General features: G+C 44.2%; 1 protein-coding gene and 1 pseudogene across 1 annotated transcript; both read right to left on the bottom strand.

Moving 5' to 3' along the window:
* Window positions 1-42,364: 42,364 nt before the first annotated feature.
* Window positions 42,365-42,693, bottom strand: LOC121441015 (annotated as a pseudogene).
* A 40,755-nt stretch (window positions 42,694-83,448) lies between these two features.
* Gpat3 (glycerol-3-phosphate acyltransferase 3) lies at window positions 83,449-132,984 on the bottom strand. Its single transcript, XM_041642057.1, has 12 exons — window positions 132,496-132,984; window positions 122,923-122,989; window positions 99,284-99,554; window positions 97,728-97,802; window positions 97,079-97,168; window positions 95,549-95,642; window positions 92,279-92,394; window positions 90,771-90,826; window positions 89,702-89,787; window positions 88,912-89,040; window positions 88,569-88,648; window positions 83,449-84,794 (listed from the first exon to the last, which is right to left on the bottom strand). Exons 1-12 carry the CDS (start codon window positions 132,634-132,636, stop codon window positions 84,683-84,685), a joined length of 1,317 nt encoding a protein of 438 aa, XP_041497991.1. The 5' UTR covers window positions 132,637-132,984; the 3' UTR covers window positions 83,449-84,682.
* Window positions 132,985-144,179: the final 11,195 nt, after the last annotated feature.

Genomic DNA, 144,179 nt, shown 5'->3' with positions numbered 1-144,179 from the left:
GAGCGGGTCACGTTCAATTTCCACTTGGCAGAGGGAGGAAAAATGGAAGCAATTCATTTGCACAAATTTGAATAATTCTTCTCCGTCTCCTTTTCTTTATCTACTTATGGATAATTCCTGCATCTTACCTCACTCACAATCATTTCAGAACTGCCAACTGCCAGATTTCTATGAAGGCTGTAATGGAGCTGACAGATTCTATGAATCCAGGTGTCAAAATAAAGCCACCAGCCCCTTCCCCCGCCCGCTTCTCACGACAGGGAATAGGAGTTGCCTCTTGTGGGCTCTTAAACTTATCATAAATGTATCAAGATTGCTGTGGGCCATGAAACAGCTGTAGACAATTAATCTTTCCACAATTCTTCGGCATAAGAATTGCTTTCTCCCCGCAAAGTAACATCTGCCGTGCCGAGGTGATTATTCACGGCCGATGGGCGCCACCATAGTTTTATGCATAGAGCCATCAGTGGCAATGAAGCAAAATTTATAGTTTTCCCTGGTTCAGTAAAAATAACATTTCAGCTGCATTAAAACATCATCCATCAGCATTGTCCCAGAGCCCCGGGCCCCATCTCATCCACAGAAATTAAAAAATATTCATTTTAATGCTAACTTCTGAGGCTTGCAATACCACGATTGCCTCTGGGGTGGGGCACCGTCGTGGCGGAAGATGGAGGTGGGGGGGGGTTGTTATAAAGCACAGGGGAACCGAACATTAAATGCCCACCACCTTCCAGGGTCGCCCGAATTACTGGACTGTGGCTCTTATTTATTCATAACCTCTGAATGCTTAATCAAAAAATGCTACAAGAGCTAGTTCCAGGACAGGCTCCAAAACCACAGAGAAACCCTGTCTCGAAAAACCAAAAAAAAAAAAAAAAAAAAAAAAAAAAAAAAAAAAAATGCTCCGATCAAATTGAACAACTAAAGAAAGAAAGTTGTTCCACACAAACAATATGATTCCTTGCTTCTGGGGAAAGGCCTTAACGGACACAAGGCAACGGCTGCCTTTTCCAGGCGGTAGGCATTTTGTTTCCTTAAAAAACAGTTATTTAGGAAGGTGAGCATCCAAACTGGCTAGGCTCCCACAAAGCCAGAACATGAAGTAGGATCAAACCCCAGTGCCATTGTCTTTGGCTTCTCATCAGCCCTCTTTGTTCAGAGAGTCCGGTTTTATCCCATGCTTTTTCAGTTCTTGGACTTTCCACCTGACTGTTCTTCGGTCTGGAGAGGGAGGGGGAAAGGAGTTGGGGGGAGGGGGAGTGGAGTGGGAGGAAGGGGAGGGAAATGGGAGGATGGGAGGAGGCAGAAAATTTTTTTTTCCAAGAAAAAATAAATTTTAAAAAAAACACAGTTATTTAAACGTCTGTCTTGTAGGGTGAAACGTTCCCCGGGGGAGGGGCAGTCAGCATTTGCTCTGCAGCCTCGCTCAGCATCACCGCGGAGGACTCGGGGAGTGGGGTGGGGGGGAGTTCCTCTCGAAAGTGAAAGAGTCGCCTGTACTTTAGATCTCTGCTTAGAGGACCCGATGAGTTTGACACTTGGCACGGGAGTCAGAGCTCTCACTGTACTTGAGGAAATAGGTCAGAAGTTCAAGGCCAACCTGGGATCCCTGAGGCCGTGCCTCAAAAAAGTCACAAACGAATAATAGTAATTATAATAATGAGACGTAGAATCAGAGTCATGGATAGTTAACTAAGTAAAATCAAAGAAGAAAATGAAGCCATGAGGTCTGAGGATGTACTCAGGTCTTTGTGCACAGTGTAGGTCCCCAAAATTTAGCGATTTGCAAATAAAATATGTCATAATCCCACCTCCACCTGCACAATTAACTCACTGTCTCTTCTAATACTGACATTTCTTAAATGCCGAGTAATTAGTCTGTCCAGCCAGCACAAACTTTAACAAACTGCTCCAAGTGCCATGCCACCTGCTGCAAATGAATATAAAGACAGGGGTTCTGATTTGGGGCGATTTAGTCCAAGAGAAAATCATAGAGACAAAGACCAGAAATACGATGATGAGTGAGCTGTTAGAATCACGAACAAGGAGCTAAAGTCGCATAAAACACACACACAGCTCTACTCAGAAGGATGGGAGAAAGGCATCAGTTAAATACAGTTTACAAAGATAGGCCCTTAAATACGTGCCATTTGAGGCACTGGCAATGGCGTCATACCTCCCAGAGAATTATGATTTGAGGTCATGAAGGAATTGACTTAGAAAGTCCCCAAGACAGGCTAAGGAGCAGTGAGGTAGAAGGTAGATTTTGGCCAAGAGCTACAGCTAGCGTTCCACTGAGCCGCCTGTAACCACGGTTTAGAAGACTTGAGCCTCTCTAGAAAGGAGCTCTCAGAATCAATGTTTGTCCTTGGCATGTTTTCATCTAAAAGTGAGAGCTAATCATTTTTAACTCATTGGAGAGTCTCCTAATTTCACAGTCAATGAAACACGGGCTCCACTGCAAGCCAGAAGTCAAATTTCACAAAGGTTAAAGGGCAAGTTCAAGCTGCCGTGTCAGTGAATCTGAAACCACAGGATGCTATATGCTGACTTCCACAGCAGAATAACCTCAGCCCAGGGGGAGTCCTGACCTGACAGGTCCCTCCAGGAGAACACAGATCCTCGGGGCACCTGACACCCGAAAAGGCCCTTCTCTCTTTGGTTTTCTGATTTTAAAGAATATATTTTTAAAGTATATGTTTAGAGACTTGATGACCTTTCATGAAAGAATGCCTATATTCCTCTTCAATGCTTAATCAAGTTTAAGGGTAGTCGTTTGAATGAAAATTAGTCATACACTATATATAACAAATAAATATATACAACTCTATAAAGATGGATAGTGAGCATTTACATTCTGTTCAGATAGAGACATCTGCAATCTACGTGAAAGCCCCAGCACCTCTTCCCACAGTGAAAATGGTCTCTTCAGCCCTTGAGGTGTGCAAACAGAAGCTCCGGGAAAGAAGAAGGTTCTGGGCCAACGCAAGCCTTTCAGCTAACAGCACACAGAGAGGACTCCCACATCAGACTACACTCAGCAGAGGCCAAAGAGATCCCCCAAATACCATAGGTTACCACTGTTGCCCTTTGTTGCCCCTGAGAGCTTGAAGCTAAGATCCTGTTGCTGAAGGTACCATACACTGAAGATACAAGACGTGGAGCAACTGAGCAGAAACATACCTGGAAACTTCTCCGAAGACTCTCACAGTATCTGTCTTACTTTGGGTTCCTATTGCTGTGAAGAGACACAATGACCATGGCAACTCTTATAAAGGAACACATGTCATTGAATAGTTTACAGTTTCAGAGATTTAGTCATCATCATGGCGGGACATGGTAGCACACAGGCAGACATGGTGCTGGAGAAGGAGCTAAGAGCTCTACATCTTGATCTGCAGGCACCAGAAGGAAACTGTGTCCCATACAGGGCACCGCTTGAGCATAAATGAGACACAAAGCCCACCTCCACAGTGACACCCTTCCTCCAACAAGGCCACACCTACTGCATCAAGGCCACACCTCCCAATAACACCACTCCCTATGGGCCAAGCATTCAAACAAAAATTCAAAATGGTCTAAGGGTGTCATCATCATTCCTGTTCGAACCTCCACAGTATCTGAAGGTGTAGTACACGTTTCCAAGAGAGAAGAGCAGTTTATTCAGCTGTGATCCCTATAGAACAGCAATGACCAACATGACAGGATATCTCCAGTGATCCAATAGCAGCATTTATATCTTGGTGGTACAACCATCTCATTAGACATAGAACCCACTCAATAGGAGGAAACGTGTGCCTGGTACTATAAACCCAGACAACCCCCTGTGACTATGAGATCGTAGACCCGTAAGGAGAACCTACTAATGACTCTTTGCCAAACCAGTCTAATCTCTAACTGCTTTCTAAATACCATTCTCACACACAGCAATAAGTATAGCTCACATCCTTTATCAAAGAACCTTCTGTTTGCATTATACAGAAACAATTTCAGATATCCATAATAGTCAAAATGCAGAGAATGACTGCATTTTTCATATGGTGCCCAAGCCCAACGACACATCTGCAATACAACCTCTACATCCAAGGCTCAGGAACAATGATGGAGGAAGGTCATTGGTTAAAAAAAAAATAAAGAAACTGCTTGGCTGGCCCTCATAGGTTAGAACACAGGTGGGTGGAAAAAACAGAACAGAATGCTGGGAGGAAGAGGAAGTGAGCTCAGACTCGACAGCTCTCCTCTCGGGAGCAGACGCCTCAGAAAAGACGCCATGCCCCGCTCCCGGGCAGACACACGCGATGAAGCTCCGACCCAGGATGGACGTAGGCTAGAATCTTCCCAGTAAGACCGGTGCTCACAGATTATTAGAGATGGGTTGATCTCTGGATATCAGAATTAGCCAGTAAGGGCTAGAGCTAAAGGGCCAAGCAGTGTTTAAATGAATACAATTTGTGTGTAATTATTTCGGGGCATAAGCTAGAGCTAGCCATGTGGGCAGCAGGGTGCCAGGGACGCAGCCCCGCCGCTCCTATTACTACAGAACAACACTGAAGGGGGTGGGAAGACTGTAAGCCAGATGATTAGGATGTCTGCTGTATGACAGTACCTTCTGTATATGACAGGGGAGACATATCCATGGAATCTAAAAAATATGGCCATCTAAACCAAACCTGCACAAAGACAACACTATGCTAACATGAATTGCTGTGGGATAATGCTCTTGTACCCTATAAAAATTTCTCACTTGTATTGGTTTAATAAAATGCTGATTGACCAGTAGCCTGGCAGGAAGTATAGGCCAGGTGACCAGAGTAGGAGAATTCTGAGAAGAGGAAAGGCTCAATCTGCCATTGTCACCCAGACACTGAGGAAGCAAGATGAGAGTGCCCCACTGAGTAAAGTACCAAGCCACGCTGCTAAACATAGATAAGAATTACAGGTTAATTTAAGTTGTAAGAGCTAGTTAATAGTAGACCTTAGCTAATAGACCAACCAATTTATTAATATAAGCCTCTGTGTGTTTTGTTGGGACTGAATGGCTGTGGAATCAAGCATGACAGAAGCTTCTGTCTACGTGATTGTTGAGAAAGTAAGAATCAGTCTTCTTTAGGGATAAGTCCCCTAATAGATTACCCAATCCCAAATGGTCATCCCTAAACACATGCAAGCAACACTAAGTGGATTCAGCAGGCTGTGTGTGTGTGTGTGTGTGTGTGTGTGTATGTATGTGTGTGTGTAACACTAATTAAAGAAGAACAGTTCATGGATTTGATAGGAAATTTGTGGCATAGGAGAAAGAGTTTAAGGAGGACTGAGTCACATGGAAATGATATGAATACAGAACTCAAGTATGAAATTCTCCAAAAAAATAATTTTTAAAAGCTGACTATATAATAAAAATAATTCCAATATTAAATTTTATTTTTTCTTCCAAAAAATAAAAATTTTCTAAATAAGGGACATATACTAATAAATAGGTTTATGACATCACATAATAAGTAAAGAATATAAAAGACATGGGTCACATAACCTGGAGGGTCTTTTTCTACACACACAAAGCTATAAGACTACTGAAGGGTTGTTTTGTTTTGATTGTTGCTTGGAGACTGGGCCTTACCTTGCATCTGAAATCCTCCTATATCACTCTTCCAAATTCTGAAATTACAAACATGTACCACCACAGCATGTAGGAATACTGTTTTGAAAGATATAATCCAAAATGGATTTGATTGAGGAGTAGAAGGGACTCCATAGAGCAAACACAACTTTTTTCTTCTGTGTTATTGTCACCAGAACAGAGCATCAAGTTCAGCTTGCTACCTCGTAATGTTGCTGAGACTAGAGGTTGGGTGGAGGTAGGACTAGTCAGCTCCACTTTGTACTGGTCATCCCTGCTTTGTACTAGTCAACCACATTTTGTTCTAGTCAACCACACTTTGTACTCGTCAGTGCCACTTTGTTAGAGGGTTCTCCATAAGCAACAGGATTTTTCTGGAGAGACACAGGTGTATTTAACAGGAATGACAACCTAAGAAAGAAATCAGCCAGAAGTTCTGCTCAAATTTGTATTTCAGGACCCATGACAAATTTGAAAAGGCCACTGCAGTAGCCCCACTAGCAAACTTCTAAGATATCAGAGAAAATGACCAGGTAAGAGCAAGCTTCAGTATTTTAAATGAAATTAAAGAATGGATCCAAGAAGAATCTTAGAAAAAATGTGGATATTCCTGAACATTGGAAAAATGAAAATAGGGTTCTCCTCCAATGAGCTGGACCTACCCCCTGTCCAGGAGTATGCAACTGACCAATGGGAGGGGCCACGGGTTTGTTCCATCCCCACTTCTCTAGAGCATTTCCTAAAATGTCAAGCTGAATACATGCGGGCTGAAGGAACTCCAGTGTGCTGGATCCACAGTCGGCTGCACAGTATTAATTAGTAACAGAAGGGGGCCCCAGAAGCTGGTGTGCTCAAGTGCCAGGACAAGAATCTGTTTCTCAACACTGACTTGGGAAAGAAGTCTTTCTCTCCTGCTGCTGTTGGTATACACAGAAGATGTGTCAATGCCCAGGGCTGCCAGCCTCGTAACCTTTCTGTGAATTGAGAGCTGGCTACGGGCTGATAGTAAATGTAGAATCCACAAGAAATGTAGAGTCTAGCCCTCACATTTGATAGACTATACCACACAAGACAACTTCAACCTTAACTGTAACCTAATAAAAGAGCTGTTAAAGCCAGGGGTAACCCAGCTGTCACTTAGTGTTCGATAAACAGGATTCTAGGCACCATTCTAGCAATTTTGTGGTCCATTATCTATTTTTAAAAATTGAAAGTAAAGGTAAACAATTGATAACCAGAAAAAAATTATTTGGTACCAAGAAAATGAAATTTCAAAACTTTTGTGTGTGTATATGATACCTAGGGCCTCACAAATACCAGAGAAGTACTCTACCATTGAGCTACAGCACCAACCCTAAAAACTATTTATAAAAATAAAGCTGAATTTTTAAAAACTGCCTGGTAGATCTGTTAGTAGAGTGCTTGCCTAGTGTGCAGAGTCCTGGGTTCAATCCTCAGTGTCACATAAACCAGGCATAGTGGCCATTTCAGATGGTTCAGAACTTCAAGTTATCCTTGGCTACAAAAAAAATTTAAGGCTAGCCTGAGCTAAATGAGAACCTGTCTCCAAAAAAAAGCCAGACAAAAGTGGAACCATTTTTTAATTCCAGCACTTGATTGGCAGAGGTAGGCAGATCTCTGTGAGACCAACATGGTATACATATGAGTTCCATATACATATGAGTTACACAGTGAGGCTCTGTCTCAAAAACAGAAAGAAAAAAAATACCATCAACAAAACTAGTAACCCTAGATAGCATTGCTTTGGAAATAACCCGTATACACTCACTGCCTGCTGTAGGAAAGGCAATGAAGAAAGGTTCCATATCTCGGGCTGACTAGCCACACTGCTGGGTGCTAAGCTATCTTCCACTTTATCCTTTGGGGTCTCATCCTAGAAAGCTGAGAAAAAAAACTCCATCGTGAATCTGGGACTTATGACAGGGACCTGGTAGCCAGTAACCCTGTGAAGACATTTCTGAAACCTTTTCTGTACAAGAATCGTAACTCATGGCTGTCTTTAAGGCTTCCAACCACAGAGATGCAATTAAAAAGAAAAAACACTAAAAAGTATTCTTCTCAGTAACCAAAATAGAAGAAACCACCTCACACATATCCTTGGATTCATTGTATTAGAGTAAAGGGGCACAGGAAGTAACAGACACAAGTGAGCCTCAAAACGTCTACTTCTGCGACAAAGAGCCCCCATTGACAGTCAGAACTGCAAACGACCAACTAGAATCAAGCCAGCTAAGAGCAAAGCGTAGAAGTGTCCAGTGTCCAAGCAATGAAGGAGTCAAATGACCGGAACTGGAAAAAGATTGCACTTCAATCTCACTAGAGAAACCACTGCCAAGTTCCTCTCACACCCAGAGCACAGCTTCTGGACCTGCCACCCAGTCCCTAGTGGGAACGCCACTCTTATCTGGAAGCTGGAAGGTTTCCAGGTCGCTGTGACTTGTACTGGAGGAGCGACGAACTTCGAAGTTGAGTGAAGCCATTCCGCATTTTGCTGTGGCTAGGTTAGTGCCTCAGTGTCGGTGTGTGGTGGTCAGTGTGAGTGTTGCGGGGTTGCTCCTCCCCTGCCATCTTGACTGAAGTTGTCAGCCTTAGCAGAAAGTACCTTCATCCACTGAGTCCTCTTGTCGGGCCTATATTTCATCCCTCGAGAACTGTATGTTTATTCCATTAACTCATTGTGGATTGAACTGTTTAATTTCTTTTTTTTTGTTTGTTTATTATTTTTTTTAGTTGTTCAAAAAAATTTCCGCCTCCTCCCCATTTCCCATTTCCCTCCCCCTCCTCCCAAACATCGCCCCCTCTCTCCACTCCCCTCCCCCTCTCTCCACTCCTCTCCCCCTCACCCCACTCCATTCCCCCTCCCTCTCAAGACTGAAGAGCAGTCCAGATTCCCTGCCCTGGGGGAAGTCCAAGGTCCTCCCACTTCTATCCAGGTCCAGGAAGGTGAGCATCCAAACAGGCTAGGCTCCCACAAAGCCAGTTCATGTATTAGGATCGAAACCTAGTGCCATTGTCCTTGGCTTCTCATCAACCTTCATTGTCTGCCATGTTCAGAGAGTCCGGTCTCATCCCATGCTTATTCAGTCCCAGTCCAGTTGGCCTTGGTGAGCTCCCAATAGATCAGTTCCACTGTCACAGTGGGTGGGTGCACCCCTCGTGGTCCTGACTTCCTTGCTCATGTTCTCCCTCCTTCTGCTCCTCATTTGGACCTTAAGAGCACTTCTTATAGTTTAATTTTTTTTAATCTCAGAATGATACAGATAATATTCTGCCAGATGTATAGCTAGCAAAGATTTTCTTCCACTCTGGGGGTTTGTCTCTTCACTCCATTAACCATTTCCTTTGCAGGAGCTTTTTAATTTCATTCTGTGCCATTTGTTAATTGTTGGCATTATTTCCTGAGCACCCAGAGTCCCTTGCAGGATGAAACTAGGATTGAATCTAAAGGGTTTTCCCTGCTCTGCCTCTAACTGGATCAGAATTTCAAGTCTTTTATTAATGTCTCCGATCCAGTTGGAGTTTGGTTTTGTATAGGGTCAGAAATAGAGATTAATCTTCATTCTTCTATATAGGGATATCTAATTTTCACAAAACCATTTGCTGAAGAGGCTGCCTTTCTCTGGTGTATATTTTTGGTATCTTCCTCAAAAAATCACAGGTTACAACTTTGTGAGTTTACATCTGCATGCTTTATTCTGTTTGGTCAATGTGTGCCAGTACTACTACTACTGCTGCTGCTGCTGCTGCTGCTGCTGCTGCTGCTGCTGCTGCTGCTGCTATGGCCCAGATATATGATACTCAATCATTATTCATTTTGTTCAGGGTTGTTTGGGCTACCGAGTGCTGTGGGACAATAGTTTTGTACCCTGTTAAGATTTGTCGGTTGCATTGCCTTAATAAAACACTGATTGGCCAGTAGCCAGGCAGGAAGTATAGGCAGGGCAACCGGGCAGGAAGTAGAGGCAGGGCAACCAGAACAGAAGAATTCTGGGAAGAGGAAAGACTCAGTCTGCAATCGTCACTTAAATGCAGAGGAAGCAAGATGAGAATGCCTCAGTGATAAAGGTACCTAGCCATGTGGTTAATACAGCTGGGGAACTGGGTGGGACAGAAACCTCTGAGGTTTGCTCAGACTGAGGATGCTCTGTGCACTCATATACATTTTAAGATTGTTTTTCCTATTTCTGTGAAAAGGGACATAGGAATTTTGATGATGGTTGCATTGACTTTGTAGATTGTTCTTGGTCCAATAGCCATTTTCACTATATTTATTATCTAATTCATGAGCATGAGATGTCTTCCCATCTTCTAGGGTCTTCTGCAGTGTCATTCTTTGGCTCTCTAAAGCTGTTGTCACAGAGGTCCTTCTCATCTTTGGTTAGAGGTCAAGAATATTTTGTTTTGTTTATTGGCAATTGTTTCCCTTATTTCTTTCCCAGCATGTTCATTATTGTTATCTAGGAGGGCCACTAATTTTTGTACATTAATTTTATATCCTGTGATTTACTAAAATGATTTCTTATATCCAAGAGTTTTTTTGGTGGAGTCTTTGGGGTTCTTTTACACATCAAATTGTATCATCTGCAAATAAGGATACTTTGGTTTCTTCCTTTGTGTTTCTTTTGTTTCCTTTGCTTGTCTTATTACTCTATCTAAGACTTTAGACACTACATTGAATGATAGAGGGAGAGAAGACATTTGTCACTGACTTCAGTGGAAAAACTTTGAGGTTTTCTCTCTCTTAATACAGTGTTGGATGTAGGTTTGCTGTGCATAGCTTTCTTTGCTATGCTAAGATATGCTCCCTCCATCCCTGGTCTCTCTAGGCTTTCGTCATGAAGAGGAGTGTTGCTCAGACTTTTTTTGTGTGTTGGGATACGTTCACTCCATCCCTAGTCTATCCAGGCTTTTATCATAAAGGAACGTTGGATTTTGCCGCATCTCTTGAGATGAATATGTGATTTGTGTCTTTGAGTCTGTTTATATGATAAATTACATTTTCTGGTTTATATATTTTAAGCCATCCCTGAACATTTAGAATTAAACCGATTTGAACAATGTGGCTCATCTTTCTTATGTGTTCTTGAGTTTGGTTTTCAAGTTTTAAGAATATTTGCTTCTATGTTAAACAGTGAAGTAGGTGAATTACTTTTTTGGCATGCCTTTATCTGGTTTTCATATCTGGATAATTCTGGCTTCATCAAACAATTTGGTGCAATCCTTGCATTTCTACTTTTTAGGCTACTTTGAGAAGCACTGATTTTAATTCTAAAGATCAGGTAAAATTTACCAGTGAATCCTTCTGGGCCAGGACTGTTTTTCAGCTATGAGGCTTTTTTTTTTCAAATCACTGTTTCAATCTCATTACTTGATCTAGATCTGTTTAAATTGTTTTTATATACTGGTTTGATTTTGGTAATTGAATTTTAATTTTGGTAAATGAATTGCCAGACATCTGGCAATTCATTTGTTTTAGATTTCTGTATTTAGTGGAATACAAATATTTAAAATATACCCTTGTAATTTTCTGAATTTCATTGGTATTTGTTATAGAATCCCTAATTTTATTAAATTAGGACTTTCTTTTCATTAGTTTGAGTAAGGGTTCATTAATCTTGTTAGATATTCAAATAATTAATTATTAGCTTCATTTCTTCCTTGTTGCTTTTTTGTTTCCATTTCATTAGTTTGTGTCTTGTTCTCAGTTGTTTCTTTCCATTTACTGATTTGCAGTTTGGCTTCTTCTTGTTTTCCTAAGGCCACAAGGTGCACTGTTAAGCGGCTTATTTGAGAGCATTCTAATATTTCACTGTAGGCAGTTGTAGCTATAAATTCCTCCTTCATTTTTTCCCATAGACTTAGGTATGTTGTATTTTTATTTTTATTTGATCTGGGGTATTCTTTGCTTTTCTTTTTATTATTTCTTCAGTGATCCATTCATCATACAATAGTACACTGTGTGATCTTCAAGCATTTCTGTATATATACCATTCTTGTTTGTTTCTAGGATTACCCCATTGTGGTCAGGGAAAATACAATAAGTTATTTTGATTTTCCTATATTTAGTAAAGTTTGCTTTGTGTCCTCTCATATGATCTATTTTAAAGAAAGTTACAAAAGCTGTGGCAAAAAAAAAAATGTATACTCTTCAGTGTTTGAGTAGAATGTTCTATAGATGTCTGTTAGGTCCATTTGCTCTTTGATACAATTTAAGTGAGATGTTTCTCAGCTTGCTTTATGTGGGAATCCTGCCTCTTGGTGGAAGTGACATACTGAAGTCTCTTACCATAGTTGTGCTGAAATTGATGGACATGCACTAGTGTATTTTATGAAGTTGGGTGCATCAGTGCTTGGTGTATATATGCTTAAAATTGTTATGATCTTTTGATTCCTTTAACTGTGATAAAGTCAATTTCTTCAAATCATCTGACTAAATGTGGTTTGAAGTCTATTTTGTCAAAAAGTGGAAGAGTGAAACCTGCTTGTTTTCTGGTCCCATTTGCTGGTAAAACCCTTTTCCTTCTTTTACTCTAAAGTTGTGTCTGTCATAGTTGGTGACAAATAGACAGACCTTGCTTACTGACACCAGTTTGACAACAGGTGCTGATCACAGGTGTTGACCACAGGAGCTGACCACAGGAGCTGAACACGAGCATTGATCACAGGTGGGGAAGGAGTCCTTTAGGATTTCAGTTGAAATTTTGGCCCAATCCCTGAGCTATTTTTTCTGATGTTGGCCATGCAGCCTGGGACCTTTATCTACTTTCCCTTTGGGCTCTGTCTCCACCCAGATTTTCATCTCACTGGATACTATCAGTAAATGATAAATCAAACAAAGATACTCACCCCCAGGGGGAAAAAATCAGTGCTGTGACTTGAAAAGTCGTATCTTTGCCTTTGCCCAAGGTGTGGAATTTTTTTCTCAGTATTTGAGATACTAATATCTACCTACTGCCTTGTTATGGGATGTAAATGAGAGAGTATACAAAGAAGTACTTTGTACTGTGCTAGCATCCCCAGGGGTTTCCTAATTCAATCAGCCACCACTATACATCCACCTGCTTGCTGCACTCCTTTCTCTTAAAGCTCAAACCCCCTTACCATTCAGAAGGCATCATTTCTTACTCTTCATTTTTCCTCCACTTCCTTTATGCTACAAACCCTCAAGACTTTTCTCTTTCTCTCCTTTATGCCCTCCTTCCCCTTAGTTAAGCTTCAACTTCAAAGTCACATACTATAACCTCTTTCCTAAATATCTAGGAGAGGGACACCCATCCCTTTACTTATCTAATCCCCAGAGACCCTTCAATCCTGGCTCATATATGAGTTTATGCATCCCTCTCCCTACTTCTGGTACTGGGAACCTAATTCAGGCCTTGTGCAGGCTAAGTATATGCTCTATTAGTGTGGAAGTCCTTCTATTTATTTTATTTGCTTTTATTGGTTAATGACTAAAGAAACTGTCTTGGCCTATGATAGGGCAAAAGAACAGAGCTAGGCTGGAACAACTAAAGTGAATGCTGGGAGAAAGGAGGCAGGGTATGAGAGACACCATGTAGCCCAGCCAGAGACAGATGCTAAAACTTTAGCTGGTAAACCACAGCCACGCAGCCATACACAGATTAATAGAAATGGGTGAAATTCAGCTGTAAGAGTTAGCCAATAAGAAGCTAGAGCTAATGGGCCAAGCAGTGATTTAATTAATACAGTTTCTATGTGATTATTTCCAGTCTAAGCTAGCCGGCAGCCAGGAACGAACAAGTACCCCCTCCTCCAACACCCTATTACTGAAAGAACCTCTGTACTTTTCCTTTTTTGAAAGGGGTTTTCTGAGTGTTCAGCATTTAAATATGCCAGTGTCTAATGTATTATAGACTCTCAACAAACTTTTGAGCCCAAGGCCTTGGCTGTGAACAGTGGCACATACTTTAAATCTCTGGAGCCAAGGAAGACAGGACAGACAGCACTGTGAGTGACAGGACAGTCTGGTCTATATAGTTTGTTCTAGGCAGCTGGGCTGTGCAGTAAGACAATCATCATCATCATCATCATCATCATCATCATCATCATCGTCATCCTGGGCTACATAATAAGACCCTATCTTTAACAAACAAAGCAGGGGCCAGGGGGTAAGAACACTTATTGCCAAGCCAGACAACCTCAGTTTGATTCCAGAAACCTACATGGTAGAAGGGGAGAACCAACTCTCGAAAGCTCTCCTCGGTCCCTTCACATGTGTCTGTGTGTGTGTGTTAAATAAATGTATTTTTAATATCAAATTTAAAAACCATTATTAGAAGTCATAAAGAAAGAGAAATCCTAATTTGGGGAGGGAAGGGACATAAAGTGAGCACATATATTGAACACAAGCCTAGCAAGGATCTCATAAATCATGCTCTGTGCCCAACTTATTTTGCACACAAAGAATAAAACAACTTGCTTCACACCATACAGATTGGTAAGAAGCTGGGAAGCCAACCTTGTCCTGCCATGCAGGGATGTCTCAGGAGGACGGCAATGAACTGGAGTTCCTTAAACAGCAAGGGTGCTGGGGACTTAGTCACTTCTTCTCCATGTAGGTTTCAAGATGAGACATAAGAGCCAGAGGGACAATCGTCTCCTTCATTGTTCCCTGGGCCCATGCCCATTCAGCTTGTATCTGAGTAATAATGTCTCCCACATGCTGTCACTCTCTCGGAGTCCTTGACTCTTCCCAGCGGATTTGTGGGAAATGGAGGATGAGGGGTTGCTTCTCAAGAGAAGATGCAGAGGGGCTAATTTCCTCCTCCCCTCCCCCACACACATTTCAAACTCATCCATCAGATCCCAGGGAAGTACAACACTCAAACAACATGAATAAAAGCCTTTATATTAAATTCCTGTGGGCGAGCTGTGCAGATGAAGCAGTACAATCTGATCCTAGCGAGTTAAATGGTTTGCAAATCACCGTGTGCTGCACCCTTCAGACGCACCCTTCCCGAGAATAAATCACCTGGTATTATCATAACAGTATTTAGGAGATTTGCAAGTACATCAGAGTGAAAAGGGTTTGGTGCAGAACAATCTGCATATATATTTACATCTGTAAGAATTCATTTCTTGGGTCTCCAGCCACTGGGAAACACGCAACTAATTTTTCATTTGCCTTAGGCTATAATAGATGGATAGAAACGGTGGGACAAGAGAAAGAAGACTAGGGAAGAAGGAAGGAAGGACAACGAACCAGAGACAAGGCCAGGAAAGAGACGGCTTTTATAGACACTAGGCCTGTGTTACGCCCTTCAGGAAGTAAGAGGGCAGGCATACAAACAGAGCGCCAGCCTAGCTTACCAGCAGAGGGCAAGCCTATGAGTCCAGGGTGACATTTTTCCCCGTCTTGTTTTTGCTTTCTTTCCCTTCCCTTTAGTTATGTGCACATTAAGGCATCACAATAGACGAGCTGGGAAGACTTCTCCCTAGTTTAGCAACATAGATAAAGTCAATGACTTGCATTTCCAATTCCCGAATTAATTGGGGAACAAATGAGTTGAGTTCATGGTTCTGCTGTATGTCAGCCAAAGGTTGTTTCTCAGTAAAAATAACAGCTATGCCTTTCTCAAACCTTGAAAATTCCAACAGCAAATCCTTCATTCTCCAGAAGCAACCAGGGTGGAAGGCAGCAGTCAGCTTGGTACACTGGGACCATTTAAATCTTCAATGTCACCCCTGTAACTAAAAACCCACCTTTTATACATATAACTATTTGCTGAAACTGAACGTCATTGGTGTGAAGGGTGTTTTTCATTTTAAATGTTGAGGTCTTGCAAATAGAGCAGACTCGAAAATAGATGGTCATTTCTCTTGTCAAGCACATTAAACTCTTATCTCTATTTGATTTTTTTTTCAAGATTGTGAAGCACGAATTATTCAGAATGTGGAGCTCTGAGTGTCTTCTCCAGCCTGTAAAGTCAACAGTTACAGTGCTAAAGTTTAATCAACCCCATAAAATGTAACTCAGAAAGTGACCCAGTGTCATGCCTCAAGTTCAGCTCCTCCATTGAAAGCCCTCTCAGCTGCAGCCAGAGCGGTGTTGTTGGAAGAGACAACTAACAGATACCTGGACAAGGGTGGGGAAAGGAGATGGGGAAGGAAAAGCCAAATGGGAGAGAGGGCCATGAAAATCCCACTTGCAAGCATTTCCCTGAGGAGACACGGTTGCGGAGATGAGGTTGGATAATAAAGGGCCGAGGGTACCATGAAGTTCCCAGTGAAACCAGAGTGTTTCCTTCCTTCTGGCACACACCAAAGATTCCAACGGAGAGTACAGGAGGTAGCGCCTGATCAGGGGTCAGTGGCAAAGGGAGTTTCAGCACTGCACCCATGAACTATTAAAAAACTATTAATAAACAAGACTTCGAATGGTCATCACACACACCAGGAATATAGTCTCATCTGAAACCACACACAATCACCTCACAAATCCATCGATGGTTTTCTCATGGCTGTTGTTCTTGGTTTTGGTGGGGTTGATTTGTTTTGCTGACAAACTCTCACCGTGAAACTCTGGCTGGGCTGGAACTCACAGTGTAGACCAGGCTAGCCTGCCTCTACCTTCTCAGGGCTAAGATTAAAGATACACCTGGCTTATTCAATCATTTTTAGTAACTTGACTGGAGTAAGAGCTTACCACTTGTTAGAACTGGAAAGGCAAGCTTAAAAAGCTAAGTTAACCAAGCCATGATGATCTTATAACTCTAGCAATGACTAGTTCAAGGTCAGCCTGGGGTATATAACAGGTAAAAAGGTAAAGTTAGTTAAAACACTGACATTTCAGTGGAATCATTCACAGAAAAAACACACAAGTGTACATCTTTCTGTATCTAAGAGTCCCTGTGGACAACTGGAGATTCATCTTGCCAGACATTTTCTTAGGTTCCATACATCTACGCGACCAGTGCAGCATCCTTGTATCCTTTGGCCCTATATAAAAACTGAAATAGGCACCAATCTAGTGCTCTCTTAGATTATTTTATAACCCTATTAAATCTTCCATCCCCTTATGCACATATGTAGCTGTGTGTGTGTGTGTGTGTGTGTGTGTGTGTGTGTGTGTGTGTCAGGAATGACCCATTCAGTTCATAGAAAACACACATGAATCTTCTTGAGCCATTGATCTGAGAACTGAGGTCATGTAAAGCTTTCCCTTGGGATCTGCTGGTAGCCCTGGCAATTTCTCAGATGGAGGCAGACATCAGCCCACCATGTCCCCACACATCCTTGCTTTCCAAGTGTCCTCATTGAAAATACCACTCAATAAACACAAAATGAAAGGCGAGTACACTCCACCCTCGTTTGTTTGGGAAAGAAAGGAAGTGGAGAGTACAGCAGCAGTTCACCGAGATACCATTCCTAAACCATCAACCGTTCTCCCAGATACCATTCCTAAACCATCAACCGTTCTCCCAGATACCATTCCTAAACCATCAACCGTTCTCCCAGATACCATTCCTAAACCATCAACCGTTCTCCCAGATACCATTCCTAAACCATCAACTGTTCTCCCAGATACCATTCCTAAACCATCAACCGTTCTCCCAGATACCATTCCTAAACCATCAACCGTTCTCCCAGATACCATTCCTAAACCATCAACCAATCTCCCAGATACCATTCCTAAACCATCAACCGTTCTCCCAGATACCATTCCTAAACCATCACCCGTTCTCCCAGATACCATTCCTAAACCATCAACCGTTCTCCCAGATACCATTCCTAAACCATCAACCAATCTCCCAGATACCATTCCTAAACCATCAACCATTCTCCCAGATACCATTCGTAAACCAACTGTTCTCCCATATACTTTTCCTAAATCATCAACCGTTCCTCCATTCATAAGTCTAACTTCTGTCTCAATCATGGAATTTTCTTGTATCTTCAAGGTATGAATGTTTCTAAGGAGCATCCACCTAATTTTCAGCCATTTTCATGTCTTACAATCAGTTTTATCTTACCTATATAATTCTGGTATCTACCAACTTAGACTCTTGGCTGAAACTGCCATTCTAACATGGTTTTGTGCACTTACATAGACTTGTGTATGCATACGTGTGTCCTACATTATCCATATAAATATGTTCATTTCTTAAATTTATATCCCAGTCTTACTGAATGTTTAGTAAATACACATTCCAGCTAATCTGAAAATTCATTTTCAGTATAACTACTAAAAGATAACTGTCTAGTACTAGAGAGGTGACCTAGTGGTTAAGAGCACTTGCTTATCTTGTTGAAGACCCAGGTACAAGTCCCAGCATCCACATGATGACTCAATGGCCATCTGTAGCATCAGTTCCAGAGGATGCAACAGGCATGCAACCTGGTACAGGCAAAACATTCAGAATCATAAAGCAAAATAAACTAAACTAAACTAAACTAAAAATATACTAATTTATAATTATTTAAGTGACTTGATTCAAATAAGGTAACAGCTTACAAGGCTTTTGTTCATCTCTCTTTTTAGTTTAGCACAAATTGGGGAAAATCTAAGCAGTTCAAAATAGAGATCAGCCAGGTTGAGTCAGTGTAGGATTTTTCCATTACATGTTCCCTGTCTTAGAAGCCTTAATTTCTTTTTTCCTGAGAGAAAAACAGTATTTTCTCAACCTTTAAGAAATCCCATCTACTGTTCTATTTGTATCATGGGTATAATTGTGCTTCCTTCTTAGCAAGTCAGTTCAGAGATCTCCAGTATCTCACAATGTTATCATCCATGCCTTTTGATGTGAAGAGAGAGCGGCTTGCTTCCTCTGCACCGGGAACAGAAGGCTGAGGAAGCAGTCCACATAATATTCTGTATATGAATATTTTAAGGCACCTAAAGGAAACATTCTCCAGCGGACTGTTTTTATGTGTCCAATAGCCATATGCTCGTTCGTATGTGGGTAATGCATGGCATAACAGATACCTACAATGATTCCAAGGGAAGGCAATTATCGACACAAGGGGCTTTTACTGATTAGATTCGGAATGGCTCAAACATGACCAGAACTTCAATTGAGCTTTATTAAGAGTTTGATTTGATTCCTGGGCTGTGTTCCTTTATATACAAGTTTCTGAAAAACATATATGCTCTTGCCTGTTCAAGGGGATGCTGCATTAGTCAAGATACAAAAGCAGTTTACATTTTTTTTTAAAAAAATCTTCCTAAACTTGTTCCTATCTGAGTATTTTTTGCATATTAAGTAATAAACATTAATCAAATTAAATCCTCTAAGATATGTGTGGACAGTAAATGTGCTCTTAGGAGTGGATGAGTTAAAAATGAAGAAAGCCATCTTAGAATGCAAGTGGAGAAAGGGAGCTTGAAAACAGAAGAAGAGGAAAACTTATTCTACCCTAAAGAAAAAAGGAAAAAATAAATCATCAAACAATAAAAATCTTTTCAATTATTATCTGAAAAAGTACCATCTTACTTGGCTCTCACACACACCAATGTAGCCATGGGTGCAGAAGATATGGGGGATCAAGCACAGAGTAAAGCTACTAGTGTCTAAACGCTTGCCTTTCCCTCAGGGTCGAATATTACTAAGATGCCTTCATTCAACATGTATTGTGTGCTGAACCGCTCACTTAAAATAATGTGATGTCATCAAGAATGAATGTATAATCACTGTATGCTGAGCGATCAGTGAAATCTCACTACAGCAGTAATGTTTAAATTTAGGTTCCTACTGGGTGAGTCAAGCAAAAATCAATAGAAAGGCAGAGGCAATGAATGTGGAGGTCTTGCGATGGGACAGAACCTAAGGTTATGGGGTTGGAGGTGCTCTGTAAGGAGTTCTGTGAGAGGCAGGCTCCAGGACAGAGTTCAGTGGCCTGTGTCTGGTCCTCCCTCTTTTGTGTAGTCTCCTCTACTGGAAGTCTCCAGACCATCATCCTAGAATAGCAATACAGCAGAAATGGAGATATATAACTCCTGAGCTGAGGTTATTAAAAACTGCCACTCCTATCTTAGGTGCTCTTGCTTCCTCCGTGTATTGTGTCATTTTCTAGAGAAAGCCAGCTGGCCCCTTATGAGGGCACCAGGAAGTCTAGGAAAAAAAGTTGATGTAACTTCCAACCTTGTGGGTGAACTTGGAAGCAGATGGTTCAGCCCACTCAAGTCCAGTGTGGCTGCAGCCCTAACCAACACCTTGATTGGGATCCCATAAGAAAACTGCTAGCCAAGCTGCTCCAGGATTCTTATGAGATGATAAACATTTGTTACTGTAGTCCACTAATTTATAATAATTTTATTCAATAATAACTAACGGAAGTTCTAAATCATGGATGGATTCACTATCCTGTACAACTAAGTCATCTTGGAAACTCTTTTGTATTGTATGTCATTGACCCTTCATTTAAAATGCTATCATACTAGATTGCCATTATACTGACACACATAGTTAAGCTACGTAAAACATTTTCAGGGCCTGGAACAAAAATACAAATGGACTCTCAAGTATTTATAATTATTTAAAAGTCCTAAATGAAGCTATCTAGATACCTACTAAAATGTACTTGATTCTCTGTCTTAACAGATAAGTGCTAGGATCCTAGAAAACCAGGTTCCCAAATTTAAAACTATCAGACATTTAGGAGATTACCATATCATTGAGGTGGGTCCAGACCTCCAGTTCCTGGAGCACAGTGAAATATTCAGGGAAGGAATTGAGTCTTAGTAAAAAGAACTGGTACATTTGTTGATTTTATTATGATCAACTAGTGGTATGGAATCTGTTTTGTTTTCCATCCGTAAAAAAAAATAATAGCCTAGCCTTTCTAATGTTCTAGTTGTTTATAGTCTGTATATTTTGGGTGAATGCTTCAAAATGAGCACTAATCAAAAAATATGCTAATTTATATTTACACAAAGCTGCACTTGGTCGTTTTCCTTGCTAGTCTGAGGCAGAACTAGCATATCAGTTTAAGTGAGTTACTGAGAAACAGCCAGTCTACCATGCCTTCGGCATTATTCGGAAACAGGAGAGGTATCCTGAGAGGAAATGCATTGGCTCATACTTGTGATCCAGCTTCAGACAAATGCAGTCCCTCACAGGTCTCACTGGGAAATCAAGGTGATTCACAGAAAACACTGACTCCCTGTGAAGTTCAAGGAAAGCTTGAATATTTCTAGGAATTGTAATGTGTAAATCTGGTCTATTCTCCTGAGCATTTAACCACACGTTCTCAAACTATTCACTGTGAACTCCCTCAGTGGGAACCCGGTGACAAGTAAGAAACCATCAAGAATGTAAATACGGCAACAAAAGTTTTCCTTTCTGCTTTAAATCCTCTGATACAGTCCTCCCATACGTCACATTTTGAAAGGTTTTGTGTTCCAGCTTGTGATTATTTAATATTATTTATCTAATCAGTAATTGTCACTGTCATTCTGAATTTCAAATTTATCATATAATAAAATTATATGGACAGCCTCATCAAGGGTCATTATACAATACCTTATATATTTTTGATAATAATTCACTGGTAGTTGTTTTTTGTAATTTGAACCTGTTGTGGAATATTAACTATGTAAAGATGTGTAATATTTGCTTATGCTGTGGAATATTGCTTCAACTGTGTAAAGGTGTGTTACATTTATTTATGCTGCATTTATTCAATGATGTACAGATGTGTTGCATCTGTTTCACCTTGCCTGCCTAAGGCACCTGATTGGTCTAATAAAGAGCTGAATGGCCAATAGCTAGGCAGAAAAAGGATTATGTGGGGCTGGCAAGCAGAGATAATAAATAGAAGGAGGAAAGAGAGAGGGAAAAGGAGAGAACGAGGGACGCTCATGTCTAGAAGCCAGGCAGCTGCCAGACCGACAGACATGAGAAGCAGTGAAAGAAAGACATACAAAAAGGAAGTTTAAAAAGTCCCAAGACAAAATGTAGTTAAAGAGAAATGGGTTAATTTAAGCTATAAGAGCTAGCCAGAAATGAGCCTAAGCGAAGCCAAGCATTCACAACTAACAGTAATTCTCCATGTTATGAATTGGGAGCTGGTTGATGCCCCAAAAAGGAAAAGTCTGGCACATAATTTAAACCTAATAATCTTTAGAAATTCTAAGTAGACACCAAAATTTTAAGATCATCATAAATTTAATTTGTCTTCCCATACATAACACAAATATTTGAAACATTAATTTTTTTATATTCTTATCCACAAAAGATATAGAGATAGATGATTATGTAGATATATAGATAAATGGATGGATGGATAGATAGATAGATAGATAGATAGATAGATAGATAGATAGATGGGTGGGTGGATGGATATGATGAGAAGAAGATCTTGATTAAATAAAAACAGACTTGTACCAGGCAGTGGTAGTGCACAACTTTAATCCCAGCACTCAGGAGGCAGAGGCAGGTGGATCTCTGTGAGTTCAAGGCCAGCCTGATCTACAGAGTGAGTTCCAGGACAGCCAGGGCTACACAGAGAAACCCTGATTAGAAAAAAAAAATCACTTGCTTTGGATTGGACTCACGAAAGACTGCCTTTATGCAAAATCAGCAATGCAGAAGAATAATGATCCTTGCAAAGATTGCAATCTACATGCCAATTATTTAGCTAATCACTGAAGAAAATGTATAGCCACTCTGAAAAAAGATACTGTCCATTGGTTTTCTGTTGCTATAACAAAATACCACGACCAGAGTTTCTTCCCCCTAAATTGGTCTTTCCATTTCTAGAGAGGTAAGAGTCTACTATGTGAATCAACACAGCAGGCACGGTGGCAGGACCAGCAAAGTGTGAGTCCGCATTATCAAATGCAAACATGAAGCAAGGGGGTGGGGGGTACTGAAAGAGGTGAGAAGATGCAAACCCTCAAAGCTCACCCCCAATGACATAGCTAGCTCCAGCTGCCAAGCCACACAAATCTCCCCAAAGAGCACCACCAACAAGAAACCAAGTGTTCTGACATCCCATGGCGGGTATTTCTCAATCAAACTATCACATTTGCCAATGTACTTTTGTGGACTAAATGAAAAATACTGAAAAATTACAATAGACAGCATGGAGAAACCCTCTGAGCTTCCTGATTTAGTAATTATCACCCAACAACTGTAATTTAGCTATGGAAACTATATTCAAGAAAATAAAAATATGAAAACTGAAGAACTGCATTAAACACAGGTTAAAAATTCAAAACTCTATCAAGAACTAATGAAAGCCTTAAAACTGAGAAAGTTATAATAACCAAAACGAGGATCTTAATAGATTGGTTTAAAAAGCATGGTAGATTACATTAAAGACGGAATCAGTGGGCTACGGAGATCAAAAGAAAATTACAGTGAAAACAGAGACATGAAAGGATAAATACTACAGAAAATTAAGAAACTTGGGGAATAACCAAAGTTTTTAGGATGAATAGAATCAGTTAATGGAGAAAAGGGATACAGGAAAACAACAAAGGCAACGTGACACAACTGCCCAAAATAGCAACACATAAAATAACATCAAGCCACAAATTCGGGACAGCCTGTTGTCATGATCACTGTCCTGTTGCTCCTAAGAGACACCATGATCAAGGCAGCACTTCAAAGTAAACATTCAGTTGTGGACTTACATTTGCAGAGACGCAACCCATTCTTATCCCAGCGGAGACTGGTGGGGACATGGTGGCTCGTGCGGGGCTTTGGCAGTAGCTCAGAGCTAATACTCAGGCAGCAACAGGGAGACACCATGGGCCTGCTGTGAGATTTTGAAACCTCCAAGCCCACTCCCACTGACACACCTCCAATAAGCTCACACTTACAACCCTTCTAATCCTTCCCAAACAGTTCTACTCCTCCCCACCTCGCCCCCATGACTAAGCATTCAAATATACGAGCCTAGGGTAGCCGTTCAAGCTTCGTATCTGTAACTGGCTAACATCTTCAGAATGCTGCAGAAGATAAAATGTTTATGGCATTGAAAGTTCAGACAGAACAAAAGCAGAAGCAGAATGAGAAGCGAACGTGGAAATGTCAACAGAAACCTGTGAAAGCAAAGCGAGATCTCAACTTGTCACAGAGCATAGGGAGATTCGTGTTTTATATAAATCTCATCCACATGGGCCTTCGGGTAATGACTGGTTCACAGGCCCCCTCCTCCACTCTCACCACCTCCTCCTCCACCTTCTGATCCACCTCCTTCTCTTTGTCCCTCCCACAACCAAAGCCCTGGAAAGAATATCTAAGAAACATAAGCTCAACTGAAGATGACAATGCCATTTTCATGTGAATTTCCTCAGATTGGTTTCTCTCATAAAGCCATTCTGTGTTCAGAACATTTGATTAAAAAAATATTACTAACACTATCTCTGGTTTAACTTCAGTTTCCATTCTTAATGCTGTGCTTAACACATAGTAGGAGGCCAGGAAACAGTTGTTTGGACTATTATTAGTATCTTCCATAATGTGTGATGTCATTATTCTTGGTACACAGTTGGTATTCATGCAAGCAGACACAACTGCAGTCTTCCAAACTTGCTGGAACATAAAAACACCATTTTAGAAATTACTAGTTCCTGGAATAATATTTTTAAATGATTATCATTGAGAACATGGAGTAGGGAGGCCTCTGATATCGTATGTGAAAAGATGTACTCACTTAAGAATTGAATGCTTTTTATTATGCACACACGCATAGGAAAGAATTCCAGAAATTGAGAAGGCCCCTTCGTCTCTCTAGATTAGCATAATTAATGCAAAGCATACAGATGAGGTGACTGAAAAGGCAAAGAGTTTGGGTGAGTCACTGCATAAGTGACACCGGAACCACATAATGTATTTCACAGGAGAAAAAAATGCCCAAGAAGAAAGCTGCTTCTGGCTCTGCTGTGTTAATTAAGGAGCTAAAGCTTGCTCTGTCCCCAGATGTTTGTGCGGTGATACACATTAATTGCTAAAGAGTAATAAAATATAAATAAATAACCAAGGGTTCATTTCAAAAAGCCATTTTCTGGTGTAGGAGGAGAGAGAGAATGTATAACTTCACAGTTTTCTAAAGAGGAAACATGACATTAGAGCCCTTGGGAGAATTTACATCAGGGAGCAGGGAGACAGGGCAGCGCCTTGGGAAGGAGGAAATGAGAGAGATGGGAAGAGGAAGAACAGGAAGATGGAAAGAACCAAGTGCTGCCGGAAACTCCAATCTTGTAAAACACCCTGTTCCAAACACATCTGTAGTTACTCCTAAATGCGGACAAAATGTTGACCAAAGAGAGTTAGTTGGTTCCTATTCCGAAGTCTGAGAAGGGACCACTGGAATGGAGTGAACTCTGTGCTGGGATGTGAAAGTACTGTTTTCAACGAGTCCTCTCAAATTCTCATTGACACACGACCTATTCGACCTAATATCGAGAGTTGGCAGGAGCAGGATGCAAAACACCCAAAGACTTAAGTATCTAGAGCCATGCCAAGTGTTAGAACAATACTGCTAGATTCAGAACAAAAATAGTATCCAGGGTGGTAATTAAAACACTTCCTAAAGATAAATAACACTCACATTCCTACCAGAAAAAAAAAAGGTAAAAGTTAACATAAATGTCACAATCTTAAGTTTAAATAACAGTGAATAACTGTCCAAAAGGATCCATCCAGTTTGGGGATCAGAACAGTTGTAAGCTACGGCCTGTAGGCTTGCCACTTCACCTTATAAATAAAGCTTTATTAACACACAACCATACTCATCTGCTTAAGCACTGGGTGCCTTCAAAATATAGTACCAGAGATGAATCATTGTGACAGAAATTATGAATCCTGAAAATTGAAAATATTTTTATATGTGGCCTTTCAAGGAAATGCTTGCCAAAGACACCTACATGGTTTTTTTTTTTTAATTCAGCAAGAATGCTCATAAACAGACATCAAAAAAATCCTTTGTTTGTTTCAAATATCCCTTTGTTAATTTGTTTGCTTGTTTGCTTATTATATATTTCATCGAAGGGGTGTTTGTTGCTGGGTTTTGTCTCTGGTTTGGTTTTGTTTGTTTGGGGTCTCACAATACAGTCCTGCCTGGACTATACAGAGCTCTGAAACCCACAGAGCTCTTCCTGCCTCTGACTCCAGAGTGCAGGGACTAAAGCCGGCATTATAATTGTATTTTTAACTATGTAGATGTGTGTGTTTGAGTGTGAGTTTGTACACATGAGTACGATGCCTGCAGCGGCAAGAAGGAGCTGGAGTTACAGTAAACTGAGAGCCACAAGACATGGGTGCTAGGAATTGAACTCGGTGCTCTTAACTGCTGAGCCATCTCTTTAGCCCCTTGTTTCAAACTTTTAAACAATTTCTCATCCTAAAGTTAGAACTGGAGGTAAAGTTTTGATGCCTGTAAAGACTCAGGCCTCAAGTGTATAAATCCTTGAAAGTGGCCAGAATCAGGAGGACTCTGAGAGGAACCGCAATCCAACCTCACTGGTAAGAACGAGATTAATCTAGCCACACTGGTAAGCACCAGATTGCTACAGAAGGCTGAAGGCTGTTCAGCAGCTACCCAGCAGAGGGCGCAAAGACCACCAAAAATTCCAGTCTTTCTCTTTCTAAAGCTAGTGATGACTTCATAGGAACGGTCCTGGGTTGCATGGTGGTCATGAAGCCCAGCATTGGAGTCATGGAATCTGAAGTTGCTCAGCAGAGACTCCATGCTATGAATGTCCCCCTGGACCCGAATCTCTGCAGTCACCATGTCTGTGGCAGTGACTTTCTAGCCAAGTCTGCAATGGAAGGCAGAAGCAGGCTGCTGATGTCAACAGTTGGGACACCCTGCCCATCCTCTCCCCTCTAATCCCAGCAGCTGTCATTCATCTATTACAAAATTAGTAATAAATAATAAAAATTTAAAAGAAAGTGTCCGTTTCAATTAAAGGCCTATGTGGGGAGGAAATCTTCTGGGGTGTGGCATGGAAGATGCTCCATACTCTCTGCGATGGCTTGGGCCCTTGAGCAGGTGGGTAGCATTAACCAAACTTGGTAGGGGGGCATAAATCTGGGAGGAGAGTCTGTCGGAAAGGGATCTGGCTGGAGTTGAGAAGGAGTAGAAGGTGGATATTATCAAAATACAGCCATCAAATTCTCGAAGTATAAATAAATGATATTTTTTAAATCCTATGCACAAAATTGTCATGTGGCCCAGCAACTCGGCATTTTTCCCATAGATGAGAAAATCCTGTACCAGCTTATCCATTGTGGTTTAATCTATAGTGGTTGGAAACTAGAAAGTACCCCACATCCTTCCTGAGGTGAATGATAAAGACCATAGTACTCCACTATAAAAGAAATAGATTATTGACATATACAACCTACAGGGATCTTTAGAGAACTGGACCAATGGAAGGGGACGCCATCCTCACGTGACAAATATTTTGAATGCATTCTTTTGGGGTTGGGGGCTTTCGAGGCAGGTTCTCTCTGTGTAGCCCTGGCTGTCCTGGGACTTGCTCTGTAGACCAGGCTGGCCTCAATCAAACTCACAGAGATCCACCTGCCTCTGCCTTCCGAGTGCTGGGATTAAAGATGTGTGCCACTGCCCCCATGTCTGCCGCCACCTGACGATATGATTGTGTTATCACATCTGTAAATCACACGAGACAGAGGGTAGACAAGTGGCCACCCAAGGCAGGAATCGTGAGCAGAGGGCATCCTTGAGGCGACAATCCAGTCGAGTATCTGGATTACAGTGATCATAACATGTAATGTCATGACAACAACAATTGAGTTACACACTCAGAGATACACACACATCCACAACTGTGTGTGTGTTTGGGTCAGCGTCAGTTTCCAGTGCTTAGGTTATTTAAGATGTCAATATTGTGGTATACTGATGCACATAATTTCTTTATCCATTTTTCAGCTTCTTGTACAATCATTTCAAAAGAGAGAACGGTTTAAGTGACCCCAAATGATGCACAAGTATCTAAGATGTGGCGATGCAACAAATGCTCAAAATTTATCCTTTCTGGGAAAACAAAGATTTAGTGTGACACACCGTATTAGACAGATCTCCTTGACATTTAGCTCTTAAATTTAAATGTACTGTTTTCTTTTAGTTTATTTAACTCCGGGATCTAGTTTAAAAAAAAAAAAAACTACATGTGAATCCCAAAGTATTCTTTTTGCTTATTTCAAGACACAATTTCTCTGTCCTGACTCACTCTCTAGACCAGGCTGGCCTCGAACTCACAGATATCCACCTGCCTCTGCCTCCCAAATTCTGGGATTAAGCGCATGCGCCACCACACCCAGCCAAAGCATTCTTTTGTAGGCACAGGGTATTTTAAACAATAAACATGTATGTAAATCTATCTGTCCATACTGAGAGTGGGTAGAAGGTAAAATACAGCACCTGTAGGGAGAACTCTGGGCTACGCCACCTACTTCCTGTGTAACGTGAAGAAAGTTATCTTACAGATCAATTACTCATCTATAGGGTTTGCGTAATAATCATCTGTACCTCACAATAGGGTGCAATTGCACCACTAAGTGCATGAACACATGCAGAGGATTCTAGAAAACTGCCTGGTACACAAGAAGCACCTAAGAAATGGTGATTATTGTTGTTTGTCATTGCCACTACAGACCTGAGAACACGTAGGTTCAATCATGTTACATAATGGTCACATGACTTGCCCAAGCCAGAAAAGAGGATGCATCTTGTTTCCATCCAAAACTTTTGCTGATATTCCTTGTGTCTTTCCCCAGTATTGACAAGGATAACAATAATACTGCTAATAATGACAGGGGGCATGATACTACATGAGGAAATTGGAGGAGGTAATTGGGCCAAAACTATCTAATAAGTAGCAAAGTCAAAAGCCATTCCTGACCTGGGAGCAGAGTCCAGGTTCTTATTGACCGCACTGTAAACTGTAAATGGGATGTGAGTGTATCCACTCATGATCTACACAGTTCCCACTGTTGTCCAGATACTGTGTTAGGTCTGACAACAATAAGAGGCATGACTTAACCGTCAGTGCCACGTACTTTACAATCAAGTCAATGCCACCTTAGTGTCATGAAACAGGGACCCCAGAGCCCCAGAACAACTAGCAGAGTCTGTGCAACCCAACATGTTGTCTGCAGGACCACCGCTCCAGGTGACAGAGAGGGAGGGTGGTCCAGACAAAAGGCACAGCTGTGCAGATACATTGGGTCCAGGGAGAAATTCAGTGGGGAGAGATTGTACTGCACATAACAAAAGAGGGAGCTGACAGTGGGGACAGAAATTTAACTTAGGAAGGCCTATACGCTAAATCAAGAAGCCGGAATTTCACACTACAGCTGAGAGAAGGAAGTGGGGTTTAATGCTATTTCAGTCTTTGAAGTCTGGAGCTGCGCTTCTGACCTCTTGAGGCTGAAAAGCCCCTGAGGATGAGAGAGCAAGCTAAAGACAGATCTTTATGAGGAAGCACAATTAGCAATTGACTATAACACTGTAAAAAAAAAAAGGCATTTCTTGATACAAGAAATCACCTGACCAAGCATGAGAAGTGGTGTTAAAACATGACCCTCACCAACCACAGCAGTACACACCTGTAATCTCAACACTCAGGAGGCTGGAGCAGGAAGATTTTGAACTTGAGGGCAGTCTAGGCTCCATACCGAGATACTGTCTCACAAATAAATTCTAAAGTAAACTGAAAACAAAATGAGTCAAAAATTAATGAGGAGAAGTGTAAAGGATCTGTGTTTATGGGAATGCATGCATTGTGGGGGTGGGGAGATGACTGTGCATTCAGTGTGCATGCGTGCCTGTGTGCGTGCATGCGTGCGTGGGTGGGTGTGAAAGAGGGGGAGGAGGGAGGCAGAGAGGGAGAGAGGTATGCATGCAGAGAAAGACAGAGAAAGATGGAGAATAGTATGCATGCAGTGTCTGTGTGTGTGTGTGTTTGTGTGTGTGTGTGTGTGTGTGTGTGTGTGTGTGTGTGTGTGTGTGATGAAGATGAGCCTAATTGAGGAACCACTAAGATGAAAAGAGATCCAGTCTTAGAACCATCAGGACCTTGAGACTAAGGTTGGAGCAGAACAACCATGTATATTCTAGTAAAGACAGGGACAGCATGCCTCTTAGGAGTCAGAAAAAGACAGGCACGGCACGGCCCTGACGTGGTAGTTTGTAGTCATCACTGAAATAGATATGTAGAGATTTGAACAAGGAAATCAGCATCCCCTAACACTGCTCAGCCTCTCTCCCACCCTCTCCTCTTCTACAATCAGAAATCAATGTTCCTCACAAGACTCAAACCTTATCACTGAAATATCACTATGCCATTAAAAGTTATTTTCCTGGGCGTGGTGGTTTTAAGGTTCTGAGCTGGAATGAATGTATTGTCCCCAGTAAATTAGCTACTGGCTCTTCCTTGCCCTACCGTCCCTCTCGCTTTCTCATTTGATTAGTCCAGGCAGACCCATCTGTTTTCTTTCTTTGGCAAGCAGACCCGGAAGGAGCAATGGAAGCTGTGGTAAGAAAAAGGTATATGCCGCAGCGCGTGCCTGAAAGCCTTTTCTGGGGTAAAAGGACAGAACTTGGCCTAGGGAAGTCGGAAAGCCGAGTTTAACTGCATTCCTGCCGGTGTGTGCCTTGGGAAGGGAGGGGGCAACACACAACCTGGAAATTAGACAATGATATTACTGCAGAGGGCTTTATGAGACAATATCAGAGAAGTGCAGTGAAGCTCTATTAAACCACAAGCACAGACAAAAAAAGGGGGGTTGTAGAAGAAGGGAAAAATAAAGTTGGCTATGAGGAAGGTGTTAGGGTAATTCATGCCTAACGTTTCCCTTCTGCTACAACTGCATGGGAGCAGAATGTCCCATCCAACCTCCTCAAGCCTCCTGGAGCTCAGCTGGTAGGCAGGATCCTGGAGACAATGCCAGACAGGAGAAAGAACTGCTTTCCAATGGGAAAGTCAGGACCAGTCAGTAATGGGTGGCATGGTGTATAACCCCTCAAATGATGTATTTCAGCCTTCCACGGCGTCTGAAATGGCAGGTGGCGGAGCTCTGACCCCAAAAGAAAACAATTTGCACTGTTTGCACCCGTGGGGGAATTCATGGAAGGTTACTTTTTCTTCACGCTCAGCAGGCACCAGTAGAGGTCACTGGGAATAGGCACACGGGAAAGAAAACTTTGTGACTGCTAGGCAGCTCAGCTCAGTGGAGCCTTAGACATGCACAGGCTGTGAATTCTAATTCTGACTTGCCTGCTAATTTCCCACGGGACCTTGGAAAGATGTACGTCTCTAATTTCCTTCTTGAAGACACAGTCCTTATCAATAAATGGTTAGGAAACAGGCAAGTCATTCCTGCATTCCTCCCAGTCAGCTCATCATGTGGGGGTCAACCCCCAAAACAGTAAGTTAAAATGTTTCTGAGTACAATTAAACTAGAAAAATTAAAATGTTGACATGCAGGCAGATGCATGCTTTACTTCGATCTCACCCTAAAAGATTGACATATTTTTCCAAAACAATGAACATCAAATGGGGCACCGTGTCACAGTTCTTTGAGTAAAGAAATATAAAGCAGTGTTCAAATACCAGGCTTTATCTTATTCTCACTAAATTAAGGGAAGAAATGTTTCATTGCAGTGTGGTTTCCATATCTGACACAGGGCTTTGCGTGGCACAGCATGGCTCTAACTGCCATGTAGCCAAGACTGGCCCCAACCTGATTGTCCTACCTCCACCTTCCAAGTTCTGAAACAATAAGCATTCACTAACATGCCTGACACAAAAAAAAATATTTCTCACTTATTTTTTATTTCATGAGGCTTGTGCACATACCTTAGTGTATGTAAGGATACCATACTGTACCTACAGAGGTCTGGGACCACATGGGAAAGTCGGTCCTCTCCTCTTCTCCACCATGAGGCTTCTGAGAATCCACCCCATGTCTTCATCTTGAAGAATATCTCACTGGTCCTCAAGAAAAAACATGTTAGGTCCTGAAGATATGTGCTACTTCTCGTCCCCTGCTATGACTTTCATTTCTTTTTTATTTATCAAATACCCTCCATGCCTGACATTCACTTAACACTCAGAATGCAAAGGGAACTAACTGTAATCAGACCAAAAAGTAAAAATAAAAAAGAACCAGCAACCATGGGCTGATGGTCCTTGCAGGAGCAGCAGACGCATGGTAACACTATGGAATCCTGACTATTGTGGCAAGGAATAAGGATCTGGGAATTATGTATAAACGCCTAATTTCTGTCTCAGGTGATAAAGTTGGAAAACATTGTGATCTGGTTATAGAACATTGAAAATATATAGTTATTACCACTAAATTGCACGCTTTAAATAGCTAACATGATTAGCCTCACTTTTACTCTCTTTAATTTAATTCACCCAGAACAATCAAAGGACCTGTGTCTCTGGGGTGGCAGAAGGCAGGGCTCTCGATGCTCTGTGCCCCTGAGAGAGTTTCCTCCGCGTTCTTTATCATCTCACATTCTGACTCTAAGAACCCTCTTGTTCAGAGTACTTCAGGAATATTGAGCATTGTCAAACATACATTAGTTTGGGTGTTCACCAGAGCCCTCTTCCCACAGCTGAGTAAATATCCTTTTCTCATGAAACCCAACAGATGAATTGTCTTCGCTCTGAAATTTATTCTCACATCAAAATTCAGACAAGTGTGGTGGTTTCCTATTCTAAGCCAATCTTGAATGGTCTAGCACAGCACGACTCTCCTCCAATCCCCTCCCCTTCAGAGCGCTCTTCCCCAAAGAGCATCTGTTATTGCCAGAGACACCATTCTCACCAGCGGGGGCAATGGCTTGGCCTGACTGGATAAGCAAGCCAATGAACACAGCGCTCTTCAGAAGTCCTTACTCTAAAGTTGCTAATCTTATGGTTTGCTTGGCATAGGATTGACCCACGTGTTACTTGTACTACTTTAAGAATGTAATCTAGGAGGCTGGAAAGACCAGAGTTTGGTTCCTGGCACCCAGTGATAACTCACAATCACCTGTGATGCACACACTCGGGCACACACATTAAATAAATAATAAATAAATAAATCTCTTAAAAGAATGTGATTTAGATTTTGATCTATGCCAGCTTTGTAAATCACCTTAAATTTTATCGTGAGTTCATCAATTTCCATTCTTTAAATGTATACATAACTGTCAGGTGGCGCTCTCAGGCTTACATCTAGTGACATTTCGAAATGGGGGGGCTTCAGATGATAGCTTTTTGTGACAGAGCATCTACACACTGTGGTGAGTGTGGCCACATCCTGACCTAACCCATACTGCCAGAAACAGTCCTTGTCAGAAACTATGATAGATAAGAGGCCTCTGGCCAGTGGAAATGTCTTCTGGAGGATGCAGCCTCCCTTGCCCATCGAGAACCACAGTTGGGCTGGAGAGATGGCTCAGCCGTTAAACGCTAGGCTCACAACCAAAAGGACAAGAAGCACAGCTACGGAGCAGCTGGTTTCTAGCTGAACGATGAACACTGAATAACCACCTGCATTAGCACCATCCTTCAAAGCTCTTAAGTGACCACCGGCCCTCTTGCCTCCTCCCTTCCAGGATGCCATCCCTCAGGGATAGCATAAGTCTTCCCCACAAGTCTGTTCTCATGTGTAGCCCACACATGCAGTACTCTGAAAAGCATCTGACTCCATCCCTTAACGCTCCCTCCTTGCCAGAAAGATCAAGTCGCTTCAAGGAGTTTGAAGATGGTGAGGTGTAGATGAAATCAGAACAGACTGGAAACCTTCACCACAATGCAAAGTGAATCTGCAGAAACCCTTCCGGAAAAGTCAGAGCACAGAGAAATAAAGTGTGCAGTCTGTCAGAAACTGTCACTCACTTCCGATGATCCCCACCAAGGTCAGGGGACTAAAGGAGTGAGCACTGGCTACCTGTCACCTCCCATATCACAGTTCCTGAGCGTCTATGAAAAAAAAATGATTCTTTCCAAAAGTCTTTCCCGAGTCTGTGTGGCGAATGTGTCTGATGTCAGACTGGGTGGGGCTATTTTCCACCTCTTCCTCCCCGACCCCAACACCAGCTTCATAATCCTTGCAAAAGGATGATGTGATTAAAATCCTCTAAAGCCTGGGGTTTCAGGAAGCTAACACAACCTGTTCGGCTTTTGTCTCTCACTTTCCTGATTCCCAGGCTCTCTAGTGAGTTTGGGGGAGTGTTTCTTCCCATCTAATACCAAAGAAAATACTGAGAAAGAAAGCTGTTTCTCCATTTCCGGGTGTTTTCCGCCCCTGCTGTATAATATAATTAGGCCTATGAATGGGGATGTTCGTTTCAGCTTAAGATAAATCTATTTTCAGATACCAGGCATGATCTGAGGAATGGCAATTTTACAACCTGTTAACAGCTCTTAATTGAGTAAGTAGCCACTGTGTTTTTTCAAGGTAAGAGGCAGGTAAAGTCCAGGGAGTAAAATTTCGGTTCCACAGTCTCAACCATCACAAGGCGTTGAGAAGAGGAGCCGAAAGAAACCGTGTGCTTGAGCCCAGACGAGTATTGTTAAATGTGACATGCTCAATTTATCATTAGTTATGAAGTGCGAACGGATGAATACACATTCAATTTAGTTCAGCTGCTCTGTTCATTTATCACACTCTTTCACCATCCATCATCTTCCCCACCCTTTTGATCTGAACAAATAACACACTTTCATAAGTTTAATCTAATTAATCATAATTGTAAGGTAATGTTCCCTTAATGAACCATACAGCTGATTTTATAAAGTTTGTTGCAATTTTAATAAAATGTGTTTCAGATAAAAATCTGCAAATGTTCTCTGTGAAGCTAGACCGCCTCGTCATTGCTCTTCCTCTGCTCCCTGTGGATGTATTTACACGCGCGCGCACACGCGCACACACACACACACACACATACACACACACACACACTTTTTTTCTAGGGCTGATGAAGATACGATACAGTGCCACTGCAGGCCATCAGAACTTGTGGCCTCTTATAGAACAACTCCTTCAGTAAACTGCAAAGTGTTCATGATTTAATGTGGTAATGTGGAAAGTTAAGAAACCTAATAGAAGAAGAGAGAGGACAGCAACGGGCCTAGAAAGGGTTCCTCTCCGCTGCTATTATGAGTTTGAAGCCAGGTCTTGATGGTCAATCTAATAATTAAAAACCCAATAGTGCTTACCTAGCAATCCTGAAGCCCTGGGTCCCATCCGTAGCATATGTAAACAGGGAGTGCAGTTGTAAAATTCCAGCACTCGGGAGGTGGAGGCAAGACCATCAGGAGTTCGGGGTCATTCCCAGCTACATAGCAAGTTCAAAGCCAGCCTGGGCTGCATGAGACTGGCAGGGGGGTGGGGGACGGGCGCGGGACACGACTCGACACAGGACACTATAAAGATAAAGTGATTGAAGAAGCTGTCACCTACGAGTGGTTCCGTTATGTTACAGCTCTCAGAAGCTCTAGTGGCACTCAGGAAAGAAACTCATAGAAGAGCATCTCTAGGGAAAGAGTATGTTGCGCCCTCACTGAGCCTGTGTGAGCTTTGGTTAAGGTGGCGAGAACATCAGAGATTTCCCTAAAGCCAAGGGTCTTTCAAGCCCTTGCCTTCAAACACCTCACTTTAAAATGCAGCCACTGAGCCGGCAGCAGTTAGGGTCTAGCTCGTGGTAGGGCAGTGTGATCCAGGATGGACTACCGGCGTTCTAGTGCTGTTTCCCATCCGGGGTTCATGCAGTCCCCACCACACTCAGCCACCTCCCCGGCTTGTTAGCTGATTGATCCACTGCCTCTCCTTAGGAAGAAAAACAAAAAATCCTTAAAGCCTGGGCCATAATATTAATAAGCAGTAGCTATGCTACGGCATTTTATAAGTCGCATGTCACACTGGCACTATAAGAGGCACAGGACCCTCAGAGTCCCTGACGGCTGCTCTTTACTACCCCTCCCCTGGGTCCAGGGACCACTTCCCCTTTACAATCTCATTAGTGACACGGGGACCATTTGCCCTAGCTCTCTCCTTGTGTTCCTGACATTCTCAGGCCAGGATTTTTCTTAAATGCCCTTTCTCCATGTGAAGGCAGGACAAGATACTGGCCAAACTGAAGAATCAATTAACATAAATATAAAGAATAGGACCTATTAGTCATCCCCTCCCTTTATGGTTTAAGGGCTGAAGCCATCAAATAGTCCTGACATCCACCTTGGCAAAATGCTTCTCTGGCCTAACGCTGATTACAGATTTCATTCATTATCTACTGTGGGCCAGGCCTCATTAGAGATCAATGCATAAGAAATGACCACACACGCACCAGCAAAAACACACGGCCCAGGTTAATTCTTTTCCAAACGAAAACCGAATAAATCTGCTGATGCAACTCTTCTCGCACACTGATCAATGTGAACCTCCGGTCGTCTTTAGGTGCAGTGTGATGGCCGCTTAACCACGCCCGTGAGAGAGGGGTTTGCAAAGCCTTCGGTAGGGAAATTCCACTGCCAGCAATTTGCTCGCCGTTAGTAATCAATGTATCCCAGCTGAAAATTTTGAGTCATCATTAGAACAAGGCATTATTGGCTAATAAAAATAATATTATAGAATACTAATACCAGACCCAAAGAACCATCCATAATAAAGTACTTTTTCTAAGCCAAGCTAGAAAACAATAGCGCAGCCTTGCCCTGTCTAGAAATTCATATGCCCACACTGCCATTAAGAGGTAAGTTGTAGGGACAGATGGCTCGTGGTTGGGAGTGGGAACTGCTCTTGCAAGGACTGGAGCTCAGCTCCCAGAGTTCACAGGCTGCTCACAGCTAGCTGTAGTGCCAGCTCCAGTAGTTCGGACACATCTGGCCTCCTAGCACACCTGTTCTCGCACGCGCACATACACAATTTTAAATTACAAAAACAAATCCTTTTTAAAAATAGTTGTTATATGTATCAAAATGCTAGCCCCACTTTGTATAATTATGGAAATAATAACTCATTTATCATGTAAACAGTAAGTGCTCATTTGATACCACTATGTAAGACTTGGCCTGTACTGTTTGTTGTCCTTGGTGCTAGGTACCCAGAGAGACAATAGCTCGATAAATACCTTCCATGTGAGTGAACACCTTCTTGAGCTCCCTTTATTTTTATTATGGTCACTTATATTTGCAATTCCCTACGATGAGCCACTATTCCTTTGTGATAAGAAAAGCCGCCGTAAGTGCGTGTCCACCGGCTGTCTATCAGAAGTCTCGACTTTGGAATGCTCTCCTGAGAAGCAGTCACAACTGATGCCTTAAAGAGGCCGGGGAAGACTTCGTTCACCTGGGAAGTCAGTGGAAATTAGATAAGAAACTTACATAATGCAAATCAGATATCGCTGCTGCTAGCATGCACGCAGGTGTCCCCCAGTCAATAGCTAATTGAACAGGTGCTGTGTCCCAGGCATTCCAAAGTTCCTGGGGGTGAGGGCGATGGGCACAGTGAGAATACCACGAAAAAGAGCCTCTGGCTCCGAGCAAAGCAGAATGGAGCCCACACACACGTAGCTCCATCTGCAATACAAGGGAATGGGATACAACACTTGTAAGTTTAAGTGTAGGGGAAGCCACGGGAGGAAAAAAGAAACGCAATTAGTGTGGGGGAGGTCAGGGAGGCTTCACCGGGAGCTGACACCCTTAGAAGATCCATAGCTGAATTTTGATAGATGGAAGAAGTAGGAGGTCTTTTCTACATTTAACCTTGAATTAAAATAAAACTAATTCCCAATAGGCTGGCATTTAATCACTGCAGAATCAAAAGGCCAAGCAGGCTTGCTAAACATTCAGGGACAGATTTTTTTTTTTCCCTCAGCCAGAGGCCAGGCAGCAGCAACAACAAATTACAAACTTTGCCCCGGACCGTGGCTTGCTCAAGCCTCCCCTGCCCGGTCTGCAGAGGAGCAGCGACAGGTTCTGGGCACTCAATTTGCTTTTCTCCAAAGCGCATTTCACCACCTGACTTGCATACCTGTATGAGATTATTTGCTTATTGTCTGTTTCTCCCAACCAGAAGGCAAGCTGCAGAAAGGCCAGGGCTTTTGTCTGGTTTGTTCCCGTTTGTATCCTCCACACCTGTGATGGTTTCTGGTCTATGATACACACTCAGTAAGTATTGGTTAATAAGTGATGTCCCACCCCTACCACGGCTGCGGCTCATTGCAAGGTATTCCACACTGGAGAAACATCTTACTAGCCAAACTGTCCCACAAGACACGTGACCCCCGTAAGCAAGTGGATTTGGATCAACAAATTCAGAATACATTGCATGACGGAATATTCAGAGGTCCCCACATCCATCCCCCTAGAAAGGATATTAGGAAGCCTGGGTCAAACCCTACAGAAATTCCATGACTTCATCGTATTTCCATAGTCCTTCATCGTGTTTTCACTTAAATATTGATTTATCCTCGTCCTATTTAAAGCTCTGTTCCACAATAAAGAAAATGTTCTCGCCCCAGGTTCCCGGGAGGATGTTCCCACACCTCTGCTATAGCTGGAAGCGTCCCTGTGGCTCCTGGCTCAGCCGTATATCATATCTGACTTTGCCTTAGGATGGGGCATGGTTATAAGGCAGAAAGGCCAACTGCATGACCAGAGACCCGAATCTTTGAGGCAGGGGATTCCATGCGATCTCCAGTGAAGGAATGACAGTTAGAGACTGCAACCGATACCAGAATCAATAGAAGACCAGTGAGGGCTGATGGAGGAAGGTCATTGGTTAATTATAATAAAGAAACTGCTTGGCCCTCATAGGTTAAAACATAGGTGGGAGGAGTAAACAGAACAGAATGCTGGGAGGAAGAGGAAGTGAGCTCAGATGCTATGCTATGCTTCCCCTCTCTGGGCCAGACGCAATGAAGCAAGCCACCAGATCAGACATGCTGAATCTTTCCAGGTAAGCGCACCTTGGGGTGCTACACACATTATTAGAAATGGGCGAATCCAGGTGCGAGAGTTAGCCGAGAAGAGGCTAGATATAATGGGCCAAGCAGTGTTTAAAAGAATACAATCTGTGTGTTGTTATTCCGGGGCATAAGCTAGCCAGGCGACCAGGAGCTGGGGCGGCAGGAACGCAGCCCGCAGCTCCTACTACAGAGGGCTGAGAGAAGCATACGCTAGGAGATTATTTCTTAGCAGAGGTGAGGCCCCGGGTTTAAGCTCCGGCAATGAAAGGTGGGGGAGTTCCGTGAAAATGCTGGGTATTAAAGCTTGGGGGAGCTTCCTAGTCTGCGAAACACTGAGGAGTGGGAAGAGGGGTCTCACCTGGGCCTGGAGAGATGACTCAGAGGTTAAGAGTGCTGGCTGCTCTTCCAGAGACCCTAAGTTCAATTCCCAGCAACTACATGGTGGCTCATAACTACCCATAATGAGATCCGGTGCCCTCTTCTGGCCTGCAGGCATACATGTAGGCAGAACACTGTATACATAATAAATAAATAAATAAATAAATAAATAAATAAATAAATAAATCTTTTTAAAAAAAAGTATATGGAAGGCTATGTATTTGTGTATTCCAAACCATCTAGACCCCACCAATGTGTGTCTTTTATAATGAAACCATCACTGTAAGTATGTTATGAGACTGTCACTGTAGGTGCCACTATCTTGGGCAAGCGTGGAAATGCCTGAGTTTGTAGTATAACTGGTCAGAAGGGCATGCATCCTAAGGACCTTCAAATCTGTGACTAGTACTTGAAGCAAGAGTCATCCTGATGGACACTGAATCTTTTTTTTTTCCTTTTCTTTTCTTTTTTCCGCTTTTTAAGACAGGGTTTCTCTGTGTAGCCTATGGAACTCCCAATGTAGACCAGGCTGGCCTCAAACTCAGAGAGATCCACCTGCCTCCCAAGTGCTGGGATTACCACCATCCAGAGAACACTTCACCTTTAACCTGTGAGATTTGCACTAACTATTGGTGGTCAGCATAGAATTTCATTACAGTGTCCAAGTTTAGGGCACAGTTACTCATGTGTAAAATGTCACATAAAATAATAACAAGAAGTTAGTTAAATAATATATTACCTTTGAACAAATATTGACTCAAAACCCCCAAATCAACATCCTTACCAGAAATGATGATATGTAAAGTGTCGTAGATTTTGCAGTTAAGAAAGTGATTTTCACATTTGCTTCCTAACAGTACTTTAGAAGTAAGACCCTGGGTTTTTTGTCTCTACAATGGGAATGACCATCTATACCCCATGTGCCTTAAAATATCATTGTAAAGAAGTGTCAGGACAGTGGTGGCTCATGCCTTTAATCTCAGCACTTGAAAGGCAGAGGCAGGTGGATCTCTGAGTTGAAGGCCAGCCTGGTCTACAGAGTGAGTTCCAGGACAGTCAGGGTTACACAGAGAAACAATGAAGAAAGGAGACTTTCTTTGAGATATGTGCCCACTGACTGTTAAGATATGGGTTGCTGCAATAATGCATCCTAAGCGGCTCTTGGATTTGAATCTATTGTACAACATAGTTGGTCCATACCATATACCATATGTTAGAAGCCAGAAGGTAAGACTGGGATCCTGATCCTTGAAACCTACCCAGAAGAAAATCGGGACAATTTAAGACAGGAATAACTGAATGATCCCTTGGGTATCTAACTCCTTTGCTAGGATATTTTGATAACATTTTCAAGGAAAACTGGAAATTGACTTAATAACAAGATAGCATAATGACCAGTTTTATACTAAGATACTAAATATACTAGTATACTAAATATGCTTAATTAATATGGTACATCATTATTTCATTTCAGAATGAGTACACTGGTTTGGCTTTCCACAGTCCTCTAGACTTTTTGAGTTTGATGCTGCAGTCTAGAGATGCTAACTATTTTCCTAGGGTCGTGGAGCTATCAAGACTACCTGCAAACAACAAACTGATCAAGGCCAGAAATAGCTCGAATTCACTTAGTGTTTCTGTGGCTCAAACCACTCCACACACATTTCATGTGCTTCCTTCGTTCCCTCCTCCCCTAAACTCGATGACGTCATACTGCTATCCAGTGGAGGACCTGGAAAATAAAGATGCCGCGGAGTTCTTCACAGCCGCAGAGCTGAGAAGCGGTAGAACTAGAATTCAGGCCGAGAGACACTTGTGAGCTCACAGCTTACCCCAGCAGCAAAATGAGCACGAGGATACTAACTCTGCTGGGTCAGTGTGGCGATTCCAAAGGGTACTCCAGGCAGAAGCGCTAAATTCCACATCTGTGACAGAATCTAAGAAATATGGATTGAATTTGTTCTTAAGGAGCCAGGTCTTGATTCTTGATCCTACTCATTGCCTGACCCTAATAGAGCAAATGCAGCTCTTAGCATCTGTTATGCTTTGGATGTAAAATGTCCGCTGCATTTCGTGAAGCTGGACTCTTAGCACCCTGCTTGTACCACTGTTTTGGAGGGTTGTAGATTCTTTAGGAAGTGCAGTCTAGGTAGAGGAACAGATCCCTGTGAAGAGGCCTTCAGGGCTGTAGCCCACACCTGCTCCCAGTCTCTGTCCCTTGCTTCCTGACCCACAAACACACGAGGAGTCACTTGCTCCAAACACTATAAAGGCCTTTACTCTGCCATGCCTTACTCTCATGATAGACTGGACCCTCAAACCGTGAACCAAAACAAATCCTTCCTTCGTAATGCATGCCATGTGTCTAGTCACAATAAGGGAAAAGAAGCTAATAAAGATTCTAATATACACTTAACATAATGTCAGCAAAAATCACTAAATTAGAATATGGCTGAAATCTTGGGACAAGATTGGCCTTGTAGGGATTAAGGATTATACGATCTAAGGCACACCCACAAAACAAGTAGTCCCCTCACCTAGTCTTGGTCCTGTCAACCAGAGCATCTTGTCACCTTAACCTCCCTTTTAAGTCAAATACTCAGGATAAAATAATGTAGGCTTCCATTGTGTCTTAAAGTGAAGGAACTATTTTAGAGTCAGAACTCACTTTCAGCCTGACAACTATGGACAGCACCCAGTACACACGCATGGAGCTAGCCTGACAAATGGTACAAGCAAAACTTACCATTCTTTATCACTTCTGCTGTTATTTCTCCATACATGAAAAAGACTACGTTTCTCTTGAAGTTAGAGGACTTCTTTAATTTTTTTTTAATTCTTTGGTATTAGGAAACATACCATCTAGAAGAGCTCAAATTCATGAATGTCAGTGCATAGTTAGTATAAAAATATGAACTCTTTCTAAAATTTGTTCTGAGGAAAATATATCACCTTTGCTTTTGGTCCTTGGACTTCTCAGCAAATGGTCATGTAAAAAAAAAAATGGGTTTATATAATACCAAATCTAAATCGCAAAGCTTTGAGTGGAAATGTTTCCTTCCCCGCAGAGTGGGGACGCCCCATGATCACTCTGTGCTGTATACCTCAGTAAGGTGCACTGTTTACATAATGTCTTAAGTGGGGCCATTACAAAGTTCCCAGTTGTGCGGAGAAGTTGAGGAACCAAGTGCACATAATTCAATCAAATACTTGAGAGTTTTGAGGGTTTAGCAGCCAGCTGTATGTTAGACTGTCTACGCCATTTCAAACCGCTGACTCACAGACGGGCAACTTTGGACAAATACTTCTGCCCACTTTATAGAAGACTTTCCAAGCAGTGACAGTGTTTCATCCTCTTTGCAAACCTTACCACAGTGTCTCACACATGGAGCCAAGAATAAATCTATTTATTTATTTGTTTACTTACTTTTCATTGGTTTAAATCCGGGATGGGTACAGCATCACACGGATTCTGTGTCCAATGGCCTATGCAGGAAGGTTGCTTTGGAATTTGGCACAGGCCATGCCACTGTTTCCATGGCCCGAGTTACTTTCCCCCAGATCACTCTGGTTTTGCTCGTTTTGCCTCCAGGTGTCACTGTGTTGTTCTTTGCTTTATACACATAAGCATATCTCTTGCCCAAGTAGAATTCAGTTTCATCTCAGGCATAAACACCTTCAATTATAAGAGCTGTGTGCTCTCTCTGGTTCCGGAGACCTCACTTATAGCCAGCAAAAGTGGCCTTGAACCACAGCCTTCCAGACATATTGTCTTTTAGAAGTCCTGTTCCCAGCAGGCCTCCACAGATGCCAAGATGGCCAAAAGACCCAAGAATAAATCTTTAGACTGAAACATGGTTATTTACTTACATCTATAACACATTGCTTTATCTCTTCCCCGAAGGATAGAAAGCCTCAGGTTAGTGCATGGAATTCACTGTAATTAGTGACAAATTAGATCCAAAATTGGCACAATTATCACCAACGAAATCTTAAAAGGAAAATATTGGCATGAAACTAAACCAGTTCAAAACATGTTGATTATAATCAGCCCAAAATTCCAAGAGAACTTGCCTACAGAGGATGACCAACCAAACGACCTTGCGCTCAAGAGAACCACACTTGAGGATAAACAGAGTAGGCAGAGAGTTCCCTTCCTGAAACCCTAGGGTTAGGGCCAACCTGGACCAACTCCCATCTCCACAAACTGAAAGGCAATGGTGAGAAACACCATTTGCGCACGCTGAATCAACTCAAGAAGAATTTCACAAAATGTTGAAAGATGAGTAAATGGATTCAAAGACGTGGACAGCAGAGGGAGCAACCCTAAAGGAGTAGGTGCATGTGAGGAAGATATGAAGATCAGAAAGCCTGTGTGTTGATCTCTACGAGTACGCTAGAGAAGGTCTCTGTTCAGCACAAACCCATCCTTTAAAAATAATAAGCGTTATCTACCGCCTCATGAGGAGAATCACGTCGGCTTCACAGAATACTAAGTGGAGATGGCCATTTGCGGGTTGAGGGCGTCTATTTAAAGCATTTCTGCTTTGACAAAGTTCCATACTGCTGAGCTCGCTCTGCTACAAAGAAACCGACCAAACCTTGATGATTACTAAATAAGAACATAATTAATTATTTCTTCAACTGAATAGTCCTGAATTCTACCACAAATCAATCAGCTCTTCTAGCCTAAGACGCTCTGACTCTATTTTAGCTCAATGAAAACAAAATCAATGAAGGCCAATTATAGCTCATCTCGTTAGAGTATGCAAATGGTATTCCATACAAATGTGCAGGGGAGGCTGAAGGAGTGGACTGCGGGCTGCTACTGGCCCCTAGCTGCTCAGGACTCACGGTACAGCTCTACCTAGAATCTTCTAGTGAAGACCAAAGTATCCTGCCCGCCTTCTTTCCTTTTTCCCATCGTCCTTCCCTCTTTGGAGATGCCATTGGAAGCTTCCAGGCAGAGAGCTCCAAACTGGGTGGTGGCGGTTCTGGTGCAAGTCTGAGAGCAGATATCTGATATTCTGGGCTATTTATTGATCTTTAGTCTAGCATATTATCTCAAAGCTCGTTTTTATCATTCATAAGCTTGCAGCCTGGTTATGTGGTGCCTGGAAATTTCTAAACAAGGATAATGTATATGTCACAAAAGGCCAAGCTGGCCTCGGGGACAGACACAGAGTTGATACACAATGAAACACTGAAGGAATTCAAAGTAAGACTAAGAGACCCAAACCCTAGGATTCCCAGGCCGCACGGCAGCCTGCTTACAGATGTGAAATTCTTGCCGTTGGACCCCTTTGAAGGGTTAGGGGTTAAGACACTGTATCTATAGGCGGCCCCTATTGAAATGTAAAAGTAACAGATAAGAAGAGTGGGTCACTCAACAACTGGTCCCCAAACATCCCATGTCGCTCCCACCCCGCTGGAGTACTGTACTGTGTCTTTGAGTCTGAAATACTCTGAGGTTGACTTCTCCTGATTTCATCATGAATGCCAGCTGAAGGTGGGATACACACACCCAAACACACTGTTGTGCCTAGCTCAGGGGTATTCTACGAGTGCACAGTTTGCATGATGGATCATGATTTCAGAGAGTATAAATATCGGGAAAATATGAATCTTTAGATTCTGCAGAACAAAGTAATATTTTTCCCTATAAATCAATGTACATAATTTACTTAATAAATTTCTTTTTTTAAAGAAAACTTAAACACTGCCCTGGAAACCAGTATCCTTGGCATAAATAACAGAGATGTATAAATAATTGCAAGTAGAATAAAGGGATAAATTTAAATTCTAGCTAATATAATTAATCATGGTATATGTTTTTATTTATGCCCCTTTCTTGTGTATATATTATACTTATATCAGAAAAAGGCCAAGAAATAATTTTAGCTCCATGGACTTTGAGCCCAAATCCTACACTTGTTTTAAAAAGAAAACTAGCCAGATATGACAGCTTCTACCTGTGGTCCCACATCTCCAGAAGCTGAGACAGGATCATAGAGAGATGGCCCAAAAGTTAAGAGCACTTACTGTTCTCCAGAGGACTGGGGTTCAGTTCCCAAGACCCGAACAGGAAGCTCACGACTGTAACTCCATCTACCTCCTGGGGCTTAGTACCCTCTTCTGCACGCTGAGGATCACACACATGGGGCATATGCTCACATGGACGTGGAAACATACCCATAAATAAAAGTCATAAAAACAAAATGTTTTTAAAACCAATAAATGATGATGATTAGCAGTTTTGGAGAACTAGAAAGAACTCTAGCAAGAAAGGAAAGGAACTCCCTCCAGCAGCAAACCGGAAGGGTTTGAGGGGCAAATCAGCAGGGATAATTCAGCAGGAATGTCTACTCGCACCTGCTCATCTATCCCGGGCCAGCATCCCACCGTGTCACCTACTAAGCACCGCTAATCCTTTCAGAGAACGTCTGTAGGGGTTCATAGACTGTCCTCTGGAAAGGCAAGTGAAGGACGGTGGGTAAAGAAACAGAGCAAAGATGAGCTTTGTCAGCTGTGTGGGGAAGAAGCCTCGAGGACCAGAAAGCAACCTGGGGGAAGTCAACTTGAGCTAAGACAGTTCTAGGCTTGGAGAGGCAACACAGAGTCCCCTTAATCTGGACAAGGGTTGACCTGGGATGCTCCTATGGGAACAGGAGCTTGTCAGAACTGGGAAAAAAATAGAACTAAGCCTTATGGGTCTATCAGTTTGTGTGTCAAACTAAAATTACCAGCGAAACGAACCAGTCTCTTTCTGATTTGTGAGATTGCTGGGTTTCTTTCTTTCTTCCCTTCTTTCTTCCCCTCTTTCTTCCTTCCTTCCTTTCTTTCTTTCTTTCCTTCTTTCTTTCATGAGCGTTTTGCCCATTCCTGAGTCTGACCCGGGGAAGGCTTTGCCATTGTCACGGGTCTGAGCCTTGGGGTCCTTGACATGGCAGTCCCCATGTCACCAACAGGCATTTACTCAGGACTTCATTTCTTACACATTCTCTCAGGGCTTCCTCCACTCCCCGCAGGCTCTCACTACACTGCCCAGGCTGGAGTCCAGGTCGGCCTTGAATTTACAATTCTCCAGCCTCAGCTTCTCAAGTGCCTGAAACAACAGGCCTGAGTCACCAAGCCTGGCTGGCCTATTTTTTTTTACAATTTATTTTTATTTGTACTTATGTATGTGTGCATACGTGCATGCATGTATATGTGTGTATGTGTGTTGTGTGGGGTGTGTGAGTGTGTGTGTGTGGTATGTGTGGTGTGTATGTGTATATGTGTATGTGCATATCTGTGTGTATGTCCAGAAGTCAGAAGCCAAAAAGAAAGTGTTGGACCCCTGTAGAGCTGGAGTTACAGGCAGTTGTGAGCCACCTGATTTGACTGCTGGGAACTGAGCTCACATCCTCTGAGAAAGCAGCAAGTGTTTGAGACCTGAGCATCTCTCCAACCCCTCTAGTTTTCTTTCTTTTGGAGCTCAGGGTTATTGTTGTTTTTGGTTGTTTTGTTTTGTTTGTTTTTCAAGACAGGGTTTCTTGGTATAGTCCAGGCTGTCCTGGAACTCACTGTGTAGACCAGGCTGGCCTAGAACACAAAGATCCTCTTCCCTCTTCCTCCTGAGTTCTGGGGTTAAAGGTGTGTGCCACCCTGGCCAGGCTTCCCTCCAACTTTCTTAATATCAATATATAGAAACTCTATCATGCTCCTTCCTAGGAAACAGGAAGGACAATTAGCCAGAATAATTTTCACGATAATCTTTCTTAGACATGTGATATCTCTTTCCTAAAACAACCCACAACCCACTTCTTTTAGGTGAGATTCAGCTATAGACATGGAACATTTGGGAAGTGAAGCCAGGCTAAGAAGAGCTTGCTCTACAAGCTGGTACTCCTGATCAAAACAGCAAAGACTGTGACATCCTGGGTATCGCTGCACCACTGTAGCAAAGGTACCACTTTGGGGGAGTAACTGATGTCAAGGGGGGTTATGCATTTGGGTGCAGGGAGTATAAGAGATCCCAGGCCACTGGTGCATCTTGACAGTGGAGATCTTCCCCTTCCCACACAGGCCCTTTGATTCTCAGCACTGCTGGGGGTGGGACAATTCTTCAGTTTTGCTAAGAATTTGTGAGAAAACAGGCCCGATTTTTCATGTAATCACTGCTAACCTGATTTGTGTGTGTCTGTGATTCTCCTTCATATAAATATTATATCAGTCCCCTCATGCTCCTCCCTAGAGAAAAGACTATTTTACTGTAAACCTAAAAGTATGATGTGGGATTCCCCTCTGTATGCTGTGAGTACCATTAATGAATAAAGAAACTGCTTTGAACCTATAGCAGGGCAGAACTTAGCTAGGTGGGGAAAACTAAACTGAATGCTGGGAGAAAGAAGGCCCTTTGTCAACTTGACACAGTACATTTTAAACGTAATCTTTTTTTCTTCTTTTTGGTTCATCCCCAAGATCTCAGATTAATAAACATCACAAATGTTTATTAATGTTTAAGTCCCACAGTCTTCACCAATTCAAACACTCTAAAAGCTAAAACTAAAAATCCAAAGTTTCACTGCTTTTTTGTTTGTTTGTTTGTTTGTTTGGGGAGTTGTTTGTTTGCTTTGTTTGGGGGAGGTTGCTTGTTTGGTTGGTTGGTTTGGGTTTTGGAGTTTCCCTGTGTAACAGCCCTGGTTGTCCTGGAACTCTCTTTGTAGACCAACTACCTTGAATTCACAGAGATTCACCTGTCTCTGGCATGTGCCACCACTGCCTGTCCCAAAGTCTTCTTTAAAAGTCAAAGTCTCACCAGGCATGGTGGCACACACATCTTTAATCCCAGGACCCCAGCAACTGGAGGCAGAGGTGGGCAAATCTCTGTGAATTTGAAGCCAGCCTAGACTACACAGTGAGTTCCGGGACAACCAGAACTACATAGTGAGACCATGTCTCAAAAAAACAGAAAACAAAAAAAAAAAAAAAAAGGAAAGAAAAGAAAAGAAATCCAAAGTCTCTCAACTGTGGGCTCCTATAAAATAAAAAAAGAAAGAAAAAGAGAAAGAAAAGAAAAAGTTAAATACTTTCTTACTTCAAGAGGGAAGAACCAGGGCACAGTCACAATCTGAACAAAGCAAAGCCAAACTCCAACAGTGTAAATAATTCAATGCCCAGTGTCTAGGATTCACTCACGGTCTTCTGGGCTCCTCCAAGTGGCCAAGTGACCGTGGTCACTTCTCTGGCCCCAGCCTCTGCAACACACACAACTCGTCTTCTAGACTCAGACCAGCCCCGCTCCACTGCTGCTGCTGTTCTTGGTGGTCATCCCATGGCTCTGGTGGTCACCCCGTGGCACTGGTGGCCATCCCGTGGCACTCGTGATCATCCCGTGGCTCTGGTGGTCACCCCGTGGCACTGGTGGCCATCCCGTAGCACTGGTGGCCATCCCATGGCACTGGTGATCATCCCGTGGCTCTGGTGGTCACCCCGTGGCACTGGTGGCCATCCTGCGGCACTGGTGGTCATCCCGTGGCACTGGTGGCCATCCCATGGCACTGGTGGCCATCCCGTGGCACTGGTGGTCATCCCAAGGCACTGGTGATCATCCTGTGGCTCTGGTGGTCATCCCGTGGCTCTGGTGGCTATCCCGTGGCTCTGGTGGCCATCCCGTGGCACTGGTGGTCATCCCAAGGCACTGGTGATCATCCCGTGGCTCTGGTGGTCATCCCGTGGCTCTGGTGGCTATCCCGTGGCTCTGGTGGCCATCCCGTGGCACTGGTGGTCATCCCGTGGCTCTGGTGGCCATCCCGTGGCACTGATGGTCATCCCGTGGCTCTGGTGGCCATCCCGTGGCACTGGTGATCATCCCGTGGCTCTGGTGGTCACCCCGTGGCACTGGTGGCCATCCCATGGCACTGGTGATCATCCCGTGGCACTGGTGGCCATCCCGTGGCACTGGTGGCCATCCCATGGCACTGATGGTCATCCCAAGGCACTGGCATCTCCAGAATTCTGGGTCCCTGCTGCACTTTCACCTCTCCTGGACTCTCTTCACAGTGAAAAGCCTCAACTCTTCCCCACAACCCCTTCAGTCTTGGGGCTTCCACTGCTACCCCAGCTGTACCTTCACCAATGGTCTTGGCACACTGGCCTCTCACAGCCAAGCCTCAGCTGCTCTCCATGACCCTCCTCATGCTTTCAAAGCCAGTGCCGCCTGAGAGACTTGCACATTACTAAGTCTGGCTGCCAACACAAGGTGCAATGTTGGCTCCCTCTGAACACAGTTTCTCTGGGCTCTCAGGAAACATTTCCCAGAAGATTTCACCTCAGTGACGCTGGTTCCTTCTTAATCACAGCTGATTCTTCAGCCCCGGCTGACCAGCGTCCATTGTCCCAGCAGAGCAAAGGTTTTAGTTTAGTGGTTCTGGTCTCTTGTTAATCACAGCTGATTCTTCAGCCCCGGCTGATCAGATACCACAGATGCTTCACACAAATGGCCCTGTTGAGTCTTTGCTTCCCTCTGAAACATCACAAGCCAGGCCCCATCTCCTGTACTGCTGCCCTTAACGTTCTCATCTTCCAAGCACCTACAGGACAGTTCACTGAGCTCTCAACACTCAATGGTTCTTCTAACCCAAAGTTCCACAGTCCTTAAACAACCCTCCCCAAAGCAGCACAGTTAGACCTGTCATAGCAATAGCCAACGCTTCAGACCAACTTGTCTCCATTTAGGCTACTATTGCTATGATAAGGCACCATGGCCAAAAGCAATTTGGGGAGATAAGGTTTTTATTTTACTTCTGCTTCTACACCCATAGTCTATCACTGAAGGAATTTAGGACTGGAACTTCGGGGCGGGGGGGTGGGGAGAGGATCTGGAAGCAGACCTGATACAGAGGCCACAGATGGATGTTGCTTTCTGGGCTTTCTCCTCATGGCTTGCTCAGCCTGCTTTTTTATAGAGCCCAGGACCACCAGCTCAGGGATGGCACCACCCATGATCAGATGAGCCTTCCCACATCAATCACTAATACAGAAAATTCCCTACAGGCTTGCTGACAGCCCAATCTTGTGAAGGCATTTTCTCAATGGAGGTTCCCTCCTCTCAGATGACTCTAGCCTGTGTCAAGTTGACATAAAATTAGCCAGCCCACCATGATTGTGTGACAAATGCTTTATTCACTGAGCATCTCCAGCCATAAAATAATAATGATGATGATAAATCTCAAATATGTAATATGACCTGAGGCAGAAGCTCACCATATAGCCCAGGCTAGCCTTAAATGTATGATCTTTCTGACTAAGCACCATGAGTGCTGGGATTACAGGTATGTACTCCATGCCCAGTTAGCTGAGACACGTAGAAAATAATGGGAATTCTTATGACTATCATAGGCAATTATTTCAACCCTTGTAGGTTTATTCCAGACAATATCAGGACTCAGATGAGGTTTGTGTTGTTTCCTGTGGACCCCAAGGAAGGAGAACAGCCTCCCAGAAGTTTGCCCCTCTGGGGTTCTTCTAATTTTTTATTAAATTTATTTATCCATTCATCCATTCATTTGTACATTCATTTGTACATCTATTCATTCATGTGGGCATGTACTCCATAGTACGTATGTCTACATAGATGTTGTCAGACAACTCACAGGACTCAGTTCCCTTCTCACGGGTGGGTGCCAGGGACAGAACTCAGGTCACCAGGTCACCAGGCTTGTCCACGAGTGCCTGAATCATCACAACAGCCCCCAGCCATGGACTTCTATCTGAGTCTCAATGCTTCTGCTTGCCAAGATTTCACCGCTCAACCCAGAATGACTTCCAATGGCATTCTAGTCAAGTTAGGTTCCATGGGGAAGGGAGCTGGACTTTGCAAAAGTCCAAATAATTCCGGTCCAGTAATAGAAACTCATCACAGGCATTCTGTTGTTCTGATAGGGGAGTATATTAGTAAGGGTACCCTAAAGGGACACAACTTCATTAGAGAGGCTTACAGGCTGTGGTCCAGCTAATCCAACAATGGTTGTTTACCAACGAAAGATCCAAGAATCCAATAGTTGTTCAGCCCACAAGGATGGCTGTCTCAGCTGGTCTTCAGTAGACTCTAGAATCCCAGAGAAGTAAACTCCAATGCCAGTGAATGAATGGACTTGCCAGACAGAGCAAGCAGGGAAAGGGAGCAAGCTTCTTTCTCCCACATCCTTTATATAGGCCATATATATGAGGTATGGCTCAGATTAAAGGGGGATCTTCATACCTCCAAAGATCTGCATTAAAAGTGAGTCTTCCCACTTCAAATAATTTAATGAAGAAAAGAATCCCTCACAGGTGTGCCCAGCTGCTCTGGTACAGATTAGTCAAGTTAACTACCAAGAATATCCATCCCCACAGGGATGTTGTTTGTGTGTGTGTTTATTTTAGACAGATCTCACTAGGTAGCCCAGGCTGATCTCTAACACATGGAAATCCTCCTGTTTCTGCCTCCCAAATGCTGAGATGACAAACCTGAGCCTCCACGCCCAGACTTCCTGCTGTTCTTTCTATAAATACAAGTAAAACAAGAAAAACAGAACGCACATCCTGTCTTTCCCGATTAAACTCCTCTCGATTAAACTTCCCTGGCAACAAGAGTTCATAGATTCCCTCAGTGTCTGTTCCAACCTGTCTGCCCAGACATCTTCCACTGCTGAAGTAGGACCAATAAAAGCCAAATATCTCTGACTCCTTTGCAAAACACACATTTGGTAAGACTCAAATTCCAGCCTGTGTTGTGTGGAAGGGAGAGACACAGCCAGCAGGGGCAGATTCAGAAAGCAGATGACAGCCTGAGTGAGTGAGGTTGGAGCCAGCATCCAGGTCCCAGATCCTAGCCCCAGATGGCTCTCTGGGGTTTGCATTAGAGGCAATGGCTTCCTGACCTCAGACTCACAGCTAAGGTAGCATGACCCTTGACTAACAGTGGGTCCTGAGGCCTGCTGGTTCTCCAAGGGCCTGCCTAAGCCAAGGTCACCTTGGGCTGTCTTTGGAAGCCACTATAGGCTCTGCTGAGGTCTACAGCTCTGATCTTCCATATACATCCCCTCCGTCGCCCTTGCCTTGGTTAAAGGACTGAAGTGGTTTTCAGTACATGCAACTGAATGCTGACAACTCAACCCAGAAGTTAACTGCCAAAGCCGCGTGCCCTCTGTCTTGCCGCAGAGTCCTATCCTAAACAAGGCATGTATTTCAAGGATTCTTAGTTTATGCTACTTTAATGACTCCTTTAAAAGAACATAAAATTCCTTTTATGTCTCCTTGTCCTCTCTCCTCCATTTTTAGTCAGCCTCCATTTCCTGGGTCATGGTAAGCTCCTTGAGGTGGACGTGTTAATGCAAGGGCAATAAAAAACAAGACGTGCCTTGGAAATATTGGAAGAGGTCTGGGTGAGGTGGGTGGAAGTAGGAAATTCCATTATTTTACTTCAGTACAAAGTATTTTATTTAAAGATCTCTGCCCACTCCCACCCCCATCCTGGTGCCAAATATCGGAATCTATCAGTCCATCCTTTATGAAGACATGAGGCAATGGAGTCGAGCCTTCCAAAGTGGTCTGAGGGAATGAAATACTTAGTCCCTCTCTTTTGGTTTTGATTTGTCGGTTTTTCTTACAGTGTCTCACTATATAGACCAAGCTAGCCTCAAATTCATAATCCTCTAGCCCCAGCTGCACAAGTATTGGGATTACAGGTGTGTGCCACCATTCCCTTCCCTTTTCTCTGCAACTAAGTCAACTATCATCTTGCAGCATGTAGGGCAACATGATCAATAAAACCAATAATGACGTTGGGCCTCATAAGGTCTGCGTGTGAGGCCCAGTTTGGCCATGACTTCCGCATATGAGTGACTTAGAACAGCCCAACCTAAACTTGCCTCTGCCCAGCCATTCCTACCATGGCAGAATATCATTGGCCCTTATTCCTTACTCCACCTTTCCCAAGACTCCCACCCCCATCACAACCCTATATAAGTTTCTGCCTAATACAATTAAATGATATCCTGCTTAGACAGACTCCCCACTCAGTGTATGTGTTTCTCCCTGGTGGCCGGGGGAAGTGGGGAAGGTCTGGGTTGTGGACACTCACCATCCTGCTCAGCCCCAAAGAAAGTCCTGCAGATCCGGCTCTGCCCCCCTGCCCTTTCTGCAGGAGAACCTGGCATAATGATGCCTCTCTTAGTTGAAAGTTATGCGCTTCAGAGGTTGTTTCCAAACCTCCCATCACCTTAATACACTATTGCTTTTCTGAAAAAAAAACAAAAACAAAAAAACATGGCATGAAACCTAAAAAGGAAACAACATAAATTTGAGAGAGAGAGAGAGAGAGAGAGAGAGAGAGAGATACAGAGTAATTGTTTTAGCTCCAAAACCTCTTGTCCTTCCTGTCCGTCCTTCCGTCACTCATTCAGTTAACACAGAGAAACCACACCCCTCAAGAGATTACACTTTCTGGGGGGAGGGCAGAGACTTGCCTGTGTATGGACAAGACAGAGTTCTTTAGAAGATGGCCCACCACACGGTGACCCACACTATTTCTCCAATAGTGCGGTGCCACCCGCTCTCAAGGGGCCCTGGCCTAATTCTGATCTCCCTGTTGCCCGAGTCTAACTCACCACTGCTAACTGTTAGCTTCACGTCAGCTGTTTAAACTCGCTGTGCCTCGGTTTCCTCATCTTTCAAATGAGCTAAGATGACCTAAGGATTCGGGGTGCGACCCTCAGGAAAGGCCGTGGGTGACTGCCAACTTGCAGGCAGCACTCTGCGTTATTTCGGCCGTTGTTGTTACATTACGATTCTAGCATCACGCTCCATTTAAAGTATACGGGGTACTAAAGAGAGGGTTCAGCCCTTCACGGTGCTGCCTGCTCTTCCAGAGCATGCAAGTTCAGATCCCGGTACCCACACAGGGCTGCTCACACCTGCCTGTGACTCTGTCTCCAGGGATCTGATGTTCTCTTCTGCCTTCCACAGGCAATGCATATGTGTGACATCCATTCACTCAGACAGGCATATACACATGGGTAAAAATAAAAGTAATAAATCTTGGGAGGAAAAATAGACAGGTTACTGTTTCCAAGAGTATGAGGAGACTCATAAGGCATACCCCTTCCCATCCTGAAAACAGAATGTCACCAGCGTAGAGACATGTGTCTGTCATCTCAACTACTTTGGAGACAGAAGCATGAGGATCACAGTTGGTTCTACTCACCAACTTAGCTAGACCAGACCTCAAAATTCCAAACACAAAAGGTCTGGGAGTTGCTCGGTAGTGAAGCAATTTATGCACAATCTCTGGGTTCAAGTACCAGTTCCTCCCCTGAAAACGTAGCTCATTCATTTCAGTCTGGCTTGGTTTCAGATCTAAGTGGGCCCCTGATTCCCAAAGCCTGGAGACAGTATGGTTTCCTTGATAGTCCACACTGACGTCTAGGACCACAAGTCAGATGTCTTTGGTGTTCCACTGGTCTCTCCAGAAGTCCCTTTGTAAGAGACCATGCTGTACCACCCATGTCCTATCCTGAGCCAATCCTTTAGGACTGGAGGATTCCTTCCTGCAGCCTGAGGATGCAACCTGCCTGCAAGCCTCAGCTCTGAGCCCCTTGGAATCACTCCCTGTAGCTGACACTATCCACATGACCACAGCCTCTTCTCAGGATAGCCTGGGATTCGCTGTGTAGTTAGTGTAAGAATATGAGGTCCAGTCTCTGAGCTCCAACTGGAGACCACATCAGAGGGACACCCTGGCTGCAAATTTCCAGGCTCCTTGGAACACCATACCACATCTTCCCAACCTCTCTCCCACAGCTGCCGAAGCTCAAAGTCTGCTTTAACAATCCCCCACCCTGTTAAGCTTAGACTTCCCGGGTGCTGTGGATTGAACACATCTCCCAGAATGGATGTCAGGAACTCAGTTCCTAATGCAACCGTGTTGAGAGGTGGACCCTATAAGAGGGCATCAGGGTGAGGTAGTGCCACAATCCTAGGAGTAGATTAGATACCTAGAACATAGCGTCCTGATGAAGGATGGGAGTGGCACCTTCTCTCAGGCTGTGCATTTTCTGGCCCTTCCCAATACTTCTCAGTCTTGGACTTTGCAGGCTGCAGAAGTTTGTAATAAATAAGTTTATTTTCATTACAAATCACCCAGTCTCACTTAAAGAAATGTTCAACATCCTTAGTCATCAGAGAAATGTAAATAAAAACAACTCTGAGATTCCATCTTACACCTATAAGAATAGCAAAGATCAAAAACACTGATGACAACTTATGCAGGAGAGGTTGTGGGGTAAAGGGAACACTCCTGCATTGCTGGTGGGAATGCAAGCTGGTACAATCCCTTTAGATGTCAGTGTGGCGATTTCTCAGAAAAGTAGGAAACAACCTTCTTCAATACCCAGTAATACTACTTTTGGGTATATATCCAAGGGATGTTCAACCGTGCCACAAGGACATGTGCTCAACTATGTTCATAGCAGCTTTGTTTGTCATAGCCAGAACCTGGAAACAACTAAATGCCCCTCAAGTGAAGAATGGATAGGGAAAATGTGGTAATTTACACAATGGAGTACTACACAGCAGAAAAAAATGACATCTTGAATTTTGCAGGAAAATGGATGGAGCTAGAAAATATCATTTTGAGTGAGGTAACCCAGACACAGAAAGACAATTATCACATGTACTTACTCATAGGTGGTTTTTAAACATAAAGCAAAGAAAGCCAGCCTACAAACCACAATCCCAAAGAACTTAGATAACAATGAGGACACTAAGAGAGACGTACATAGATCTAATCTACATGGGAAGTAGAAAGTAGAAAAAGACAAGATCTCCTCAGTAAATTGGGAGCATGGGGGCCTTGGGAGGAGAGTTGAGGGGGAGGATAGAGGCAGGGAGGGGAGCAGAGAAAAAAGTAGAGCTCAATAAAAATCTTTTTTTTAAAAAAAAAAAAGGCAAAAAAATAAATAAATAAAAATAAAAACAAATCAGTCTCCGCAATTCTGGTTTCAGAGGTGGAAATGGGGAGTAAGATGACACAGAATCCATCCTGTGCATGTCAGCTTCAAATTCGTTCTGTGTCTGTCTTCGAAGCTGCTCAGTGCCCCTGCGCCTCCCCACCCAGCAGCATGGTCTGTGTTCAGTCCCCTCGGGAGAGCACCCCGTCAGCTCCCCCATCACCTGCTCCTCAGAAGCTGCCCCACCATCAGCTTCCCCGGGCCTTGGTTTGGGATTGTTCTTCTGAAGCCTGGCTCCTGCCTTGCATAGTTGCACCCTTTCCCAGGAGCCCTCCAAGCACCTTGTGCAGACAGAAGCCTGCCAGGCTCTGTAACCCAGCTGCAGACACGCTCGTGTGCTCACACAGCTTGCCCAGTACACTTGATTTACCTGTGCTTTTTAGTGTCGTTTTCTGGTAGGAAGACAGTATAAATACTTGTCTTTTGAGCCAAGAAGTGTCTAATTCTGACAAGTCTGAATAATTCCTAGGGGCCGAGATGGCTCGGTGCTTAAAAGCACTGGCTGCTCTTCTAGAGGTCCTGGGTTTGATTCCCAGCACACAAAAGTAGCTCTAACTCCAGTTTCAGGGGCTCCAATACTCTTCTGGTACTACAAAGGTACTGCACACATGCAGGTCGCAGGCATACATGCATGCAAAACACCTCCACACATAAAATAGTAAATAAAATTGTAAATTAAAATGATAATTTCTAAAATATTGACCAACTCTTGCTTCTTTTTTAAGTTAAAAGAAGGGCCGGTATGATAGTTCAGCAGTGGCCATGAAACCCAGACATCTGAGTCTGACCCTCAATTCCATAACAGAAGTATAGAACTGACTCCCTAAAGTTATCCTCCGACACCCACACATAAGCACACATCATGTACACACACACACACACACATGCACGCTTGCTACTAGATAAATAGATAAATTATCGAAAGAACAATCTTAGCTGAAGAATCCACCCTCATAGGGATAAGCTCAATCCATCTGCTCTGCAGACAACTCACAGCTTCCCTTGAGGAAGAAGACGTGACAGATTTGCTGTGACCTAAGCAGACGTTTCAAATGCCTCTCTTCTTCCTTGAGCAATGGTGCCCACTTCATCATCCCCAGAGCTCTTGAGGAAAATCAGTCTCCACCTGTAGAAGACTTCCTGGTGAAGGAAAGTTGGTGGGGCTAAGGCAGAGGGAGGAGCAAGGTGGGAGGTGGCAAGGCTCTGTGGACAGGTGCATGTTGACACACAGGTCACTCTTCTGTGCTGTGCTAACAGCCACCGTGGTTTCTGTGCCGGATGGAATGAGCAAGCCCCTTGCTTTCCATCCTGTTTCTCAGCCAGTGAGAACACACAGGATTGCATGTGTATATATGTACATCTATGTGTGTTCGTGTATGTGTGCATGTGTATGCACGTTCGTGAGCATGTGTGTATCCATATGATTGTGGGTGTACATGTGCATGCATGTGTGTATTTGTACATATGTGTATTGTGCATATGTGTGTATGGGCATGTATTGTATGCATTTATATATGTGTGTATGTGCATGCATGTGTTTTTCTTGTTTGTGCACATGTTCACGTGTGTGTGTATACACTAACGGTGGAGAAGACAAACTATATCCAAAAGGACATTCAGTCCCTCTCTGTTGTGGGAGCTGCGGGCTGTGTTCCTGCTGCCCCAGCTCCTGGTCGCCTGGCTAGCTTATGCCCCGAAATAACAACACACAAACTGTATTCTTTTAAACACTGCTTGGCCCATTAACTCTAGCCCTTACAGGCTAATTCTCATATCCCGATCAACCCATCTCTAATAATCTGTGTAGCATCAGTCTTACCAGGAAGATTCTAGCCTACGTCCATCCTGGGTCGGAGCTTCATCGCGTGTGCCTCAGAGAGCAGAGCTATGGCATCTGCCCGGGAGAGGGGAGCATGGCATCTCTGAGCTCACTTCCTCTTCCTCCCAGCATTCTGTTCTGTTTACTTCTCCCACCTATGTTTTAACCTATGAGGGCCAGCCAAGCAGTTTCTTTATTTTTTTAACCAACGACTTTCCTCCATCACCTCTCCCAGGAACCTTATTACTTCTGAAAAAGTCCAAGATCATCCTTCGTTAATATGGACCAAATTTTAAGCCTCAGAGAGGTATCATACGGCTGTGTTGTCCTTTAAATCTAGAGATCTACTAGAAAGTGGTTCTTACAGTACATATCAAAGGATAGTTTGAGCTAGAGGAGAAAAAAAACATGAACACAAAAGAAAAGATCCACACATGTTAATCCCTCACACAACTGAATGAAATGTTACGTAGTAGCATCATCCCTGCCCACTATGGCTTTGAACTGCACTGTTCACATTCCCTTGTTTGATTCTGGCGACCTAAAGGCAGTGCGGGAAATAAGTCTCCGTCACAGCTAAGAACACAGAGGTTTAAGCAGACTCTCTGGGAAAGGATCCCAGCTGAGAGGTTGTCTCCTTTCACTTCTATTATCCCTCTATCTGGTGCCTTCCACACCTTCATGACACAAGCCAAGATAAATGGCCTGTAGCTGGTCACGCCTTCCTTCTTCGTCTCCTGGTCAACATATCTAATCCAGGGGCTTCCCTCTAAGCCTGAGCACCTGTGGAATCGTGCCGGTCTGGCTTCTCTACAGATCCTACGCTCATCCAGTCACAGCCTGTGGTGGTTTGAATGTGATTGCCCCCCTCAATCCCAAAGGGCGTGGCTTTGTTGGAGGAAGTGTGTCACTCTGGGGGCAGGCTTGGAGGTTTTCTATGCTCAGTACCACCCAATGTCACAGTCCACTTCTGTTGCCTTCTGGTCAAGGAGCAGTCAGCACCGTGTCTGTCTGCACACCGCCATGCTCCTTGCCGTGATGATAATGGACTGAACCTCTGAACTGTAAGCCGCCACCTCAGTTAAATGCTTTTCTTTATAAGAGCTGTCGTGGTCATGGCGTCTCTTCATGACAGTGGAATCAACCATTGATCTCTTTTCTCACATCCAAAGTCCCATGAGCCTGGCCACATCAGAAGTTACAATGACATTTCTCTCCAGCCATTGCAGCGAAGACTGGTATGTAGAAAGTCTCAACATACTTGCATCTTCAAAGTTCTCAGTCAAACCCAAGACTTACCTAGAATATGGGGCACAAACTCTCCCCCAAGGCCTTTCTAACACAACTGTGTCCTCTGAGACTCACAGTAAATACTTCTGTATTTACAGCCATGCACCCAGACCTAAGGTCACGGGCACACAACAGATATGATATATGACAGTGGTCCCAGAAGATGACCTCGCCTGGTGACGTCATAGCTCTTTAGTCTGTGTAAGATCAGTCCAAGGCATTCCTCCAATGGTGGAGTCCTGGCAGCACAACCCTCAGCATGTCCCTTTGCTGAAGCAGTGTGTGACTGTTTTCACACGGAATTCCTGAACTTCGGGTATTCTACTTTTGGTTAACAGAGAGAGAGAGAGAGAGAGAGAGTATTAAAGTACATATTATCTCTATCCTGAAAGTGGCCATCTCTGATTTTACTAGCAACCAGTGTGAGCACCTCCTTAACTCCTACTGTGTGCCTCTCTACCCTGCAACTGTCTGGGGTCTTGATCTACCAGCCATTCAGGGTAGACAAGAGATTTGAATTGTGACCTTCTGTCCTTGGAGGACTTTATGTATAAATACTGAAAGTACAGCTGATGAGCTTTGCTTTTAATCCATCTAGAAGCAAAGACCAAGGAAAACCCTGCCTCTATAGATTATCATGCCTTGGTTCCCCAGGACTTCCCCAGTGTGGACACTGAAAGTTGTGTCCAAGGACCATCCTTCCTTCTGGGCCAACAGGAAGTGAGCTTGTACCTCTCTGATCTTTGTGAACCCCCTTAAAGCTCACCACACACAAACACACACACACACACACACACGAAACAGTGTAAGTATCACAATGTACATTTTTCTTTTCCAAAACACATAAAATGGAGAACATGACAGATTTACAAATATAATCAGCTTGAAGACAAATTTTAAGATAGTTTAACTGAGGCTGAGGGATAGTTCAGTCTGCAGAGTGCTTGCTGGGGGATGGCTCAGTCTGCAGAGGGCTTGCTGAAGGATGGCTCAGTCTGCAGAGGGCTTGCTGGGGGATGGCTCAGTCTGCAGAGTGCTTGCTAGGGGATGGCTCAATCTTCAGAGGGCTTGCTGCACTAGCAAGTAGGCCTGACTCTAGAAGGATGTAAAAGCTGTGCAGAGCACAGGGCACCTGGAATTCCAGCCCTGGAGAGGCAGGAACAGGAGAATCCCCGGGGTTTGCTGGCCAGTCAGTCTACAAGATCATCAAACTCTGGATTCAGTGAGAAACCCTGCCTCAGAAAGTAGAGACTGGATTCAGTGAGAAACCCTGCCTCAGAAAGTAAAGACTGATTGATGAAGACCCCCAACATTGACTTCCACACACATGGGCACACATGAACATGAACATATACATACACAAGATAGATAGATAGATAGATAGATAGATAGATAGATAGATGATAGATAGATAGAATAGATGGATGGAGAGAGAATAGATGGATGGAGAGAGAGATAGAATAGATGGATGGATAGAGAGAGAGAGAGAGAGATAGATGATAGATAGATAGATAGATAGATAGATAGATAGATAGATAGAATAGAATAGATGGATGGAGAGAGAGATACAATAGATGGATGGAGAGAGAGATAGAATAGATGGATGGAGATAGAGATAGAATAGATGGATGGAGAGAGAGAGATAGAATAGATGGATGGATAGAGAGAGAAAGAAAGAAAGAAAGATAGATAGATAGATAGATAGATATCTTAGTCCCAGATGCAGTAGTATGGTGCCTCACTCCTGTAATTCTAGAATTTGAGGAGCTAAAACAGCAAGATTCTAAATTCAAGGCCACCCTAGTGACAACAGCAGTTTCCAGGCCAACCTAGATACAATATAACATCTTGTCTCTAAAGAAAAAATGAAACAAAACAAAACAAAATGGTTGAAAGTACTACTTTTCGATTTGCTTTTCAAGGCCCTCAGCATCACATCCTGACCACTGAGACAAGGGAGAGGCAGCCTGGGGGAGGCAGAAGGAAGACAGACCCTCCATGCGTACATTGCTGTGGACCACTAGGGGATCGGAACTAAACCGTACCTGTGTGATTTCAACAGCACACTGTGCACATGTTTTTAAAAGAAAATCAATTTTTCTTGCGATCCAAAGGGTTAAGGAAAGGTCACAGGCACAGTTGGAGAGCCTGAAAGCCAGGCATTGTTTTTGAGAACCCATCTAGCTCAGGGATCAGTTCAAGACATCACAGTCATTCAAAACGATGTCTTACATGTACTGGCTCGTCTGCAAAACGAATTTACCTTTTCATTATTATTTACTGAGTGAGCCAGTATTTCATTTGTATGGATTTTATCCAGCAACTAGGGGGAAAAAAACACAGAAAATCTAATAAAAAGATGAAGCGGCTGTACAATATCTGAAGTCTGTATCCAGCCTTTGGAGGTCACATTTCTGTCCTTTTATGATGTTCGTTTTAGAAAATGAAAAGGAATGCATACATATGGAGATGGGCTGATTCTGTATTCCAATCAAGGGCAACTTTGACCCGACAAGTGTGGAGACGCACTTATCAGGAAGGACAGCAACAAGGCAGTGGCAAAATAAAATGACAAGCCTACAGGACGGGTGACCTCGTAGGTTGTCATTTGAGTAATAATATGGATTCCTGCCTGCCTGCCTGCCTGCATGGGTATCTCAGCTCTAGCCACTCAGATGGGTGATGGGAAGACAATACGGTTGGATTAGGCACCGTGTAATGTCACCCTTGGAGAAAGCTGGACCCTAGAAAAAAGGTTCATTAGGAGGGCCCCACTTTCTCCAAGAGGCCATCGCTAAGGCCCCATTGCTTTCATTTCTCATCATCCACGGGTAATTCTTGGCTGAGGGAGTTTCACGGCGACATGAGTCATACACATTGCCGTTGCATTGCTCTACCCTCTAGGACATAAACATTTTTTGCATAAAAATAAAATTTTGTGTGCAAGGATTTTAAAACCTGTGCGCCCCAAGAACTGAGGCCTCCCTGAAAAGGATCTGTAGGAAGGAGTAACGCACATTCTCCTAAGGAGCATAGGTGGGAAGTGTTGTGATCACCATGAGGACCCTGGATTTGATCACGTGTAATTACCAAAAGTATTGCTATAGAAGAGAGTTCTTTAAACTTTGTAGGGGGTGGTGTGCCTTTAAGCCCTGCACTCGGGAAGTAGAGACAGGCAGATCTCTGTGAGTTCGAGGCCAGCCTGGTCTACAGAGCGACTTCCAGGAAAGGCTCCAAGAGATACAGAGAAACTCTGTCTTGAAAACCAAACCAAAACAAAAAACAACTTTGTAGTAGAGCCACCTGCGAATTAGGGAAAGTGCGGGGGGGGGGGGGGGGAGGCACAGAATCCAGAATTCATCGTACTGCAGGGACCCAGAATTTATTGTACTGCAGGGACCCAGAATTCATCGTACCACAGACAATACCTTGCTTTGGGGTTATGGGCAAGCCGTTTGTCTTCTCTGTGTTTCCAGATCAACTTTGGATGGGCAAGAACAGGTAGGCAGAGGCTCGTTCAGAAATGTAAAAAATAAAATAAAATGTGTTTCACGACCTACTCAGCCCCTCCCCTGCTACATCACGACAAACCGTGACCTGGGACCCCATGTTAGTAATTAGGGGTTCCATCCCAGTGCTGTCTCTGGTGGTCAGTGCTTGGCTGTCCTGTGTTTCCCCAGCCCTTTCCCCACCCTGCGGGTGCTGGAACACTTGAAGGCCAAACATCGTTAAGCACAATAACCGGATCCAGGCAGTGATTTTCCCACTAATCAGCAAGGCAGCTGGGCCTCTGTAACCATCCAGACTCACAGCTTAGGGAGTGCTAATCCTTGGGGCCCACCCAGAGAGCGTCCACAATCTATCACTCATTGCCAGCACAGAGGCCAAACCTGGGCCATCGTTCCCCAGAGATGGGGCGGGTGTGGACTTGCTTTCTACAGCAGCAGATATAAAAATCCCAGGCCTGGCTTACCTGTGAATGATTTGTCCCATTTTGAGCAAAAGCCTCACCTGAGCTAAAAATCAGAACAAATTCGAAGGTAAAACTCTCAGCAGCCCTGAAAAGAATAGTGCCCAGCACAATGGTGCTCCTGATATTCTAAAGGTGCCTCTCAGAAATTCGAGTCAGACAGCTGAGCCACAGCCTTGCAGACCATCTCAACAGATATCAACAGCGGTATCATTTCCATGAAATAATATTAAAAAGGAAAAATAAAATACTAACTGGTATTAGCTGATTATAACTCTGCATAAAGCTGGGTGGTGGTGGCTCACACCTTTAATCCCAGCACTGGGCAGGCAGAGTCAGGTGGATTTCCACGAGTTCAAGGCCAGCCTGGTCTACAGAATGAGTTCCAGGACATCTAGGGCTGTTTCAAAGAAAAACCCTGTTTTGAAAAAAACAAACAAAATAACACTGCATAAAACTTGTGTGTATATTAACAGAGACAAAATATTATGTTGAATAATAAAAATGTCTTAACATATATTATTTTTGATAAATCTGCTTATTTTTGGAAAGAAATTGGGGTGGAAGAGAGATGCAGGAAAATTCGATCTAAGCCGATGTGAACCCATTTTAAGCAAATGACTCTGTGGTATTATGCCACAAAAGGCTCCCTTGGAGGGGCCTGGTTCCCTCAGAGCTGACCAGCCATTATCCAGTGACCACATCATTGTCTAAACCCAGCGGTCCGTCCTAGCTTGACTCTGCCTCTCCATAGCATCTGCGCTCTTCTCTGTGCTACCCAGACCGTAGGTTGCAAACTGTACCAGAGCGCGTCCCCGCTGGAGATGGGCAGAGCCCCCAAATGTCTAGTCAGATGGTCCCATCCATCAGTGTAGCAAAGACACAAAGCCAATCAAGGGCAGAGACTCCCGGCGTATGTTAATGCTGACCTTCTCTGGAGCAACACGCTCTCTCTAGCTTCCACACGTGTCGAATCGCTGGGGAGCTGTCTAGCTACGCGGATTTTTCACGTTTGTCAGCTAAATCAGCGCTCCAAATGCACAATGCAGCACTTAGAAACATTATGTGAATTTATTAAATTCTCTGGAGGACTTTGGGTCCATAAAGCAGTAAATTGATTACAGGCAACCGAGGCCATAATATTTTCATCAGCAGCAAAAGCAGCCACGCTCCCATATTGCCCGTGGCATGTGAAGAGACACAGTGCCTCGACTCACTTGAGCCAGCAGGCTGAGACTTGCCTGGCACGCAGGAGGCTCTGGGAAGCAGCAGGATTGTGTCATTTAGAATCACAGCAGAGACAGTTCAGCACAGAAAGGAAAATGCATGACAAATGCAAGCAGCTCTTCTGGTCGGGATCTGCCTGTGAATGTGTCCACAGCTAGAGCAAATGTTCAGCCGCTCCTTCACTGGACCAGGAGATTGCCTGTTGACTTAGCTGCCAAATAATGCCATGCTGACATCGATGGCGTATTTTCAGTACCAAATGATGCCAGGCTGACATGGATGGCGTATTTTCAGTACTAAATGATACCAGGCTGACATTCATGGCATATTTTCAGTACCAAATGATGCCACACTGACACTGATGGTGTATTTTCAGTACCAAATGATACCAGGCTGACATTGTCGGCGTATTTTCAATACCAAACATTCCTAATGTGGTTTGGGGGCCATGAACTGTTTAACAACCCTCCCTCCAAAAATAAAAAAGAACTCTTACACTTTGTAGGATGTCTGGTATGCAAGAAGTGATGGCTGGGGCTTTCCCGTATGCTCTGTCACTGGCTTTGAAACAACTTTAAGAGCTAGGAATTCTGGCTCCTGCTTCTAAATGAGGAAATCAAGATTTAGCACAAGGAAGTCCTTCCCACATCCTCTCCAAATCCACTTGTAACGCTTCTTCCCCCAGTGTGCTCCAGGATGCTGTATTTCCAAGGACGCTCTCTTCTGTGGCCCCTGGTTACTGCTGCTCACCTCTTCTCACTTAGCCCTTCAGAAGGTACCTGAGCATCCTTCTTCACTGCCGCCTCGGCAGACATCCACCACCTCGAGCCTGTCTGGGCAAACAGGCACCAGAGGTGACCTTTCAAACTCTTCACTTGAGCCTACTTCAGGGTATGACTTTCAAATTCGGGTATGAAAAACTCGGGTATGAAAAATGATGAGGTATTTTAAGGGAAGCCTAGACGTGTGTGTGTGTGTTCCATGTAGGCGTACATGTTTATGCCCATATGCATCGTGCACGCAGGTGCAGGTACACACGTGTGTGTGTGCGTGCGCACGTGTGTGTGTGTGTGTGTGTGTGTGTGTGTAAATCAGGGGTCCACATGAAATGCGTTCCTTAGTCACTCTCCAGTTTAGTTTCAAGGGACAGAGCCTCTCACTGGATCTAGAGTTTACAGATTTGATGACACGGGCTGGCCGAGAAGCTCCAGGGACCCACCCACCTCCCCCTCCCACCTCCCCCACCCCACACTAGAGTCACAGGTGCACACTACCATGGCCATCTTTCCATGTGCCTGCTGGCAATCCTAACTCAGATCCCATGCGTCTGCAGTGAGTGCTGTACAGGCTAAGTCATCTTAGCCCCAAAATTAGATGCTGATACTCATCTGCGGTGACTATAGTTGTGAGTTGCAGGGTGACGATGCCAACTGAGCTGGACACTCTTTTTCTGGTCACCACCAGAGTGAACACAGTGTCCTACCTAGGGAGGGCTTGCAGAGGTGACCACGGTTGGCAGGCATATTGACTCCTCTCCTTGGGCTGCACCCCTTGGACTAAGTTCCCCGGCTTTAATAGAGAAAAAGCAGGGTCTCCTTGAAATAAAATAAGACTGTCTGTCTGCTGTATGTAGACTCGTAGTAACTGTTCATTAGATCCAACTGAAATATTAAAAGACTCAGTCAGACTAGGACGTAGCTCGGCTGGCAGGGGGCTCGCCTAGTACACACGGAGTCACATTCAACACTCAACACCATATGAAGCAGATGTGGTGGCATGCACCCACAGTCCCTGAACTTGGGAAAGGGAGACAGGAGGATTGTAAACTCAAAGTCATCCTCCACCATGTAGTGAGTTCAAAGTCAAGGCTAGCCTGGGCTACACAACCCCCTCAAAGGGGGAAAAAAAGATGAGAGAGAGAGAGAGAAGAAGAAGAAGAAGGAGGCGGAAGGAAGGAAGGAAGGAAGGAAGGAAAAGAAATGAGATTTGCCACCTGTCAGGTTACACATAGATTACTAAGAATCCCTTTGTTATCTACTTTCCAAAACAGCAACTGAGCAACTTGCAATCATCGCGGTTTACCTTTAAGCTGTACATTCAAGCAGCTCTTGACTTGTTAGCAAAACACCCCCACTATCCATTACACCAGAACTTTGCACCATCTGTGTCCTTTCAGAGTAGCTCTCGAATGGGCCCATCCAAGCCACACCAGGCACACACACAAACACACACACACACACACACACACACACACACACACACCACACACCTTCGTGTTTCTTTTCCACTACGCTGTTGGCTGAAATGGCAACGGTATTTACAGCTGTTTTCTACTTATGTGGGGTTGGATGATCTTTTTCCCTTCCTTTTTGCTTATCAGATGCTAAAAATCCTGTCGAAGGCTCCGAAATGAGTCTAGTGTTTTGGGAATAATGTTGTGAACTCGTTTGAAACTCAAAAAGCTTCTGATGCCACCTACTGGCAAAATTGTTGCATTACACCATCGTGTCCTCTGCCTCGAAATTCATGAGCTGCTGACTTCTGAGTTTCTGCTGAGAAAGTTTCACGAGTAGGTACACAAACCGAACAGATAGAAGAGGCTTCAGATGTAGTTAATCCCCTTCTGTGGCCAAAGGGATTGATCCCAAACCCTGTTCACTCGAGGCATCTGACCTGCCACTAGCTACATCTCCCCACCCAGTCCTTAAAATGACTTTCTCTGTTACCGCAGGGGAAACTGCTGCCCTTCCACAATATTATTAAAAAAAAAAAAGTGTGATTTCCACCTTTTTCCTTGGACCACAACGTTGCAAAAAGCAGCCGTTTCCTTCCAGCCCGACGCTGGCTCCAGATGGGGCTCGCTGGAGCGTTTCGGACCTGTGTTAAATGGACTCGGAAATACCATTCCGGCTTCTATGAGTTTGTTTACCTTGCCAACACTCGAACCAGCTTTCATGGCGTTCATGAAACTAAGGCCTTTTTTTATGACTATTTACTTATCCCTGATAAGAACATTCTCTTCAACAAATATTAGCTGGCCAGCTAGTTCCCCTAAGACCACAGCGAACCATCTGATCCTGCCTTGCCTGCCTGGTTTACAGCTTAGGAAAAAATACACAACCCAAACAAGGAAGCTGATTTTACAGTGGGAAAAGAGAGTCGTGGAACTGCAGAACAAGGCTCTTAACGTAGCTCAGAGCCCTTTGTGGACGACCATGGAGGTATGAGGACAGCCATTGTCCGTATGCCACCCTCAGCATTCGGAAGCGTGGATAAATACTTCAAGCCACACATGTGGCTCCCACACCAAAGACCCACATTTCTCTAGCTGAGGACTTTTACTGTCCATTTCAGCCAGGCTGGCAGCACAGGGAGCTCCCAGCATCCACCCATCCCAGCCCCTAATGCCATGGTTACAAGCATTTAAACCCAAGTCCTCAGGCTTGCAAAGCAAGCAGTCTTGCCCCCATCCATTTCCCCAAAGTCAATGTTAATATTCCCCAAACAGCCTTCAGTCAGTGAGGCATGGGAATTGGTGGATAAACAACTTTGCTTTTTACACACACACACACACACACACACACACACACACACACTACTGCCAATAAATGATTCTGAGGTATATTCTCATCAGGTTTTCAGAATGTCCCCTAAGGCATGTAACAGGGCTTTATGATTTCAAAAGGTTTAATAAAAGGCATATCCCTCCCCCCCAAAAAAAGTCAGGCAGTAGTGGTGCACACCTTTAATCCCAGCACTTGGGAGGCAGAGACAGCAGGATTTCAGTGAGTTTGAGGCCAGCCTAGTCTGTTCTAGGACAGTCATAACTGTTACACAGAGAAAGCCTATCTCGAAAAACCAAAAATAAAAAAAAAAGAACAAAGCATATGGGAGAGTAGACACCTTATGGTAATATAGATGGATATTATTTAATATAATTTATTAGTTCTTCAGGAACTTTATACGTTCATGAAATGTATTTGATAATATTCACCCCCACCAGAGGAATATGATTTTCATATTTAGGTAAGGACATCACATTGTACTCCATCTAAGAATTAAAGCTGCTTGTTTTTAAATGACAAGGACCAGAGACCCAAGGAGCCCGTGGAAACAGGCCGGCCCGTTAGATTTAAGGGAGAATGCCAGCTTCCTAAGGGCGGGCTCCACAGCAGAAACTGGGCCACACTGTCCAGGTGATGGAACTCCCCCAAAAAAGAACAAAGAGGAGACGTTAACAGGCCAGAAAAAGGAGCTCCATATGCTCCCAACAGGTAGTTAAGTCTGCCAGGCAAAGAAGGGCCCCCATCCACCACCAGTCCACCCCGAATCAACATGCTGAGTTTGGCTAGGCTGGTGACTCCCTGACACCACAGTCGGCATAATAAATTATTTTTTAAATTTTAATTTCTTTGTTCTCAATACTTATCCCATGTGACACTGATCCGCAGTGAAGATCACAGTAATCAATGGTATGAACAATGATCATTAAATCAATATTCTGTTTGACATTAATAAATAGATTTTAACCTATAAAATGGAGGGAAAGTGTTGTCTTATTTTATTTTAAATAGTTATTGGATCTCTGTGATGTGATAAACTATTGCATATTTATTTAATGCTCACAAAGCATTCTCCCTAACCACTCAAACGAGGAATAGGACTATAAAGGTCAAGGACTTTGCTAGCGGTCATTCCGCTAATAAAAGTGGCCTTAGGACTCGGCCCCTGGTCAGTCTCCTGTCGAAACCCACGCTCTGTACACTACCAATCCATGCTCCCGCTCATTAACCGGACATATGTTTTAAAGATGAGTCCCTTGGTTTGCTTTAAATTGCTTTAAAACTGCCCACAGGACAATGAGTTCAAAACTGGCCGTGGGTAATGCAAATTGATTTAAATATTCTCCTTCGTGGTAAGTCAGCCTTCAGGGGCAGCAACCAGACTCTGCCTGATACAAAAGACCAGAGAAAAATAAGGGAAAGGAAGGAGATGTCCCCATATTTTTGAGCCAGCCAATGCTAAGCATCCTCTGAGCTGAAATTAATGACAATCATTCTCTGTCTTGAGGCTCGGTTTGTTCCTGTTCTCTACATCAGCGAAGCTGTTGCTTCAGTGGCTTCAGAGACAAAGCTCAAGCTATGAAATACACGCACTTTGCTGCACGCGCTATGAGCACATGTGTGATTCCTAATGCTTTTATAGCTTCTTCATACTTAGCACCGTGAGTTTATGTCCTTTAAGTACAGAGAAGTCAAGGACACATTTCTTGAACCTTAAAGGATACCGAGCAAATATTTGGGCTCGAATTAGTAATTCTTGGAAACAATGAATCAGTTGAGTGAACGTCTTGGGATAGCTTGGCCCATTAAAGCAAGACTCCTTCAGGAATCTTTTGGGGATTTTCAAAGAAATGCCGCATGAACTTAAAACAGATACAAATACAAATAAAACGACTTTTTCGCCATTTTTTTCTTTTTTAAAGATCTATTTATTTTATTTTCTGCATATGAGTATTTTGCCTGAGTGTATATATGTGCACCACACACACGCCTGGTGCCGGAAGAGGATGGAAGAGCCTGCCCGGTGCTCTGGAACTGGTTACAGACTGTTGAGAGTTACCGTGGGTGCTGGGAACCAAACCTCAGTCTTCAAGAGCAGCCAGTGAAGCCATATGTACACACACACAAAATGAGTCACAATGTGAAATTTGAAAAGCTATTTGATTTGAAATTTTTTTTTTTTTTTTTTTTTTTTTTTTTTGGCAACAGCCTATCTTCTTGAAGTGGGACTAAAACCAGGTTACAGTAACGAAGAATGGGTGTGTCTAGTTGACCCTGAGTCCTGGCTCTACCTTCTGAGGATTTGGTTCCCACAGCAATTTTATAACTGCTGTGCAAGCGGTTGAATCCAGTTGAAACAGGCTCCATTTCCAGGTTTTAAACTTAATCCTGGCAGGTTAAATTGAACTCAATGTAGTCCCAAAGCTGAACAAAGAATCCACAAGATGGCGCCTAAAGCATTCTTTCCATAGCTTCCCAACCCGACAATCACGTTGATAGCCGAATTCTTACTATGCCCACAAAAATCCTATTGGGTAGGAAAATCTAGGTGATTCTGAGTACATTCCAGTAGTTACAGCTGAGTCTCAACGGGGCATCCCCACATGTAATGGTTTAAAAACAGACGCGGAAAGGCACAGTGTGCTCATTTCTTTCAGGATAGCATCCAGTCGGCAGTGTGTTTGGACTTTGTGTATAAAAATGCTCTGTGAGGGGCTGGAGAGATGGCTCAGTGGTTAAGAGCACTGTTTGCTCTTCCAAAGGTCCTGAGTTCAATTCCCAGCAACCACATGGTGGCTCACAACCATCTGTAATAAGATCTGGTATCCTCTTCTGGCCTGCAGGCATACACACAAACAGAATACTGTATACATAATTAATAAATAAATCTTTAAAAAAAAATGCTCTGTGACAGCGGAGGTCACGGGACACTTTATAGTAACCAGTAGCCTTATCAGCCTCCCTGACTTCATGGCCAAAGAGAGCTTTGTTTTATTTAAATGTGTTACCCGTCGGTATATCACAAGTGTGTGTCCCTGTCTCCAGCCTAGATTCGGTGCGCAGAGCCAGAGAAACCTTAAAGCTCGCCTGCAGTATCCAGTTAAGATTTGCTGCACATAAACACCACGTGTCAGGTGCTGTCTTGGCATGGGGTGTAAATGAGAGTTTATAAAAATGAAGTGTTTCGCCTCCGGGATAAATACAAGGCTCCTCCCACTATAACAAAAGTTTTGTATACTCTGTAGAGAAAAACTCTCCTTCTTGGCTTGTTCCCACTGGGTGAGAATAAGACCTCTACCACATTTTCAGCCAGATTCAAAGGAAACTTTATTAAATACTTGGCTAGGACGATGGACACTGGCCTACTCCATACCCGGATTCCCAGAGAATGGCCGTGAATTATATTAGTCCAGTGTTTATAAAGGTAAAACCCAGAAAGTTACTTACTATCTGCCTTTGTCCAATCAGGGGCAAGCATACATCCTGACGTACTTCTGCCTATGTACCTCCTACCAAGTGTGATGAAGCACATCCGGTGCAGTTAGAGCAAGCAACCTTGTTACAGACGTGAAAACGCGTAGCTTGTCACGTGAACAACAGCCCCCAGCACTCCAGAAATTATCTGTCCTTGGGCTTACAGGCTAGAGGCTCCTTTTAAAGATTTTATTTATTACATATACAGTGTTCTGCTTGCATATATACTTGCAGGCCAGAAGAGGACACCAGATCTCATTACAACCATGTGGTTGCTGGGAATTGAACTCAGGACCTCTGGAAGAGCAGTCAGTGCTCTTAACCTCTGAGCTATCTCTCCAGCCCCCCGCTAGAGGCTTTTTTGTTTTCTGGATCTCTTAAGCACAGTAGCTCAAACTTCAGGCTTCCTTTGGTAATAAATGCCATCGCATGTTCCGTTCTGACTGCAGCTTACAGTTTTGCTTTTGGCCATCTTATAAACACTTCTATGGAACTGTTTTCATTGTTCCTCTCCTTCCCCGAGGTCATCTGTCTCTAGGAGGAGGAACCACCAGGCACTCTTCTGCCTCCTATCTAGTAAAGAGGCTACCAAACTGAAGACTGGAGGACAGCTTCTCGTTCCATTGCTTTGGATTGTTCGCTGGCTGTTTTGGTCTCCTTGAGACAGGTTGTCACTACATAGCCCCCGACGGTCTCTCTCACAGTCCTTCGGCCTCAGCATCTCGAGTGCCAGTGTCGTAGCTGTGCACCAGGCCCAACACCCACTTTCTATTGAAATGCTATCCCCTCTGGGATAGGAGGCCATTTCTTTTCTCTGTGAAAGAGCTCTCGCCTAGTCGGGGGAGGTCACAGCACGTGTGTCCTTTCTGTACCCTGCTTGGCAGAGCCACTGGGCCTTGCACGGGCCGTCAAGAGAAGACAAATGTTTCGCAGAAGTACGTGGGAAATCTCACTGGCACGTCTGGTTAAATGACATGTCTCGGGCATCCAAAAGGGAAAAGAATTCCATTATTTAAAGGGAAGGTATTTTAAGAATCACTTCAAAATACACACCCATTAATCTCTTCACTAAAAGCGTACGACATAGCTACGTGTCCTTTGCATGAGCTGACAGTTAATTGTGAGGTCAGTGCAGAGAGAGGCATTTGGTTTGGCTGTACAGGGCAGCCTTGAAATCACTCTCTAGTCCCATAGGAATGTCTTCCAGCAAACCTCACCCTCAGCTCAGCCCACGCAAGCCCGAGCCTTGGCAGGATGCTTGGAACAGACCTGGGCCGGAGATGTGAAGTTTAGGCTTAGCCCCATCAGTAACCTACACACTGACCTCAAGCTGTGCAACCTTTCTGTGTGGTTTCAGCAGCCAGGAAATGAAGCAGCAATTCCTTCTCTGGTCACCTCAGCATCACTGTGAGGGCACTCATCAATTTATGATAGTTAGAATTTAATGAATGTTTTAAATATCTCTATTTCCAAAATAAGAAAACTGATAAACTACTAAGCAAATAAGTTGCTATAATAAACAAAAACTGAAGTCTGTGGTCTAACATCATGTAGGTTGTTTGTTTTTCTCACTCTTGTAACTGTGGCCCAGGATTCCCAAGTCCCTTTCTGAGATAAAACAAAGCGACCAGGCTGTTTGTTTTGTGGCTCCTCTAGACTCTTGGACCTTGGCCTTCTGCCTCCTCCGCCAGGCAGACAGGCCAAGAGGGTGGAGAAAACACACCCACTTCTTAACTTCCTCCTTCTGGAAATGACCCAAATGGCTTCTGTTCTCTTCTCATTGTTGAGAACCTGTCAATGGCTCCATTCAGATAAAAAGGGATGTTGGGAAATGTGGCAGCTGGCTAGGAACTGCTTCCCAGGGACAATACAGTTCCCTGGAAGTGGAAGGCAACCGTAGTGAGCAATCCGAGCCCTGCTAGGGACGAGGACAGGTGGTGTCAGCCACCTGTTACCACAAGCAGTTTACCATAACATGGGATTGTTTTTTGCATAGGTCAGGTGTCTGGATGGTGTTTAGCTGAGCCCTCTGGTACGATGTTCAAAGCTGCAGTCCGGTTTCAGGTTTAACCTGAGGCTCATGGTTCTGACTCACACAATTCTTGGGGACCCTCAGGACCCTGCAGCTCTGGGTTCATGGCAACCTCCCTCCTCAAACCCAGCACAGGAAGAAGGAAGAGACAGAGAGGCAACGGGACAGACAGACAGACTGACAGACTCTAATCCAGTGGTTCTCAACCTTCCTAGTGCTACGACCATTTAATAAAGTTCCTCATGTTGTGGGGACCCCAGCCATAAAGTTATTTTCATTGCTGTTTCATAACTGTAATTTTGCTACTATTATGAATCCTAATATAAACATTTTTGGAGATAGAGGGTTGCTGATGGGGTCCTGACCCACAGGTTGAGAACCAATGCTCTAGAGCAAGTCAGCTAGCAGGAAGAAACGGTAGAGAATGTAACAATGGCTGTACGGGCGGGAGCAGCAGACTTAGGAGTATACAACAAGGATTCTTAATCACTGAGCTGGTTATATCTCCAGCCCCACCAAAGATATTTTGATAGGAGAATCCTTTTGCGTGCAGGGGGAAGAAGAGGGAGCAACCAAGTTTCAGATGTCACCCAACAAACCAACAGAGATGGGAAATGGAGCGCTTTGGAGAGTTCCTCCAGCAGGAGGCGCTGTTAAGGGGGCAGCAATGATGAAGAAAGACAAGGCAGCAATGAAGCAGCAGAAGAAAAATAACCAAAACACAGCCATGGTGCCTCCATGCCTCCCCCAGGCTCTGCGAGCTCCACTCTTCTCACCTGAAAATGAGGATAAAGATTTCCTTGCAGGATTAGAGTTCCTGGTGGGCTGCATGAAAAGCTGCAATTACAGTGAGTTTTGTACCTTAGAGAAGCTGAGAGGCAGAGAATGCAATTGCCGCAGGCCCGCAACGTGGCTTAGCAGGTTCTGTGAAGGCAGCAGCGGCCACAAAGGAACCTTCCTCTTCCAGGAAAGCACCCGAATCTCTCGACTTTGGTAGAATGCCCATTACAGGACTAAGTGAAGAGAATCAGCCACTCTCATTAGAACTCGGAAGTCTTGAAACCACCTTCCTGCGCATCTACGGCTCTGCCCTTATTCGTGCGCAACCAGGGGCCTTACTTCAATTCCTGTCAGAAGAAGCCAGGGCACAAAACCCTCACTCATCCATTGGCCCCAGTCTGGTCCTCTATTTCAAGAGATGGAGGCATCAAACCTGCGGCGGACTTCTCTACCAGCGAGGAAGAACGACCACCACACAAGGATTCTTCTCAGATCACGCTTTATTGGAGTGCCCTTGGTTGAGAGAGAGCATGAAGCGAAGGGGGCCCGAGAGCACTAAGGCAGCTGCTTATATATGGAAATGGCACACAGGTCACCCTATCCACCGTGCATGCGGGAAGCGGGGGTGGGGGGGGGGCACGACGACACGACACGCAGCTCTCAAAGGCTTAGCCAAATATGGAGTTGTTTATTTCCAACAAGACAGGATGTCGGCGCCATCTTGTAATGGCGATCCTGTCCGGCTCGCTACACTAACCCAAGACTAAAGAAAGAATACAAGATGGTCAGCAGACGACTTGAGGCTGCCAATGACGGAGCAGAGAGATGGTTAAAGCACTCGAGTAGAAAGGTATTGCTGTATTGCCCAGAAAACATTTCCCCCAAATGACCAAAGAATGCATGCATGCATGCATGTATGCATAAATGAATGAATATATGAATGAATATTTGCAAAGTTTTTGCTCAGAAAGGTACACTATAGAACAGATGATATATCCAAAAGCTATTTTAATTTATTGCCATAAGAGTCACTCTGTAATTTTTCCCCTAGGCCAGCCTAGAATAACTGAGACTTTCCAATATTTATTCTAATGGGTCAGCAACAGCAGGAGGGCCAGGGGGTGGAAACCCAGACTTATTTGTCCTTCATGTAGATCTTTGGGGTCTGTCATCTTTCTCAAACTTGATCTGCTTCCTTTTCAGATTTCCTTTCTGAACTTTAGGCTGTAGAAACTGTGTCCTCTACAGTGATCCACTCTCTGAAGTTCATCGCAAACTGCAGAACAAAATCTCCCATACAAGAACGCACTACAACGTATAAGAAGATTAACTGATCCAAGGCCCGCTCCACAAAAGGAAACTCATGTCTGGCACTATAAACCCAGTCAAAACGCCATGATGTCTTGGGTCCTAGGGGAGCCCCAACAGCATCAAGCTGCCTTCTAAACATCTATAGACACCCGCAGACAAAGGCCACTCAGTCTTAACCAGGGAAGTTAAGGTGAATGCAGAGACCCATGACTGCACAGGGTCCTGAGAATGAGTGATAGCAGATAAGAAGGGACAATTGACGGTGAGTGACAGCTGATGGAGAGTGACAGCTGATGGATAGTGACAGCTGATGGTGACAGCCAATGGTGACTGACAGCTGATGGTGACTGACAGTTGTTGCTGAGAGCCTAAACAGTTGTTGTTGAGGCCTAAACACAATGTTTATACCAACCCCTTACGTCTCAGAGATCACTGTATGAGAGGAAGCAGAAAGAACACAAGCACTGTAAGATCAGCACCACATGGCCATGGCAATCATGGCCCCACACCACCTTGGTTACTGGCACTGGACCTACACAAGACTGTCCTGCTAATCAACAGTCAACTAGAGATGGGGAAGAGGGCTCCTGGGACCTCACCACTTACTGCTGCACTATGAGCAGTAAACAGATTCTGAGAGGGGAAGGAGGCAGAGTGTCCAATTTGTATGCCCACTAAATATCTCTGGACAGTTCCAAATTCATAGTCACACAGGTAGAGTTAATCTCGTGGAAGACAAAACAAAAGTCAGGAACATGGGGAAGAGATTTGTAGAGGGTAGAAAGGTTAGCAGTGGTGGGAAGGATAATGGGGACATATCGGAATATATTATATATGTGTGTGTGTGTGTGTGTACATAGTTTTCAAAGAATAAAATTTATTAGTAAAATTTTTCTTTGAAACATCATTTAAAATAAAAGAAATTGCAGAGAAGGTAGCACATTTAAAGGTGTGAGCATGTAGCAACCCTTTCAGTTTCTGATATGACACCATTTACTTTCTTAGTAGAAGCTGAAGTTTGGCTTAAGATTTTTGACTTACTCATAGTCTATGAAACTGAATTATCTTTTAATGATGGAACCAATCATTTGACAAGATCACGTCAGAAAGACATGAGATCAATAGTAGGAAATAAATGTGACTCATTCTAAAACACATCTGAGAAGAATTCACAGAGCTACTGGGAAAAATATATATTCTTTTTTTAAAAAAATATTCTAATTTGAACACCACTTCAGTGAGCCTTGTGCCTTTCTTAGCCGAGCAACTTTTGCCGCTGAGACACAGGACTATAGCTGGAGACGACCTCCACGGTGTTTAAAATAGCAAGCTAGAATGAACAGAGCACGGAGAACCTGCGCCAGACATGTGCCAAGGGAGCCGTGCTATAAATAGGAGAAAAGAGAATAGAGGGGAAAGGTCGAAGGCTCGGCCAAAATACTTTGTATTTAATCCAGACCCATTCCCAGGGCACAGTGAGAAAATGAATTCTTTCTTTCATCACTTTAAATAGTCATGTATGTATTTATACACTTATTGTGAATGGACATGTGTGCACAGGGCCCAGAACATGGGGAAGCTGACTTGCTGTGCAGGGCTGGATCAGACACTCCTCATGACTGAGCATGAGCAGTTTTACCCACTGAGCCATCTCTCCAGACTCTTGTTTCTTTCCTTTTCTTCTTTTTTTCTTTCTTTTAATGGCCTGGCTTATTTGGTGTGTGTGTATAATTTTTATGATTTATTTAACTTTATTTTATGTGCATTGGTGTGAAGGTGTCAGGTCCCCTGCAACTGGATTTTCAGACAGTTGTGAGCTGCCATGTGGGTTCTGGGAATTGAACCCGGGTCCTCTGGAAGAACAGTTGGTGCTCTTAACCGCTGAGCCATCTCTCCAGCCCTGGACTCGGGTTTCTTACATCACTTTGTTTAAGGCCACATGGCTCATTCCTGTTGGATTCTGAGTGGTTCTATAAAGCTGAGTTTCCTCCTAATAACGAGTATGGGTCTTCTGAAACATGAGTGGCTAACGTATCTGCTTATATTTCCCTGTAAGAGAAACAACAGCATTGTGGTCCCTCAATTCCCAGGACAAAAACATCCTTTTGAGTTTCTGTTCAAGAGAGTTACCACTTTTAGGTTCCAATGTGAGAGTAGTGTGTGCCATGCTAGGATAACCACTCTGCAGCTCAGACTACTAAATGTGGCCATTTCCCTCTGCCTACAAGGGGTTGACTCACTAGTGAGAGATGTCTGGGGCCTCAAAATGTGTATTCCTCTCTGCTGTCTCTCATAAAAGGGGAAGCAGACTTCTGGAAAGGTTGCCCTGGTCCTTATGAAAGTTCAGTGACTCTCCCTGGCTGCCTGCCCTGCACTGGGCAGCATGCTGAAGAGCTGCCAGAGAATTTGTGCACCACAGGAGCCCTCCTTGTCCCAGATGATACCCACACCACCTTCTGCAGCAGGGAGGAAATTTCCAGAAGCTCCGAGGCACAATTGCTCGTCTAGAGTCTGGCTTGATTTAGTTAATATTTTATCTACTGTGAGACCAGCATTATGTTTTAATTACAACACCTAAGAGATCCAGAAAAAAAAATAAGCCTCTAATCTGCAAGCCCCACTTGCCCAAGGGCAGATAACTTTCTAGTATGCAGGGGGCTGTTTGTGTAAGACAGTAGGCCTCATGTTTTCACATCTCTAAAGAAGGCTGGCTGCCCCAACTACACAGGATGCTCTTAGTTGCAGTAGGCAAAGGGTACATAAGCAGGCATTCTGTCAGGATGTATGCTTGTTCCTGATTGGATAAAGGTGGGCTGTACAAAGCCATGTAGGGTTTGCCTTTGTAAGCACCTAACTAATGTCATTTTGGGGCATTCTCTGGGAATCCCAGGTATGAACGTGACCAGTGTCCATCACCCTGGCCAGTATTGAATAGTTTCCTTCAAATTTGGCTCAAAAAAATGTGGTGGTGCTCTTATTCTGGCCCAGTGAGATTAACACTGGCTTAATAGTTTTATATTCCCAAAAGTTATTCCAGGGGATATTTTAGAGTCTGTAAACATTCAACCAAATCTGTAGTGAGTGTGATGGATTTTGAAAGCTAAATTTGGATCCCACGGTGGAGGGGAATTCTACAAATTATATATCCCGTGCTCTACAGCTGTGCTTAATTTTTGTTTTGTAGAGTTCTCGGTCTTTCCACAGCACAGCAGAGAATCAAAGGAGTTCAGGACCAAGGGGTGTGTACAGGCATGTGGAGCCCCATTCCCATCCATCTGAAGAACTGTGCTGGTGCAGCCCTGACACCCAGCACTCACAAAGGAGGCAGAAGCCCCAGGACTTCACGGTCTTTCTAGCTATGTATTGAGCTAGAGACCAGCCTAAAGCACATGAGAACCTATCCAAGGGGAGAGTGGGGAGCAGAAGGAGCAGAGTCAGGGCACTTTGGGTATAGGAGCCTGATAGTTAATATTACAGGATTTCTGGGCATGTCAGTGAAGGAGTTCCCAGACATGGTAAGCTGAGATGGATTGACCCACCCTAACTTTGGGCACCATTTTATTTATTTAGTTTGTGGTCCCATACTCAGCGAAAAGGGGAAAGCAAACTGAACCCAGGCCTTTGTCCCCCTCTGTTTCCTGGCTGAACACACAACATGACCAACTGCCTCACATTCCAGCAGCCTTGATGTTTCCACCATGATGGACTGGATCTCTTCGAACTGTGAGCCAAAGTCAACCCTTCCACCTCTATGTTGCTTTTGTAAGGTGCTTCTTCTCAACACAGTGAGAAAGTAGCTGATACCGCATGGATCTTTCACACGCATGTACACAGTGTCCGCTAACCATGCATGTTTACAAAGCCATCTGTTTCAGAACTGTTTCATTTGCAGCTCTGTCCAGGAGAGAGTCCTTTTCTATCTAAGTGAATCCCAGTTTGCTCTGGCTTAAAGGAGGGCGTGGATTTTAATATTGAAAAATCTGAGGGTTCTCTGGCTTCTAGTACTGTTGAATAAAGAGCATCAGACCACAGGAGGAATGCCTTTTACGCTCCCCTTCACCCATCCTGATGGCAGCAAAGATCACTCTCAGGACCTTTGAGCTGTCTCACACAGAGACACAGAGAAACAAGAAATAAATTTCAGTTGGACGTGATGGTGCACTCCTTTAATCCCAGCCCTCAGGAGGCAGAGGCATGGTGGATCTCTTTGAGTTTGAGGCCAGCCTGAGCTACAAAGCAAGTTCTGGGACAGCCAGAGCTACACTGGAAGACACTGTCTAGAAAACAAACGAACAAACAAAAAACCAAGTCTCCTGGCATTCCTGCTGCTCTCTAGGAAAGAACCCACTTGGGGTTTGTGGGCTGTGTTTAGGCAGGAAGAAATCACTCAACCAGGCAGCCAGGGTTCATGTGCCAATGTTGGTGGAAAGGAACAATATTACCAATAGTGTGACCAGGCAACATGTGAGAGAAAAGCAATATCCAACTACAGCTTGGCTAAAACAATGCAGGACAGTTGTGTGTCACGGTGACATTTCCAAAATAAATCCTGTAAGCATGACCTTAAACATGTGACCGTCTTCCATGGAACAAGCCTGGTCATTAACAGACACAAGTAGGTTCAAACTTCAAAGGCATAGAGCTTGCCTGACATGCACGAGGCCATGAGTTAGAAGTCCAGTCCACAGAAGTAAGAGGTTCTGACTTCAAGATGTCCCTCCATCCATGTATAACCTAAAGAAACATGGACAAATGAAAACAAAGGCCTGGGAAAAGATGTGCAAGAAGCCTCTAAAAAAAGAAAATAAGCAGAAAGAATCCTTGCATTTCCCTTTTCTCCCATCCTCCTTCCTTGAACAACACAGCCCTAAAGCCATAAGCGCGCAGAGTAAAGGGACCTCCACCCTGGTGGTAGGAAGGCTATGGCAGATCAGCAAAGTTGGCAGGCCTGAGTCAGGGAAGATCCACAGAGAAGGGCTTACCAGGGCACTGGAGGTAAAGGACCTGCATTGGGATATAAGGACATCCTGACTGAGACGAGCCAGTCTTGAATGGGGACTCAAGCACCTATGATCTGCCTCTCCTGAAGTGGACTCTCGTGGAAGAGGATCCAGTAGAAGCAGACACAGAGTGAAGAGAGAAAGATGCCTAAGTGGGGGAGGGTGGCAAGGGCAATAGGATGGATTAGCAGTGAGTAAATATCAGGGGTAGGAAACAGATTCATTCCTCCCTGGAAGAGAGATGTACAATACAGAAAGGTAGGAAAACTAAAGTGTACCTACCCTGCAGTGTTGGACTGGAAATAGTTAGAGGAGAGAACTTGCGCTTTTAAAAAAGAGATAGAAAAAAAGGAGGGGAAAAAGAAAAAAAGACTGATGATTGAGAGATGATAGGTAGGTGGATGGATGGATGGATGGATGGGTGGTAGATATAAAAGAGAGATAGATGGATGCATAGAAGAGGGAGAGACAGAGACAGAGAGAGGTATATAATATAGAGAAACGATGATAAATACAGAGGATAGATAAACAAGCTGCCCAGGACAGGCTGAGCAGAACCTTCCTGAAGACAGCTCTCTTCACAGGCTGCCACACTACTTCCTGTTCCTCGTGTCTTTGAAATGAATCCATGTTGTGTTCTAAGCCTCTCGTGAATTTTAGTTGCCGAGTAGTTTTAAATGTTTGGGGGGGGGGTGTGTTACTTTTGCTGTCACTTAGCCTGAAAGTTTGACACAAGCCTCTTGTCTTGCTCACGTTTGGAAGGGAGATGGATGGTCTCTACCTTCTTCCTGCTTAGCTGTGTGGCTTTTTGAGATCCCATTTTCAAGGGCATGGCTGCAGTTGACTCCAGGCTCTGGCTTCTGAACTGGGGCTGACTTCCTTCAGTCCTTGGTCCGAGTGATCCAGATTCACTTGTTAGTCTCGTTTCTTTATGGTTCTTTTTTTTTTTTAAAGTCTCACAGTGTTGCCCCAGCCAGCCTGGAACTTGCTATGAGGTCAGGCTGGCCTCACGGAGAGCCTCCTGTGTCTGCCGCCTGAATGCTGGGATTAAAGGCATACCCCAGCACACCTGGCCTCACTTGCTGGTCTAAGGAGGCATTCGTGTGATTTTCCTTTATCCTCTAGGATGGCTTAGTTCTTCTGAGAAACACAAGTTCTGGAAAGAGAGAGCTATAAATTAAAAGAAAGAAAGAAAGAAAGAAAGAAATGTTCCATCTTTCAATCTGGATTTGACCATTATTTTAAGAGCAACGGTGTTCCTTTAGACCCATTGCTGATTTTATTGTGTTTCCTTTTTAGTTTTGGGACAGAGGGTCTTCTACAGTCTATAGTCCAAGCTGGCCTCAAGTTTGCTGTTGGGCAGCTGAGGTTGACCTTGAACCAATGTTCTTCCTGTTCTCCCCCACCCGACACACACACACACACACACACACACACACACACACACACACGGACTGGAATTACAGTTCTGTGCCACCACACCTAACTCTATGCAGTGTTTGGAAATCAAACCAGAGTGTCATGTGTGAGAGACAATCCACCCCAGCTGACCTCCATCTTGACCTATTTGTAAATTAACAGTGTCCTGAAGAACTTACAAAGTAAGGTGTGGGAAGATGTGAACTGCCACACGGATCAGGAGGTTTTCACGTAGAGGACACAGAGTCCCCATGGCAGGGAGCAGCTGAGGGAAGCTGCAGAAGCTGTGACTTTTTCCTTACGGTGTCAACAGATCAGACTCTGACCATGATCAGAAAACACGCCAGTCTCTGAAGCTACTCCTGTGCTGTGAGTCTCCTGTGTTTCTGGCTGTAGTGGGCGCCTGACTTTTGTGGGAACCGTCTTTGATTCAGGCAGCCCTGGCTGCATCTGTTGCTAAAACCGGGCACCGATTGAATGGTCAGACCTTTATCAGAATTTTCAGTGCTGTTGTTAAGTGGCTTCAGGGATTGTTCCTTCAGAACCACAGTTTTGCTTAGGACATGAGACAAAATGACTCCAGGAATCCATCCCTTTCTCTAGTTCTGCATAAATTTGGCTAACCAATGGTGCCAAGTATTTGAGAGAATGCAGCTTTGCCTAGTCCATTGCTTGGCCTCGTATCTCTGTGGAGAAAGAATCCACTTCAAGGTGCCATGTTAGACGTTTTCATGGATGTTAGACAAGGCACACCTGGGGTTAGTCCTAAGGCTCCATGCTTCTCCAGAAAGGACTGTAGCATCACCATGTCCTTTGGATCCAATCAGCTAGAGGAGCACTGACAGTGCCTGCCAATCTAACCAATCACATTTCCTAAGATTGCCTGAGTCTGCCTGCTTTAGAGGGGGTTTGTAGTGGGTATTCACCCCACCCACGACCTTGGGATGACCTTCTCTGACCTTTACTATCCCTTTAAATGGGCTCCCTACTATTCCTTTAAATGGGCTCCCTACTATTCCTTTAAATGGGCTCTCACGGAGTCAAGGACCAGATTCCAAATAGCCAGGCTGCATACCAAGGTGAGAAAGAGAGTGGTGGCTGCTGTCCTGGGCTGTCTTAGTCAAGGTCACTCTTGCTGTGATGAAACACCAAGACCAAAAGCAACTTGGGGAGGGAAGGGTTTATATCACTCACAGTTCCATCATCCAAAGCAGTGCAGGTACAGACCTGGAAGCAGGAGCTGAAGCAGAGGCCATGGAGGGTGCTCCTTACTGACTTGTTCAGTCTGCTATCTAACAAGGCAGGATCACAGCCCAGGATGGCACCACACACGATGAGCTGGGCTCCCCCCAACTAATCACTAATTAAGAAAACGCCTACAGGCTTGCCTACAGCCCAACCGCGTGGAGACATTTTCTCAGTTTAGGCTCTCTCTTCGGATGACTCTAGCTTGTGTCCAGTTGATATAAAACTAGCCAGTGTATGTCCAATAAAATCTGTTGCTGAAACTAAAACAACACTTGCTTGCTACAGGAAAAGAGGGAGACACGGAGGAAGAATAATGCAACACCCATTTAAAAATATAAAATTTATTCGTAGTCAGTAAGACAGTTCACTTTCTGTATAGAGTTTCTCTGGAGGTTCCTAACAGCCTCAAGAGCTCGCCGTGGAAATACATTGCTATCATCAAATATTGCTCATGCTATTGGACTCGAAGAAAGCTTGTTTCCTCTTTAAAAACATTAAGGCTCAGTTTCCAAAAGGTAATTATACCACTTAGTTTTCTGCTTAAAAGGCTGGGGAAAGTTTGGGACTAAATCACTACAGTGAGGTTGGTGGGGGCACAGGAGGCAAGCTCCGTGTTCACTCGCTCCCTACTGAAAACAGTGTGATTGTTTATTAAAGGCTCCTTCCCTTTTACAAACAAAAAGAAGAAAATCCTAAGACAAAGGAGATCTTTAGCACACAAACAAGAAAAGCTAACTGGGCTTTTCCCGCTGCTGCTGGACTGAATGTGTTGTGGGAACAACGGCAAACAAACGGCGCTCCTACACGTTTCTTAAATAAATATAATCAACAATCTCTCTTGCAACACACAGGGAAACAATAATCCCCATTCAATTCCTTTCTGATCGGGTGACCACATATTTGCCCTTTTCCCTAAAAATAATCCTCCATTTTTCTTCCATTCTTAGGGCAGAATGCAACCATAATTATGCCCATAAGGAATGAGCTGTGGTGAGATTTCACACATGATACTGACGTCAACAGCTAGGCCAGGTGGCACATGCCTGGAACCCTAGCACTTGGGAAGTGAAGCCAGGAACAGTCAATAGTTCCCTGCCAGTCTTGACTGTGTGAGTTTGAAGCTAGTCTGGGCTATATAAATAACACCCTGTCTCAAAATAATAATAAAGGAGATTGAAGGGAGAAGGAAATCGAATTACAGAGTTTGGAGTTGTTTGTGAGAATTACCCTATTAACAAGCTCCAAGCACGCTTTAGAAGCACTTTTTTTGCACACAAAGATTTCATTCAATCATCAATGGCATGCCGTTTTACATACAAAGATTTCATTCAATCATCAACGACACATCATTTTACAAAAGGCAGGCTCTGTTTCCACTCGAGAAGCAGCCTTACAACTCATTGAGTTCATAGTCTAACCAAGATGTCAGAAAAGGGCACCTGTAGGTTCTGCCTCCAGCATGAAGAGGTAGAGACAGTCATCCGGTAGAAAAGACTAACAATAAACAAGCTAAGAGCAGCACAACAAAACAAGGCTATAAAACGTCTCTCCTGAAGGCTAGCTCTGGGAAGCCACGCTTATCCACAGTGCTCAGTCCAGGTCCAGGCTGGGAGAGCCATTGCCCACGATCATCTTGCTGTAGTTCTTCTGCTGCTCTTCCTTAAAGGTGTCCTTCACCTTTGCTCTCTTCAGTCCTCCATCCCTGCGGACAGAGAGGTACACATAGGAGGATGCTCTGCCAGTGAAGACATGGGGCCATGTGCTCACAGGCGCCTCCTGGAGCCAGGACGCCCAACAGAAACTGGAGCAGATAGATGCCTCCTGGAGCCAGGACGCTCAACAGAAACTGGAGCAGATAGATGCCTCCTGGAGCCAGGACGCCCAACAGAAACTGGAGCAGATAGATGCCTCCTGGAGCCAGGACGCTCAACAGAAACTGGAGCAGATAGATGCCTCCTGGAGCCAGGAGACCCAACAGAAACCAGAGGAGCAGATAGATGCCTCCAGGAGCCAGGATGCTCAACAGAAACTGGAGCAGATAAATGCCTCCTGGAGCCAGGACACTCAACAGAAACAGGAAGGGCTGACTCTGGTCTCTGCTCTACAAATGACCAAGTGTGTGCTCCTTCAAGCAAAGAACACGCTCTCTGAGCTAAAGTGGAGAATAACACCACCTGTGTGCCATTTCTGCCCTGAAGAGGCAGCTGCTTTCTGGGGCTGGGACTTGAACTCAGAACTTTGTACATCCCTAGCTTCCGACCCGTTTTGTTTCAGAAGTTAGAGCTGCTGCATTCAATATTTAAACAGAAACAAGGATTACTACAGCTAAGATGTTTCTTTAGATACTTCCCTTGGAAAACCAAACGTTGGTTCTGCACTGACTGTGGTTTGCCGAGAAGCTGTAAACACACACACAGGAAATGATGAGACTGTTGTCCACTCGAGAGTTATAAACACAGGCAAATTTCTTAAAAAATAAACTATCTAATAGTCGCTCAAATCTAACCCTATGTCTAACCACTTTATTTTTATTAAAAACATATTTACACTTTTATACTCCAAAACAGATTCAAGATAAAACAAACAAAATCATAAACTGCATTTGGCCAGAAGTTAGTACAGTAGAAACAGCTTTTCTCTACTCAGGGCCTTGAATCTTAGAACCTTCTCCAGGGCTGCGGACCACAGATCTTTCTGGATTATAAGGGCTCTCTCTGAGTGTCTATCCTTCTTTGAACAAAAGGAACAGCAAACTAGAAAGCTGGAAGGAGACCAGGCTATGGGCAATGCACCTTCCCCGCCCCCATTATAATATGCTAGATTTTCACTCCTGCGGGGAGGGGGCTGAGAACTTTGTGTTGGAAGTGCTGAACTTTAGCCCAGTCAGGCAAGTTCTGACAGTACCGAACGATCATGGTTCACATAGTGAACTCAGTTCCACAAGACAGAAACTGACCTTCATACAGACACATCCCTGAAGACCGTGCAATGTTCAGGCTCAGAGTCAAGCCTCAATTGCAGCCTTCATCTTGAAAATGGACCCGGTTGTGATTGGGTCCTAAGAACTTCTCCAGATGAGCCACCCCTAATTATTCGTAGTGTTTGCATGGATTTTGAGTAGCAGGAAACAAAGGAGAAGGAGAGAGAAGAAAACTCTTTTTCTTTTTCTAAGGCCTGAATCAAACTGGACAATAATCCAAGTGCTGCTGCTGCTGTTAATAATGCCTGTTCCTAAGCCTCCAGGCATCTCCTTTGGATGTTTTTATCCACCCAGTGAACCGGCCCAGCTATGATGCATCACCTCTAGGGCCTTCAAATTCTACCAAACTCCTCACTACAATAACAGTGGATCTTGGTTCTTTTAGGAAGGTACAGCCATATACCAGTTTGAGACAAAGCAAAAAGTCAGCGGTGGTGATGTACGTCTTTAGTCCCAGTACTCGGGAGGCCGAAGCAGGTAGATCTGAGTTTGAGACCAGCCTGGTCTGCCAGGGCTACATGGACAAACCCTATCTCAAAAAACAAAAGTAATAAAATTAAAAATACTCACCCCTCCCCCCAATCACACAGCAGTTCTCAATCACCTGCCAAGAAGTCAGTCTAGACTTATACTTAGCGGGTGAATGAAAACTATATCCAGAAAGGCAGAAAGGCTCTCTCCTTTTGGAAAAACAGGCCAGGTAGTTGAGAGTAATCTTATTTATAAAACAGCATATGATCCAATAAAAAGAAAGGGAAAAGCTCTCAAAGGATTTGTTTTGGTGGGTTTTGCTTTTCTGAGATAAGATCTTACTCTGTAGCCCTGGCTGGCCTGAAATTCACTATTCATTCCAGGTAGGCCTGGAACTCATGGGAATCCTCCTGCCTCTGTCCCTCAATACTAGGGTTAGAGGTGAAGGTCATTGTTTACAGAGATCCTAAGTGAACCTGACAGTGAGTCTACCTGCTCTTCCCCCCCCCTCTCTCTCTCTCTCTGTGTGTGTGTGTGTGTGTGTGTGTGTGTGTGTGTGTGTGTGTGTGCTTGCTTCTCTCCCTGCGCCTGAAACCACAGACCCAGCCACAAGCTTTTTATAATAGATTCAGATAGGGCTAGCATGTCGGGTAAGAGGAAGCATTGGGAAAAAAGGTTTTAAGAAGAGGAAAAACAGGAAGGCAGCTACACATATGAACTTGAGGAATCTAAGATACTTCTGAGGGCGGCCTATAGTTTTGTGATGTTAGTGTTTGCCAGTTTAACACTTCCAGATTAGATTGCAAGATGAAAAGATGCTCATCTTAGCCTGCGGCTTAAAGCAGATCGGCTGCTGTCAGTCAAGAATTCAGACTCCCAGCAGTCATATGGCATCGACTTCCAACTCCCATCAATTTCCAAAATTGGCTAATTAGCATAATAACTTCTAAAATGACTTTTTTGCTATAAAAATTAGCATCAAAAAAAGCACAGTGTTTGACAGAAATAGGCTGGGAAGGCATAAATTAACTGATTTCAAGATAGGTGAATGGGCAAAATATATTTTAGTGACACTCCCTACTATTGGATAAAGGAATATAAAATGCTAGCCAGCCCATCTTTGAAGATATGGCCAAACTCCCAGTGTGACAATACCTGACAATGAGGACTGTAAGTTTATGAGGGTTGGACGAGGTCAAAAGGGTGGGGCCCTTACAGCGAGTTAGTGCTCTTATTACAAGAGACACTAGAGAGTTTGCTCTCTCTGTGCTTGAACAAAGAAAGCAGCCTCTGAAACCCAAGGAAGAACCCGCACCAGAAACCGGCTGACCACCCTAAGCTCAAACCTCTAGCCTTCGGAACTTGAAGCAAACAAATTCCATGAAGACACCACTGTGTGGTGTGATGTCACGGCAAGCCAAGATGACCAACGCACACACCTACGTTAACCCTTCATCAGATAAAAAAAGAAAGAAAGCTATAGTTAGCTATCACCAAAATATCTCACTTCCTTCCTTTCTTCCCATTCTTCAGTTTTCTGATACAGCGACAGCGAGAATGACACACAGCCCTGTCCCCAGATCCAGGCTCCCTCTCCCTTCCTCTTCTTCAGTAAAAGAACTCTCACTTTTACCTAAAAGCACGGTCATCCAGAGCAAAGACTACATTATCCAGTTTCCTTTGCAGCTCACTGCTACCCCGAGACTTGCAGGAGACAGATACAAGTTTGTTACTTGTGCAATTTTCAGTGTGTGTGCCTATGAAGATGGGCGTGTCCTTTTCCAAGGGCCCCCAGTCATTCATTTTCTGTGCTCACTGGGTGAAGGTAGAACCTCTATCTTGGGCCATAAGGTAAAGGTGGGTATAGGAATAAAGGCGAAGCTCTTAGCCAGCCTGGACTCCCAGGCTAAAGTGGGACAGAAGAGTTTTTCTTACGTACTTTTTGCTAACTCTGTAGCTAACCAGTGCGATTTTGTTAAGTGTATGTATTTTTACAGAAGACAATTGCTTCTGAGAGGCTCTTACCAAGGCAGCTCCGTCAGTCCTCCTTGTATAGCGATGGCAGATTTAACCCTGTTCGCAAACTGAACCGCATCTTCTCCTTCCTGGTTAAATGAAAAGGTTACACTTCTTGAGTACAACGTTTTGAAACACCTGAAAATGTCTCAACATCATTTTTATCTGTTTTTGTATCACTAAATACATTACTAAGAAACATCCCGTTTGCTAAGAATGAAGAAAAGTATGATGGGAGATTGAAGAAAAGCATGATGGGAGAAATGGAACTACCCAAGGCTTTAGGAAAAGGTTTTCTTGCTTTTATCTGATTAAATAAAACATCATAGACTGGACATGATCTAAGCAATACCTCTCTGGTCATGGGAGGCATGTACCACACATCGCAGACGATGGCCCAGCTGGTCATTATTCGAAGCAAGTAGCTCACCATGTTGTATTTACTGCTGTTCCAGAACGCGTCACCAAACTGGGGGTTGTACTGCAAGAGAACAATCATCCCAGCCATGAATTCCATGCTGGCTTCTCTCATCCAAATCAGAGTTTCTCAAATGGTAAGATAAATGAGCCTATCAGATCCTGAGAGAACTGACATCTTCCCTTGATAGAATTTTTAGCAAGAACTAAGTCAACCCAACTAATGCCTTCAATTAGTGCCAACTGCTTTGCTAAGCAGAGCCCAGAGTGCTGCACTAAGAAAGCTATTAACATGACTTCTAAATATGTGACCCCACACTTAATTAGAAAGTCAGCAAAATCAGGAGTCAATCATATTTGCCCACCAATAATATTTGTATTAGTATTAATACAACCTCAGCTGCATAGTCATCCTGTCTGCCCGTCTGGCCAACTATCTGTCTTTCTGTATCTATGCACCTTCCTATCTCTGTCTCTAAGTATCTACCTACTATCTGAGCATCTATATATCGCCTACCAGTTATCTATGCATGTTTCTATCGCCTGTCTCTCAATTGTTGATTTTCTATCTAGAGAGACTACGCTCAAAATGTATACTATAAAGATCCAAAGAAATTGAATATACAAGCGTTCTTCATTCTTGCATGTTTTAAATTTGTAATGATATCAAATAAAGCTTTTGTAACGATATCAAATAAAGCTAAAAATGAAACTCTGAATTCTACCTTCATTGCCACTGGATAGATGGTCCCTCCGATTTCAAAGCTTCCTTTCTTAAACATCATGACGGAAGTATTGTTGATGCAGGTACCTGGCAGAGGAAGTGAGGAATGAGTCACTGATGTGGGATGTCCTTTTATTTTATATTTTATTGTTGCTTTGATTGGTTAATGAATAAAGCTGTTTTGGCCAATGGCTTAGCAGAGTAAAGCCAGGCGGGAAATAGAAAGAGAGTAGGAGGAGTCAACATGGAGCTGCCATATAACTGCCGAAGGAGACAGATGCCCGGAATATTACTAGTAAACCATGAACCTCATGGTAATACATACATTAACAGAAATGGGTTAATTTAAGATATAAGAGCTAGCTAGAAACACACTTGAGCTGTTGGCCAAACAGTGCTGTGATTAATATAGTTTCTGTGTGATTATTTGGGTCTGGGCAACCGAGAAACGAATGGGCAGTCTCGGCCTACAAGTCACTTTATAAAAATAAATTTTAAAAGGAATTTCTTTAGAGATTGTTACAATTTTCACATGGGTGCATGTATCTGGAGGTCAAAACTGCAGATACTTTACTGCTACTTTGAAAGTCAACTCTTGCTTCCAAAACAATTCAAAAGTTTGGAGTAATTTTAACAGCAAACTTTCACTTTGCCACTGAACACTTAGCAACAACCCCATCACAATGATTGACAGTTTCAATGCATTTCAAGTATAACACCTACAAAGTCATAAACCGTGCTGTTTAATACCACTGTAAAAAAATTACTTTACAAATCAAATAAGCATCAGGTGATGGTGCACACCTTTAATCCCAGCACTCAGGAGGCAGAGGCAAGCGGATCTCTATGAGTTCAAGGCCAACCTAGTCTACAAATTGAGTTCTAGGACAGCCAGGACTGTTACACAGAGAAACCCTGTCTTGAAGAGGAAAAAAAAATCACTAGGTTCTGTGACCCATCAGAAAGCAGGAAAAGAAAAGGCTCCCGTCCCTTCCTCGAAGAGTGCCAAAGAGTCCCTCAGATGGCTTACTGCCGTCAGCTGTAGACTGGTGGGCAGTCTCTGCTCTTACCTTCAGGGAAGATTAATATGGGCAGCTTTTTCTTATCAGCGATGTGTTCTTTTAATCTGTAAGAAAAAAATAAAGGATCTAGGAGTCAATATTGAGAGACAAAGAGATGAGAGTCCTTGTTCTTCATATCCTGCTAACAGGAAAAAAAGTCGTAAGGAAAGAAATAACTGACAAAAGAAAAAGAGATAAGGGGCAAGGGGACAAGGAAATCGGGGCTCTTTCATTTTTTCTGAAGTGAGTGGGTTTTGCTAACTTTAGCCTAGTGTGTTTGGGATAGAGTCTCATTAGCTTCAGCTGGCCTTGAACTCACTGCGTAACCTAGAATGAGCTTCAACTCCTGACCTCCTGTTTCCACTCTCCAAGTCCTGGGACTACAGGTATGCATTGCCAAGTCCAGCTCTTCCATCTGCTCTTAAAAGGGGCTTAGACAGCCACGTGCCGTTAGTGTTCTGCCTTATCTCCATGTGTTGGTAAGTCGGTGTGTGAAAAAAATGGGAAGTCCGATCACGCTTGATCTGTCTGCATTATGGCCATTAAATACATAACCCCTCAAATGAGTCAGGATGAGCTTTCCTATTAAGTCAAACACCGTAAACCAGGAATGGGAATCCCAGTATTCAGGAAGGTGAGACAGGAGGCTGGCACAAGTAAGTCTAGCCTGGGCTCCACAGAGAGGAAAGGGTTTGCATTAGGAACACAGGCCACCCCTGCATGTCTAAAAGCAGTAAGCACAGCCTCTTCAGGGAAAGCTTTTCCTTAGCTTTCTTCCTGGTGGGTTCATCTCTCTTTCCATAAAGATCTGCTGTAGCTGGGTATACTCTCTACAGCCATGTGTTCATGGTTCAGCTGCCACCAGTGGCACTGCTGAGGGCTGATGGAGTCTTTAGGAGATGGGGTTAGAAGAAAGACGTTGGTCACTGGGTACCTGCCCTTGTTGGGAAGACTGAGACCCTGGTCCCTCTACTCTCTCTCATTTCCCTGTCCCTATGAAGTGATCAGCTTTCCTCTGCCAAATTTCAGTTTATTGTGTAGTCACAGACCCAAGCACCAGAGCCAAGGGACCACACACTGACTACCCAAAAACCAGGGATCAAAATAAACCCATTCCCCTATTGTGTTGATTCTTGTGTATTTTGTGACAGTGACAGAAAGATACAGCGGTGATCATCAGCTCTCTGGTAACTAGATTCTAACGGCCCGGGGCCATTCAGCAAAAACAATCATTTATTCAGCAAATAAATTTTTGAAATTTTAAACTTTTAACAGTTCAATGATTGTACTCAAGTCATAGCAAAACAGACATCTGAGCTTTCCAGTCTGGTTATAATATGCAGCCATATGTCCCCCCTGACTACAGAATTATTACGTCAACCCTATCAATGACTCCAGAAAAATAGAGCTTTGCATGATTTTGTTCCATCTTAATATTTTTTTCCTTTTGGTCAAAAGACCCAAGTCAATCAGCTTCTCTGTTCCTCCAGTGAAGGCCAAGAAACTGTACTGCTTACCTCTTAGTGACCAGGTGTCGGTCCCTCATCTCTGAGCGCTCAAACCAGACGTGTGGACAAGCCTTCACCATGGCTCTCTGAAGGATTCCCATCAACCCACCATGAACCTGTCCAACCTAGAAGTATCAGGAGAAACAGAAAAACATAAAGGTACAGCCACCCACAAGATGCAAGGAGTCTTTTCAAGAGAGGAAATACTGTTTCCCACTCAGAGAAAAGACTGGCTGCCTTTTACTGACAGGTAAGTCCCAAATCTAGTCAACAGATTTGCGAATCCAAATGCAAGCCAAAATGTGTTCTTTAGCAGCGCCCTGGACGTTAAAGTCACTTCGCTCCATGGACTGGCTTACAACTCTGAAAAACAGAGATCCCTCAACTTCATCAAGATCACAGAAATGCAAGTCAAAGCCACACAGAACTATGATTTCAAATGTACCCAAACGGCAAGGACTTAGTGCCTGATACCACACAAGGCTTTGGGGAAGGAGTGAGGACATCTAACAGCTGTCAAGATGACATAGTCAATTATCCTCCATTTCAATCGTTACTCTTCTAAAATATATCGGCACAATGAAAATACATGCTCAAAAGATTATGAGATATAGTATTGCTTATTGTTGCAAAATATTGAAAGATACCTAAATGTTGAAATGCAAGAACAATAGTGTCAATGATGTGATGGTGGTGGAGGGGTGTGTGTGTGTATGTGTGCATACACATGCATATATACGGTAGAATATGTATGTGTGCATACACATGCATATATATGGTAGAATATGTGTGTGTGTGTATACACATGCATATATACGGTAGAATATTGTGTGTGCATACACGCACACATATACAGTGAATACGTGTGTGTGCATGTGTGTGTGCGTGTGTGTATACACACGCACATGTACAGCAGAATATGATGCAGTTGAGCAAAGGACAAGGCTGACCTCTAGGGCAGATAAGGAGTGATGCTTTTTTCCAGACTGATGGAGGAAGGTCATTGGCTAATAAAGGAACTGCCTTGGCCCATTTTATTGGTTAGAAGATAGGTGGGAGGAGTAAACAGAACAGAACGCTGGGAGGAAGAGGAAGTGAGCTCAGACTCGACAGCTCTCCTCTCGGGAGCAGATGCCTCAGAGAGACGCCATGCTCCTGGCTCCTGGGTAGACGCACGCTATGAAGCTCCGACCCAGGATGGACATAAGCTAGAATCTTCCCAGTAAGACGGGTTCTCACAGATTATTAGAGATGGGTTGATCGGGATGTGAGAATTAGCCTGTAAGTGCTAGAGCTAAAGGGCCAAGCAGTGTTTAAAAGAATACAGTGTCCGTGTAATTATTTTGGGGCATAAGCTAGCCAAGCAGGCAGCCGGGGTGCTGGGACGCAGCCCTGCCGCTCTTATAAGTACACCAGACAATGGTGTTAAATGACAAAGGCAAAAACAGATCAAAATGTTGTCTCTGGGGTGAAATGAAAAATGAAATGATACATTTGCCTTTTTTAACCCTTCAAGAAGAAATAAGATGTACACATGATGCACAGAGAGACATACTTACAGGCAAGACAATCACATGCAAAAAATGAAAAAATAAATATCTTTTCAAAGTGAGGTGCTCTTGGGAGCAGACCTCCTTTTGTAACTCCACGCCTTCTTTCTGACAGTCAAATCCTCACTAGACATCCTGACTTTAGACTCCTCATCCTACAGGGTGAGCCAGTAACTCCTGTTCCTCATAAATTACCCCATCTGCAGTACTCTGTTAGCAGGTCAGCACAAGGTGGACCTGAGAGGGGCAGCTCAGCTGCCTAGGCCTCTGCTTCTACGATGAAATCCCAGGTCTGACCTAACTGCATCACAGACAAAAATCAGATACAGTGGATGAAGTAGGTATGTCACACACATGGAAGGCTGGTACGGATGCCCAAGCATGTTCTGGGGCTCTGAGGGCTGCCATGGGTGGGCTTTAGAAGGATGCCTAAAGACTGAAATTATATACAAAATTGTGTTTGTATGACACATGTGTGTTTTCTCCAGTTTCTTTTCATTTTTCAAAGTATATAACCATCACTAATTAAAAAGTACTTGTCTAAGAGTTACATGTTTTGAAGATTTTATTTCACTATTTATTTACTTTGGCAGAGAAATGGGGGTATGTCAGAGTCTCTCTTGTGTAGCTCTGACTGGCCTGGAACTTGCTATGTAGTCCAGGCTGGCCTCAAACTCACAGCTATCCTCCTGCCTCTCCCTTCTGAGTGCTAGGTTGTACTTTTATTTGAGACATTTTTATTTCTTTTCTGATGGTGCTGGGGCTAGATCCCAGAGTTTCACATGTGCTAGACAAGTATTCTACCACGGGAACATGTCGGAATCCACTGAGATTACGATCTTAGGCAAAGCAAACGTAGCAGCAAGTGAGAATCTTTACAGAGGCCTTGTTGATCATACAACCCATGGAGAGTGTACATGCTGGCACCGTGCAAACCAGTGTGCAGGATGGCACTCCCCACTCACTCAGAACACACACACCAGTAAGGTACCCCTCAAAGGCTTTCCCAGAAAAGCACCCTAGGCCACCAGTATCAATCTAGAGAACTGACCGGTGAACAAAAGCCACCGTATGTCCTTACAGCCTGACCCCCCATCTACACCCTCCACTGTGAGAAGAGGAGAACCCAGGACACTCATCTGTCTAATCGTCCTGTGCCCACACCTCCTTAGGACACGTCTGACCCGTGAGCAGGAGGAAGCTTGAGTCAGCATCTGGGATTCACCCAGCAGAGGAAATGTCAAGACCAACTGTTTGAGCAACAGAAGGTACGGCAGACCTGGTTTTGCTATGGACTTCATGGTTATCGGATTTTCTGCTCGTTTCCTTTGCAACCTGAGACCCAGGCTGAGGCACAAGTATTTTGCCTTTCTTTCCAGATCCTCATGAAAGAAACAGATTTTTTTAAGAATTGTACTCATCTCTCTGAAAGGAGAACTAACTGGCTGGCTGGATCTGTAAAACTCTGGCGAGGAAGACTTTAACATTGTACGGTATACTAAACACCAGCTGGCATGTTCAGAGCAAGATGAAATCAACGTTACAAAGTTCTGTCAAGGAGTTTTCCCACCTTCCCTATTACAGCTATCTTCCCACAGCGTTTGCTCCTTGTGGAAATGCACTGTGTAGCCTATCCTGCTCAGTCCCAGCCAAATCCCTAATAACAACCAGCGCTCTAGTTTACAATGCAACAAACACACACAACTGAACTACAAGGAGCCGCTCTTACCATGGCATAGCATCCATCCGTTGTCAGGATTAAGACATCGATGGGAGAAGTGTGATTGGCAACACAAATGCCGCCCTTCTGGGGTCTGTACTGCCTGCAATTATAACAATTATAACAGCCATAAGAACACACTTGATTTTTACAGGGCAGCATGTAAAGACTCTCCATATGCTCCCAGCACTCGGGAGGCAGAGGCAGGCGGATCTCTGTGAGTTCAAGGCCAGCCTGATCTACAAGAGCGAGTTCCAGGACAGGCTCCCTGGAATTACAGAGAAAACCTGTCTCGGAAAAACAGACTTACTATACGGGTCCATCTTTAAAACATTACCCCGTGTATTACGATGAGCTGTGTGAGGGACCATGACATTCTTTTTGTAATTTATAATTTGCTTTATTAAATCACAACTATTTTGATTTATGTTGATTGCCCTGAGTATAATATGCTATTATGTTGTTGAGACAGGGTCTCTTGTAGCTCAGGCTGGCCTCAAACAGACTGTGTAGCTGAGACTGGCCTTGAACATCTGATTCTCTTGCCTCAGCCTCCCAGACGTTAAGATTACCTTGTAGACCACCACACTCAACCAGTTTAAAAACTTTAAGGAGCCCTTTGTTGATTAACACCTGGTCAAACCAAATGACAACATGTTTCTGCCTGTAAACAAGACCAGTCAGGCTGGGAAGAGCTTGTTCTAGAATTCCTACAATTACGATGCTGCCAGGCAGGGTGGCTTGTGTCTGTTATCCCAGCACTTAGGAGACCAAGGCAAGAGGACGGCCACAAGTTGGAAGCTAGCCTGTGCTACTTTAATGAGTTCCAAGACAACCAGGGTTACGTAGCAAGGTCTTGTCTCAAAAAGAATGATAATAGTAAATAATAACAAAGTTTTTTGTTTTGTTTTGTTTTGTTTTGTTTTTTTTTGGTTTTTCGAGACAGGGTTTTCCTGTGGTTTTGGAGCCTGTCCTGGAACTAGCTCTTGTAGACCATATATTATGAGAAAAGTAATTCAAAAGCAATCATTTTAGTTTAGTTGATGCTTTTCCCCTAGCTACTTGTATTCTCTGATTGTGGGTAAAGAGAGCAGAATAAAGTATTCCATCTTAGGAACCAGGTAGAGAATTTTAGAAACAGCAAGACTAAGTGTGGAAAACAGGCCTCAGACTCAGCCATACCCCAGGACTGCCAACAGCAGCATCTTCAAAATAGACTGACCCAGCTCAGAATCTGACTTTGAGCCTGCGCCACCCTGGGCAACCAGACCCAGAGTTCCCACAATTCATCTCTCCCGTGAGATAGCAGTGCCCACCCCCTAGGAATAACCTACAAGACGGTCACACCTCAGCACATGCCCGTCTACGAGCCCTGCTCAGTGTTAATTTTTGTATTCCTTCTGAAAACACAGCAATGAGGAATACAGAAGTTTCCAGAACCCACTGCTGCCTCCCCGACCTCCTTCCAGCTCTCATCACCCCCACCCCCTCCCTTCCCGCTGGATCTGTCTGAAGCCCGCAGCCATGGCCTACACGCACTTGTTATGATAACGGATGGTTCCAGACAGGGACCGAACACAGATCCTAGAGCAGGTCAGATGCACCAGTTCGCTCAGCCAGTTTTTGAGTCTGAAAGAAAAAGAAACCGTTTTATTATCTTGTCCTGGGTACTCCTAAGAAACACAATAAAAGCTTCAATGCGCTGCTCGCAGCAGCAGCAGCCTGGGTTCCGTTGCGCCAAAGAGTGATTCTTGCCATCTCGTTCATGTGTTGTCTATTAAAGGCCCAAAGTACATCAGGAGAATTAAACAAAATTCCAGTATGAAGTAACCCCCACCCCGCCAGATTATAATAAAGTCCTAAAAGGCCAGCTGAAGTGTTTTGGGTCTGGACCTCCCAGGTTGCCAGGGTCAAAGACTTTGTTTTTTCCTCAGGGTTCCTCAGTCTCACTTCTTTTTTCCTTTCCCCTTGGAAAAATCTACTTTCGGTTTGAACAGATTAAAAAAAAAAAAAAAGAAAGAAAGAAATCAAATAAAGACCATGAAAGATGAATTCGGTAAGAATGCTCACAAGTGGTTTGAGATCATAACATTAATGCAAAACCGACAGACTATCCCAGTTCTCGCTTAGTGGACACAGCTAGGGAGAGAGGGCAGTCCTATGTGAGGCGAGGAGGAAAGAGACACACCTGCTGTCTGGGAGCTGTCCAACCACCGTAGTTCCTATAATCATCAAATTGATCCCAATGAAAGCCAGAGTAACCCTGAAAGAGAAGAGAAGGCTACTGTAAGCATTTGCCAGACGTTAGGGACACAGCCTGAAGAATTCCCTCACAGCCTCCTAAACATGGAAACTATTTTAACTTTGGAGACAGAGCATTATGGAGTATGGTACAGTGATAAGAAGGTCTGGTAAATATGGATTCCAACATGACTCTATAGATCGTTCTATGATTCATTTTGCGAGGAAGATAAAAAGATGGTGGGTTCTCAGAAATAGAAGCTCTATGGGGACACAGACTGGTAATCTCAGCACTTGGGAGGCCAAGGCAAAAGAATCAGGGGCTCAAGACTATTCCAGGTTGTTTAGCAAGTTCAGGGCTATCTGGGCTTCATGAGACCTTGCCTCAAAAAGCATCAAATAAGCAAAACAAAATTGAAAAGCTCTAGTATTGCCTGGCAGTAGAGGCATACATCTTTAATCCCAGCTCTTGGGAGGCAGAGGCAGGCAGATACCAGTAAATTCGAGGCCAGCCTAGTCTACAGAGTGAGTTTCAGGACAACCAGAACTGTTACACAGAAATTCTGTCTCAAAACAAAAACAAACAAACAAACAAAAAAACCAAAAAGCTCTAGTATTTCCTTCTCAAATGTCAGAAGACAGTCCTGTGCATCCCCAGAATACTTGGACCCCACTTTGGAAGCAAAGAATTAAGGTTCCGGTGGAGGCCCCAAAATGTGAGCCTATATCCACCTTGTCTGATGGTCAGAGAGTTTAAAGTGGCTCAAAATTGTTGACAACAGTGTAGCTCCACATCCTGACTCAGGATGTGGTTACTTGGTCTTTTGACATGAAGATGGCTCACACAGGTGGATCCATTCCACCCTGACAGATGGTCAGGATATACAAATGTGCTTCTGCTCCTTCTTATATAATAGGAGGTCACCTGGGGAGTGGATCTCTTCAGGATACTTGGTCTAGAGTGGCTTCACTGCCTAAATAACAGAATGCTAATGACTTGATGTCTCCAAGTGTTAAAGCAATGAACTGTTCGAGTTGTCCTTTGTATCATGTTAAAGAAGGCTTTGGTTGCCTTCTTCCCCGTTTCATATTGGAGTATAAAAGCAGTGGGGTATAAAAGAGTGTGGATAATTAACCTCAGACAATTTCTGTATTCACTGGGATGCCCTCCCGGTACTGTTCTACGGTTTCTGTTTTATTATTTTTTCATGCATCATCATAGTCTTTACTTATATTTCTAAATTCCCACAGCCCTACCCTGGCAAGAGGTATTTTTGTCGAGGCTGGCCCGACAGGTTCCAGTTCTGGTAATAGTATATATATATAGTTCTGAATTTCACCGTTTACCACAGATGCAACAATTCCCAAAAGACAGTCTAATCCACAGTATTAGGACACAAAGGAACACGCACATACACATACCAACACTTAAGCAGCCATTACACACTTCATGAAGAGGGAGGCTGGACTGGATGGACCCATAAAACCAGGCAGGAGACTTACCTCAGAGGCAGGAGAAAGCAATAGCGTATTAGGACACCCAGCACCCACACCATAGTGAGCTTTGGACTGATGTACTGGAAGTTGACATTGGTTCTCGTGAGGAGGTTCCATGACACTAGCTCCTCAGAGGAGAACCTCTGGGTCACCTCATCTTCTACAATGGCTTCCAATCCCTTCTTGGAGAAATAAAACACATCAGAGAGCTCGAAGTCCCGTCCTCGAAGACCGGAGAGCCCTTTCTCCATGGGTGACTCATCTCTTTGGATAATACCTTAAAAAGAAAGTATCAGACATGAGAAAACGCCATAGGAGCGAAGGGGCGATGTTAACTGCACAGAACACAGAAAACAAGCTCAGGGAGTGTCACGAGTGACGTGGGCAATGTGAAGATGTTGGCGCATGATGGGAAGAGGTGAGACCACAGCATCTTCACAGACCGACCTCCACCCAGTGACTTCATAAAAGTTACTTCATAAGAGACTGGGGTCTATGTGTGGTGACAGAATGCTGGCCTAGTATGCACAAGGCCCTGAGTTCAATCCTCAGAACTGCCAAAAATATTTAATAAGGAAAATACAGCCAGACATGGTGGCAGACGTCTTTCATATAGGCACTCAAGAAGCAGAAGTAGACAGATCTGTATGAGTTTGAAGCTAAGTAGACAGATCTGTATGAGTTTGAAGCTAGCCTGGTCTACTTAGAGAATTCCAGCCAGAGCTACACCATGAGACCCTGTCACAAAACAAAAAGGAAACCAGAAGGTGTTTCAGAAAAATAAGCAAAGCACATCTGGATTGATAGAAGTAACTGTGTTTCAGGAAAATATGCAAAGCGCATCTGGATTGATAGGCGTAACTGCATTAGTAAACAGACACTTTGATGTTGCGATAAAATTTGGTGACAGAAATGGTGACTGCTACCCTTAAATCCCCTGTGTAAAGTGGAAAGACCTGTGGCCAGTCTTAAAATGACTCCCCAGGAAAGGACTAAAAGAGTTCTGCTGGGGATTGGTAATTCCACTCCTAAAATGTTCCTCCCTAAGAGACACAGGGAAGACATTCACTGCAGCACCTTACCCAGGATTGGTAATCCCGTTCCTAAAATGTTCCCTAAGAACACAGGGAAGATGTTCACGGTAGCACCTTACCCAGTGATACACAGCACCACTGTTAACAAGGCTCCAGTATCAAGGAAAAAGAGATGGGACTTTAAACCAATTTAAAGCCATGAAATACGTTTATGGAGGGAAAAAAAATACCAAGAAGAAAACATGCTCTTTGGGTAACAGTATTAGGTTTTCTTCTCCACTGAAACTATTTTCTGTAAAAAAGTAATTCAAAAGGTTTTCAAAGCCAAATTTACCAGAGAAGGAATGTTTCTTTCTCTCTTCTTTTTGATGTTCTAAAGGAATAACAGCATGATGCACTGGGCGACCCTTGTAGAGGGCCCAAAAAGTCCTAAGTGGATGTGTAAGGAGTGGAAGAAGTCCTGAGTGGATGTGTAAGGAATCGATGAAGTCCTGAGTGGATGTGTAAGGAATCGATGAAGTCCTGAGTGGATGTCTATTGCTCTCAAGAACACCAACGGCCTCACACCCACAGACACTGGTGAAGCCTTCCTGGAGTGAGGCTCAGAGAATGGCAAAAATGCCCTCTATCCCAGAGGTTCCCAACCTGTGGATCACAATCCCTACGGACCAGATATTAACATTACTATTCATAACAGTAGCAAAATTACAGTTATGAAGCCGCAGTGAAATAATTTTATGATTGGCAGTCACCACCACATGAGGAAATGTATTAAAGAATCACAGCATTAGGAAGGTTGAGAACTATTTTTATTTATTATGTATACAATATTCTGTCTGTATGCCTGAAGGCCAGTTGAGGGCGCCTTACAGATGGTTGTGAGCCACCATGTGGTTGCTGGGAATTGAACTCAGGACCTTTGGAAGAGCAGGCAATGCTCTTAACCACTGAGCCATCTCTCCAGGCCCTCCTGATCCAATATTCAACCCAAGTTCCTACATCACATTTACATGTCAAATCTTTTAGCTGCCTTAAATATACTAAGCTTCCTACATCTCAAGATATTGTTTTATTTATTAAACAGGGTGCTGGGCATAAATATGATAAAAACCACAACAGGAAAATGAAAAAATATCTGAGATCACTAGACACACAATACCTGAAGATGGATTTATAAACTAGGCCCTATGAGGAGCCACTACTCAAAACGTTTTCTTTCTGAGATACAGTAACTACTGCAGGTCGAACTATGCATCCAATCTGCCAAATTATAAACTTCTGACAGGAAGAAAATAACTAACATAATCAATATACAGTGAAAACCATGAGTCAGGCGTCAAATTGGAGGTTAGAAAAAAAAGTAAAAATGCTTTTTTGAGCACTAAAAAATGTCTGGAAGGAGACTAAAATTTATCACACGCACACATCAAATTAATATAGGCACAATTCTTACACTATCATAAAGAACAGGAGTTGGAGAGATGGCTCGGTGGCTAAGAACGCCGGCTCCTCTACCAGAGAAACCAGGTTTCATTCACAGAGGCAGCTTACAAATGTCTCTATAAACTCCAGTCCCAGGGGCTGTGACACACTCTTCTGGCCTCCAAGGGCAGAAGGTGTACACACAGTGCACAGGCGTACACACAGGTAAAACACCCATACACATAAAACAATAACAATGATTTTTAAAGAAAGTCTAGTTGTTTTTAAACAGACCAATCTTGATCTTTCAGACCCCACACTTAAGTGAGCAAACACAGACTCTAAGACATTTTCCTTTAGTTTTACAACTCAGTTTAAGAAAATAAAGCCAAGTCTGAAAAAGCGTGGGATAAATCCGGACTAGCTGAACATAGCGGACAATGAGGAATACTGAGAATTCAAGAACAATCGCAGTGGGTTTTTGATCCTACTGCACGTACTGGCTTTGTGGGAGCCTAGGCAGTTTGGATGGTCACCTTACGAGACCTGGATAGAGGTGGGCAGTCCTTGGGCTTCCCACAGGTCAGGGAACCCTGATTGCTCTTCGAGCAGATGAGGGAGGGGGACTTGATCGGGGGAGGGGGAGGGAAATGGGAAGCGGTTGCGGGGACGAGGCAGAAGTCCTTAATAAATAAATAAATTTAAAAGAAAATAAAGAAAATAAAGCCATGAATATTTGAACTTTGTCCTTACACAAAATGCTCAGGCTGAGCCAACATAGACCATGCTTGGTTAAAAATGAAAATTAAGAGCTAGCTCTTGGTCTAATGCAAGAGATTAATTGCACAAGGTGCCCTGTGGCCCTCTGCCTTGGCCTGCAGAAACGGACACGGGAGTCAAAACCACCTCCTCCACAGTTAACTCTAAATTAGCTGAGTGAACTTTTGGGATACCTGCCCCTTTGGAAATCGCGTCCCGTCCTCCATTATAGATGGAACTTCCTAAGCCACTGATTAAAAGAAGCAGACCTACTGCAAATCCAAAGAGGACATGGTAATTACACACGTAAGTAGAACCTTAACCTACCAACGTTCCAAAGGTCAGGAGTCCATTGTTCCAAACCTTGATTAATCAAGAAGCCAACTCAGTTATCATTCTCTATCAAGAAGGCAGGTGGGACTGAGGGCATAGCTCAGTCAGCCGGGTGATAACCTAGCATTTGAAAAGCTGTGGACTCAATCCTCAGCATCATATAAAAGTCCAAACGGGAATTAAAAAGTGGCCGTTCCTCCATAGGACCCAAACTGACACCCAGCACCCGCTTGGTGGCTCACATTGTAGCCCCATTCTCAAAGATCAATGCTGTCTGCTTGCCTCCTTGGGTACCAGGCATAAATGGTACACCAACATGCATGCAGGCAAAACATGAATACACATAGAGCTAAAATTGCAAATAAAAATAATTTATTAAAGAGCGGAAGTAGCTGCGCACACCCCTGGAATCCCAGCGATTCAGGAGTTGAAGGCCAGAAGTTCAACAGCATTCTCAGCTTTAGAGTGAGAAAAACCTGGGTTACCTGAGACCCTGTCTCAAAAACATTTTTTAAAGTAGGCAATCAGCCAGATGGTGGTGGCACACGCCTTAAATTCAGCACTCAGGAGGCAGAAGCAGGACAGCCAGAGCTGTTACACAGAGAAATCCTGTCTTGATTAAAAAAAAAGAAAGAAAGAAAGAAAGAAAGAAAGCCGGGCGATGGTGGCACACGCCTTTAATCCCAGCACTCGGGAAGCAGAGGCAGGTGGATCTCTGTGAGTTCGAGACCAGCCTGGTCTACAGAGCTAGTTCCAGGACAGGCTCCAAAGCCACAGAGAAACCCTGTCTCGAAAAACCATAAAAAAAAAAAAGAGTAGACAATCATCTGTTCTAATATTGTTTTTGGATATTGTATATGTAAATATCTGAAATTAAGTGTACACTCTCCAGGGGAAGGTTGGAGCATGAGAACATTCTGGGAATTGGTCAAGTTCCATTTCTTGGTTTCTCAACTGTGGGTCTCAGCCCCTGAATGGCCCTTTCATGTGGGTCACCTATGAACATCAGAAAACACAGATATTTATAGTACAATTCATAACAGTACAAACAAAAATTACTGTTATGAAGCAGCAACAAAAGTAATTTTATAGTTGAGGGTCACCACAACATGAGGAACAGCATTAAAGGGTCACAGCATTAGAAGGTTGAGAACCACTGCTTTGGATGTAAGATAATTAAGTTCACTTTGGTAACAAAATATGCATTTGTAATTTTAGACTCTGTGGTAGTTTGAATGTAACTGACCCCATAATCCCAAAGGGAGTGGCACTTTGAAAAGGTGTAGCCTTGTTGAAGGAAGTGTGTCACTGTGGTGGTGGGCTTTGAGGTCTCTTTCGCTCAAGCTTTGCTCAGTGTGACAGACGGTCCACTTCCTGTTGCCTTAGGACCAAGAAGCAGCCAGCACCATGTCTGTCTGTACACTGCCACGCTTCCCACCATGATGATAATGGACTGAACCTCTGAACTGTAAGCTGTCACCCCAACTATTCCATTTTTAAGAGTTGCCAGGTTATGGTGTCCCTTCACAGCAACTGAAGTCTTAACTAAGACAGACTTCTTCCAACATATACTGTTCTCCTATTTCATCCCCAGTTACTCAGAAAGTAGGGCAGGGAGGAGAGGGGATACTATGGCATGTGGCCTGATAAGGTCCCTCCTTATGAAAACCCAGTTTCCTTCTGAGCCATAGCTATGATCAGCCTGATTTTAAACAGACTGAGAGAACAATTATAACCATGGCTGTATGTTAAAGCTGGAGAAATCCTGCTGGGATCTGAACGTCGGTCCACCTCATTCTCCTACTTGTTAATTGCTATGACTTTGATATGTGAATCACCGAACGAACTACACAGGCAAATAACAGGTCCCCTGTCCGTCCAGCTTCTCGCATGCTTCTTCACAATGATTCAGCGAGAGCTCGACAGGGCCAGGCCCCAGTTTCTCCACTTCCAAAGCATCCCCTGCACCATTAGTCAGGTCATAGCTTCAGGGTGTTTGTCAGGTAATCTATGCTTACTTCACAGCGACTCCTGGAGCTTCTGGTGATCACTTCAGCCTTTGCCAAATACTTTTTAAAATATTCTTATTGTTATAAGTTTAGTTAAGTGTAATAATGAAAATAGTGCTATGATTGTCGTTTCTTGATTTTGTTTGAAAGAGTGTCTCATATCCCAGGCTGGCCTTGAATGACGTCACTGTGTAGCTGATGGCCATGACTTTCTGATCCTCCTACCTCCAGATCTCCACGTCTGAGGTCATAGATGTGAGCCACCATATCCAGTTAACGGTGCTGAGAAGGTAACCCAGCGTTTGTGCGTGCTAGGCCACGTGAGTGTGTAGGTACCTTTGGGGGCAAAAGATGTCCAGTGCCCTAAAGCTCAAATCATAGACTATTGTGAACCATCTGACGTGGGTGCCGGGAACTGAACTTCGTCCTCTGGAAAAGCAGCTGAACTGTAATTTTAGATTCCTTCCTACATGGGGAATGCTAAGTCAGCTCTCCAGCCCCAAAATACACTATTACCTATTTGTAAATTCCAAACTTTCAATGTCATTTATAGGCTTAGTCTACAATTTATTTGAGTTTTAAAAACAGTTCAACAAGCCAAGTAGGGTGGATGCTTCACACCTATAACCTCAGCACTCTGGAGGCTGAGGCGGAAAGATTGGGGCCCTGACCCAAATCAAAGCACAAATAATTCCACAAAGAAACCCAGAAAAAAGACAGATGAAACAAATGTATCAAATTCTCAATAAATGCTTTGGATAAGGTGAAGGGCTCCAGCAGACTGGACCATGTCAACACCACGGCACTGCACCCGTGCAATGAGAATTCTACCTTTTACCTTTCTCCCCTTGCTAATCAGCCCTTAGATTAAACTAATTAAATGCCCAATCAGAACCTCCCAACACATCCTCGCTCATTCACAGACTCCTCCCCCTTTGCCTTCCTTCATGCTAACACTTGCAAAGCCCTTTGTGCTATTTCTGATTCAGACCCAGCCACTCAGTCTCTTTGCCTTGTGCAATAAAGGATCTCAGCCTAATCCCTGCACTCGGAGGCAGAGGCAGGAAGATCTCTGTGAGTTCAAGGCCAACCTGATCTACAAGAGCTACTTCCAGGCCAGGCTCCAAAGCTACAGAGAAACCCTGTCTCGAAAACCCAGAAAAAAATAAAAAATAAAAGTATCTCTGTGCTTGGAAATCAAAGTTTGGGTGTGGTCTGTGCCTAAGCCAGGATCCAGAGGGGAGCACCTGGCAGTACTTGGTGAGTATGTGCAAACACTTCAGGAGACCACTGGCACTTTCTAACAAAGCTGAACAATAGTTAGTTGCTTATCCTACAGCCAAAAGATTGACCAGAGTATCTGTACAGCAATGTTCTCAGCAGCCCTGCTCCTAATGGTAAAAAACTAAAACCAAACCAAATGTCAATCAATATGACCACAGATTAACAAACCCTCGGTGTCTGTGTAAAGGAATATAGCACAAAAATGGCCTTTAAAAATCTGCCTCACACGACAGAAGGAAGCCTCCAGACCGTCTGCTGAATGGGAAAGGAATACACACAGAGAACATGCAGCATGACTCCACATACATAGATTTCCAGGACAGGAAGAACTAATCAAAGAGAAATCATTCTAGGTGAACTGAAGGACAGGGAACACACTGGACACGGGCTGGAAAGAGGAGGCCCAGCTTCCCATGTAACCCAAACCACTCTAGCACTGAGTGAGACCGTGTGTTTAAAAAAAAAAAAAAAGTTATATCAATCTTGAAATACCACTTCAAAGTTTCAAAACTTAGACCGAGCTTGACTAAAGGAGTTAGTGGACCCGTGATCTTTGCATAGAGACCTCACCAGGCAGCGGATGATTTGAAAGCCTGCCAGCAGCGTGCGCTGATGCTAAGAGATCCTGTGGGTAGGGTCACCATAAGTGAGATTGCGGGGACACGCCTATTTAGATACCTGAGCTCAAGTACACCTGCTGATGTAAACTGGCGTGAGTCAGCAGAAATGAGGAAGTTAGTCAGTTAAGCAGAATGGCGCCCATGTCACCAGAGAGGCAGAAAGAGGAAGGGATATGATATGAAACACTGACCGGCACCAACGACTAAAGCCATACCACATTTTATGGGGGAGTGTGTTCCACCTTGCAAAAAAATTTTGTTATGTGGTGTGTGTGTTGAGACTCGGTCTATGTAGACCAGGCTGGCCCTGAACTCACATAGATCTGCCTGTGTCTATGTAGACCAGGCTGGCGCTGAACTCATATAGATCTGCCTCCCAGTTACAGGGATGGAAGGCATGTACCACCATGGCTCATAACTTGAATTATGTATTCCATCAAGGAACCAGAACAGCATCCTCTTTACCTAGTCTCAATTTCTTATTATTTTTTAGTAATTTATTTTATTTTATGTGCATTGGTGTTTTGCCTGCATGTATATCTGTGTGAGGACGTTGGATCCCCTAGAACTAGAGTCACAGATGGTTGTGAGCTGCCATGTGGATACTGGGAATTGAACCCAGGTCCTTTGAAAGAGCAGTCAGTGCTCTTAACCACTGGGCCATCTCTCTAGCCCTAGTCTAAATTTCTTATCTCTTAGTATCTCTCTCCTTTCAAAATTCCCCAAAGAGGAAATTGAGAATGTACCTCAGTGGTACAACTGTTCAGCACGTACAAAGCCCTAAGAATCTTCCTCTGAAAACCAAGAGAATGTCACTGGCTGTAATGAGGTATCATCACAACCTATGACATGAAAAATAATGTCATGTACTTACTACACACGTTGCACTATTGCCAAATAAGTTATCTTGTATTTTTCTTTCTTTCTTTCTTTCTTTCTTTCTTTCTTTTTTTTTTTGGTTTTTTGAGACAGGGTTTCTCTGTGGCTTTGGAGCCTGTCCTGGAACTAGCTCTGTAGACCAGGCTGGTCTCGAACTCACAGAGATCTGCCTGCCTCTGCCTCCCGAGTGCTGGGATTAAAGGCGTGCGCCACCATTGCCCGGCTTTATCTTGTTTTTAAAAACCTGTAGTCTCCCTACCTCATGATGCTGTCTTCACCACAGTAGGTTTCTCAATATACTGAAATGGAAGTGGGTCAGGGTTTGTTACCTGGGTCCCCTGCATCCTTGATGCTGCAGGGCTGACCTGGGTGAAGCGAGCTGGTCCAGATTGTCACCTGAGTTCCCTGCATCAGGGCTGACCTGGGTGAAGCGAGCTGGTCCAGGTTGTCACCTGGGTCCCCTGCATCCCGATGCTGCAGGGCTGACCTGGGAGAAGCGAGCTGGTCCAGGTTGTCACCTGAGTTCCCTGCATCAGGGCTGACCCGGAAGAAGCGAGCTGGTCCAGGTTGCAGAGTACCAGGAGCTCAGGAACACTCACATCATCCCAGAAGCTGCTCCATCCTCTTGATACTATTCACCACTGTCTCTAAGAAATTATGGAGGGAAGGGCATATGGCTCCTAGAGGAGCCTTTTGGAAATGCAAGAGTCCAAGCAGTCGATATTCCTCTGAAGCTAATCTAAGCTCTGGAGCGAACAGAGCTGGAGCTGGGAAACCATGCATCTGACCAAGGAAAGTGAGGGAAGCTCCCTCACACTGCTCTGAAACGGGAAGGACCCTTCCTGAGGTTCCGCCTGTCACCAGGCCATCCATACATCACCGGCTTCTTACCATGCTAACACAAGCAAAGGATTCTCTTTGGGCCCAAGAACATTGAGCTCTCCTCCCGGGCCCAGGAACCTCTCTCTCAACATAGGAGAATGCCTCTGCACAGCCTGCTTAGACATTGATTCCACTGCTTGCTTTATTTTTGGAGGGTGTGGTGGGGGAGGGGTTAACCAAGAGCTTCAGAAAGGAAACGGAAGTGGGAAATGCCACAAACCATTCAGAGAAAAGGAGAAAGAACTGACGATCTTTGTGGCTTTCATGGAACAAATGACCCACCTCCTACAGGTGACCCCACCACTATAGAAATAAACACAGCCCACAGAAGAATCTTCAGTTTTTCATAGATAATTTATACCCACCAAGATAATCAGGAACTATAAATAAAAAAGCAAATGAAAACAGGGGCTGGAAAGGTAGCTCAGTGGTTAAGAATGCTTGCTGCTCTTCCAAAGGAGCCAAGATCAGTTCCTAGCACCCAGGTAGTGCACTATAACTCACAACTGCATGTTAACTCCAGCTCCAGGGGCTCTGTTGCCCTCTTCTGGCCTGTGAGGGCATCTACACTCCTGTGCACATACCCACATACAGTCAGATACACACACACACACACACACAATTTCACAACAAAATAACGCTTTTAAATAACCGTGATGTAGGTACATATGTGCATGGCAGTTGGAGTGTTTGTGGGACCAAGAGGCCAGACACCCCCGGAGCTGGAAGAAGAATGGTCTTCAGGAGCAATTCATAAGCTCGGCCATCTCTCCAGACTTAATTCTTTTTAAAAATGAGAAGAGTTTCATTATTAGTTCACAATTTTCAACTGTCTAATGTACTAACCTGGCAGGGTTTTCTGATCATTTTTAACTAATGAGGAGATTTTCCTTACATACAATTTAATTATGTGATTTTGACTTAAGCCAACATTTTTGTTCCATCTTTTAGGAATATGAAGAAAAGTAAAAGACCAGCCTAGTCTACAAGAGCTAGTTCCAGGACAGGCTCCAAAACCACAGAGAAACCCTGTCTCGAAAAACAAAACAAAAAAAAAAAAAAAAGAAAAGTAAAGTTTACTTCCTCTAGTAATTAGACAACTTTAGTGAGACATCCTCATTTTCCTCTGGACTTGATAAACAGCCAACTCAAATCTTGCTAATTTCTGTTTTGCCGTGTGTGCGTGCATGTGTACATATGTGTGTGTGTGTGTGTGTGCATATGTGTGTGTGCGTGTGTGTGCGTGTGTGGTACATGAACATGAGTACGCACATATCCAGGCTCAGGCATGCAGAAGCCAGAGCAGAATGCCAGGTGTTTTTCTTCATTGCTGTCCCTCTTATTGCCTTGGGACAAGGTCTCCTTGAACCAGAAGCTCCCCATTTCTCATTGGCTGACTAGCTATTGAGATGTCAGAATCTGCCTGTCAGGGCTCCAGGCAGGAACATAACTCTAAACTGCCATGCTCTGAGGGCCTGCTTATGCCCACCTATACAACCTTACTTCTGTTTGCCTCACCTTCTGTAAACCAACACACCCTCGTGCACAATTAAACTTTTCCTTTGTTTCCCTGGATTAAAAATCATCTCCACAAGGCAGGTTCAACATCAATTTATCCATCCAAAATGATTTCATCCCCTGAAGCACTTAGAAACTGTCTTTCTCAAATAATTGCATGTATACATTTGTGGAATTCGATGACACATTGCCTGGCTCTCATTAACACTTAGATGCTGGTAAACACCACCCCACATGGAAGCTAAGAATTATGTAAGGCCGCGCCCAACATCACCACAGTGCGGGCTAGACTACTAGGTATGTGGAGACACGTGGCAGCCGTGGTTCTGAGTGAGAGATGGGTCAAGCAGTCTATCATTACATATTTGAGCCTTGGGGCTGTGGGAGCCACCTTGGCATCTTTCTAGGTTCTAGTTTTGCCTTGTTTTCCACCAGTGGGTATCTGTTTTTCTTCTGCTGACATTCTGTAGCAAGGCTTTTTCTGTCATGTGACCAAGCATCATTGTCGAGAATATCAATGAAGACTCCTAGGTGGGGAGTCCTCTGATCAAGAGAACAGAATGCCTGCCCTGGATACCTACCTAACCCTCCCCTGGGCCAGGCCTATCTCTGGCCAAGGAATCAGAGCCAGGAAGGTGGGCTCCTCTAAACCACACTAAAGAGGCAGGTGGAATCATTTTAATGAGACTATCTTTTTCTTCCCTGAAGTCCCAGCCCTACAGACCAAGCGGTCCAGGTGCTTCTCAGTCCTGTCTGAGAAACGTACAACTTTTCCTTTTTCCTTGTTTCTGTCTCTTTCTTCTAGAGACTAACCAGAGCTAAGCATGTTTCTCCTAACACTTTGGCTTCCGTGCTCCTTCTGTAAAGCCCCTACCCCTGCCATGTGCCTACTTGTCTGACATCCAAGCCGGCTTAAACAGCCTATGTTTTGGGCACCCTCTTCTGGCCTTCAGGCATGGAGGCTGAACACTGTGTACATAATAAATAAATCTTTAAAAAAAAAAACAGCCTATGTTTTCCTTTTTCTTTCCATTCCCCTCCTCTAGGCAGCTGCTGAGACTTACAGATTATCTGCCCTGAGGTGTTTTTCTTTTAAACTCTAAAAAATTGTCCTCCCGCTCCCATTAAAATCCATTCTTATTTTATTATTAAAACTAAGAACTCAAAGAAGGGACCCAAGGGTCCCTTGCATCATCACCCTTGGGTAAATTAGGTAAAATGAAGCCACCCAGTCCAATGGTTCACTTATGAAAACCACCAATATCTATTTTAACTTTGTACAGTGAGTGCGGACCCCAGGGCCTGGTGCGGGGTAAGCATGTGCTTTATACTTAGCTACACTCCCAGCTCCAAGATGACTTCAAATTCTATTTGTCTTCTATATTGTTTAAAAGCACGATTAATTTAAAAGCATTCAATCAACCTCGCTGTACTTTCAATTATTTCAAACTGATCAATATAACCTCAAGCAATGAAACCAAGTATGTGCCAAAACCAGGCTGGTGACATCATCTACATGCTAGAACAAGGGCTCCATCAGGAAAGCCAGCTCCAAATTAGCTAACTGTGACCTCTATCTGCAGGACTGTGACGTAATGCTGAGTCTGCATCTTGTGACATCTGTCTGCAGGACTGTGATGTGAATAATGAGTCTGCATCTTGTGACATCTCTGCAGGACTGTGACATAAAGCTGAGGCTGCATCTTGTGACATCTGTCTGCCGGACTGTAATGTGAATGCTAAGGCTGTATCTAGGTTTAGTAACAGATCTCACCAGCTCATTTTATCTCCAGGGTAATGGATGGTCAATTGGTGTGTTGACCCTGTTACTTAGGATGAAAAGACTCAAAGGCTTAACTCCAATAAATGTACCTTCTATCATCCTATTTTTACATGGTTTGCACGTCTGTCAATAAAAACCAACCAAACACAGTCATGTACACAGACATACACACGTACACACACTTCTTTTTATTATTAAATGATTTTCTGCTGGTGTCCCTTGCTTTTCAAGGCCCAGATAAAACTACTGTTTTAGGATAAATGGCTGTATACCCATAAAACCCACACACTGAAATGTAATCCCCAATGTGAAGGTATTTGGAGATGGGACATTTGGAGGTCAAGTAGGTCACAAGAGTGGAGTCCTTGAGAATGTCTCTCAGAGCTGGGAGACGCCAATCATGAGGACCTCAGCTGAGATCCCATAGCCAGAGAGTACACAATTGTACCCCAGTGAAGATTGCTGGAGCTCACCAGCTAGCCCAGATAGCAGGTGACTAACTCAATGAGACCCTGTCTCAAAAACAGTAAGATGGAGACAGCTGAGAAAGTTGTTTACTGTTGACCTTTAGCTTCTACTTGCAACACACAAACACGCACACACGCACGTGAGCGCACACACACCACACACACAAGACCTCAGAGAAGTCCCTCATCCCTGCCACCTAAGGACATAGCAAAAGACTCTTGTCTATGACCCCTGAACTGAACTGCCTAGTTTCTGGAAGTGTGAAAAATAAATTTCTGTTGCTTCTAAACCACCCAAATTATCATATTTTGTTTTATAAGCCAAAATAGACTAAAACTCTTGCTAAGCTAAAAGAGGCATTTACTTTTGTATTGAAAACAACTGAGGAGAATCAGTCATTATATGCTCTACGGAGGATGTTTATAAAACAGTCAATGACGATCACAACATGTGAAGCTTTTTAACCCAAATGAGTATTTCTTATGGAATTAGCCCTGTGTTTTGAAGCATGAAAGTCAGGGGTGGGTTGCAGACATTATAATCAGTTGTCAGTCAACACCACAGAGAAACCAACAAGCACTTGAAATAACAGGCAAGATTTCAATTTAGCAGCTCACTCAACACTGCTTATTCTTACTCTGGCTGACAGTCCACACCGGTATAAGTCTACTGTGCAGATTTATACATAGGTAACTGGATTAAATAAGAAGTTCCACAAGAGGGAGATATTTTAGACTTCATGGTTTGGTGCCCACCTGCAGTGTCCTCAATTATAACATGAAAAAGAAATTGAGAGACAGGATCTCGCTATGACTTCTGGCTAACCTGGAATTCACCATGTTGACCAAGCTAGCATCAAACTCAGAGCTCTCATGGGGTAACTAATACAGTCCCTACCTAGCCCCTGGGGTTGGAGAAGGGTCATGGGCTCCATCCTGAAGCTATGCAGGAACTCCATCCAGCAGCCACTCTACTGGTATCCAAAAGAGGCTGCGTATCAGACATTCCCAAGATTCTATACGAAGCAGCAGGGAAGGGGTGGGGAAGGCAAATGACCATTTCTTGCTAGGTCACAGTGACAGTGGCAGAGGAGGTGTTATTTATAGGAGAGTGGCCTCAGCCAGCTGGGTAAGAAGTAGGTGCTGACTGGGGATCCGGAAAAATGGCAGGATTCCAGGGGGAGGGGTCCTATGAGGGCTTCAGCAAGGGACAAATCCCAATTCCTTTCTTGGGAGGGGTGGTAGGAGGGGCTTCGGCAGAGGACAAATCCCAACTCCTTTTGAGGCTGCCTTGCCTGGTGGTGTGATCTGAATTGAGTTGCTTAAACTTCCTCATTAGCAAGATGAGGGCTAATAAGATTTCTCTCACATAAATAATGTGCGTAGTGTTGGGAGCAAAGATTTCAAATGGTCAGTCCGGGAGTGGGGCAGCAGACACACGAACATCCAGAACACACAAGTCCCCACGCCACTCTAGAGTTAAGCAAATCCTTGGCTCTAGGATGAGACCCAGACAGCAACGCATTCTCACAGGGTTAAGACACAGTGGGGCTGGCCTAACCTGCCTCTGCCATTCCTTGAGGAGCACACTTCCGTGAACGCCAGTGTTCTCTATTAACATGCTACTTGTGCTGTCCGTACTACTACGTGTACTACGGTCCTACGCCTGGAGTGCAGAGCCTGCACTACAGAACCATTCGCGAGCCGGCCAAGGACTTGGAGATTTAAACACACAAACGCACATGGACAGAGACCCGGGTCATCCTTGAAACAAGAATGCCCCATGTATTGTGTACCAGAGCCGCTTAACTGATAGCCACGCCCCAGCAAAACCCACCAGAAACCACTCCCCTGACATCAGGAACTCCTGCAGGGTCTCAGAGCAGCTGCAAACACAGGAAAACAAGTTGTTCTGCTCAGAGCAGCTGCAAGCATAACAAGTTGTTTACAGGAAATTCAGGGTCTGGGTCCATAGCCCCCAACAGCTACTCACATAGCTAGCCCTCTGCCCCTCACATTGTCCTGTCACCCTGCTCTTCCCCAAACCAGCCACTGAAAACTGGAAACCAAGTTCTGGGGGACACAAAAGTCAACCATGTTATTAATGGTACATGCTAATCGCTGAAGGCACTATTGAGGTGACAATGGGGTGGACATGGGAGGGTCAGCTCGCATTCCTGGTCACATTCCTGGTCATCAGATGGGTGTGCCCGGCTGTCACCTAGAGGCATCAGGCAGGAATGCTGCTAAGCACCTCACAAGTAGGAAACTATGGTCCACAATAAAGGGTCACCCAGTCACCCTCATGGAGTTTCTGTCTAATCCAGTGTGGGAGTTCACAAATCCCACTCCCCAGTAAGGATCTTTCTGTCAATAATGTCTATATTCCCCGGCTTTAAATTCTAGACACTAACCAGGAAGGAGGGTGAGCTTTAAATTCTAGACACTAACCAGGAAGGAAGGTGAGCTTTAAATTCTAGATACTAACCAGGAAGGAGGGTGAGCTTTAAATTCTAGACACTAACCAGGAAGGAGGGTGAGCTTTAAATTCTAGACACTAACCAGGAAGGAGGGTGAGCTTTAAATTCTAGACACTAACCAGGAAGGAAGGTGAGCTTTAAATTCTAGATACTAACCAGGAAGGAAGGTGAGCTTTAAATTCTAGACACTAACCAGAAAGGAAGGTGAGCTTTAAATTCTAGATACTAACCAGGAAGGAAGGTGAGCTTTAAATTCTAGACACTAACCAGGCTAAAAGAAGGTGAGCTTTAAATTCTAGACACTAACCAGGCTAAAAGAAGGTGAGCTTTAAATTCTAGACACTAACTAGGAAGGAAGGTGAGCTTTAAATTCTAGACACTAGCCAAGCTAAAGGAAGGTGCAGTAAGCATCAAGTCAGACTCCTGGGACAAGTGCCAGGTTTCCACTCCTATAAGACTACCTGGGGGCTGGAGAAATGGCTCAGTGGTTAAGAACACTGACTGTTCTTCCAGAGGTCCTGAGTTCAATTCCCAGCAACCACATGGTGGCTCACAACCATCTGTAATGAGATCTGGTGCCCTCTTCTGGGGTGCAGGTATGCACACAGGCAGAACACTGTATACATAATTAATAAATAAATCTTTAAAAAAAAAAGACTACCTAGCTTCATTTGTCAGAGTCATGATTCAAAGCTGAGAGCCAGGGAGTTGGTGTCCCAGCAAAGAAAGGGACACACTCCCACACCCTGGCTACGGGCTGCCAGGGACTCAATGCAGGGCTTCACGCATGCTAGGGGAGCATTCTGCCTGCCAACTGGGCTACCTCCCCAGGCCTACCTTCAGCTGCCTTTACAGCAAAGCTAACATTAAATTCCTACCTTGCCGCCTCCTTCCTAGAAGATGGCTCTCTTGCAGTATTTATCATTTCCATACGTCTATTATATTTATCTGTAAATATTTATTTAAATATGGAGTATCCATACTCAGTGGTAAATTTTAATGTGTGTGTGTGTGTGTGTGTGTGTGTGTGTGTGTGTGTGTGTGTGTGCGTGTGCTGCTTGGGTTTAAACTCAGGGGGCGCAAGCTGGCCATAGTTGTGTATGCCTTTAATCCCAGCACTCAGGAGGTGGAGGCAGACTGGTCTACATAGTGAATTCCAAGACCACCAGGGCTGTACAGAGAAACCTTATCTTGGGAAAAATTTAAAAAAATAAAAATAAAAAACAACCCTCAAGGGTTCTTACATACTAAGCATTCTACCACCAACCACACACTCTCAGCACCTATGGCAGGAAATCTTAAAGAAACGTGATCACAGTATATATTCCCTTCTCTCTCTCTCTTTTTTTTTTTTTTTTTTTTTTGGTTTTACAAGACAGGGTTTATCTGTGGCTTTGGAGCCTGTCCTGGAACTAGCTCTTGTAGACCAGACTGGTCTCGAACTCATAGAGATCTGCCTGCCTCTGCCTCCCGAGTGCTGGGATTAAAGGCGTGAGCCACCACCGCCAGGCATTCCCTTTTCTCTTTGAGATTTATCTCCTTTCTTCCTTCCAAGTGCAGCTAATTCGCTCCAGCTGCTACAGAGCTTGAAAGTCAAAGTCCTGCCGGGCGGTGGTGGCGCACGCCTTTAATCCCAGCACTTGGGAGGCAGAGGCAGGCGGATCTCTGTGAGTTCGAGACCAGCCTGGTCTACAAGAGCTAGTTCCAGGACAGGCTTCAAAACCACAGAGAAACCCTGTCTCAAAAAAACCAAAAAAAAAAAAAAACCAAAAAAAAAAAAAAGCCGGGCGGTGGTGGCGCACGCCTTTAATCCCAGCACTCGGGAGGCAGAGGCAGGTGGATCTCTGTGAGTTCGAGACCAGCCTGGTCTACAAGAGCTAGTTCCAGGACAGGCTCCAAAGCCACAGAGAAACCCTGTCTTGAAAAACCAAAAAAAAAAAAAAGAAAAGAAAGTCAACGTCCTGCTGTGAAAAGGCCTCATAGCCACGTCTGAGTTCAAGGCACGCACCTGTATCAGCTGGCCTGGCGCAGCCACACTCAGAGTTTAGATAGGCTTGATGTCTTATGAGGCCGTGGGCCATGAGCTAAAGAACAATCTTCAGCTGCACTCAGTAAGTAGGTTCTGCTAGATACAGCAACTTGACACAAGATGAAGTCTTCCCGGAAGTTACGTCAACTTGACACATGATAGAGTCATCCGGCAAGGCAGAAAAAAACCTCAGCCGAGAAAACACCTCCATCACACTGGTCTATAGACAGGCCTGTGGTACATTTTCTTGATCAGTGATTGAGGTGGCACTATGTAGTGCTGTCACCTCTGGGTAAGTGGTCCTGGGTTTTATTTAAAAAAGAAGAAGAAAAAAGAAGGAAAGAAGGAAGGAAGGAAGGAAAGAAAGAAGGAAGGAAGGAAAAAAGAAAAAAAGAAAAAGAAAAATAAGCAGGCAGTGACCATAGTAACTCCATAGAGTTTGGGTCCCAATTCCTGCCTCCAGGTTCCTGCCTGACTTCCTGCCCTGAGTGCCTTTGATGATGGACTGTGGCACAGAAGCATGATGTAAAAGCACCTTCCTCTCCACATGGCTTCTACTCATGGAGGTCCATCGCAGAGAACCAAACTAAGACACAGCTGCTACCAAGCTGTTCTCCAAGGTCCTTGGTTAAGACTTTTATTGCATTTAAATGGAGACTGGAAGCTGTGGTTTTCAAACAAACAAGTAAACAAAGAACCAAACATTTGCCAGCTACTGGTCAATACTAAGATAGGAGACAGAGCTACGCCCCTTGCCACGTGCTGGCAGTCTCACGTGGAGGCAGGTTGGGAGTTCAAGGTCAACCTGAACTGGCTACACGAGAGCCTGTCTCAAAAAGCAAAACAAAACCTTCCAAAAAATATACACAAAAAATAGGTAGCAATGTGGTAACTTCTCTCAGGTCCACTTACTTCGAAACTCATTTTTACTTTCCTTGAATTACAAAATGTTAAAAAACTTCCACAAAACTTCCATATTTGCAATTAAAAGAACAACTGAGGCGGGTGACTCTGTGAGTTCAAGGCCAGCCTGGTCTACTTAGCAGGAGTTACATAGTAAAACAAAGAGGAAAGCTAGTAACCATTTCTGCTGAACCACAAGTGAATTTCAGTTCACCCACATCAATTGTAAACAATGTTTCCAGTTGAGGGGTTGGAGAGATGGCTCAGAGGTTAGCAGCAGTGGCTGCTCTTCCTGGAGGACCTGAGTTCAATTCCCAGCAATCACATGGTGGCTCACAACCATCTGTAATGAGATCTGGTGCCCTTTTCTGCCTTGCAGGCATACATGCAGACAGAATACTGTATATATAATAAAATAATCTTTTCTTAAATAAATTTTTGAATTGAGGTAATGTAAATATTGCTGTGTGTTAGTGGATATTAAGTTGAGTGGACCACGATGTGCTCTAGATAACCAGACCTTTAGCACACACGAGTGCCGCATCAGCTTTGCTCAGAGAAGCTTCTCTCTGCAGCGGCTACAAAGATTCAGTCATAACTGGTCAAGGTACAGAGAATAAAGGACAGCGATAAATGGGATGTCTTAATTATTCCCCTTCCTGGGCTCAGGACACATTGAGGAAGGAGGAGGAATAAGAAGGACATAAGAGCCAGAGGGAAGGCAGGGGAAAAGAGAGGAAAGCTAACTCTGGGCATGACATAGCTTTGAACTCACAGTAGTTGTGATTACCTGCACACAATTTCCCTGAGACTGGGCCTGTCAATACCTGTCAAGGAAAGGAAGGGGCTCACAGAGCCTTACCCCTCCCTAATGGTTGGTGAGGGAGGATGAGAAACTCCATAAACAACCATAGTAAAACCCACTGAATCACTCACTCACACACACACATGAGATGAATGTAAAAGTGGGGCTAGTTGGGAAGAGGAACGGTGTTAGCAGGAGTAAAAGTGTTGAGAAGTGGAGGAGATGGGGGAAAGGAAGAGGAGAAGGAGCAGAGGTTGAATTTGTGAATGTGACCAAAAACATGTATATATGTATAGAAATGCCATAATAAAATCTGTAGTTACATATAGTCATTTATGCTAATAAAAATACTTTTATAAAAATAAGAAATTATAGCTGGGTGGGTGGCGGTGGTACACACCTTTAATCCCTACACTCAGTAGGCAGAGGCAGGCAGATCTGAGTTCAAGACCAGCCTGGTCCTCAGAGCGAGTTCCAGGACAGCCAGGGCTACACAGAGAAACCCTGAGTCCAGGGGTGGAGGGGAGAAGAGATCATGATGGGCCAAGCAAAACTGATCCCACCTGCAGCCTGAGGTAAAAGACTTAGGAATGTGAGACAAGCTTGGACCAATCTGCATTCCAGACCAGACTGGGCTGTAGAGTTAAACCCGTGTCTTAGTCACTGCTCTATCGCTGTGACCAAGGCAACTCACAGAGCAAAGAGCTCACTGGGAACTCACAGTTCCAAAGGGTGAGAGTCCATGACCATTACGGATGGGAGAAAGGCAACAGGAAGGCAAGGATGGCTCAGGAGCAGCAGCTGAGAGCTCACATCTTGAGACACAAGCAGGAAGAAAGACACTAGAATGACTTGGACTTTTGAAACCTCAAAGCCTGTCCCCAGTGACACACCTCCTTCAACAAGGCCACACCTCCTAATCCTTCCCAAACAGTTCCACTGATTGGGAATCAAGAATTCAAACATATGAGCCAATGGCAGCCATTCTAATTTAAACCACCACACCCTGTCTTAAAAACTAGCCAAACAGGAGCCAGAAAGAGAGCTCAGAGGTTAAGAGTACTCCGTTAAATGTACTGCACTCCATGCTTTAGGGTGGTAAGTACTGGGTGTGTATTCAGTGAGTTTAAACCAAGATAATAAATAGTACTTACACCAATTTACCCAATTTAGACAGACTATAGGACTAAGGAATAGCACAATGGTACAACACCCAACTCACATATATGAGATCTGAGTTTGATCATTAGGACCACAAGGGAAAAAAAGAAGAGACTATCAAAGACAACTTAATAACTTTCCCAGGACCAAGGCCGAATGACTGCGCCACAGCTCCGTGCACCCCAGCTCCGCGAACAGTGCTGGCCCTGTTCAACTCACTCTCAGAGCAGTACCGACGTTCCTGCCAGCTGACTCTGAGCTGGAAACCATCCTGGAGTCCCTGCATCATAATATGCTTACACTACAATTCACCTGCTGCGAAGGCGAAGGCATAACGCCACTCTGTTGTAATAGGAGCAGCGGGCTGTGTCCCACCACCCGGCTAGCTTTACCCAAAATAATTACACGGAAACTATTCTTTTGAACATTACCTGGCCCATTAGTTCCAGCCTCTTATTGGCCAACTCTTACATATTGATTGATCTAACCCATTTCTAATAATCTGTGTAGCCCATGAGGTAGCTTACCAGGGAAGATCTTAACCTGCGGCTGTGTTGGGTGGGAGAATCATGGCGACTTCTTGACTCAGCTTCTTTCTCCCAGCATTCTGTTCTGTTTACTCTGCCTACCTAAGGGTTGGCCTATCAAATGGGCCTAGGCAGTTTCTTTATTAATAAGAAATCACTCCCACATCACTGCTGCCCCTAAAATTTCACAACCAAAATGACCAGTTCAAGCCTAACATTGTTGTGGATTCAATCAAGGGCCCAAAGGGTGTGGCCAGCCACTCTTCTGGGTGTCATGTGAAGGTGGTACCCAGGAAGGATGAGAGTAAGGGAGTAATTATAGTCCCACCAACTAAATGCCAGTATAACAGTTACTTGAAGGGGTTAACCTCCACCTATATATTAACAAGGAGAAAGGCCTCTAATCTCAAAAAGATGCAGGCAAGGGAAGATCCTACTCATGAATGGATCCTGAGCCCAAACAATACCACCATCTTCTACAGTCAGCACAGGAGAATGAACGTAGCTAAAGACAGGAAAAGAGACTTCTCCATGACGATGCTGTTTTCCTAGGTTTGCTTGCAGATGGCTTATATAGTAAGAGCACAGGAGAAATAAAACAGGAAAGGCAGATAACTGGTAGAGACCTGATGTCTTATAAAATAGATGTGTGTTTCACTAATAGCAGCAGAAAGGATCTGAGTGAGCAGACTCTGCATGAGCGTGCAAAAGATAAGTACTTCCTACCCCTTTCTAGCCAGTCTGTGCCCCATGGGTCCTCCAAATGTATTGTCGGGACTGTAAATTCAGAGGCATGTCAGAAATCATACTGCCCAGGGCTCCAGGCCTGCCAGTGACCCTTGCCTGAGCTGGATGGCTCCGCACTGACTTGTGCTTCTGTTGGCTCCGGTGCAGAGACATGATGCTCCACGGACGGATGATTGCACCAGCCAGGCACACAAATGCTCAGTGTGTTTCATCACCCTCTACTGTCTATCTAGGATTGTGACACCGTTTCCCTACTGACTCCAAACACTGGGTGGATTAACAGGGCACTGCCCCAAGCCCGGACTTCCTAAACATAGAATCAGAAGTGGGGCAGAGGTGAACAGCATACAGTCATGATTTACGTGGAGTAATACATACAAATGAACACAGAACACATCATAACTCCTGTTACATCATCTCTTGTGTGTTCACCTATGTGTACCTGTCGCAGGGGCCTGAGGATGACTGTCTCCCAACAGACTCCACACTTTAATGAGCTTAGGACCTCATGCCAACGTTAGATGTTGCAGAGGGTCCATAACTTAGAGATTTTATTCCAGTTTCACTGGCTAAAGAACAGCTTCTCTGAATTAAATACAGCAAATGTCATAGGTGCTAGCCTTACTCTAAATGACGAGGGTCTTGCATAGCCCGTGTAACCCAAGCTGGTCTCGAACTCTAGCCAAGGATGATCTTGACCAGCCTCTCCCATCCTGAGTGCCTGGCATTACAAGTGTGCACCACTTCTCTTAGCTCGTGTGGCATTGGGGATCCAAGTCTGGGCTTCAGGTACGCCAGACAGGCAATCTACCAACTAATGTCCACAGATCCAAACAGTACACAGTTCCTCATCCACAACCCTTCAGATGATAAATTTCTTCTTATAAAGTATCTGACCACTTGACCAGTTTTAACACGAAATCAGAGGACCAAGAATTTTCTACATTTTTCATTATATTTAGGAAAAAATTGTAACTGGAAACTAAGATAAGTCCTGCAAACTGGGTGAGAATTTAAAGTCCTGTAAAAACTTGGTGGCAGCATCTGGAACCACTGCCCAGGTCAAGTCTAAGACGTCTACGATGCTGGAATGTAGAGGACATAGTGTAGCCATCAAGGCAGGGAGAGCATCCCACCCTCTTGAAAAAACTAGTCAGCTGCAAATTAAGATGTAAATGGTCAAAGTAAAACAAAGAATTGACTGATACCATCAAAACATACACAAAGCAAAGTCGAAGGACAAGTCAAAAAACTAAGATAAAAAAAATAATTACCATGCCAGGTGGTGGTGGCACACACCTCTAATCCCAGCACTTGGGAGGCAGAGTCAGCTGGATCTCTGAGTTAGAAGCCAGCCTGGTCTACAGAGAGTGAGTTCCAGGACAGCCAGGACTACACAGAGAAACCCTAAACCAAAATGGAAAAAATAATTACCGATGTTTTCAAGCTAACAAAATTTTCAATGTAAAGATTAGAAAACTCAAACAACAGTGATATATGTATAAAACAAAGAAATTCTATTGTGAAGTATTGAGTAATTAAGACGGCCATATAATCTACAGCAACTGGAAAATGTACCAGAGACAACAAAAACTCCCCCCGCCAAAACAAGCATACACAAAACCAAATAAACAAGTAGTAAGTACACAGTGCTGTGGGAGATTGAACCACACCAGGTCCTTGATTATATGCAAATCAGCTGAATACCCTGTTAGCTTGGTGCAGTGAAAGTACTGATTGCCTGCCTGTTTCATTTAATCGCTGACTGCATCTTTAAAGCCATGCAGGCCTTGGAAATAAAATAATATATGGAAGAACACAGAGGCGCTAACACACACCACCCAGCCCTCCTGATAACAACTCTGTCAAACTCAGGCAGCTGCTCTTCTACTGCACAAACTCTGAATAGCCTTAGGCCTATAGAAGAGCAGCACCAACTTCAACCTGAGCACCCTAAACCCATCCAGTTTGCGTAGTTAAACAGATTAGAAGGCAAGACTTACCCACAGAAGCTGTGCTTTTTAGAACTGACTCCTTAGGCGCTCCCTTTTCAATTCGCAAAGTGGCCCACTGTTCAAAACAAGAAGCATTCATTGAAACTCTTCCATAGACACACGCAAACACAGAAACATACAGAAGAGACATTGAAAACTAAGGCTGGGCACCGTCTGAATTAGGGATACGCCCCAGGGAATCTCTGAGATGCACTCTTGCTAGGGTGAGGGCTAAAGTTATGGTTTAAGTTTAAATCACTTTGCTTAAGAGATCCAGAAAACAAAAAAGCCTCTAGCCTGTAAGCCAGATAACTTCCTGGAGTGCTGGGGGCTGCGGTCCATGTAAGATGACAAGCCACGCATTTTCACGTCTGTAACAAGGTTGGTGGCCCCAACTGCACAGGATGTGCTTGATCACACAGCGCAGGAGGAACGCAAGTCAGGACTCTCATCAGGATGTATGCTCACCCGACTGGAGCAAAGTGAGAGACCATGCCTTCTAGGGTTCCATAAACACCGGACTAACTCTCTGTCATTGTCTGGGAATCCCAGGTATGAACCTGGCCAGTGTCCACCGTCCTGGCCAGTATTTAATAAAGTTTGCTTCAAATTCAGCTCAAACACGTGGCAGTGGTCTTATTTTCACCCAGAGGATTAACACAGGTCTCCTTTGTGCACTTAGAGCTGTCACTGATAATGGCCTACTTCTTGAGAAAGCTGTGAAGTGTGCGGGGCAGAAAAACAGGCTCTGGTTTCAATAATGTCTGGTTTGGAAAAGAAGACCCGCCGGGCAGTGGTGGCGCATGCCTTTAATCCCAGCACTCGGAAGGCAGAGGCAAGCGGATCTCTGTGAGTTCGAGACCAGCCTGGTCTACAGAGCTAGTTCCAGGACAGGCTCCAAAGCCACAGAGAAACCCTGTCTCGAAAAACAAAAAAACAAAAAAACAAAAAAAAAAAAAGAAGACCCACCAAATCCCACACCAACCCCAGGGGGCGGGGAAAATCCTCAGAAGCACATAGATAATAGATAAACAGACAGACAGATAAACAGCTGGACAGAAAGATAGATAGATAGATGGATGGATGGATGGATGGACAGACAGACAGACAGATGATAGATAGATATACAGATATGTAAATGGTAGGTGACACAGCTATACATGCATCGATAATAGTGAAATGATATACAGATAGATGATAGATTGATAAACAGATAGATAATAGACAGACAGAAACATAGGTAAATAGGTTTATTTTTAAAACCAATTACAATGATATCTACAGTCCAGATACTAATATCTGTTTTTTTTTTCTTTCTGAGTCAGGATTTCTTTGTGTAGCTCTAGCTGTCCTGGATCTCACTCTGTGGACCAGGCGCTGGCATCGAACTCAGATTGGCCTCCCAGTGCTAAAATTAAAGGCATGTGCCACCACACCCAGCCTAGACACTAAAGTCTAAACTGACTATCTGGAAAGAATGGGAAAGAGCAAAATAAGAAATAAAATGCACTGTGATAATTATAATCATGTATAAGCACCCATTAAGGGATGAAAAGACAGATTTTTTTTTTTTTTGGTTTTTCGAGACAGGGTTTCTCTGTGGTTTTGGAGCCTGTCCTGGAACTAGCTCTGTAGACCAGGCTGGTCTCGAACTCACAGAGATCCGCCTGTCTCTGCCTCCCGAGTGCTGGGATTAAAGGCGTGCGCCACCACCGCCTGGCTAAGACAGATGTTTTAATGTACAAAAAGAAACTTGAAAGGCTCAGACATCCATCTTAAAACAGAGAAATTCAACATTGTATTTTTCCAATAAGCAAGAGAATAAACAGCCTAGAACATAGGTCGAAGGTCAAGGAGCAAGACTCTAGCAGGACCGTACACAACAGCGCGGAGCCAAGCAGGAGCCAGCCACCTAACTTAGAACACCTAAAGAGAGAGGCCCAGTCCTCCAGGCTTCCAGTCGCCCCTCACTACCAGTAGACCCAGTCTTCATCTGGTTGCCTTTCTCTTCTTGTTTGGGGGAGAGGCATTAAACTCTGGGCTCCCATCTTTTCTCACCTGAGGAAAAGGTGAATTTCCATAGTTTTCCCCTAAAGCTTTGACATCTATTATCACTTGTAAAAAAAAGTCAAAGATCATATAAAATAAATCTGTGTGAACAATCAATCATTATTATTCTTAGAACTCACCTTTCTCTTGTGGCCACTTGATTTTATATTTCGTACCAAGGCACCTTAGACTAGAGAGTTAGGGCATACTAACGATGTGAGCATTTTTAATTTTAATGACGTAACACTTTTAGCAGATAAGCACTCAATTATGTACCCTCCAAAATTCACATGTTAAATATAGAAGGCTTATATTTGGAGAGCAGATCTTTAAAAGATGTGAGTTGGTCCAGAGATAGTGCTACAGAGATGGTTCAGTGAGTTAAAGCATTTGCCGTGCATGTGTGAGGATTTGAGTTCAAATCCCAAGGGCCCACATAAAGCCAGATGTGTTGGCAAGCATCTATAATCCCAACTCTCCTATAGAATAGGTGGGAGGCAGAAACAGGAGACTCCACAGAAGGTAATAACCACGCTAACTTCCGGCATACATCATAAAAATCAGACTCAAAGATAGAACTTTTAGAATACATAGGTTTCCCCATTGGAGAGCACCAAGGGTCTGCAAAAACCGATCAAGATAAGCAAAACTGTTCAAGGTTGGAGAAACAGCTCTTCAAAGCCAACAGGAATCTGTGTAGACAATCGCCTGGGAATCTGTGTAGAGAGCTGCTTGGGAATCTGTGTAGACAACCGCTTTGGAATCTGTGTAGACAGCTGCTTGGGAATCTGTGTAGACAGCTGCTTGGGAATCTGTGTAGACAGCTGATTGGGAATCTGTGTAGACAGCTGCTTGGGAATCTGTGTGGGAATCTGTGTAGACAATCGCTTGGGAATCTGTGTAGACAACCACTTGGGAATCTGTGTAGACAGCTGCTTTGGAATCTGTGTAGACAACTGCCTGGGAATCTGTGTAGACAGCTGCTTTGGAATCTTTGTAGACAACCGCCTGGGAATCTGTGTAGACAACCGCTTTGGAATCTGTGTAGACAACCGCCTGGGAATCTGTGTAGACAACCGCCTGGGAATCTGTGTAGACAGCTGCTTTGGAATCTGTGTAGACAACCGCTTTGGAATCTGTGTAGACAACAGCCTGGGAATCTGTGTAGACAACCACTTTGGAATCTGTGTAGACAACCACTTTGGAATCTGTGTAGACAACCACTTTGGAATCTGTGTAGACAACCACTTTGGAATCTGTGTAGACAACCGCCTGGGAATCTGTGTAGACAACCACTTTGGAATCTGTAGAGACAACCACTTTTCAGTGTGTGCTTATTCACCACTGAAAACCAAGAGGCATTGCAGCCTGCCTGGTGTCAGGGAGAATTTGTCTTCCTATTATTTCCCAGCTGAGACTTTAAGCTCTCGGGGAATCTGTTTCATCATCTCTCTAAGGAGGGTCAATACCAAAGGTGACAGTAAAGATTAGTGAGCCAGGCAGGGTCTGACTCAGATTTGTAAGTCCAACTACTCAGGAGGCTGATACAGGAGGATCATAAATTCAAGGCCTGCCTACACTAAATCTAATAGCAAATTCTAGGGATCTAAAGGCCAGCCTGCACGACTTACTGAGTCCCTACGTCAAAATACGAGTTAAATGAGGACTGGGTAGACAGAGGAGTGGTGGAGAGCACTAGCCTAGCACATGCAAGTCCTTGGGTTCAACCCCAGTATGAGGACGTGGACGTGTGGAGAAGCATAGGAGAGCAGCTGCCTGATGCCCAGTTAGAATACTAGGCAATCCTGGTGGGCTGCTCCTTCCTCACACACCTCACTTGGTTTAGGTTCCCAGACCATCAGTGTCTCTCCCAACAAGCCACTATTTGTCTTTCACCAAGCCAGCTTCTCCACTCATGGGGGAGTCCCAGGACGGTTCTTCTGGCATTCTCAGAATGCTTTTGCCCCAAGACCATGCAGACAAGAGGACCCTGATTACAGAAGCAGCTTTAACATCCACTGCTACACCCCACCTCAATCTTCAAGCCCCAAGGAAAGCTAAAAAGCATGGATCTATTGAGTTTCTCACCACTTAATTTGCTGTTGGATAAACATGAAAACCTCTCTCTCTCTCTCTCTCTCTCTCTCTCTCTCTCTCTCACACACACACACACACACACACACACACACACAGAATTCTGACAATACATTTGACCATCCAGGGGGAGGATTTCTCCTGAGGACACCGCCTTAGTCTGAAGTTTTACTTCTCAGTTTGAATCCCAAAACAATTTCCCCCAAATCCCAGTTCTACACACTCACTGAAGTGATCCTGTCCCAAGTACTCAAGCCTTGTCTTCAAACAGCTCACCATACCAAGGACATGTATTCATATCTAAGGACACCTAGCAACCAAGAAAGCAGCATGCAGTAGATGCTCAAAAAATAGTTATTATGCAAGCACATATGTAAATATATATAATGTGTATAATAGCAATATATAAAAATAATAATGTAATATAAATATATAAGATTTACAGGCATGTAAATAATATGTAATTATATAGTACATAATGATATATAATCACATACAAGTTATAAAGAATAATAATATAATACAATAAAAAAATGTAACAATTTTTTAGATTAGAAGTGTTTCCTTTAAAGGAAGAAACAAATCAAGAAAAGCTAATGCCCCTCACTACCTTAATGCCACACTGCAAGGAGATCCTGTCCTACTTAATGACAGAGAAGGAGGGAAGGAGGAAGGGGAAGGAGACATCAAATGATAGCTCACAGAGAACGTGATGGCTACTAGAATCTGTGGGCATTACAACTCAGCATGAGTGGAGGTCAGAGGACAACTTGCCATGGTCACCTCTCTGCCTCACCATGTGGGTTTCAAGGACCAAACTCAGGTTGTCAGGTTAGGTGATAAGTGCCATTTCACCAGGCTCCTGAACCTGGCCTCAAACTTACAACAGCCTTCCTCAGCCTTTTGAGTGTTGAGATCATAAGTACGACCACCGTGTCAGATAAGGAAATGTTAGTATTTCTAACTTTAGGCGGGTGTTTATAGGGCTTAACAGATATGCGTTAACAGATAGAAAGATTTTGCTCTGTTTCCACCTAAAATCTCTCAGCATCTATTTATTCCTTGTACACAGTGATGGGTTTCATTAAGACATCTTCATTCAGATGCATCATCTACTCTGACCATAATCCCCACATATCTGCCCTCTCTCGCTTCACCCTCTGCCACTAGCTTCCTCCCCAGAGTCATTTCTGCTTTCAATGCCCATATATATATAATGTGTATGTAGACAGATAGTCCATGTATTATATATGCATATATAATAAATTTCATTTATTAAAGTTAACAGGTAACAATTAAAATAATAATTCTTAGATCCTGTCTCATAAAAGCCAAAATTAATCATAATAATAATAATACTTTTTTCATTTTAATTTTTTAGACTTACTAATTTTACGTGCATGGTGCTTTGCCTGCACGTATGCCTGTTTACCACATATTTAAAGTGCCTGAGGAGGCCAAGAGAGAGCATTGGAACCCCTTGGAGCTGGAATCCCAGGCCATGTGGGTGCTGGGACTAGAACCTAGTCCTCTGGAAGAGCAGCCAGCACCTTTTTAGCCTCTCCAGTCCCAATAGTAACAATTCTTATGAGCCATCAGGAGGGCTCAAGGATGTTTTTTCAAGACAAGGTCTCATGCTGCAACCTAAGCTGTCCTCAAGCTCCAAGCAATCCTCCTGTCTCTGCTTGCTGGGCTTGATAGGATGACACGCATGGTTTCCATGAGCTACCCTGACAGTATAACAAGTCCCCGCAGTAAGCGGAGCTACCCGGACAGTATAACAAGCAGACATCCACACCCAACTCAACCTCAGGAACCTAAGTGTGGTCATTATAAAACCATCTACCAACAGTAAGAAAACCAAGGTAAACACACAGTGGCAAGACTAAATGATGCTTTTAAACAACATGGAGCACGCCTTCAATCCCAGGACTAGGGAGGCAGAGGCAGGCAGATCTCTGTGGTTTGCTTGTTTGTTTTCTTGTTAGTTTCTTGAGACAGGGTCTCATTGTGTATCCCTTGCTGCCCTGTGACTTGATATATACCCAAGTTGGACTCATATTCAAAGTTCCTCCAAGCCAGCTAAAGTTAAATAGTGAGAATTGTGTGTGTGTCCCAAGAATATTCTTGAGACAACCCAGAACCAAAATAACTGAGCACTTACTGGGCAATAGGAGTAACAGAGGTACTGGGTCTATAAAATTAACTTTGTTGAATGTTGATATACAGAGAACTAAACATGTTCTAAGACTAAACGATTCCACAGGAACTTATCCCTACACTGGAGAAAGCGATCCACTGTAGTCAGTCTAGCCTCTGGGAAGTGGCTGAGACAGCACTGTTCTGGGGGAAGGATGTTACCTGGGGTCACACCTTTCTTCCCTGATGAGTCCCTGTTAGGAGCTCCAGACAGCCATGACCGACAATCAACCGATTCACAAAATGAATCTCTACCTAAATCCTGTATATGTCGAACACCCCCTAATCTAATAGCTTGGTAGTGAAGATGACTACTTACATTGGCTCCTACCTACTGTCCAAGATTAACAGTATGTCTGCTTTAACTAGAATAGCATTCCTTACGAGAAGTTAGGAGGAAGGAGACATAAAATATCAGATGGTATCGGCATCATTGAGTGAAAATGCTTTGCACATCAACTTAGAAAACTAATGACAAGTTCTGGAGATGGCCAGGCATGAAGACCTGTCTCCATTCCCAGCACCAAATGAAACTGCAAGCAGTGTTGCATGCTTGGAATCCTAGAACTTGGGAGGTGGAGACAGGAGGTTGGGATAGGCAAGAGCATCCTCAGCTACACAGCAACTCAGAGACTGTTTGGACCACATGAGATCCTGTCTCCCAAAAAAGGGTCTTTTTTTAATTAAAAAAGAAAAGAAAAGAATGTAGACTTCTTTTGAAACAAACTTCCCCAATTATCAAGAAACTCACCTCTGACACTAGGTGTGGAAGCTCACATCACTAATTCAAACATGAACTTGGGGGGCCAAGACCGTTTGAAGTCAGTTCAGAGTTCTGAGTTCCAGGTTAACTTAGGCTATAGTGTGTGTGTGTGTGTGTGTGTGTGTGTGTGTGTGCGCGCGCGCGCGCATGTGTGTGTGTAGTGGGGTTGGGTGTATGTATGTGCTGTGTATATACATGGTCTGGTATGTGTGGTATGTGTGCTGTATGTATGTGTGCACACACATGTGTGTGTGCTGTGTATGTGTATATATATATATGTATATATATACATATACTTATATGTATATATATATACATGTGTATGTTGTTTGGGTTTAAACTCATACACATGTGGAGAGAGTGAGACCACCTGTAGAGTTTCTTTCTGTTCTAGATGGAAAATTTGGGGCCCTGTCAAACAAACTCAAAGTCAGAGCCTGGCCTGCCAATCATCTTATCAAATATAGTAATTTACCAGCTGAGAATGGCTAAGTGGTAACTCCCTCCTTGCCATATCTTTAGCTGCCCAGGAAAGATTAAAGCAAAAAGGCAGTAATAAGTACCTAGAAGCAATGTGTGTGATTCCCCTTATCTCGCTCTCCAAATGGCACTGCTACCCAGGAAACAAGCTCAATCATTTCAGGAGCCCGGGCAGAAAGGATCATTTGCTGTGGTGTGAGCATGCTAGAATGTCTAACAGAGGGAGGAACACACTCAGAGCACAGTGTGACCACACAACAGACAAGAGCTTGCTGGCAAGGTGGTACACACCTCTTAGGTCAGTGTTTGGAGCCTGAGGCAGCAGGATCCAGAGTTCGAGGCCAGACTGAGCTGCATAGTGAGATGCCATCTTGGAAAAAGCAATAGAGAGTGGCAGACTGGAGATAAAGAATCTAATATAGCCTCAAGGATTCAGCAAAGAAGTAGCCACAAAGAAAAAGTCCAGAGGAAAGCAGCAGCAGGCAGCCCTGCGACAGAGATAGACATCTAGGAAAAGCAGTAGCAGGCAGCCCTATGGCAGAGATAGACATCTAGGAGCCACTCCTTTACTAAGAAGAGACAGAGCCAAATCCTACAGGAGGACAAAAAGTACAGGCCAGAACCCCCCCCCCCCCCCCCCCCCCCCCCCCCCCCCCCCCGCACAGTTGTGAGTGGTAATAAAGAAGCTGGAGAAACAAAGACAGCCAACTCTAAACAATCATACCGTTCACTTAATCACACCAAACACACAGGGCAGCTAATAAACAGGCACCCTGCTAGGGACCCACCTATTTTCGTTTAGCCGGGCGATGGTGGCGCACACCTTTAATCCCAGCACTCGGGAGGCAGAGGCAGGCGGATCTCTGTGAGTTCGAGACCAGCCTGGTCTACAGAGCTAGTTCCAGGACAGGCTCCAAAGCCGCAGAGAAACCCTGTCTCGAAAAACCAAAAAAAGAACTTTGTGGGGCGGTGGTGGTGGTGCACATCTCTAATCCCAGCACTTAGGAGGCAGAGACAGTGGATCTCTGTGAGTTCGAGGCCAGCCTGGTCTACAGAGTGAGTTCCAAAGCTACAGAGAAACCCTGTCTCGAAAAACAAAACAAAACAAAAAAGATTTTCAAAGCCAGCTAGGGCTCCAAGAGTGATAGCCTGTCTCAAATCAAACAGACAGACAGACAAATGAAAACAGTAGGCAATAGGTGTTGGTACTCCTATTAGGTAGATGAGTGCAATGAAGTACTAGAATCAGATGACCTTGTTAGATCAGATACTGGGAAACAGGGGTGAGAGTTACCAAATCTAGGCAAATCTGTACAGTCTACAGGGCCCCTTTCCATTAAGACCACTGTCTGTCATGCTGAATTCAAACAAACCTTGGAACACTGAGTCTCCTGGTACTTGCCTCCCTGCGTGGAGAGGCCTCCTGAATTTTACTAAAAACTTGTATAAAGTTAAGCTGAAGTCGTCCCTCCAATCTCCACTCAGTCGCACCTAACATCCTTAGGGGAATTTGGAAACACACCCTAGGCCAAGCTGAGGTCCAAGAACCTTTGTGATGGTATGCCAGGGACTCCAATAAATAAAATCAGATTCTTTTTCTGCCTCCCAGCCACTAGTGTCTTATCTTGGGCATGAAGTGAAACATGATCTCTGTAGGCACAAAAGGACCTCTGAAACCTGGGGCTGTAAAAACTCACAACGAAGTGACTGACAGCTTGCAGGCATGCACAGTGGGCAATGAATCTGCTGATCCAGCAAACGGCTGTCATAGAGTTCATCTAGTTCGTGAAACTAGTGATGACAGAGCCCAGGGGCAAGGGTTCCTCTGAGGTGGGTCGCTGTCTTTCTCACTAAGGCAGACCAGGTTCCCACTCCATCTCTACCCCGCCCCCAACGTCCCACCCTGACCCTTTGCTCAAAAGGGTCACCGTTCTAAGTTCAGGCTCCCTAAGTTCTCTGAGCAATCAGGGCTCCGCATCCTTCCCCGCAGCGCTCACCTCCAAGGTTTTCACCAGGATCTTCATGTAGACCTCCGAGATGCCTAGAGATAATCCGAAGACCGAGGGCAACAGGATGAGGCTGACTACCAGCGTCAGCCAGGTAGACAGGAGCTTCACCGCCAGGTCAGTGCCCTCCATGTCTCGGCACGCCCTCTGGGAGACGTCCCCAGGAGGTCCGGGCGCAGTAGAAAGATTCCTGAGTCCTGGGCAGCCCAGCGCAGCTCGGAAAATACAGCGTCCTACCCGGAGCCGGGCTCCGGGGAGTCGGAGCTGCCCGCCTCACTCCCTTCAGCTCTGCGGAGCGAAGAGGAGAGGGAGAACTCTCAGAACTAAGGTGATTTCCTTCCTTCCTTCCTCCTCTGGGGTCCCCGCTGTCCCAAGGGCTAACTCTCCACTAGAGGCCCAGGCCAAGCTGCGGCCACACCGAGGCAGGAGCAGATCTGAGAAGACCCAACTGGCGGGGATCTAGGGGACACCCTGGTTGGTGCGGTCAGAGCTCACGAAGGCAGCCAGGAACGTGCCCCACCCCGGGCCTGATTTCCTCCGGGGAGCGATTGCGACAACCCCGCGGTGACTCACCGAGGCCTTGGGGCAGTGAGGATCCCTGAAGGTTCCCTGTGTCTTGGCGTGGGCTGCGGGCTATGCGGGTAGCAAGCCACTGGCTTGCTTTCGGGTGCCGGGAACCCCTTTTACTGCACTCTGCTCTTGCCCCACCCCCCTCGCCACCCAACGGGGAGCTCCCTGGCACAACTGAGTCCCAGGGGCAAGCTGCCTTGTGAGCCGCTGCCTTCCGTCCCGCCTCTCCCCCGCCCCAGTGCACTGCACTCCCAGCAAAGGTCCTTTCGGGAGCAGACTTTCCATCTTCACCCACAGAATCTGAGGTCTCCCGGACACTGCGGAAAACCTTGTTTTGTGAACGTGCAAAACGACCTCGTAGGAAAAGCTTTCCGTAGGAAACTGCAGAGCAAGGGTGAGCAGTCACAGCTGCTCCGGGCTCCCCCACGCCTCCTTCCTTACCCAGCCAGCCGCAGGGCTGAAACCTACCGGTCTGGAAAGGAGAAAGCACCGTTCGCTCTCCACAAGCCTCCTAATCACTCTGCCAACACCTCCCTGGCACGGAAGAGACCCAGAAGACCGGAGTGGCAGTGTCGCAGGACTGTAATTCCAGCACTTACACTCAGGAATCTGAGACTGAAGAGGAGACCGTACTGGGCTGTGTGGTGTTCCAATAGTCAGCCTGGGGCTAAATAGCCATATCCATCTTTCTTTAAAAGAGCGAGCAGGGAGGGGGCTGTTTGTCACTCCCCTCCCCGGAGGAGATTCCAGTCTAAGCTTCCCTTAGTCCACCCACACTCAGCACAGACAGCAGAAAATGCTTCTCAAATGCTAACCTTCACCCAACCCGCACACGAGTTTCCCGGGGATCCACGTCCCACGCCGCTGTGGTGCTAGCCCTTACTAGAACAAAGAACAAAAAAGCCTGCAGGTGTATTCCGCTGCAGCACAAACAGTTTTAAGATTAAGCCTGAGAAAGGACTCTGAGAACAGTAGGGTCCAGACCATCACTGAATCGGCTCTAAATCCTTTGTAAGACCAAACTAACTTCACAGTTGACCGTCGGGAACTGGTTTTGGAGCTGGAAAAAGAAGGGTGACCCGCAAACTGAACGTAACGTGTTGATTTAAACAAACACTGCAGAGAAGGCTACTCCCACCCCCCAGGGGGCGTGAAGGAAGTAGGAACCTCCTCTGCACCTCCAACCAGTTGCCCACACTCTCCTCACTAGAAGTTGTGAAGGGAAAGATATCAGGAACTTACTCTCAAAATGGGGCCAGTGAGATGGCTCGTCAACAAAGGTGAGATGCCAAACATAGTGACCGGCAGTCTTTGAACCCCCATGGTGCAAGCTCAGGATCAATTTACCCCTGACCACAGGTTCTCCGTGGCATCACACACACACACACACACACACACACACACACACACAACCACGATAAAATAAAATAATCACTTAAGAATTTTATCAGGCAAGCCGGGCGGTGGTGGTGCACGCCTTTAATCCCAGCTGAGGCAGGCAGATCTCTGTGAGTCTTGAGACCAGCCTGGTCTACAAGAGCTAGTTCCAGGGCAGGCTGCAAAGCCACAGAGAAACCCTGTCTCAAAAAAAACAAAAAGAAAAAAAAAATTGCCAGGCATGAAGAGAAAAACCTGTAATCCCAGCACTTGGGAAATGGAGACAGGGGGCCAGGAGTTCAAGGCTATATGAGACCCTGTCTCAAAAACACAAAAAGAAACATCTATGTGCAGAAATAAACATTTCTGGAAGCTGGCCAACATATATCTTTGTGTACACATATGGTTTATATATTTAGCTCACAATCTAAGATTTACTAGCTCATTTAATATTGTCCAGGAAAAATATTTAGCCTCCTTTATTTCCTCCAACCAAATGCTGAATGATTGCTCCATAATCCACCCTGTAGAGGAAACATCCAGGCAGCCCTCGTTTCTCTTTAAACACACTGCACCGAGTGCACACGCGCCCCAGTATGTTTGCTTGTTCATAACTGAACTTGTGAACTGGCTTTGGTTTGGGGTTTTGTTTAGGAATGGCTCTGTAAACAAAGCTGTATGCAGAAGTCAGAAAACTGCTAGAAGGACAGCATTCCTTCTCACCTGAAGACTGCAAAACCAGCACAGCCCCCCAAAAGATGCTGGCGCTTTTGGCAACCTTAGAAAAGGGGGGGGGGGGCCTCAGGCTTGCCTTACCTCCTGGGGAGCTCCTTCCCTTCCTGCAGGCAGGACTCCTCTGCGACACCAAATAGCACAGTTTTCACTTAATGGAAGCCAGAAATCTGCGATCAAGGCATCTGTAGTGTAGGTCAGGCTCCCCTCTAAGCCCTTGCAAGGATCTTTTCCCTCTTCAAGCCTCTGTTCCCAGAGGCCTCGGGTTTGTGTAACCCCCATCTCTGCCCAGTATTGATTTCACCTTCCTAGGCAAAAAGCCTACCACTGAGCTACATCCTCAGCCTTTTTCTTCTCTTATGAAGACATTTAATCCTGACTTTAGGGCCTACTCTAATCTAGAAACAATTTATCTAAAAATCCACCATTCTTTAGGCCTGCATGATGGCACACACCTCTAATGTCAGTACTCAAGATGCCAGTACTCTAGAAACCAGGGCAGGTGGATCTCTGTGAGCTCAAGGCCAGCCAGGGCTACACAGTAAGACTCAACAAACAAACAAACAATATTGATTACAATTAATCAGACTGTGACAGAGAAATTATGGGGACACAATAAGAGAGAGGGACCTTTCGTCCCCAAGTCTGATTGCTGTCTCTGGCACAATTAGCATTTCATTTCATTTTGTCTTTCTCCTTTCTTCTTTCCTTCTTTCCCTCCCTCCTTCCCTCCCTCCTTCCTTCCTTCCTGTCTTTCTTAGACAGGGTTTCACTGAGAAGTTCTGCTAGCCTGGAACTTTCTCTGTACAGTACGCTGTCCTTGAGCCCACAGAGATCCACCCGCCTTTGTCTCCTGAGTGCTGGGATTTGATCCTCAACACATGGGTCTTGCTCACTTTAGGGGTTGCCTAAAACCATGGGAATACACAAATTTTTACATTATAATTCACCACAGTAGCAAAATTACAGTTATGAAGTACAATGAAAATAATGTTATGGTTGGTCTCAACACAACAAGAAAAACTGTATTAGATTCACAGCACTAGGAAGGCTGGGAACCACTAACATAGGCCAACACACCCAGTCCATGGTTAACACTTTATTTTTGTCTTTTAGTTTTAAGACAAGGTCTATGCGTCTGAATAAAACTATGTACTTTTTATTTTAAAAAAAAAAAGATAAAATTTAGGGGCTGGAAATCTGGTTTAGGGATTAAGAATGCTGCCTGCTCTTCCAGAGGTCCTAAATCCCAGTAACCACTTGGTGGCTCACAATCATCTGTAATGGGATCTGGTGCCCTCTTCTGGCAGGCAGGTAGAACACTGTATTGTGATATATAAATCTTAAAAAAAAGAAAAAAAAAAAGATAAAGTTCAGTTAATAGAAATGCTCAGTGTGAAATTTGTCCAGACCTGTTACTGGAGGGGTGTGTGTGTGTGTGTGTGTGTGTGTATGTGTATGATGATAAAGAGAGAGTTGATGCAACCTTTTATTTTGAGACTGAGTCTCACATAGCCCAGGCTGCCCTTAAACTCACTCCTCCATAGCTAAGAATGACCTTACATTTCGGCATCTTGTGTTTCTCCCCCTGAGTGTCAGGATGACACATATACACACCATCTGTCCCATGAATGTGGAGCTGAGTAGTCAAACCAGGGTTTTATGCATTCTAGGCAAACATTCTCCCTGCTAAGCTATATTCCCCCAGCCCTTTGGCATATACTTTACAACATCCTTTGTCACTCTCAAAATGTTTGCATTTTGGTGATAAATCAATGCTCCCTTATACTTTCATGATTTCTAACAACCTTTGCAATCCTAAAATACTAATTATCAGATACAACTGACTGTGAAACCTAATCCATTCATTACTGTCCTTCCCTTAACCAATGGCATGGGTGTTTGGAGAACTTTGTCAACACCTGAGTTCTGTGGGATAATGCTCTTGTACCCTGTAAAGATTGTCACTCATATTGGTTTAATAAAACACTGATTGGCAAGTAGCCAGACGGGAAGTATAGGCAGGGTGACCAGACTAGGAGAATTCTGGGAAGAGGAAAGGATCAGTCTGTAGTTGCTACCCAGACATAGAAGAATCAAGATGAGAATGCCTTACAGAGTAAGTTACCAAGTCATGTGGCTAAACATAGATAAGAATTATGGGTAAGTTGTAAAACCTAGTTAATAATAAGCCTGAGCTAATAGACCAACAAGTTTATAATCAATATAAGCCTCAGTGTGTTTTGTTGGGACTGAACAGCTACAGGAACAGGCAAGACAGAAATTTCCATCTACACCTGAGGCTGAATGAAACGGTATAGGAGATTTAAAAAAAAAGGCATTTCTTGGACATTTGGATGAACTCAAGGAACAGACTTATGTTTTACAGGAATTTGTCAGGTGTGGTTCTTCTGGGCTAGACCATGATGCTTCAGGGTGAGGGAGGCTTTCCACCACAAGTCACCTAATCTAGATAACCCTTCACAAGAATGTCCAGAGGACCATCTCCTGTGTGATCCTAGAGCCTGTCAAGTTGACCATCAATATTAACCATGGTAATTCAGTGTAACACCCAAACATACCACTGGTAAGCCATCATCTTCCACCTGTTGTTACCACAGGCTCATGACATAATGCAAGGAACATTCATTCCAACTTCAAAAGTCCTCAGTCCATAACAGTTTCAAAACTGTGCAAAAACTTAAATGTAATCTCTTTATAGACCCAGGCACTGTCTTCACTGTGAGCCTTTTTTATTTTTTATTTATTTATTTTATTATTATTTGGGGGGGGGATTTTTTCGAGACAAGTTTTCTCTATAGCTTTGGTGCCTGTCCTGGAACTAGCTCTTGTAGACCAGGCTGGCCTCGAATTCACAGAAATCTGCCTGCCTCTGCCTCCTAAGTGATTAAAGGCGTGTGCCACCACCACCTGGCCACTGTGAGCTTTTTTAAAATCAGAAAGCAAGTTATACACTTCAGACATACAATAACATACAATGATGCATAATAAATATTTTGGCTACAAAAGGGAAGAATAGGTGATTGCAAGAAATGATCAGACCAAGCAATCTACAGATTCAACATAATGCCCATCAAAATCCCAGCAAAATTCTCCAAAGACCTCAAAAGAATGGTACTTAACTTCATATGGAAAAGCAAAAAACCCAGGATAGCCAAAACAATCCTGTATAATAAAAGAACTTCTGGAGGCTTCACAATCCCTGACTTCAAACTCTACTACAGAGCTACAGTACTAAAAACAGCCTGGTATTGGTATAAGAACAGACAGGAAGATCAATGGAACTGAATAGAAGACCCAGATATCAATCCACACATTTTCGAACACCTCATCTTTGATAAAGAAGCAAAAAATATCAAATGAGAAAAAGAAAGCATATTTAACAAGTAGTGCTGGCATAACTGGATATCAAGATGTAGAAGAATGAAAATAGACCCATATCTATCACCATGCACAAAACTCAAGTACAAATGGATCAAAGACCTCAACATAAAGCCAGTCACACTGAACCTTATAGAAGAGAAAGTGGGAAGTACACTGGAATGTATTGGCACAGGAGACCACTTCCTAAATATAACCCCAGCAGCACAGACATTGAGAGAAACAATTAATAAATGGGACCTCCTGAAACTGAAAAATTTCTGTAAAGCAAAGGGCACGGTCAACAAGACAAAACGACAGCCTACAGAATGGGAAAAGATCTTTACTAACCCCACATCAGACAGAGGTCTGATCTCCAAGATATACAAAGAACTCAAGAAATTGGTCATCAAGCCGGGCGGTGGTGGCGCACGCCTTTAATCCCAGCACTCGGGAGGCAGAGGCAGGAGGATCTCTGTGAGTTCGAGACCAGCCTGGTCTACAACAGCTAGTTCCAGGACAGGCTCCAAAGCCACAGAGAAACCCTGTCTCAAAAAACCAAAAAAAAAAAAAAAATGGTCATCAAAAGAACACATAATCCAATTTTAAAAAAAATGGGGTACAGACCTTAAACAGAGAACTCTCAACAGAGGAATCTAAAATGGCTGAAAGACACTTAAGGAAATGTTCAACATCCTTAGTCATCAGAGAAATGCAAATCAAAACAACTCTGAGATTCCATCTTACACCTATAAGAATGGCCAAGATCAAAAACACTGATGACAACCGGGCGGTGGTGGCGCACGCCTTTAATCCCAGCACTCGGGAGGCAGAGGCAGGCGGATCTCTGTGAGTTCAAGGCCAGCCTGGTCTACAAAGGGAGTTCCAGGAGAGGCTCCAAAGCTACAGAGAAACCCTGTCTCAAAAAACAAAAAACAAACAAACCAAAAAAAAAAAAAAAACCACTGATGACCACTTATGCTGGAGAGGTTGTGGGGAAAAGGGAACACTCCTGCATTGCTGGTGGGAGTGCAAGCTGGAACAGCCCCTTTGGATGTCAGTGTGGCTATTTCTCAGAAAAGTAAGACACAACCTTCCTCAAGACTTCATTTGCACACCGACGCAATGGGGGCCAGAGGAGGTGCCCCACTGTTCTTAGGCAGGGTTTATAAAGGCAAAAAAAAATAAAATCACAAATCTATTGTTATGGGTATAAGGGGTATGGGTGACTCTCTGATTGGCTCCAGTCCAGGGGATTTTCCACTCTGCTGACAGCAGCTGGGCTCCAGTCTAGGGAACTTCCCACAGTGGCTACCTTGGGGCCTAGATCAAAATAGAGTTGGTTTGTGTCCCTTCACAACTTCCTGTCATTCCAGGCCTAGGACATCTGGTATCCTCTTCTGAACTCTGAAGGTACATGCATCACATGTGCACAGAACTACATACAGTCACACACATACACTAATAATTAAAAAATAAAAAACAAAATTTTGCCTGGTGGTGGTGCACACCTTTAATCCCAACCCTTGGGAGGCAGAGGCAGGTGGAGCTCTGTGAGTTCAAGGCTACCTTGGTCTACAAGAGCTAGTTCTAGGACAGGCTCCAAAGCTACAGAGAAACCCTATCTCAGAAAACAAAACAAAACAAAAAACTTTCCTTTTCTGTGTATACACTAGAACCCATGTGTTTCCATGTTAAAAATATTAATGACATATAATTATTGCAATGGTTTTGCAAACAGAGTTTGACCCAACAAATTTAACATTTCTCTGTGTTTCCATGTTTTTATTTGCTTATATATTTGTTCAGAGGAGAAAATGTTAGGGAGACAAAAATCATCTCATAAAAATTTTAATGCACTCATTTCTTTTATGCCACCTTATAAGCAATATTTCTACTTTAGTCTAAACATGATTAACAAGGCAAGAAAATACGCTAAAAATTCTTTTTATTAATCATTAAATATTCCTTTTATGAAAATATATGCATAATGTGTAAATATGTCTCACACGCATATATATATATACACACACATATATGTATATATACACGTGTGTATGTGTGTGAGATAAGGGCTTGCTCTATAGCCCAAGGACTCACCATCCCCTTGCTCTATTTCCTGGGAGCCAGGATTACAAGCATGAACCACCATGTCTGGCTCCTCTTTGTAAACTTTTTTTTTTTTTTTTTTTGATTTTCGAGACAGGGTTTCTCTGTATCTTTTGGTTCCTGTCCTGGAACTAGCTCTTGTAGACCAGGCTGGCCTTGAACTCACAGAGATCCGCCTGCCTCTGCCTCCCGAGTGCTGGGATTAAAAGCGTGTGCCACCACCGCCCGGCTCTTTATAAACTTTGGACTACATCTAGGAACTTAGTTCTACCTTAGCCTGTGAATATTGTCCTTCTCTGGGAAAAGCTAACATTAACTTCTGCCCTCAAACTGCAAAGGCACCACCACATGACTGTTCGTGTTGGTGGAAATACCATTTACCGTTTACCAAGGGCAACTTGTGGGTGGTAAACAACACATAGCCGCCTGGTCCTCAGACTCACCAGTGCCCACCCATCTCCCAGGAGCTGCAATTTCGGTAGCTCAAATTCTCCAAGAAAGGTGATGCAAAGCCTGGGTTCAGAGTGCTGCTGCAGAGGTGACTACAGACTCCCCACAGCTAAAACAGTGTCTGGGAAGGTATGTTGGCTAGTTTTATAGTCACTTGACACAAGCTGGAGTCATCTGAGAGGAGGGAACCCAATTAAGAGAATGCCTCCATAAAACCAGGCTGTCGACAGACAAGCCTGCAGGGCATTTTCTTAATTAGAGATTGATGAGACAGTGGATGGTGATTTAGGATGTGTAAGCCACATAAACTCACTCGTTCCTCTCCAAATTGCTTTTGGTCACGATGTTTCATCACAGCGACAGTCACCCTAGGTTCCATGTTTATGTGTGCTCCAGGACCCTTACCGGAGATTCTGTTGGTCTTGGCAAATACTATCCTACCTTGCAAGGGTGACTCAGTCTGTTGCTGTCAGACACACAAACAGGTCAGTGGTAGCTTGCTGTTAAGATGCAGTCAACCTAAGAAGGATTCAGAATACTATTCTCACTACCAGAAATGATCTTTGTTTCCTTTTCAGTCTTGTGTCTGAGTGTACAGGTGTACAAATGAGGTCATGTGAGCACCACGGCACATGTGGGGGTTCGAGGACTTGCTGTTCTCTACTGTGGATGTTAGGCGAGCTAGCTTGTGAACTTGCAGGGAATCTCCTGCCTCTGACCCCAAATCACCATTGAGGCTTTAGAATTTCCGGTGTGTGCTACCCATCCAGCTTCACAGGGTTCTGTGGACACTTCAGAAATTTCTACACCCCTTAGTTAACCATGAAGTATTTGTTCAGATGCGAGATGCTGAAGGAACTGTTGCTGCTTGAGTGTTTGAAATCCATCCTTTAAAGTGTGGCGGCTTTACTAAGATGCAGCTCAAATGCCTTAAAATTCAGCCTCGACATGGGCAACATTTCCTTACAAAGAAAACTGGGGTTCCCTTTTAAGATTGTTAGTTTCATTAATAAAAGAAAGGGGCCGGAGAGATGGCTCAGTGGTTAAGAGCACAGGCTGCTCTTCCAGAGGTCTCCGATTAATTCCCAGTATCCACAGGATACTGGGATTCCAGTCCTAGGGGACCTGATGCCCTCCTCTGGCCTTCACCTGCACCAGGCATGCCCGTGCTACTGACAAAAGCCTCAAATACACAATAAAGTTAAAATTGTTTTGTAAAGATAGAAGAAAGGAAGCTTGAGTGCAATTCCTTAGAGCTCAAGCAAAAACAAAACAAACAAACAAAAAGGAAACAGGACAGGCAAGTTCTAAATCTTGGCAATGGCCAAGAGCAGAGAAATGGAAGAGGAAGAGAAAAGACAATGCCACTTGTAATGGAGATTGATGAGCAGTCAGCCAGTGGAAGGAGAGGTGAAGAGAGACCACTGGGAAGCTGCCTGGGCTCTGGCAGGGAGCGGGGAGGGGGGAAATCCACACTTTCTGTGTAACTTAAGAAGTGGGTAGGCTTTGTGGCAGATGTTGTGACAGCAGCTGCAAGGGGCTGTCCTGAAAAGGAGGCTTCAGGAAGGAAAAATATGTTATCTCATTAGGAGGTGTTTCAAGACACCCGGACAGGGAGTCCACCACAGACCAAAGTGCAGATAACACCAAAGTTCCGCTCGGTGGACCATGAGCTTTATTGGGGTTACTTGTGAGGGCATGGGTGAGGGGTTATGTACAGGAGCAGAAATGACTCAAAGATGGCTGTATCACCAAAACTCACCCCAGCACGGGAAACAGCTCACAGAACTGGGAACCTGGAGAGCGTCCTTTCCAGGCGCCTCAGTGGGTCTAAACCTCTTCCCATCAGACCGGAAGCTGATCTGGTCTCAGAATCTTGCCGCTTGGCTCTGCTCTTCTGGAAGCCACTCTCAGATTACCGCTTACCCTGGAAGGGAGGGGTCTGGTCGCTCTGGTGGGTCTTGGAGGGTTTTCTGAAGCTATTTTGAGCTGTTTACCTTTCTGCTTAAGGAGCTTCCCTGCAGGATGGAATGTTTAATTTCTTAGGAAATTTACACAACACAGAGATAACTGATCCTCTTGTCTCTTTTTGGGCAGCTCAGACTGCCAGCTCTCTACCCAGGGCTAGAGAAGGAAATGAAAACAAAGCTAGGTACCTCCACTTTCACGTATAGCAGTTTAATTTTCAAGGAGTGATAACTGATGTTTGCATTCCCAGTGGTGCCAGGGAAATGGGAAAAGCCAACGCCTCAGCGGTGTAAAGCTCCTTAGCAAGTTTCTAGAACATACACTCGCTGTGGGGCACGGCTCTAGTTCTGCTGAGTGCCCACTTTTCTTTGTGATGTCTAGCAGGATGAACCCCGGGTAATGACAAGTAGGAGTCACTTTGGCGCAGCTTACAAAGTGTTTTTGTTTGTTATCTCGGGTAGGCTCACCACACCCACCAGGTGCCAGCGTCAGAAATCGTCAGAAATCATGGGAGCCTGTTTGAAGTCAGCCTGACTCACTCTCCCAGTTAAAGGCTGGCGGGAAGAAGAGAGGGACACTCTCTGGAGGGACCTACAGCGGCACAGACAGACAGATTTGGGAGGAAGGACAGTCAGTCCAGATGGCAGCATTTAAAACCCCGCAGCCCACTTCCCAGCCAACCTCGTGAACCATCAGGCTGGCTCTCCACTAAGTGGGCAAACCTGTCCGTGGGCTTCAAAGAAAGACCTGCCATGGAGTCAGAAAAGAATCTTCCTTCCCTTAGTCTGGTCCATCACAGAGCTGACTTACATTGTCTATGGAGTGTGGAACTAAGACTTGTCCAAGTTTACTCATCACGCTCTGAGATTATTCATTCATAAGTTTCAGTAGTAAAACCACCTATAATTTCCCATAAAGCAGTTATTTATAAAACTGAACTTGGTACTGGAGACTACTGGCTGCTCTTCCAGAAGACTCAGGTTTAATTCTCAACACCCACATGGCAGCTCACAACTATTTGTCTGTAACTCAAACTCCAAGGAATCTGACGCCCTCTCCTGGCCTCCAAGAGCAATATAAAAGCACTT

This window comes from Microtus oregoni, unplaced genomic scaffold (assembly GCF_018167655.1).
Source record: "Microtus oregoni isolate MIOR12 unplaced genomic scaffold, Mior012 000072F_ref0000427, whole genome shotgun sequence".
In the NCBI taxonomy this organism is placed as follows: domain Eukaryota; kingdom Metazoa; phylum Chordata; class Mammalia; order Rodentia; family Cricetidae; genus Microtus; species Microtus oregoni.
The sequence above is the reverse complement of the archived record's forward strand: the minus strand, read 5'-3'. Positions and strand labels throughout refer to the sequence as shown.

What these genes read in the sequence shown, in the direction of transcription:
- Gpat3 (XM_041642057.1), bottom strand. Translation starts at nt 132,636, where the DNA reads ATGGAGGGCACTGACCTGGCGGTGAAGCTCCTGTCTACCTGGCTGACG. An exon ending in GGACAGCTCCCAGACAGCAG is followed by an intron (nt 97,169 to 97,727) that starts GTGTGTCTCTTT and finishes TTTTTCTTTCAG; the next exon opens with ACTCAAAAACTGGCTGAGCG. An exon ending in CGGATGGATGCTATGCCATG is followed by an intron (nt 92,395 to 95,548) that starts GTAAGAGCGGCT and finishes TGATACTTCTAG; the next exon opens with GTTGGACAGGTTCATGGTGG.